A 142,285-nucleotide genomic window follows, 5' to 3' on the forward strand; every position below is an offset into this window, starting at 1 on the left:
CCGGGCTACAACTTCTGCCGTGCTGATCGTCAGATGCAAAGCAGAGGTGGTGGTGTAGGGATATATTTATCGAAAGAAACAAATTTAAAGTTATTTTTAAAACGTCAGTTTACCATTGTGAATCATTGTTTGTAGAGTTACAGTTTCAGAGTATGAAAGTTATTTTTGGTGTTGCTTATTTGCCTTCAGGTGATATTGATTTGTTCGAAAGCCTCCATTGTGATTTTTTGGCAGAGTACAGAGACATTGTTATTCTTGGCGACTTTAACTGCGACTTGTTCAACCCTAATAAGGCTAATTTGTTTCGCGCCCTATGCACTCGATTAAATTTGAGCATTGTTCATAACTCTAGACCCTCACATTTTGACCTCGGTAGCCGTTCTACATCCTTAATTGACTATATGCTAAATCCTTCTATGGTAGCTTACTCAGATCAGATTCAGTCTCCTGCTATATCAGACCATGCTTTTATTTTTGCATCGCTTGCAATAAAATCTTATTTTTCACCTGATTTCATTGAATACAGGGACTATAATAGCATTGATTGGAATGGTCTGTGTGCGTTTCTTGGAACCGTTGAACCTGACATGTTTTTTGGAAATATTGATGTGGATTCTAAATGTGATTCTATATGTTCTCTTTTGGATTCCCTTTTTTCATTTGTTCCTATTGTTAAAAAACAAATTAAATATTCGTTTGATCCATGGATGTATTCTAGAGATGTAAGATTTGCCAGGTCATTAAGGGATTTAGCTTTTTGGTCTTTTCAAAACAATCGATCAGAAGATAATTGGCGGATATATTGTAAATACCGCAATAGAGCCAAAGCTATCATTCGTCGGGAAAGAAGATACCACTTCTCAAGGCTATATAGAGGAATGGATTCTCGTGGGTTATGGAGAATATTAAAGGGTTCTGTATGCGTTGGCAATGATCACGAGCATATTGATATGGATGTGAATATGATAAATGAATTTTTCTCTAGTACACCTTCAAGTTCTGATGTTTCTACCATTGATATAGAAAGCTTTACTGAATTTGATACATCTTTCTCGTTTCGTTGCGTGGATGAATCCGAACTTTTAGATGCTTTATGTAGGGTGAAGTCTAAATCAATAGGAGTTGATGGAATCCCCATTACATTTATTAAAATCGTTTTCCCCTATATATCTGAGATCATCTTGGACTTGGTAAACGCTATATTAACTTCGTCTACTTTTCCCCTATGTTGGAAAACTGCTCGTGTGATACCACTACCTAAATGCCGTTCGGTTAATGAACCAGGTGATCTCAGACCTATATCAATTTTACCAGCACTGTCGAAGGTTATGGAGTATATTATTAAGAAACAAATGCTTGAGGTTTGTTCATCTAGAATTTGTGATTCTCAATATGCTTTCCGTCAGGGTTACAACACCACTCATTTGCTTCTTAAAATGACTGATTCTATCCGTGAATTCATTAATGAGGACAAATTAAGTGTTTTGGTATCATTAGATTTGTCTAAAGCATTCAATTCTATTGATCATGATAAGCTCGTATGGAAACTTAAGAATAACTTTGACTTTTCTAAATCAGCCTGCAAGCTAATATTGTCTTATTTGAGAGATCGGAGTCAGTTTGTTGTTCTAAATAGTGCCAAATCTAATTCTTGTTCATTATTTTCTGTTGTACCCCAAGGATCTGTACTTGGACCACTGCTTTTTATTTTATATGTGAATGACCTTGCTCTTCACATAAACACTTCAAGCTGTACGACATATTTATTCGCTGATGATATTTTCCTGCTTTTTAATGGTAGTCCTAAATCTCCTAACACTTTTGAAAGGGACATAAACTTGAATCTAGATCGCTTTGTTGATTGGGCAAACAGAAATGTTCTGAATGTAAACCCGTTAAAAACTAAAGCTTTGTATTTTAGGAAAAATGGCCGAGCATATCCTCTAAATATTTATATAGGTCAAGAAAGAATTGATTTTGTACACCACCATAGATGTCTAGGTGTTATAGTTGATTGTGAACTATCCTTTAAATCCCATATTGATGCATTGACCGGTAAAGTATGGGGCACATTACGTAGGATTTATTCTAATTTGTACTTAAATCATCGGATAAAGCAAATTCTAGCTAATTCCCTTTTAATGTCTCAGGTTTTATATGGACTTGAAGTATATTCTGGGACAATTGCTTTTAATATGGAAAGAGTAAAACGGATTGTAAATTCTATAACGCGGTTTGTCTATAATCTCAGGCGAGATAGTCATGTGTCACGATATGTTAAGCAGTTTCTAGGGTGTTCCTTTGACATGTTTGTTAAATATCGTTGCTCATTCCTTTTTTATAAAATAATTAAAAATGATTCCCCCGTATCCTTGAGAATTTTATTTTCTTTTTCAATTTCTTCTAGAAACCCACAGGTCTGTATTCCTAGAATCTATAAAAATATCTTCGCAAGATCTTTTTTGGTTAGAGTTGCGAGATGTTGGAATACCCTTCCACTTGAATTACGTGTTTTTTCACATAGTAACAATGTTTTCCGTTTAAAAGTTCTATGTCATTTTGACAATTCCCTACAATAATGTGTGGATATTCTTATACATGTGCTGCTTATTGGAAATATGTTAAAATCTATATTTGTTTTTATGGCTGGGGAGCCTTCATTCTATTTTTATCAAAGTAAAATTAGTTATATTTATTTAGGTTTAATATATAATGTATCTCAGGCTATGTATATTTGTCAGCTGATACGTATTAATGGCCTTAAGGCTTTGTATCATAAATGAATTTGAAAATAAATAAATAAAATAAAATAAATATAGACCACATGTTTCTTTGGACCAAATCGGTTTCAGGCAATTTGGAGTCGATTTGCAAATGTCCGTCCGTCTGCCAGTGAGTTTGTCTGACTGGTGCGCACGAAGGAAGCACCCGATTTTAATCAAACTTTGAACATCGTAATATTTCATTCAAACTTAGATCAAGATCAAAGTGTGGAAATATCGGTTCATTCCTTCTGGTACCTCCCACACAAAATCGAAAAAAAATTTTGAAAAATTGTTAATCCGATAACAACAGTATGGAATGTCGTTCCAGCTAACAATTTGTTTCGAGTATTTTCCGAATTCGAAGCGATACTCTGCAAAAGTTTCTGATTCTGATACCGATTTCATACCGAAATCGGGAGTTGACCATCAATTCGGAAAGTTTTGTCGCAAAATAATCGGAAGAGACATTCGTTTAGAATTCGCAAAGAAACTCGGATGAAGTAAAGGGGAAATGTTAAGGGAACTTTCGATTTTCTGCAGAAATTCGGACAAAACTCTGAAGGAACATTCAATAAATGGAAAGTTTTCTGAAATTAAAAAAAATCGGTTGTTTTTATTCGTGAATTTATTGGACGTTTTATTCGAAAAAGGAAACGATTTAATTTTTTGAATAAATAAAGAGACAGTTATTCATTCTTCCCCTTGTGTAATAGAGGGCCGCATTTGGACATTACGACTGGGGGACTTCCATTTCTTCTTCGACGGGGGGGCTTCCATTTCTTCTTCGCATATAAGAAAGATTATCAAAAACATCGAGCTTATACTTTAATATCCTTAATTCCATATAAGAAAAAACACATTTGTTTCTCCGGTTTTTTGAGTTTCTTATATCCGATATCCACAGTATAAAAATTCCACCTGATTGTCGTTATTTTGAAGGTGTTTGCGGCATTTCAAATCGAAATGGTTATAAATAGGTATTTCGAGATTTCATGTTGTAAAAGGCTGTGTTCCATTTCATTATAGTTTGACTTGATCTTCTTAAATTTCCTTACCCTTCACCACTCGGTGGTACAGGGTATTATGTCTTTGTGAATATGTTTGTAATAGGAAAAAGGAAACGAGATAGATCGATTTAAGGTAAATGGTGCATCAACCATTAGTTCCTTGAAAATATGCATAGAATCACTTTCTGAGTCGATTTATGCATGTCCGTCCGTCTGTCCATGTTTAACTGTAAACAAAGTACAGGCCGCATTTATGATCCGAATTGTATGAAACATGGTACAGCTCATTTATTTGGCCCAAGGGCGATACCTATTGCAATTGGAAAAAATCGGTCAGATATATCTTTCGATTTGCATGAAATTTGGCACAGCGTACTGAATTATGCCTAGAATGATGTCTGTTAAGTTTCATGGAAATCGGTACAGATTTCGATATAGCTCCCATATATATTTTTTTGTCCGATTTAAGGTAAATGGTGCAACATCGTTCCTATTTATCTTTCGATTTGCATGAAACTTGGCATAGCGTTCTGAATGAAGCCTAGAATGATGTGTGCTAAGTTTCGTGAAAATCGGTTCAGATTTAGATATAGCTCCCATATATATCGATTTAAGGTAAATGGTGCATCAAAGGCCCTATATATCTTCTGATTTGCACGAAATTTGGCACAGCGAACTGAATCAAGCCTAGAATGATACATGTTAAGTATCGTGGAAATCGGTACGGTAAGCCTAGAACGATGTGTGCTAGGTTTCGTGAAAATCGGTTAAGATTTAGATATAGCTCCCATATATATTTTCGTCCGATTTAATGTCAATGGTGCACCAAAGTCCCTTTTGTTTTCTTGATTCTATGACGATTTAAGCATGCCCGTCTGTCTGTTGTAATCACTCTAGCGTCTAAACGAATTGAGATAGAACGCCAAAATTTAGCATAGAGTCGTCTTTTGTCTGAAGGCAGGTCAAGTTCGAAGGTCAAGTTCGAAGATGGGCTTTATCGGTCCACGTTTAGGCATAGCTCCCATATAAGGGTACCCCCATTCTTCGGTATTTTGAGGTTCTTGAGCGCGTTTTTCAACTGAATTCGATGAAATTTGGTAAATTGAGTTCTTATTGGGTAGCAAATCTCTCCACTAAAAATTATAAATATAGGTACATTTTTTCGGGTAGCCCCAATATAAGGGTACTCCTCAATTTTCGGTATTTTAGGGTTCTTGAGCACGAAATTTGGTACATTGGGTTCTTTTTGAGTACCAAATTTCCCCTCTAAAAATTATAAATATAGGTCCACTTTTTCTGGTAGGCCCTAAATAAAGGTACCTCCCAATTTCCAGTTTTCGGGGGGTTTTGACTGGATTTTTTCACCGAACTGGCTGTAATTTTCTAATTTCAATTTTTACCCTACAAAGACTATTGAGCCATCTGTTGTAAGCATTCCGCCTTCCAAAGATACTGTGATAAAAGAAAAATCAAACATGATGATAATGAAATGCATCGGCAGACATTTACGATTCTCCTCAATATAGTGATACCTCCTGAAGGAAAGAATTGGGATAAACAATTAAAATATTGGGTATAATATTGGCATATACCGGTCATTAATTAGGCATAGCCCTCATATAATAATATCCCCAAATATTCACTATTTCCTACACTATGTAATCAATATTGGCCCCCCATTAGGCATAGCCTCATATAGCTTCGTAATCTAAATTAATCTTTTGGATCTTACAGATTTTTGGGAAAAATCCTCATTAAAAATTGCTGAAATTTGTATTTGGTGTACATAATGGTTTACATAAATCGGTTTGTAGAATTATCGGTATATGCCCACTTTTTGGTATGTTTCCTATATATTCATTGCATGTATCTCTCAGTATAACTATGGTGGAGGGTATCCAAAGATCGGCCCGGCCGAACTTAACGCTTTTTCACTTGTTATCTTTCGATTTGCACGAAATTTGGCACAGCGTACTGAATTAAACCTAGACTGATGTGGGCTAAGTTTGGAATGGATGTCTGATTGAAATGAAATTTATAACAGTGCGGCGTACCGAATAGCATTTATCAAGTTTGCTATGAATCGATTTCCATAAATTTGCCCTCATTTTACGCAAACGACTCTAAATCTGCCCGAATGAAATGAAATTTAGCATAGGTTGCAGGAGAGCATGTGCATGGATTGATGTTAGTCGGTTCACTTATACATAAAGACCACATATTTATGTTCGTTCAATTTCATGTCAATGTTGCTTCGAAAATGCGACGTCTTTTAGGATACATATCGACGCCTCCGAACCATAGTATGCTAAGTCGAATTAGCATGCCTTAAAGTTCTTCACGTTTTTAGATACTACGGTCCTTAATTTACATTCACTGAAATTTTGGTAATCATCGGCCAATCCAAACCAAAGTTATATGTAGAATATACCCAAAGTGGTGAAGGGTATCATATAGTCGGACCAGTCCGACATTACTACTTTCCTTACTGGTTCAATTTTCTGTTAGCATGACATGACGGCAAACACTCTTGAAGCGATTACAAAGAAGATATATGCGTTTTATTTGTAACTCTGTCGGTTCGCTATCGGAAGTTATATTATCAATGGACAAAAAATGTCTATATGTTGTCTGATGGAGATGGAGACCCTCTTCAGTTCTTCTGTAGATTGGAGAAAATCTTCCGGTTTAATATATATATATATATATGTATATATATACATAGTAGACCTACCATAGATAGAATACCTCCCATTGGCAGAATACCTCTTTTTATTGGTCCCCTAGACAGAAGATTTTCTACATGTATTGTATAGATGAAAGACCCGCTGTAAATTTGAGAATAGCTTGTACAGGACATCAATATGCAGAAGTTATTCAACAGTATACCTGTTTTATACAATTTCTTTAGACATATGACCCTCAACAGGTCTTCTAAACGTAATTTCTTTTCGGTCTCTAATATGTATCTCTAAAAGCTATATTCCGATTGCGCATTTAATCCATCCTGAAATTCCAACATTTACTTACAAAATAATAAATATGCCCTTTGGGTAAATATCCAAAGTGTATCCATCCTTGCTGAAGTTTCCTTTTCGAAAATTGCTTAAATTGCATTGCCACACAAAAACAAAAGCAATGTTAATTTAATTAAAACTTCAATGCACTAATCTATTAATCATTTATATGTAGCATCGCCGGACTCTATTGTTGGTACTTCCATTCATTCTTCCTTTGGACGTTTTTTTTTTTGGAAATGTGTCTGCAGGACCTATATCTTGTAAGTCAAATTTAATTTGGAAGAAAATTCAAGGAATCTGTCCAAAAAGTCGATTCAAGAATAGACACTCGGACATACAGACACACACACTCTCACACACACACACAAACATTCATACGCTTTGTAGATAACAAAACGTTGTAGTGCCAAACGTAAACAAAATTCTTCCACATGGACAAATCGACTTCGAAACATGCCAATGGCCAAGCAACAACAACAACAAAAAACAAGTGAGAAGTCCAACAACGAAAAGAAGAAGAAGAAGAAAAAATAACAAATTCTAAAACAAACGAAAGCCAAGTAGTAGTGGCATAGAAGAAGAAAAATATACGAAGTGATGTGATGTTTTTGTTAGTTTTGTTTTTCAGCTTTGCCTTTTGTAGTTCCTGGATGGACACAGCATCCAAGCATCCAACACCATCACCAACAGCTCAGCTTAGCTCCAATCTCTAGTTTTATGCATTTATATGGACGGTTGAATAGTCCATTTGCAGTTCAAAATGTAATGACAGGATAAGAAAAACAACTGAACTTTAAAATGTACTCTCCATGTCCAACGTGGCTGGTGGTGGTGGTAATGGAATGGCAATCCATGTTCCAACCATGTTCTTAAATTCTGTTACTGTACCACACTGCCTGACTGACCCTTTGGATGGAGAGCCGGACGGCCGGTCGGTTGGTTGGCAGGCATCATGTAGCAATACCGTTACCACTCGTGCAGCGTCTTTTCAAGTGGAGTTGTGTTAACATTTTACACAGGGCCAAAAGCGAGCGTAAAAAAACCCAACTTGGCTGTGCAAATGAAAACCGTAAAAATAATAATAATACTCGTAGTAATAATGGTATCCAAAGCACGTAATGTAAACACGGAACATTATATGGTATAAACAGACTTCATTACGGCATTTAAATAGAAATGTCTGCCAATACTGACATTTGTAACTATAACTGCCAAAAGATGCTGGGAAACGAAAATGCAATGGGGGGGATAAAGTTTCCTTCTCTTAGTTTAGTTACGGTGAATAAAGAATGAAATGTATTTGGGAGAGAGCATATTGACTGTAATCAACTGTTTCGGACATATGTATATTCACAGGTATTGCACTCAGGTTTTATTTAAATATTGACTCGCTATTCATCGATTTCACAACACTGTGTTGCTTTTTGTTTACCTTTTTGGTAGTTTTCTTCTTTCTTCTAACCCATACATGTCTTATTATATGAATTACCAAAATATTTTTCACACATCAGTCAGTATAGCCCTGTTATAAGCTGAAATGTTTATAAAACATAGATATTTTGGAACAGAATTATTATACCCTACACAACTATGTTGTCAGGGTATTATAGCTTTGTGCAGCCCCAAAAGTTTCTAACGCCACGAAATATTGGTCCTAGACCCACCTTCAAATATCTCGAGTCGATCTAGACATGTGTGTCCGTCCGTCTGTCAATTATAATTGTAAACACGACACAGGCCACAGTTATGGACCAATCTTCACGAAATTTTGCATGAAGGATGGATTTGGGCCAATGAAGACCCCTTTGGTTTTTTGTAAAGATTGGATAATATTTAGGGGATGAAATGGTCCAAATACTTAATTTTTGTCCGTTATTTTGGTCGCTCCACAGGCCGCAATTATGGCCCGAACATCCCGAAATTTTACACGGAGACCGGGATCAGGCTAAATAATAGGCATGCATGTTTTGATAAAGATTGGTCAATATTTAGCGGGTCAAATGGACCCTGACTTTTGTGTGAAAAATTACAAAATTTGTATTCTATGGCGTATATATTTGCCCCAGAAGGACATATAGCCGATAAGTTGATGGTATATCCAAGAGGAGTGGTTGACCTTTAAATTGATACCAATTATATTGCCGTATGTACTCAGATGTGCAAGTTACACTTAAATATTTACTGGTACTTACGTATTCAGATATTATTTAGTAACCCAATACCATGCTAGCGGGCGGAAATATAGCGCTGATCGCTTTGAAATTTTCCATGAGATTCCAATTGTGGTCAAAAATAACTCCTATAATTTTCGGTGATGATCAGATAATTATTTTGAAATGAAATGCACCTAAAACTTATTTTTTTTTCAAGTCGATCTATGGGCTACAATAATAAGCCGAACATCAACACAACTCACGGTGAAGGGAATCTGGACAAGTAATTAGAAGGGCTGTACATAATATTAGTAATATTCAGAATATATGTCAGTGTAAGGAAGGGGTGCTGTTGACCCCTAATCGGGCAAGCGGGTGCAAATATTACGACATATTGCCCAGGCTCGAAATAAACATCCGCAGAAAGTTAAAGTTCAGTGGTAGTTGTGTAGGGTATCATATGGTCGGCCCCATCCGACTGTACTGCTCCGCTCACTGGTTTTTAATGTATTAGTTTGGGGGAAAAGAAATCCATTATTTTTTCGGCAGATGGCCGTACTGATAGATTTCTCGTAAAGCAGCGATCAAACAATTTCAGATTTATGCTCGCAGTAAAAATTGTTTTGCTGCTTTTATACCCTTCACCACACTGTGGTACAGGGTATTATGTCTTTGTGCATATGTTTGTAACAGGCAAAAGCAATCGAGATAAACCCATGGTTCCTTTTGAGAATATCATTTTCTGAGTCGATATACGCGTGTCCGTCTGTCCGTCCGTCCATGTATTTTTGTGAACAAAGTACATGGCGCATTTATAATCCAATTTTTATGAAATTTGGTACATGTCACTTATTTGGCCCAAGGACGAACCCTATTGAAATTGGAGAAAATCTGTTCAGATTTAGATATAGCTCCCATATATAGTTTCGTCGATTTTAGATAAATGGTGCACCAATCTCCCAATATTTGCTCGATTGGGACAAAATTTTGCACAGCGCACTGAATCAGGTCCATGCTTATGTGTGCGGAGTTTTGTTTGAATCAGTTAAGATTGAGATATAGATCCCATATATAGTTACGTTCGTTTTTTGTGAATGATTCACCAAACTCTCCCAATATTTGTCCGATTGGGACAAAATTTTGTACAGCGCACTGAATCAGGTCCATGATTATGTGTGCGGAGTTTTGTTGGAATCGGTTGAGATTTAGATATAGCTCCCATATATAGTTTCGTCCGATTTTTTGTGAATGATGCACCAAACTCACAATATTTGTCCAACTGAGACAAAATTTTTCACAGAGTACTGAATCATGTTCAAATTGATGACTGGGAAGTTTTTTTTAAATCGGTTCAGATTTAGATATAGGTCCCATATATAGTTTCGTCCGATTTTAGGTGAATGATGCACCAAACTCCCAATATTTGTCCGATTGGGACAAAATTCTGCACAGAGTACTGAATTAGGTGCAGACTAATGTTTGCGAAGTTTTGTCAAAATCGGTTCAGATTTAGATATAGCTCCCCTATATAGTTTCGTCCGATTTTTTTGCGAATGATACACCAAACTCCCAATATTTGTCCGATTGGGACAAAATTTTTCACAGAGTATTGCATCAGATCCAATATTTGTCTGATTGAGTAAAATTTTGTATAGCGAATGCTATTGAGAAAAAAATGATGCGTAATAAGGTTTGTTGAAATCGGTTCAGACTTTGAAATAGGTCTTATATATATTTTCGTTCGATTTTATGTAAATGGTGGTTACACGAAATGAGGCAGCGGGTATTAAATTGAATATAGTGATTACAAAAATCAAATGGTGTATGCAACGGTTATTTAATTAGGTCGATGTGTTTATATATAGCTCCCATACATACATGTCCGTTTGACATGAAATTTTTCATTGATTTCAGGATGGTATGTATTTGGGTTTTTCAATTGGATAAAATATCTATCTAGATAGCATCTCAATGGTCCTCCAAAGATTCTATGACTGTTTTATCTACAGGATATTGTAGATATTAACATGTATAGCATGTACCCAAAGTGGTGAAGGGTATCATATAGTCGGTCCCGACTTTTGAACTTTCCTCACTGGTTTTAAATGTGTTTTGCACATACAAACCCTATATATCACTCGCTTCACCTTGTCCTTAATTATCAGTCAGTTATCATCTTTAGGGAACTCTTTTACAGCCAATCTAAGCGAAATTCGCACACTTTTCGTAAATATACCACACATAGAAGGGTACAAAAACTTATAAATAGAACACACTGTTTATCTTCTTATATAAATGATGTGTAGACCTTATTATATAGATACAATACCTATAAATAAAACCCCATAAAACTGTCCTTTTTTCTCACACCCCCATTTCTTTCCTTTCTTCCTATTTTCAATTTCACTCCTTAGATAACAGAAATTTTATTATTATTATTTTTATGAAAACACTCTAAAATAATTTAGAATATTAAAGAAAAACAACACTCATCATCAATTCCCATCGATTCCATTTTAGTCCTTGATTACACAAATAAAATGTATTTAAAAAAATCGTTTTGAGGCTCAGTGCCTATTTTCTTGCCATAATTTGGCCTGGGGAATTGCTCTCCATTTTTATGTCATTTACTTAAAATTTTGTTCACTTTTCTTACGGCTACGATTTTACTCGCACTGCACACCCCCATCTACCTTAGGGTATTGCGTATTTGCACAGCCTTCATGATGTTCACACCAATATTAATAACGACTAAGCGTTCTCATTCTTAGGCAAAGCACATCCTTTCATTATCTTTATTGCACTTTAGATTGATTGTGTTAGGTCATGAATTTTTGGCTCAAGTTATGTGAGAGCACAGTACTGTGTGTGTGTGTTTGGTATATACATATGTATGGATGTATGTGTCTGAAATAAAGAAGGCCTAAAAATCAAAGCTCTCACGCTTTTATTCTTACACTTAAATTGCTATCATTCAAACCAAACGAAATGGTCATATTGATTCAGAAAGCATCACCATTCATTCTATTTAGACAAATACATACACCCGTACGCACACATGCACACACACATTCAAACCCATATATTATCGACGCCACAAAATGTAAATGCAAAATAAAATAAAAAAGAAACAGAAAAAAATCAAATCTCTCTTACCATCGTCCTTTACCTTAAACAAAATATAAAAAACACGCTCTATGTCGAACATTCAAGGAGAAGTGAGTGAGTGAGGTAAGGTAAGGAGCATCCATACACACAACCGAAAACAGGACCACACGAAGTTACACACGTTGCTGCTGTTGTTGTCTACGACGAAATGGTAACACGAGACGAGTTCAGTGTGTCAATTATTGTTGTTGGTTTGTTTTGGTATATCATTCTGTATTTATGATGTCGGTGCAAGAATATTTGGGAATCTTGGAAAATCTCTGTTTTGCCAACGAGAGGTTTATAGATGCGCGCGCTCTCTCTCTCTCTCTCTATCTCTATTTATCACACGTTCTCTCAAATATTGTCGTCTCCCGTTCTCACATATTTCAACTATGTCTCTTTTGTCAGCAATTTTACGCGCAATGAGAGAAATGAGAAAAATTGCCAGAGAACAATAACAACGCTCTCATTGATTCGTATATATTTAAGAGAATGAAATTTGGTTTTCGGAAACTTCATTTTTCGAAAAATGTGTACGCTGAGGGTGACATTTCAAAATGTGGTGGTGAGAATTAGTACTACACTACTTTACTCATTTACAGAAAGTTTATTTTTAAAAATGGTGCAAGAAAATGTTACTGTTTTCCGTTTGTAGATTAGACGAGTTGGAAAAGCTCTTATCATGTAATCTTAAAAAAAACTTTTTATTTTCCACAATAACATTTTTCAGTCATTATTATTTATTTGAGAGAAATCTTGTTAGAGTATAGCTTGGAATTTTCCATTAAGAGCGTGGGAACTTATAACAACGGACAACGTATGTCGTTTCAAATTGTCCATTCTTAGGAACACAGTAGAATTGGTAGTCCATTGGGGCAATAAATTACGTCCAAAAATTAGTGTTAACGTTCATGGGTAAAAAAAACTTTGGTATTTAATTTTTATATATGCATATATTTCGATTAAATTTGCAGTTCGGCGATTAAATTCAGTAATTAATTTCAAGGTTCTCAAGCCCGTTTTGAAAAACTATTTATTTTGACGTTGGACGACCCAAGATCAATTAAATCCCAATATTACATAGTTTCGTGCCAACTTTTCATAACATCCAGTGGAGTGCATATTACATTTCTCATTTGGTACATGTGCTTATTATTGGCCTAAAGAGCAACTGACAAAAAATTGGATAGATCGGACCAAGATTTGGTATACCTCCCATATGATAAGTCTTGAGAATGTCACCCTTTTTGGCCTATAAAATAATATTCAATTAATATTCAACCAAATTCAATGAAAATTGGAAATTTACATTTACTTAGACCTATAAAGCAACTGACCAAAAACTAGATAAATCGGACCAAGATTTGATATACCTCCCATACAAAGGATCTTGAAAATGTTACTATTTTGGGCTATATAATCTTTAATATTCAACCAAATTCAATGAAAATTGGCAATTTACATTTACTTAGGCCTACCAAGCAACGGACCAAAAACTGGGTAGATCGGACCAAGATAAATGGAAACAGTTTGTTATATAAAATACATTCATATAAGAAAATCCCGCTTATAAGAACAAATTTCTCGATTTTTTTGATGTTCTTATATCCGTGACTCACTTGTAGTTTTATTTTTATTATAATAAAATATTTGATATACTTTAGTTATTCATAAATTACTTTTTTATCATTCACAACATTTTCAAAACACACATCAGAGATATATATATATATATATATATATAAAATATTGTCCTCCCAAATGTACGATTTAGTATCATCCATGTTATAATTTCGGGCCTTAACTTTATGGCTGTTGAAGGATATTACAAGGTCGGATTGTAATATAAAATACTAAATAAAATCCTTATTTAACTTGGCTTAACAAAAGTTCGGGCTGCTACTAATTATTTGTTGGCATGAATTGTTAGCATCTTGTCACTCAAAAGGTATTGTACTGTACTTTGCATATCCCAAGCCATGAACTAATATTTTTCTGTATAAACTTTCCACAAAGGTAATTCATGTGCGACCTCTAAATTTAGATTAGATTATAAGATTATGTTTCAAATGGTCTGATAAATAAGTAAAATCTTCAAATTGACTGAAAATTTGTTTAAAAGCTATATTTTAAAACCAATTCTCCCATATCTCCGCATCGAATAACGTGTTTACCACGTAATTGCAAATTTTATGCAAAATATAGTATGATTACTATGTTCTGAATCCATCGTGTCCTTCATATTTGACCATCAATAACTTATTTAATTGTATACATAATATATTGGACCATTCGCTTCTAACCATTTCATGGATATACCGTATCCATATACCTTAAATATGGCTCCAGAGGTGAGCTGAATTGGCAGTAGATGCTACCCAACAACATCTTCCCTCCCGCCCCTTCAACGGACGCACACACCCCCTCAGGTTGGCTACTTCAAACAGTACATTCGACGTCACTGTCCACAACTATTATGGCAGAGCCACATCCCTCGTCCTTAAAGGCTCGCATCCCCCGGCAGTCCACGCACACAACCATCCCTACAGTAAGGTTCTTGCACTAACGCAAACATAGCGCCCATCCTCAGGATAGCTTGGCCGAACTCATGCATCACGCTCGCAGACCGCTGGCAATTGTATTGCAAAATCTTCATTTAATGGCGTGCGTTAGCCCTCGCAGCCAGCTTAGCATAACCAGGACATGCCATTGACAGCATCAAATGATCAGCTGGTAGTCCCTTAAACGCGCAATTCCTACAATGAGCTGGGTTGACACACTCAGCAGATAAGTGGCCCGTTCCACCACAGTGTCTGCACACATCAGCGCTCATCCGGCAATCCCTAACGCGGTGATCCACACCGAGGCACCTGAAGCAGACGGGGACTGGATCCTGCCTACGGACAACAAAACGGAACCAACGGATGTAAACGCAGCTCGCACAAAACTGTTCAGCAACACGCTCCGTACACTCCCACACCACATTGATCCGAGTGTCCCCGCTCACTGGAGGCTTCCACGGACCACTCGCCAACCTCACGCTCTCCACCGACATACTATCATTGAAGTTCATGTCGTACATCTCTTCCATAAACTCGTCGGGAGACATCTCCGCATGCACACGCTGGACTACCAGCCTCGGGCCAAGCTTATCCCTCACCGTCACCTACAAACCAACATCCGAAAACTTCTTATTTGCACGATCTCTCCCTCTCCGCCACAGATGGAGTGCGAATGACCGCACCGCCACACTTCGTGGGCTTGACATCATGGACACTCACCTTAAGCGCCGGGCCCACCTCCTCCGCCACCTACTTCACAACCTCAGAGGCTGAGTCACCACCCTTGTCCCTCACCACCACCGACCAGGTCTCATGCACTGCAACCATCGGCCTGGCAGCAACAGGGCCCAGAGGGCGCCGACTGCAACACAGGGGGCCTAACCCCCGGACGAAAACCACCGGCCATCATTGCCTCGAACGCCTCAAGCTTGCCCCTCAACCTCTCGTTCTCCACGACCGCTCTCATCAATATTTGCTCATACTGGCTGGAGAGGGAGATAATTTCACGTGTCGTCGCCGGAGAACAACTCGCCTCGCTCACCACATCTAAGAGAGAGTCCGTAACTCTCTTAATTCTCTCCCTCTCAGTGGTAAATTGTGAATTGTGTTGGAAAACATTAACACAGGTAGGAACCGCCACGGAGACAATATTTATTTTTACCTGTTATATGCCAGCAGATCCGCTCCTAAGAACCTTTTGTACCGCTCAAAATTAAAAATCACACGAGAGCGACTCTCCCTCTCAGACACCTCAGGCCTCTCACAGCCAGAAGGTTGCTCTACACTCTCCTCAACTGGAGCCGCCGACTCACTCGACCTCAGCAGCACATTGCCCGAAACCACCACCTTCTTTCTCACAACCACTGGCGCCTTCTTCGCCGACGACTTCTTCACAGGCGACTTCTTCGTCGGAGAGCCCAACTTCACCTTCTCACTGTCGGACTCTACACCATCCGAGCTCGCCTCACTCTCAGTATGCCTCAACCGCCCAGCAGCCGGAGGAGGCATCAGTGACGCAGAGGAACCGCTGCATGCGGTCATGTCACCGTCAGACGTCTCGGAATCCCCCACATCACTTGGGGGATGATCCCCACCCTTCCTTCTTCTTACCACTTTAGGTGGCATCACACCCAAATGCACAAAATAAAATAAACCACTTACCTTGGAAAGCGCCTCAACAAATACCTTGTATGGAAAGGGAGTCCCCTGGACAAGGAATCCCACGACTAATCAAAACAAGAACCGAAACCGAAAGCCAAATGAAATGCACAACCGTCAACAAGATCACTGTCCACTACCCAGAAAGGAGCACTAGTGTACTAATTGCTGAGATACCGGAGCACCCCAACAACAATTGTTTAAGACTGACAGAGTCAGAAAATTGAAAATTTGTACTAGAACGAGACAACAAATGTTGTATTTGTTCACATTTAAAATTCACTATATTTTCGCTGGGCTACTTAAAAAACCCGTCTTGTTCGCTCAAATGCTAAACTCCGGACGGACATTAGTAAAATGACTCCAAACAGTCTGAAAGGAATTGGTCCAATGAGGCAGATTTTTGCCATAGCGAAGTGTATATACCCTCATTAGCCATACATTGTAATAATGGTTTGTACAGTCCATGATTTCAGAACGGGGTGAAGTTCTTCAGCACAAATCAATAGACAATGTTTGCGCTATTCATATACAAAATAAATAATATTCATCTTAAAAACAAATTCACCATATTTTGCTTTAATCTACAGTTATTGTGAATGGATTTTTTATCTCAATCACAATATCTCGAGATAGGTTTAAGAACATGATGAGTTTTCATCACTTTAACAAAATGGGAAAAATGAATAAGGATTTTTTTGTTTTATTTTTTACAAAAGGACTTCAATCGGAAATTTTAGCTATTGTGAATTAGCGCTGTTACGGATAAAGAATTTCGACAAAAGGAATTTTCGTTAAAACAATAATGGGGATTTTTTAATCTATTAAGATTTGTGACTGTAATAACTTCGAATGGGATAAATGTTAATCGAAAATGTAAGAAAATTGTTCCTGCTGTATATCAATATCCTTGATGTATTAAATTTCACACTCGAAAATAATTTCGTCTTATCTAATTTCCTCTTATGTAGGTGGCATTCGTATTCGATATTAAAATATTCTGCAATTGAAAATGTAATTGAAAAGAAAAAAAGCTACACTTGAATCGGTGGCATAACTGACTGTTCGTAATCGGAAAAACCAAACAAATTAGCTGGATCCAGTTCTAATGAACACGACATCTCGGGATATGGGCATTCAGATGGGATTCGATTGAAATCTGTTGTATATCAATGATGCAAAAAGTTCAATTCGTGTCTCTCGGCCCCAATTTCACTATAGACTAAAGACTCTCTGTTGCATTGCTTTAGACCGAACACCAGTCTCTTCTTTTCCTGTTTACAGCTCTTCTACGTAAGTTCTGAGAATGCTTTTATATAGAAGTTAGAAGGCTACTAAAGGTCTTCCATAGACCTGAAACTTGCTGAATCTGCTATAGACACAAGACCTATGTTTACATCTTCAAAGAACAATTGGAAATCTATTGAAGACCTGCTACATATCACCTATAGGCATCTGACATGTGATCTGATGATGTTCTTTTATAGGCAGACAACATGCTACAACTCTTCTATTCGTAAACTACCTGATATCGTTGATCTATAGACAGAAGACCTTCTGCTGTTCTATAGACAGATGACCTATTACAGTTATTTATTATGCAGCAGTTTTGATGCTGTTTTTATAGACAGAGTATATGCCGCAGAATAAGGACAGGAGACCTGCCTCAGCTTTTCTGCAACCACATCATCTCACGTTCCTTTTGTATAGTTGGAAGACTTGTGGCATGGAGTTGTTAAGTAGTGAAGATAAACAACTTAACGGATAAAATATATACATTATTTTATTATTATTAGTTTAAAAGTAAAAATTATTATTACACGTTAAAGCTTACAAACATACACTATAAAAAACAATAACCTTAATTTACCATAAAGGACATGTATTATATATAAAAACATATCGTATATTCTCTATACAAATTATATATCGTCCACTCCCGTTTTACTTGGATTATTTTCCATACTCTTTTCCCTTTGTAATCGTCTTTCTTGAACACGAACACATTTTGGGCAAATCATATTTTTACGAGTCATACACACACGATGATAAATAGAATTGCAAATGTCACATATAATACAGCCATCGTCAAAGGGAAAAATGACCTCATCATTGCTACAGATTTCACAGATATATGCCTTGGCCATACACATGGAACAGCTTCTGATATGCTTATCGAAACAGTTGAAGACTTTGTGTAGATAATCGACTAATATGCCATTTTCAGTTTGTTCCAAATCATTAACGGAATACAATTCATTCGATTGTATTAGATAGCGGCGATGTCCTACGGAAATAAAAGGAATACAATATTAATTTGGTAACATGTGCGAAATAAATGCTTTGAAATTACCAATTTGAGTATCCAATATCTTATCATCCATTGCCTGTCGGCATTCAGACAAATATTTACGCATGTACACAAGATTTTGACGTAGTTTCTTTAGCGAGGCCAATTTCTCAAGGAAGACAAATAATTTTGGATTGGCTTCTTCTAGGCGAATTAATGGCTTATCCAGAAATAGCTGGATTTCTTGCAGGGCCGAACGCGAAACTTTACGTGGCAAAAAATCCCAATTGTGTACAACACGAGCTGGAATAATACTCTGATCATTCCAATGGCACGATGGACAAAAATACAGGCCAGTATAATCACATAATCTCGGTTCAATCCAGGAGTTTTCTGTAATATGAAATAGAGTAGTTATTTACTTGGAGAAATATTCGATTCTAAATACCAGCAGATTTGGATTTTCTTCCAAAACATTGTATGCTTGTATGCAAAGCTTATATCATTGACGACACGTAAAGGAACATAAAAGAAACAAAAAACAAATTACCACAACCACTAGTAGTACACATGCAACTGTCTATCCATACTGAATACTTACTACAATTAAGCAACGTTTGACACTCCATACATTTGTATTGCTGGGCAGCAAGACCAATTTCGGGACAAATTTCCAATATGGGATATTGACGTTCGGAAGCTATTACGTGGGCACACACTCTTGTTACTTTGTCCACACACTTTTGGTGGGCCATATAACGACAATCCGTACAAACATAGGACGCCTGGACAACACTCCAAATAATGCCAGTACAATAATCACAATAATTTCGCTGGGTGGGTAATGGCAAACTTTTACCAATGCCTCGTTGACGTGCGATAAAATGATGACCCACTACTGTTTTTACAGATGGTCCCACCTCCAGTTTATCACTTTGAGCCTCCTGTAGTTCTTCCAAGGAGTACCTCAAATCCACTAAATGTCTAACCAGCCATCTACGTTCTTCGCTATTCTCCTCAGAAAGCAATACCAAATCTTTACAATGGTTAATGGCTTCCTGCAAATCTTGGACACTGGCCTCTGAGTTAAATATCAAACGCCATTGCTCCTTGACCAAAGATGCTGGTATGGGTAAGGATTTTTCACTTACTAATATGGCACCAGATCCCGAATCAATTTCATTAAAGCTATGCAAGGACTCCGTTGTTGGAGTAGAGGACGCACTGACACGATCTTCAACGCCAGACAAAGAATCGTTTTGACCTTGACTATTTCTAGCTGCTATGCCAAGTGTGTAGTAGCTTGATGCGGCCGTTGCCAAATTTTGCATTGCACCCGGAATGCTGGCCAGGCTATCACGTAAAGAATTCATGTCTTTCGCATTCCAACGTCTTGTCTTTGTCCTAAAGTATTTTGTCCTGAACTTGGTAATTTGATTATGTTTTGGTGGGATATGAAGGTGTTTGCGTTATTGTCTATTATACTGGAAGTGCTGTCAACTAACTATAAATTGAAAATCTCAATTAAAATGTGGTCATTCGAAAACAAGATTTCAACAAAAATGTAAAAAAAAAACTTTATGAACAAATGCAAAAAAGGAGACAAACATTTTTTTCTAACGAAGAAATAAATTAAAAATTAATAATACATTTAAAAAACCTTCATTACATGCCTTTTTCTATAAAAAAAAACGTGAAATAAAATTATAGCTTGTAAAGTTGGCTTCACTGCCACATAAAAAACAAAAACAAGCATAGCAAACAAAAACCATATGATTTATGTGCCATGTAGTAAAACAGAGTAGCAGTAAATAATATTTTGACGGCGGCAGCACACAGAGAACTTTTAAATGACATTTACACAGAACAATTTATTTTCTTCTCGCAATTTTTTGTAAAGTACGAAGTGAAATGTTTGACAGAAACAACGCTATTGGCATAAAAAATAACTTTTCCATGTATGAAATCAATTTCTAAGTTTAATAAAATTTTGACGGCGACAGAAAACAGAGGACCTTTAAATTACGGTACGAAAATTATTTATTTAGGGTTTTTTAAGATTCTATGTTAAGATAAATTGTTATGTTTAAGATTTTCGTGTACCGATCTTGACCCTGTGGCTAGGTTCCTATTTATGAAAATAAATTGAAATTTAAATATTTTACAACAACTAATTGCTTTAATCATTTTATTCGTAATTTTGAAGTACCATCGTTGTCAAAAATGGTAATGGTACTTTCTCATTCATGTCTACATTTATACACTGTAAAAAAAACTCCCCTCAGCTCTAAAAAGACTACCTTTAACTCGTCTAAAAAGAATCCCTTCAGGTCGTTTATAAAGAATCCATTCAGTTCGGCTATAAATCCCGTACATCGTCCATAGAAATGCCTTTCAATTCGACTATAAAGACTCGTCTACATCAAACATCCTTCAGCTCGTCTACAACGACATCCATCTATAACGACTCCCTTCTTCAGCTTGACGATAAAGACTTCATTTAGCTCGTTTATAACTTCTTCAGCTTACCATTCAGTTCGGCTTTAAAAACTATATACTTATATTGTTCTTTATAACAATAACATAGAAAACAAACTAAATTTATTGGTGACCTTTTCTCGGCATATTGAAATGCCCTCGTTTTTTATTACTTGTATACTTGATGGAAAATCCATGAAAAAGTCATCGTTTACACACTATAATGCTAATAAAAATAATGGGTTGCGTTCTTTATGTGTATCAATATATAAAGTATAAATTTAAATATTAATCATTTTCAATTTGCGATTCAATTCATTGAATTTGAGGATTTTTCGCACAAAGAAATCACCATAACGATGGGAAACTTTAGTGTCGGCAATGTGAATCATGTCGTCATCAATGTAGAAATCCAACTGAAACAACAAAGACACACATTAATCATATATTACAATAATAAAAATATATTATTTGTATTACCTCTGAACCAGATTTAAATGTGCCTTCCAAACCACTGGAACCCTTCGACCATACCAAGTTGCGCATTTTATGCTTGAAACACAAAAGACGAATCAACAATTTCGATACATCATCTTCACTGGCTTGGGGATCAATGAACGAAGCCAATTTAGCCAATGGCAAGGTGGTGTACAATTTCAAATATGAGCGTGTGGTTGGCAGATCAGCTTGTTGCCTCACTTCATCCATGAATACCATTAATTGATGTTCCATGGGATCCTTGACATAATCTTCAACGGGAGCATCAGCAGCAGGTGGGCATGGGCTAACGAAACGTGGACAGGCGAAAAGGAAGAACGATTTAAACACATCCAAGTCACCGCATTGCATTTTGAACATGGCATCGTGGTAGTTCTTTTCACGCAACACCTGCTGAATGGATTCATCGATGCATTGTGGATGCAAAACCAAACAGATAGCCAACAAATGATACATCTGTTCGGCTTGCTTGTTAATTTGATCGTTCTGGTATGAACGTGTACTGTACAATTGCTTGGTACGTTGGATGTACAATAGAATGTCGGAGAATGTGCGAATAGCATCGGCATAACGACGCATCATCATGTAGGCGAAACCAACGTAGTAGGATGTGGATATCTGGCATGCAGGGATGTGGGAATATTGGGATTTCTTGTGAATTTCAATTGGCTCCAAGACCTTGATGGCTTGATAGTAGTCACCCAAAAGCGAATGGACACGCAACAAACCAACCAATGAGAAATAGCCCAACATTTTGTAGAAGGACAATTCGCCAAATTCACCGGCGACAGCCTGGGGATCATTGCCCTGAGAGATGGCTTCCAATTGCTTCTTAATATTGGAGATATCTACCAAGGAGTGTAGGACATTGAGGATGCACAAAATACTCCAAACGTTGCTGTGGTTAACGCACAATTCATGGATTTCCTCCTGGGTTTTGTCGGTAAGACGAGCTCTGGAAATGAATAGATGTTTATAATATGATAAAGTTTTATAGTATGCTAGAATATTTTAACTATATTGAAAAAGTAATTTTTCAAATTTGCGCATTTTAAAAATCCTCGTATTTGATAGTTATTTAAAAACTATTTACTTAAAAGATTCCTCTCTGATAGTCATTGAAATAATGCTAGGAATCGACACATATATCATAATAGTCCTAAAAATAGGTACAAGTCTAGAATGCATGCCTTCTCTGGTTTTGTTTGCGATTTAAATTTTTGTTGTGTGGAAATTTCGGTTTCTAACGCAATATTCATTTAGGTCTACTTATCATAGCACATAACACAACAACACTCACCTGTATTGAGCGAAATTTTGGAATTGATAAACGAACTCATCAACCAATTCCCACAACCAAATGTCGGGCAATTCCAATAAAACCGGACTTTGCGAAGAAATAATCAAATTGAAGAAATCACAATAGTTGAAGAACGAATTGATGCGTTGCTCCAATGTTGGTCCGCCTGGAATGCGAGCATGGATGTGACGATAGTACAACTCCTTGTACAAAATCAAGAACATGTTGTCATTGTCTACCAAAGTGGCAACTTGTTCCTCATCGGGCCAAGCTGATTTATCGAAATGATGATCGCTGATTTGTGGGAAGGTGTTCTCGTACATATTCTGAATGTCGAACATGTTACCATCTTTAATGGCCTGACAAAAGTTCAGCAGGAAATATTTCACATTGTCCGGCATGCGATAGTAGCTATTGCGTTCATAGGCCATATCCAATTGTGGATCACCAGTATGGGCGTACTCATCGTAGTATTCCTAAAATATACACACACAGAAAGCAGAAAAGAAAATGCACACAACATTAGTGTCAAATGTTAGGTTATGTTTACGGCAAAAATACATTTTTGCAACTGTAAATATTTCGTTGTTCTTCGTCTCCAAATCACAAATCTTCACCAAATTGGAACTTACCACATTGCCATAATCCTCTCCCGTATACATTTTGATGTTATCAAATATTTTCTAATGCAAAATTACAGAAATTCCACGCAAAATGACAGTAACACGCCAACAATGATTTCTGGCAGAAATCACAAAAGAAGGGAGCAAAGCAAAATTTGATGACATCTTAGGGCTGGCAAACAATCGATGGAAAGTTTTGTATTTAATATCGATTATTATGGAGGGCTATCGATAAATATTGTGTTTTTAGATATGTTTACATCGAACAGTTTTTATGCCTTCCACAATGGTTTGGGGCATTGTAAAAAATTCCTAGATTCTTGTAGTACAGGAACAGACCTTATATAATGTATGGTATCTTTGTCAAGAAATAAATAATACGCCTTTTTCTAACAAGTCGTTTTTTTTTCATTTGACATATTTTTAACTTTTTACTAAAAACATAAAAAATGTGTGAGAATTGTGTATATTGGAGAAGGGGAACAGACCAATATTTTTTTATATATTTCAAAACATCACAAACACAGTTCTGCGATTTTTTATAAAATATTCTTGCAGGTTCTGAACAAAGTCACATCCATGAATACGAAATACACTCAATTTAAGTTACGCATTTATGTTTGAAAAACAATTTCGATACATCGTCTTCACTTTCTTGGGGATCAATTTCAAATATGGTTAGCAGATCAGCTAGTTGTCTCACTTCATCCATGAATACCATTAATTGATATTCCATGGGATGCTTGAAGTAATCTTCAACGGGAGCAAATGCAGCAGCCCATACTAACAAAACGTGGGCAGGCGAAAAGAAAAAACGATTTAAACACATCCAAGTCACCGCATTGCATTTTTTGGCATCGTGGTAGATCTTTTCACGCAACACCTGCTGAATGGATTCATCAATGCATTGTGGATGCAAAACCAAACAGATGGCCAACAAATGATACATCTGTTCGGCTTGCTTTTTAATTTGATTGTTTTGATATGAACGAGTACTGTACAATTTGCGATTTAAAATGTCAATTCCATAGCGAGTACGTCACCTACATTCAGTGGACTTTATTTGACATACATATTTTCAATTGTTTGGACGCCTATTCAAATGTCCCGTCTCTTATAAACACTGTTTAACATATACAACTAAAATAACTGCCTAATCTTAGATATGGCTACTCCTTATATGCCAACGGCATTATCGGCACTTGTGTAAACAAAATACAGCTGTTTCAAATGTTATTTCTTTGGGGTTTGCTTCAGTCGACGTAAACGTCAGCGCCTATATACGGACTTTGCTATATACTTCTTGATAAATAGAGTCAATAAATAAAAAAAAATTACCTAAAAAAAGGAATAATGGCAGACAATGAAACGGAAACAGCAGCACCTCCTTCCACGGATAAGGATAATAAAAGTAAATATAAATTAATTAATAAAAATTAGCAATTAAGCAGTTCCCACGAACTAGTGGAAATATACGCAAATTCTAAGGACTCATCGATACAAAAACTACCCTAAATTTTTAACAATCAAACTTTTTGAAATCAAAAACAAATTGGTGTTTCTAATCTTGCAAAGGATTTTAGTCACTCTCCCGTTTTTAGTTCCATCTAATAGTAAAACTCCAATTTATCGTAAAGATCCATGAAGTAAACCCCTTACAAAATTTAACACAAAACACCTTAAAAATGATAACAAAACTGGAGCCTTGAAGTGGATGCACCACCATAAAGAATGAAAAGGGATGGGAGGTCCCCGAACTGTCATGAGTAATTCATTTTGTGAGACGATCTGAAATATTTTGGAATAACAAAATACATTGATATCGTAGTAGAAATATATGACTTAACATAAGTGTGTCTATAGCCAAAGTTGTGCTATATTCAACATTTTTTTTATATGTTTTTCTAAAAAATATCAAATTGCACTCGATTAGGTTAAACAACGTATCCAGAATCTTCCAAATACTGAAAATAAAAGCTGAAACGAAAAGCTGTACTTGACCTTTGCCGACAAAAATATTTCTCAACTGCTAAAGCTAAATTACATCCCATGCTGTTGTAAAATGTGCATAAATAGTCCTATCGATTCACTCCTTCTAGCACAAATGATCAACAATTTGAAAAACATACTGTTGGTCTAAACTTTTCGCACCTTAATGCATTTCCCCAATTTTCACACAATGGGCCTAGGTGACAGTCGTTAGCCGACTGAGACTCGTTCCGCAGACCTCACTGTCGTGTATATATATGACGGCCGCACCGACTAACTCCTTCATGTTGTCAATAAAATCGGGTCCCCCTATTATATATCATGCAATGTCCAATAGATATTTTCCCCCTATAGTTGTTTTCCAACACTGACGTTTCATTTTTTTCTTTTCAATTTTAAACAATATTTATTTACAATATTTAATTGCAGTTTGCATTTTACTAAACGCCACTGGTAATGTACCAATCATTAAGAAACGTTCATGGACAGTGGATCCATACAAAACTGTTAGTTGGATTCAGAAGTTTATACATAAATATCTAAAACTAGATCCTTCGGAACAAATCGTAAGTTAACTTAAAAATATAAATAAAAAATCAATAATAAATATCTTATTTTGTCGTTTATTTCCTTGCAGTTTCTTTATGTTAATCAAACATTTGCTCCCGCGCCAGATCAAATAATAAAAAATCTATATGACTGTCACGGCACAAATGGCAAACTAGTTTTATACTACTGCAAAAATCAGGCTTGGGGTTAATTACTGGATTTATATTTGCAATTCGGCATTCGTTTGAGTATCATTGACTCAGACAGTAGTCATGTTGACTAGAAAGTCATATTTTTTATATATACATACCTATATAATTTTTATTTATTTAAGATAATTTTATGTGATTGAAGGCATACAAACATAATAAAGATTTGAAAATGAATATCGATTTCTTTCCCTTGTTATATTCATATTCTGATTAATTGAAAATACTTTGTTTTACAAATCACTTTTCCAGTAGATCTTTTTTATTTTTCAAATAAAATATTTATCGCATTTTGTTATTTAACTAATTAAGATATCAACATTTATTCTGAATTGTGTTTGTTGTTGTTGTTCTTAACACAACATCAATCTAATGGCATTGGTAGCTTTAATTTTCACCACGAATTTCAGCCAATGCATCAGCAGATTCCTTGGAAATTCTGTGGTACTTAGCGATAGCTGGTCTGTAGTAATATGCTTGATAATCGTTACGTTCCGACATTTTAGCACGAATCTTCTCTTCCAATTCTCTGCAATAGGGAAAAAACAAATTTAATTTATATTCTATAGTCAGAAATGTAAGTATTTACCTGATTTTAGCCTTTTCATCTTCCTCATAGAGGTAATGTAAGGATTTTTCATATTCTTGTTGTGGATTGGTCAAGAAGTAACGAGAGATGAAACGGGAAATTGGATGCTGAAAGGAGATACGTGTAAAATTATAAAAAAATAATTTAAATTAATAATAAAAAAACATTATTCCAAAAATATATTTAGGAAGCGTTATTTTGGCTTTGATCCATAATCAATATAATCAATTTTCTGCAATGACTAAACCCATTTATAGGTCCCGGTCCAATTAAGCTTGATATAATCTTTATAATATACATTGATTGGCATTTCAGCAAAATCTGTGCCTAAACCGTCAATAAAATCTGACATATATTTAAAAAAAAAATCTTAAAATTCTTAGAAAACACTCAACTTACTTTTCTAAGTGAATTAAAATGGGTTATGTATAGGCAGTTCTATGTAAAAGTGGGTCAATTATGTATCCTATATACTCCAGAAAAAACTTTAAACGCTTTGGATCAAATTTGATACTCCAATCACTTCATTAATAAGTTTTCAGAATGTTAACACAGAAAGGTTGAACCGTGAAGCCTAACTAGGAGTCTATTCATATTCTCAATCAATTTCATCGGAGATTTTTAAATTTTCGTTCTTGTTGAGGTGTGTGCCAGAAACAGAAAGAGTTGACAGATAAGCTACAACTTTGGATACTTATTAGACTTGTTATAAACGATAGTAACAAATATTTTTCAATACTAGCAGAATACAAATCTGCCAATATCTATGATACGAGATCACAAGTACAAATATTATTTATACCTATCTAATATTTAATATTTCTGTAGATGGTAGGCCAGCAGACAGGCCTACATGGACCGAATCCTACATTCGGATTATAAAATCGGATTCCATCAGATTATAAAATATTTTTCCATAGTCTTTCCAACTACAAAGACAGGAGAGTTTTTAGAATTATTTACTTCAAGCCATCTCAAGCATGTTAATATGTTAATAAACACCTGTTTCCAAAAAACAATAACAAAACTATAACTGTTATACCTCAAATGTTAATGTCCTACTATTCTTGTAGTTACTTTGTGATATTCCCAATGTTTTGGTTCATAGCCTTCGGGGATTTCTTGCAATTGAGCGCCTATATACGGACTTTGCTATATACTTCTTGATAAATAGAGTCAATAAATAAAAAAAATTACCTAAAAAGGAATAATGGCAGACAATGAAACGGAAACAGCAGCACCTCCTTCCACGGATAAGGATAATAAAAGTAAATATAAATTAATTAATAAAAATTAACAATTAAGCAATCCCCACGAAATAATGGAAATATACGCAAATACTGGGGACTCATCGATACAAAAACTACCCTAACTTTTTAACAATCAAACTTTTTGAAATCAAAAACAAATTGGTGTTTCTAATCTTGCAAAGGATTTTAGTCACTCTCCCGTTTTTAGTTCCATCTAATAGTAAAACTCCAATTTATCGTAAAGATCCATGAAGTAAACCCCTTACAAAATTTAACACAAAACACCTTAAAAATGATAACAAAACTAGAGCCTTGAAGTGGATGCACCACCATAAAGAATGAAAGGGATGGGAGGTCGCCGAACTGTCATGAGTAATTCATTTTGTGAGACGATCTGCAATATTTTGGAATAACAAAATACATTGATATCGTAGTAGAAATATATGACTTAACATAAGTGTGTCAATAGCCAAAGTTGTGCTATATTCAACATTTTTTTATATGCTTTTCTAAAAAATATCAAATTGCACTCGATTAGGTTAAATAACGTATCCAGAATCTTCCAAATACTGAAAATAAAAGCTGAAACGAAAAGCTGTACTTGACCTTTGCCGACAAAAATATTTCTCAATTGCTAAAGCTAAATTACATCCCATGCTGTTGTAAAATGTGGATAAATAGTCCTATCGATTCACTCTTCTAGCACAAATGATCAACAATTTGAAAAACATACTGTTGGTGTAAACTTTTCGCACCTTAATGCATTTCCCCAATTTTCACACAATGGGCTTAGGTGACAGTCGTTAGCCGACTGAGACTCGTTCCGTAGACCTCACTGTCGTGTATATATATGACGGCCGCACCGACTAACTCCTTCATGTTGTCAATAAAATCGGGTCCCCCTATTATATATCATGCAATGTCCAATAGATATTTTCCCCCTATAGTTGTTTTCCAACACTGACGTTTCATTTTTTTCTTTTCAATTTTAAACAATATTTATTTACAATATTTAATTGCAGTTTGCATTTTACTAAACGCCACTGGTAATGTACCAATCATTAAGAAACGTTCATGGACAGTGGATCCATACAAAACTGTTAGTTGGATTCAGAAGTTTATACATAAATATCTAAAACTAGATCCTTCGGAACAAATCGTAAGTTAACTTAAAAATATAAATAAAAAATCAATAATAAATATCTTATTTTGTCGTTTATTTCCTTGCAGTTTCTTTATGTTAATCAAACATTTGCTCCCGCGCCAGATCAAATAATAAAAAATCTATATGACTGTCACGGCACAAATGGCAAACTAGTTTTATACTACTGTAAAAATCAGGCTTGGGGTTAATTACTGGATTTATATTTGCAATTCGGCGTTCGTTTGAGTATCATTGACTCAGACAGTAGTCATGTTGACTAGAAAGTCATATTTTTATATATACATACCTATATAATTTTTATTTATTTAAGATAAGTTTATGTGATGAAGGCATACAAACATAATAAAGATTTAAAAATGAATATCGATTTCTTTCCCTTGTTATATTCATATTCTGATTAATTGAAAATAGTTTGTTTTACAAATCACTTTTCCAGTAGATATATTTTTTTTATTTTTCAAATAAAATATTTATCGCATTTTGTTATTTAACTAATTAAGATATCAACATTTATTCTGAATTGTTTTTGTTGTTGTTGTTCTTAACACAACATCAATCTAATGGCATTGGTAGCTTTAATTTTCACCACGAATTTCAGCCAATGCATCAGCAGATTCCTTGGAAATTCTGTGGTACTTAGCGATAGCTGGTCTGTAGTAATATGCTTGATAATCGTTACGTTCCGACATTTTAGCACGAATCTTCTCTTCCAATTCTCTGCAATAGGGAAAAAACAAATTTAATTTATATTCTATAGTCAGAAATGTAAGTATTTACCTGATTTTAGCCTTTTCATCTTCCTCATAGAGGTAATGTAAGGATTTTTCATATTCTTGTTGTGGATTGGTCAAGAAGTAACGAGAGATGAAACGGGAAATTGGATGCTGAAAGGAGATACGTGTAAAATTATAAAAAAATAATTTAAATTAATAATAAAAAAAACATTATTCCAAAAATATATTTAGGAAGCGTTATTTTGGCTTTGATCCATAATCAATATAATCAATTTTCTGCAATGACTAAACCCATTTATAGGTCCCGGTCCAATTAAGCTTGATATAATCTTTATAATATACATTGATTGGCATTTCAGCAAAATCTGTGCCTAAACCGTCAATAAAATCTGACATATATTTAAAAATAAAATCTTAAAATTCTTAGAAAACACTCAACTTACTTTTCTAAGTGAATTAAAATGGGTTATGTATAGGCAGTTCTATGTAAAAGTGGGTCAATTATGTATCCTATATACCCCAGAAAAAACTTTAAACGCTTTGGATCAAATTTGATACTCCAACCACTTCATTAATAAGTTTTCAGAATGTTAACACAGAAAGGTTGAACCGTGAAGCCTAACTAGGAGTCTATTCATATTCTCAATCAATTTCATCGGAGATTTTTAAATTTTCGTTCTTGTTGAGGTGTGTGCCAGAAACAGAAAGAGTTGACAGATAAGCTACAACTTTGGATACTTATTAGACTTGTTATAAACGATAGTAACAAATATTTTTCAATACTAGCAGAATACAAATCTGCCAATATCTATGATACGAGATCACAAGTACAAATATTATTTATACCTATCTAATATTTAATATTTCTGTAGATGGTAGGCCAGCCGACAGGCCTACACGGACCGAATCCTACATTCGGATTATAAAATCGGATTCCATCAGATTATAAAATATTTTTCCATAGTCTTTCCAACTACAAAGACAGGAGAGTTTTTAGAATTATTTACTTCAAGCCATCTCAAGCATGTTAATATGTTAATAAACACCTGTTTCCAAAAAACAATAACAAAACTATAACTGTTATACCTCAAATGTTAATGTCAGGGACCGTAACGGTTATAACTTATATCAAATCAGGTAAAAAATAACTGTTATTATGTGACCTAAATAAAAAAAATCCACTTTAATTAATTATTTTTTAACGGAAAAAATAAACGTTGATTTTTAACTGTTAAAAATGATTTTTATTTTTTCCGTCAAAAATAAAAGTCTTTTTGGGATTTTTATTTTTACCGTCAAAAATAATAGTCTTTTTGGGACTTTTATTTTTTCCGTCAAAAATAACAGTCTTTTTGGGACTTTTATTTTTTCCGTCGAAAATAAAAGTCTTTTTGGGACTTTTATTTTTTCCGTCAAAAATAAAAGTCTTTTTGTGATTTTTATTTTTTTCGTCAGAAAATAAAAGTCTTTTTACGTAAATAAACATATAGAGTTTGGTACCAGTTATATAACCTTTGACCTAATAGTCAGGGGAATGATTCTTTAATTTATATTCATGATTTGGTACACTAGACTATTTTTTAAAAATTTATAACAAATATTTTTTACCTTTGATCTTGATTACTTATGTGTACACTTATTGTAATAAGGACAGAGATTTATAAATTGTAATTTTATAACTGATTACAAGTTGTATAAACTTCTTTACATAAAAAGAGTTTTATTTCCTGACGGAAAAAATAAAAATCCCAAAAGGACTTTTATTTTCTGACGGAAAAAATAAAAATCCCAAAAAGACTTTTATTTTTGACGGAAAAAATAAAAGTCCCAAAAAGACTGTTATTTTTGACGGAAAAAATAAAAGTCCCAAAAAGACTTTTATTTTTGACGAAAAAATAAAAATCGCAAAAAGACTTTTATTTTTGACGGAAAAAATAAAAATCATTTTTAACAGTTAAAAATCAACGTTTATTTTTTCCGTTAAAAAATAATCCTTAACATGGGAACTGAGAGTGTTTTCTCAAGATCACTCAATATCCTCAATGGGCTCCTCAGTACGAATCTATTGGTATATCACACTATTAATGTCCCATGTCTCTAACATGAAGATTTTTTTGTTCGCATTTTAAAAAATAACTGTTATTTTCGGTCCCTGGTTAATGTCCTACTATTCTTGTACTTACTTTGTGATATTCCCAATGTTTTGGTTCATAGCCTTCGGGGATTTCTTGCAATTGAGCGGGACCAACGAAAATGTTGGTGTACAAGACAATACCCGTGATGGGCAAAACACCCAACATAACATAAAAGTGCAATAGATCCTTGAATTTGTTCCACTGGAAACGGGAAGGTTGGACAATCAGATGATGATGACCACCGCTCATTTGACGCAATTGCATTTGGACAGCTGAAACAATCACAATATTATTAGAAATGTTTTGATTTTCGTTTTCTCTTCCAATCAAAGTTGCGTAATGGTGCCGCTTGTCCATTTCCATTACAAACATTGATTACTGGAAATAACTGCCCCAACTTACCATTTTGTACCACTGGTGATTGCAAAACGCTGCGATATTTAGCGAATTGAGCCGCTGGACGCACAAAACTACTCCAACCGACCATTTTCTTTTTGGAATTTAATGCCCCGATTGAACGAAACGTGAATATGGAATAGTTTTTATTTGGCTAGGCGAACTACAACTGACAGCCAAATGACGTTTATGATGTCAAATGACTACATGGTCGATAATGCAGTTCAAATTGAATTAAATTCACAGAGGGGGGATTTTGTGTATATGTTTGCAATACTAATAAACGCAATAATAATACTTTTTCACCAAATGTTTACATAAATTTAATTACAATTTATTTTACGTTCATTATTATGAGAATAGTTCAAATTTTAACATACATATGTATATATTTCCTATGTTTATATTTGATCAGCTGTTTCATTTAGAGGTAATGCAGTGTCACTAATAATTAATAAGCAACAAAGTCAAATCATACGATATTTTTTATACTTGTTTAGTGTAAAATCAATCCAACATCTGCAAACATATATTTGGTAAATAATTATAATAATTATTAATTTTTAATACAAGTGCCAAGATTCCAGAAACATACGTACATATATATAAACAGTATTTCATATCTATATTCGCATTTATGCAATATTATTATTCAATTGATCATAAATTTATTTTTGTTTCCGAACAGCAGTAGCGTTATTTGGCTGTAATTGAAATACGCAATGGCATCACGGCTACGTCATATGAATCCGAAGAAAACTCTTTTCTTGTTGTGCGATATACAAGAAAAGTTTCGTCCTGGTATGCCATTATTTTCCAATGCCGTCATAAATGCTGCAAAATTGGTAAATTTCTGTATGACCTTGAATTGGCATAGTATATACACAAATTAACTAATTATTCTATTTATTTTTTTATTAGACAAAAGCCGGCAAAGAATTGAATATACCCTTAATATGTACCGAACACTACCCAGAACGTCTGGGCAAAATTGTTTCCGATATTGATGTAAATCATGCAAAAGCAATTATTCCCAAAACTCGTTTTAGTATGATTGTGCCGGAATTGGAGGCCAAAGTAAAGGAAATTTTTGGCGACAAGCCCGAGGATGTTGTACTCTATGGATTGGAGGTGAGTTTTTTTTAATATCCATATTTGTGAATACTTTTAAATTAATCTATCTTATTTCCCAATTCTACTTAGTCACACATTTGTGTTGAACAAACCGCCATTGATTTATTGGAAAAGAAAATCAATGTCTTCCTTGTTGCCGATTGCTTAATTTCTCGCCTTAATCAGGATCGCGATTTGGCCATAGATCGTTTACGCAATGCTGGTTGCATTGTAACAACAAGTGAAAGTGTCATTTTCGATTTGATGCGTGATAAAAATCATCCTAAATTTGATGTGGTTCGTAAATTTGTTAATACACCCTCAACTGATATGCAATTGGCCAAGGGTTCATAACTATAAAAATATGAAGAAAATAAGTCAAATGAAGGTCATATCAGTTTTTGTTTAGCTTCCGTATTATTATGGATTTTATAGTAAAAATGTTAATGTTAAAATGCCAAGCCTTATTACTATAATGACAACATGTTTTTATCAATATACAAATTATTCCATAAATTCTATTTGTAATGTATATACATATAAAAAGTAAAGCCAACGTTTATTATATTGCATTTGTGAATTTGCATTAAAATAAATACACAATAGTACAACAGAATTTTATTTGTTTCGTTATAATATAGATCTATATGATATAACATTAAACAGCTTTTGTCTTTTTGTAAAATATCTATTATCAATAGCCATTCATCTTTGGAATGCCATTATACTTTAATCAATGCAATTTATTTAAATGGACTTCTCTCTTGTCAAGACAATTCAACATACCATTTTTATACAATAGATCTCTTTAGAAGTTCAATAGGTAACCTTTATCTTTTGACAAAAAAAAAAAAAAAAAAATTAGGCTAGGAAAAGTTATATGTATTATTCCGTGGTTGTTTCACTCGGAGATCTATGGTCAATTGTGAATGCCGAAGATAGAGGTATAAAATTTAATATATGGTTTTATAAGGACAGATTTTTTTGCAAACCTATGGATTTTTGTCGGATCTTCCTCAAAAAGTTCATATATGTATTTGTAGTTGAAATGTCAATCATAATAAAGTTCAAGGTCTATGGCGTTGTAAATTGTTTTCCCGAAAAAAATTTATCCTCTAAGTAAATAAAATACCAAAAAACAGACACTTACACAAAAATAGTTGCGTGATACTTATATATATATGTATATATATATCAATCATATATCTGTAGTTGAAATGTCAATCATAATACCGATCAAGCTGTATGGCGTTGTAAATTGTTTTCCCGAAAGAATTTTATCCTCTAAGTAAATAAAATACCAAAAAACAGACACTTATACAAAAATAGGTGCGTATATATGTCGGCTTTATAACATCAATGCCCTATGTCGACATTTTCCTCCAAGATGTATTTTTCCTCTGAAAAGTTGAAATACCTTGACTTATATTCCCTGGAAAATGTGCTTAGATTTTTATTCTGATCATGAATATAATATATATTTCGACGAATATTTCGAGGTTTTTCAAAGGAAAAACTGTGGTTCCATTTATAAGTTTTGGCTCAAAGTAAACCTTGACCCCATTAATTTTTAATTTTTGACTTTTACCCACTAAAATCAAATCAACAGATAATAGAGTTGATCTTGTTTATTCAAGAAACAAATGTGGGATGACAATTGGCGTTGTTCAATTGTCCGTCAGACATGACATAAAGAGAAACCCGAAAACACCTATTTTGAGAAATGAAAAAAATATAAATATCAAATTCCAATAAAAATTTGAGTTGAAATCTATTTTTTTATTTTAAAATTCGTGGTAACATGTTTTTCTTTTGTTAGTCCCAATTTAGATTAGTCGAGTTTACTTGCGGCAAGTCTTTGCTGGAAGATTAGGCGAGTTTACTTGCGGCAAGTCTTTGTTTGCGGGAGAGAGGGGCAAGGGGAATAGAAATTGAAAAAATTGCTCGTACCGGTAATTTGCTGGCAATTCGTTTTGTGAATTTTGTTTGTAATGTCAGTAATTTGAAATACCAATCCAGAACATTGTAAAAAATATATTTTTGAAATCGAATTGCCTTGTATAGACGAATGAAGCAAGTTCAAAAGAGAACGATAAAAATTGCAGCAAGTAAACTCGCCTAATATATATCAGGACTAAGCAAGTTCAAAAGAGAACGATAACAATTGCCGCAAGTGAACTCTCCTAATCTAAATCAGGACTTAGTTAAAGCGATTATATTAATAATTTTTGTAACATTGTAGACTTTTTCCTGCTTTTGAACATTTTGTTGTGTCGCAAATCTCTTTGAAAATAAATCACATAATCCATCTTAATACTTACGTGGGATGGTATATGAATGTAAATATCAGTTGCCCATGCTTCAAAGACCACCACAGTCAGTGGTTTTAATATTGTTGGAATTTGCGTTTCTGAAAAATGTACCTGCTTCTAAGCAAATTTATATTGTTCGGTTTTGGATAATACTTCTAATAACGTTACCTAAAATTCAACGAGGCGTACAAAAATATTCAACATCCCCACTATGGCAAAACTTTTTGTACGGCCGTATTACCCAAATACGTCCAATCCATTTCTCGAACCAAACAAAATCGCGAAAAAAATTGGAAATTATAAAATTTGTTTAAATATTTCATATTCTCTTTGAAAAAAATTATATTGTCTATATTTTATTTCTATTTTCAACATAAAAAAAACACGTTCTGTCATAGTTGAATTTGTTCAACTTTTAAAATTCGTACGTTGACGTATTTCGGTACCATTCATATAAATACATTGGTATGTTCCCGTACGGCAAGAATTTACTACTTTTTACTCCGATAATGAATTTTCCTTTATGATATCGAAGAAAATAGTAAAATGGAGTAGGTTCTTGCAGTACGGGACAGACCACATGTGTTCTAGCCCTTAAGGGTCAATGCGTATTTACTGTCGACAGTATTATAACTACATATTTATTAAATTTATTTATTTATTTTTTTTTGTCAAAAATACGTATTTTACAATACTCTTTTGTAAAAATCTATCAATCGATTATTTGTAATTTTGTCCGATAATATCGATAGCCAAAACTATCAATCGATATTCAATTTTAAAAAAAGAATCGATACTATCAACCCTTTTTAGTTCCATCCCACCTCATTCGTAACTTTCCGTCTTCTTTTTTGACTTCTTCTTTACCGGGCATTTTGTCTTATCCCATCCCATTCGTAGCAGGTGGAACGTTTTTCAATATTTCTGCTGTTGTTGTATTGGAACACGGGAACACGTGCAGATACCAAAACAAAATTGAAATATTTTTTTATTTTAATTTGGAGCACTTAAAATACATCTATTAAAAAAATAAAATGAGTAAAAAATTATTTGATGATAGCGATGACAATGCGGAGGATCATTTTCAATTGAATACAAATGAAGGATATGCCAAAACCTACAATCAGTTAAGGAAAAAGGAACTGATGCAAAAATGTAAGCAACAACAATATTCCAAAATTGGAGCACTAGTTTTTTATTTATTATTTTATAGTTAAAGACAAAGGACTAAATGAATCCCTCACGGAATCATCAAGTGATTCAGATTCCTCGGAGGAGGATGAAGTTTTGGATCCCACATTCGATCAGGAATTTTTAAGTACATTAGCCTCGTTGAAGAGTAAAGATCCAAAAATTTACAATAAGGATGTAAAATTCTTCGAAAAGGTCAATAAACAAGTTGAGGTAGACAGTTCAGAGGATGACGATGATGATGGCGGCAAAAACAAAGGCAAAGGAAAGAAAGGCAAACCTGTCACTCTTAAGGATTATGAAAGAAAAATTATTTTGGAAAAGGGTGGAAAATTCGTTGATGGTATGTGGAATCTATAGACTAAATCTAACCCAAGATTTTAACATATTTTTAAATGTTCAGATTCTGATGAAGAAGAGGGTGAAAACAGAAATCAAGAACGTGCAGCTTCCCCAACTTTAGTGGAGGAAGAACGCCGTCTTAGGGAGGAATTCAAAAAAGTAATGAATTCCGATGATTCCGGTGATGAGGAATTTGGTGGCATCTTCAAAAAACGTGAGAAAACTAAAGCTGAAGAGGAAAAGGAAGAAGAGGACTACCTGAAATGGCTAGCCGGTAAAAAAGAAACCATAGAGACTGAGGCACAAGAAAAACTAAAACCTCTTAAAACATATTGGAACAGTGACAACTTGCCGTCAAGTGAAAAATTTCTTCGTGATTACATTTTGAATAAGGGCTATACAGAAGCCAGTAATTATTCAGAAATTCCAACATATGAGGAGATTGTCGGTGATAATGCTCCACTTTCGGAGGATGAAGAGGAACTGGAAAAACAAGCTGAATTTGAACACAAGTTTAATTTCCGCTATGAAGATCCTGATCAGGAGTTTATCAAAAGATATCCACGTACTGTAGAGTCCTCAGTTCGAAGAACAGATGATAAACGTAAGCAAAAACGACAGGAAATTAAAGAACGGAAACAGCAAGAGAAACAAGAAAAAATGAAGGAAATAGAAATGATAAAGGAAATGAAACGCAAAGAAATCCAAGAGAAAATTGAAAAACTGAAAAAAGTTACAGGAAATGATGAGCTTGGCTTTAAGGACGATGATTTAGATGATGAATTTGATCCAGAAGCCCATGATCGTCGTATGCGTGAACTATTCAATGATGATTACTATCAAGTCGATGAGGGTGAAGAAAAACCCGAATGTCCCTCAGATATAGAGGAACTGAAACTTGAAGACTGGGATAATTACGATCCCCAACAAGATTGGGATGGTGGTGATGAGGAGGGAGATTATGAGCCTCATTGCGAGGATGATGATTTCAATATGGACTGTGATTATGATCCCGCCAAGGCCAAAGAACAATTACAAAAGGAGTTAATTGAAAACACAAAGACACGCAAAGGAAGGAAAGGTCGTCGTGATCGTTTTATGGCCATGATAAAAGCAGAGAAGCCGGTATTCGATCCAGAAGATGAGAAAACCTATGAAGAATATATTGATGAGTATTATAAATTGGACTGTGAAGATATTATTGGAGATCTGCCATGTCGATTCAAATATGTTGAAACAACACCAAATGACTTTGGTTTAACCATAGAGGAGGTAAGTCAATATAATGCGTTCATTTTTAATGCAGCTGTTTAAAATATCATTCAATTGCAGATTCTTTTGGCCAAAAACAAGGAACTTAACCAGTGGGCTAGTTTGAAGAAGGCTATACAAATACGACCCGAACAAGTGGAGAAAAAAGAGCAAAGATTATATAAACTTAAAGCTAAAAATGAAGAGCTTAAGAGAAAAATTTTCAAAAGCTTGTATGGAGAAGGGTAAGCATCCATAAAAATAAAATATGAATGAAAATAAATGACAAATGTGGTAAATGTATTTCCAGATCTGATAATGAGGAAGAGGAGGAAGTGAAAAATGATTCAGGATCTAATTTGACAAAGACAAATCCTGGAGATAACAATGCAACTGATACTAAAACGAGTAATGAGACTGCTGAATCAAAAAAGAATAAAAAGAAGAGGAAACGTAAAGCTCAAAATGCTGCAATTGCATCAAATATTGCTCCGTCAACAGGGGAAGATGTTGATAATAGTACAATAGCTAAAAGTAATCCGGCCAATGAAGAGGAGCCTCTTGAGAAAAAGCCTAAAACGGAAGAGGTAACCATAACAGAAGAATCTGTAATAAAATCCGCAGGTGACAATCAGGCCGCTAAAAAGAAAAGGAATAAAAAGAAGAAAAAATCACATAATGGTCCAGTGACTGAAACGAAAGGCAATGCTGAAGAGAACACACAAACAGATAATCAACAGAATAACACACCAAAAGAACAACAAAATATGTCTGAGGACAAGAAACAAAACAGTACACCGAAACAATTCGTAACACCGGCTAAGAATAATAAACAAAATAATACAACTGCCAATAAAAATCTACAACATAAGAAGGCCAATAATCCATTTTCCAATCAAAATAATACGCAAAATTTCCCTAAAAATAAAATCGTACCATCAAAGGGAGGCAATTCATTTAATGGCAATCAATACAATGCAATAAATGAAACGTTGCCACCATTGGGTCACAAGGGCCAAAAGAAATCGAAACCGTTCAATGGATCATTTAAACCAAAGTTTGGTAACAACAACAGCAACAACAATAAGAAACCATTTAAGGCCAAGTCAAATGGTGCTAACAGTTCAAATGACAAATCTCAAAATATTAGCGATGAACGGCTGAAGGCTTATGGAATTAATCCTAAAAAATTCCACAAGAAACAGAAATATGGAGGCGCCAATAAACAACAAAAACAAAACTAAATTGTTAATTAGTTTTGTATTATATGTTTTGTAAATGTATGTAGTATAGTTGTTATTTTTAGTATTTTTATTTTTTTTAATTTACAGGAAATGTAAATAAAATATATTTTTTAATTGAACAAACAATTTTTATATTTTTTATTATGTCCGATTTTATAATACAAAAAAAAAAAAAAAAAAAACACTATCTCGCCTTGTTCTCATTAAAGAGGAAGAAGCAAAAATGCGAGATGTAGTTTCGAATGCTGAGAAATTGTTGGTCAATGATTTAAAAAAATGATTTTCTTGAAAGAGATCTTCAAATGTCGGAGAAGGACGTTGCCGAAATTTGAAACTATATAGAATAGAAAGATATACACATATCTCCGCGACAGAGACAATTGACTCTTATTGAAGCTATAAATGCAATAATAAATATTCTGCAGTATCTTCGGCATTAAGTGTCGCAAGGCTCAACACCCCCGGAAGTGGGAATGATAAAGCTTTAAGACATGCTCGTATACCTCAGAATCTTCCAAGTAATAAAATAATCATAACTGAACCATGGCATGGCTACACTCATAACAATCTATATAAAACTCACTGGTAATTTTATTTCTTTTTATTTTTTATATAAACAAATACATATACATAGGCCTTATAAAACAAAAGAGAAAAAATTATTACATGTATTTTAAAATTGATATCGAAATTTTTCATAATTTGTGTTAGCTATTTGGCGTATTTGAATAATAAAACTTAAATACGAATTTTTTGTTTGGAAAGTGCACGAACAAAATTATTGCATAAACGTAGCAGAACAGAAAATAACGTGTGTAAAATGTATTATATAATTGTTTTTAAGTACGTTTTCAAATAGAAAGCTTTACTTTCGTATTACTAATTAGCAAATAAAAAATAAACAACATTATTAACATTATGTAATATTTGGACTATAATAATTCATCAAAAATCTTGCCTTTGTGTTTTTTGTTTATTTTTTCAAATTTATATAAATCGACTAATGTCCCCAAAAAAAGAGGATTTCTTTTTTGGTATTTACAGACTTAAATTTAGTTATACATATATATATATATATGTTTTTAATAGACTAATAACTAAAAAAACAGTGTTCAATAAGCAAATGGAATCTTTTTTGTATAAACAATAGCTAGTAAGTCATAAGCAAATGTCCTATAAAGGATACAATGAAAACATTAATAATTTGCAAATTTATCTGATGTCTATAAGTGTTTAGTGGATAACTTCATTGGCACTAAAGACTTCATTCCAAAATTAAAAAAAAAACAAATTTAGAAACAGTAAACACTGAAAGTGGAAAGTTTTTTTATCGAGGACGAAAGAGAAAGCTTTCTGTTTTCACATTTTTTTCTAGTCAAAGATTCAGATTCTCTCTAGAGATAGAAGGGTATTTTACAAATGGAACATCTTCTGAAGACCATCTGAATACCAAATCTGTACAGAATTTTTGTCTTTTCATTTTCCTTCTATCATGAATAAAAAGTCTAAAAGGAAAATCAAGAACACTCAAACTTGTGTTTTCCTTTAGAAAAAAATCACTGATAAAACTGATGGGCGTTGACAAAAAAAAATTTTTCCGAAGAAATTGTAATGAAAACTTGTAAAATCAATCCAATTCGCAAGAATGGAAAATATTTCTTGAGGATCCAATTCCTTTCCGATATTCATGATTGGGCTGATAATTAATCGTTACATTGTAATTTGAACGAAGCTTCTGATTACAGAATGCATTTTATATAAGTAAACCCATTAAATGGCAGATTAACTGCGAAGACCTTTTATCTTATCAAGGTGGGCAAAATGGTAATGTTCTTTGATTGACCGACGTCTTTGTACACATCTTCAACATATATGATAAAATATCATGAATGCATAGACTTGCAGTCCTTTTTAGAACTTCTATGGACCTACAGGACAATATTCACAGGCTAATGTCCGCTTAAATGGTCCTTTTGGAGGATTTTTTAAAAATCCCTGTTATTGCAAGAATACTTCCAACGCTATTAAAATTTATGAAAAACCTTCTATAGATATTTCCTAGAATATTACTGGACATCCATTAAAAGGACGGCTACAAAATTCATTTCATTCTGTAGGTATTCTGTAGACAGTATAACTTTTCTATAGACGGATAACATTCTACAAAAAAAGTTATAACCACAGGTAATTGTAGTTATTACCACTGATCTTCCAGAGGATCATCTATAGATAACAGACTTCAATTTAATTCTTTTTAACTATAGATATATACCATCTTCCCATTAAAGAAAAATATATATATGTTGTGCAATTTATTTCAAATATTTTATACAGATATAGTGAACAAACTTATCGCTGTTTGTCAAAAAAAAAAAAATAATTGTTATGATAATTTATCTGTTCGCTCAACGAACATTACAGCTAAAATAATTTGCCATTAGCAATCCGAAGAGAGAAAATATTGCCAATGGTGCCAATTGATGACTTTTCACATTGCTCGCTTATTGAACAATATACAAAACAAAAACGAAATAAAGAGAAATCAATTCATTCTTCATCTTTTTGTATATCCTAATTATCCCTTCTTTTTTAATAATTTTTTTTATTTATATATTTAAAAAATATGCTTAACTATTCTAATCATAATTAATAGTTTTGTATTTTTGTTTTGTGTGTTTTTCATAACTTCTCCGAATTATTTTGGGTTATATTTTCGTTTCAACTTTCTTATTTTGTCTAGTAAAAGAACAATAGACGTTCCTGGGCCGAGGTCGACAACAGACGCCAAGTACGTTTAATACTAACATATTGTAGCATAGCCCGGACACAAATCAAAAACCCAAAAGCCATTATCAACCACCACAGCCAGGAGTTTTCATGCGATGCCAAATCCGTCGAGTGCTTAACAATTAGTGTCCATTTAGCCAATGATAGACCGAACCCAGATAGAGCACCATAACGCGCCGCAATTGTATGACAGAAACAGGTCAACATCAAAAAACCAATCCAGTTGAATAGAAATGCCACCATAAAAGCAGTGATGAACATTATATCGGTACCCAATAGGTTGTTGTCTGTGTTATTTGTTAAATTTTCCGCCTCCGATGCATCGATGGCAATAAATGTTAGACCACTGCCAGAACCACCTCCGCTGGTGGTATTTGTGTCGCGTAAATTTGCCAATAGTGGATTGGGTGGTGGTGCCAATGGTGGCGGTGGTTGCAAGGTATGTGTTGTCAAAAATCCAGGAGGTAATTCACCATTCAACGACTTTTCCATTTGTACCTCTTCATAGGTTGGTAATTTGCCATGATGTATGGGTATTTCGGCTGGTATGCTTGTTTGCTGTTGTTGTTGTAGATTCTGTTGGTTAAGAGTCAATTGTTGTTGCTGTTGTTGTAGATTGACATGACTATTTGTCAGTTCATATGGTGGTGGAGCACTAAAATCTGCTTTTGGCGGACCCAAGTCAGATTCATTGGGTGGTGGTGGTCCTTGATTGTTATCGGACATGGCTGTTGAAATTATTGCCTCTCTTGTATATTTATTTTATATCTGAAATGAAAGAAATGATTAAAATTATTTTTTATAATCTATTTACAAAGTATTAACTGTTCTTTTTGGAAAATCTTTTAAGGGCGGAACAACAATTCCAAAATGTTGTCAAAAATCTGGATAAGATTTTTTAACATTATGTCGTGTGTCATTTTGTTAGATTTTAAGATGGTCCAAAACTCCAAAAAAACACTCATGGTTGACCGCCCTATCGAAGTGTCTGAAATTGTTATAAATTCCGCCGAGAAATGAGTATTCATTACAAACTCACATCCTGTGTACGGGAATATGCAAAATTTATACACTTCGAAGCCTGACCAAAAATATCTGTTAAAGTCTGATCAAAAAAGGACACCTTACTTATTTATTGTCTTCATTAAAGTAATCCCACTCATATGTTATATACAATCATATACAAAATAATTAATTTTGTTTCGTTCAAAAGAAAATGCATCCCATAAGTTTTTTTCAAATATAAATAAAAAATTAAACTTAAATGAAATCGAACAGAATACAAATTAATTCTCTTTTTATTATTATTTGCATTAATTCGTTGCATAGTTTTCTTTGAGACAGGCACATACACAATTAAAATTGTTAGTGTTATTTAAGCTATATATATATTTATATATTGTAATGTTAATAACTTATTTTATAGGCAATATTTTCGAAATGTATGTTATACATATAAAGATAAATAAATTAAAATAAACATTTCGTTATTCGGGAAAACAAAATAAAATCGGCAAGTCTAATTCATTTACAAATTAGAAATTGTTTTAATACTATGGGTTGATAAGGTTTTTTTTATCTTTATAACAAGAAGAATAATAGCTGCTCCGGTAGTTAAAAAGACGGTGTAAATAGAATACTTTTTTTGTAGTGGAAATGGTTTGAAGGGCATTGATACAAATGTTGAGAATATGTAGAACGTTATATACCATATTAATTTCTTAAATATTTATTTTTTGATTTTGCTTTAATGTAAATTTATTAAAAATAGTAATAGTGACACAAACAAAAATCGCCAAAAAAGATCCAAAACAGAAAATAAAAACTAAATCATAAACTAAATATATATAATAAATATATTGTCGGTAGAATATAGCTGCGCAATAACGTGTTTTTATTTTATTTTTAATTTAAAAGAAAATATAGTGAAAAGTCTAAGATTTTATGTACGTTGGCATTGAATTAAAACGGGTTACATATTTGATTGCAAAAATTATAAAATTATATTTGTAGATTTCTAATAAATAATATATAGACTTCTAATATATATATATATATATATATATACGTTGTCAATGGATAGAAAACAGTTTACGGATCTTCTTTCGATAGAATATAATTTGCAATAGAAGTCCATAGGTCCTCAATATATAAATTATGTCATTTCAAAGAAAACAATTTTTATTTCTACAAAAAATAATATTATAAGTATAAGTATTTTCCCTTTAAAATACTTATCAGCAATCGAAACACTTCTTAGGAATTGTGGAATTTCACTTTTTAGGATTGAGGAATATTTTCTATAGAAAAAACTCCTCATGAGTTTGGCAACCCGTTTTAAAACTATACCTTAAACGTATAGTAATAATAGTCAACAATTTTTTTTATTTAAATAAATTGCAAAAAGGAATTATTTTGAATATTTCCTTTAGTCGTTCGTGTGTTAGGAAAAGTTGAAAGTTTTATATGAAAGGATAAAGTATGTCAAAAAAAAGTCTGTCTTGCTTACGATAACTACACAATTTCACACAATTTTAATACTAGATAGGACAATTTTTTTCTATTTAAAATATTTATAGAAAAAAATAGTTTTGTATCTGAAAATTGGTGTAGCATCTTCTAAAAAAATATTGAAATCTAAAATTAATAACTAAAATAAGAAAAAAGAAACGTTAACGTTTAAATGCCGACGACATTGGTAAAACTGCATAATGATGTGGTCCGAATGGTCGCATTTCCGGAATTTTTGTTATACCATCAACTTCATCCATTGCCGCATTGTCGTGAGCCATATTTAGACTTTCGTTCAGTTTCATTTTTTGTTCCTTCTCACGGCGTATGTAGAGTGAAAAACACAATACTAGCATAAATATCAATGCCAGGGTGGCTCCACTTGCTATGCTAGCTGTCTCCAACATGGCACGTTGTCTAGTCGGTAAATAGCTGCCATCGATTTCCTTGTACTCACAACGTGGTCCCACAAACCCATTTGCACATTCACAATTGTACAAGACCTCATTGTGGATTTCAACCTTAAAGCAGGTGGCTTCATTCAGACAATACCAGGCAGCATATGGTGGTGGACAATTCAAGATGGGAAATGTTACATTCGGCCGTTGTGTCGTTGTTGAGATTGTTATGGGTGCTGGTGTTGTAGGTCTGGGCTTTGGTGTACTACTGCGACTTGTACATGCCAAACTCAAGGAAGTCATAACCGACACGATCATCAAGCAAACAGAACATCGAAATTTTAAATCCATTTTGGCAAATAAAATTGTATTTTTTATTTTCTTTTCTTCGTCCAATATCAAAAATAATCCAACATTTTATTCCAGATGTTTTCGTTTGGTTTGTGTGCGCGTGTTTTTTACGTTTTATGGAATAAACACCCGATGCTGAAAATTAACATAAAAATTACAAAAATTAATCAAATGAAAAAGGAAATGAAAAACAAAATATAATTTGGTTATAATAAAATTAAACTTTATTAGAACTAAATCAATAGCAGAATAATAAGGAAACAAAATATTTAATTAATTTATGCAGGCATTTTTGTGTTATAAAGCAGCTGTTATTTTCTTTTATTCCCCCATAATAATCCCTGGCAGTTGAGCAGCAGTTTTTTTAGTTTGCTTTTTTTAATAAAAGTTGCATTTGCGTTTCTATGCCATATGCGAGCGACGCGACCTATTAAAAGAGAGAGTAACGTAGGCATTCATTAATAATCAATTGAAACAGAACAAGAAAAAAGAAAACTATAGACAAACAAGTAACAATTTTCGTATTTACCTTTTAGTGTGTCATGGATTCACTCCTCAAAAAAGTGTGTATTTAAACACACAATTTTCCTCAATTACTCGTTTTTGTTTTTGATTAACACTTTGAAACAACATCGATGTTATACGCGCCCGAAATGAATGCTTATAAATATAATTTTGTACTGCTATTCAATATTAAACAAGAGATAGCATTCAGTAGCTTGAATCTGAACGAATATTAATTTTGAATTTTCAATTTCTTTATTTTTCATGAATGGAAACCTAGCCACAAGGCCATGATCGGTTCCAAAACCACTATACATCTACTACTCCAATTTTAATTTTAATGCCAGTTTTTATAGTATCAACTCAGGGACGTACGAAGCATAAACAGGGATAACAAAATAATTACAGTTCAATAGAAAAGTTCACTGATATTCTATCAAGTTTTTTTAAGAACAATTTTATACTCTCCAACATAGGATGGAGTGTATATTAAATTTGTTATTCCGTATGTATACACCTCGAAATATTCACTGGAGACCCTATAAAGTACATATATATACTTGTTCACAATAAAAGTCTATGTCCATCTATGAATCTCCGTCTGTGGTCGCAATATTTGAGATAGACCTTTGAAATTTTACACATACTCTGGTGGCCAAAACTAAAGCAACTAAAATTGCAGGGATAATAAATGCCGCATTACTTTTTCAAAAATAAAGATTTCATGTTGGTTTTTTCAGTTTTAATTCAGATACTTTATTCACGTTTTTAAAAAACAAAAGCATTTATGCAAATCCCAATTTAGATTAGGTTTATATTTTTGAAACCGAATTGCCTTGTATAGACGCATGAAGCAAGTTCAAAAGAGAATGATAAGAATTGCCGCAAATAAACTCGCCTAATCTAAATCAAGACTAAATTGTCTCATTTTTTGCTTGGACAAAACTAAAGCAACTCTTCAGTACAAACATATGTGCTCCGAAATTTTAGTTATTTTTACTGTTATAATTACTATGTGTTGGTTTTTTCCGCCTATTTATCATAGAAAATTATTTTGGAGAAAGTAAGTTGGCTTTATTCAACCATTATCAGTGGTGACAGTTCAACCCGGAGAGATGCCGCGAAAAACACTAAAAAATCTGGGTTTTATAATGGCCAACACAAATATCTAAATCAAGACTAAATTGTCTCATTTTTTGCTTGGACAAAACTAAAGCAACTCTTCAGTACAAACAGATGTGCTCCGAAATTTTAGTTATGTTTACTGTTATAATTACTATGTGTTGGTTTTTTCCGCCTATTTATCATAGAAAATTATTTTGGAGAAAGTAAGTTGGCTTTATTCAACCATTATCAGTGGTGACAGTTCAACCCGGAGAGATGCCGCGAAAAACACTAAAAAATCTGGGTTTTATAATGGCCAACACAAATATCAGATCTTCACTTATGAAAAAATCTTTGGAGTATCAGAGATAGCAAAATCAAAACAAATTCAGAAACAGACAAACATAACCTCTTTCCAAAGGTTTAGGATGCGAGGAATAGTCTATCCAAGGATCACATTAAGCGTTTTATGGATTAAATTCCTCGTAGGTATGCTGCCATAAACAAAAACGATGTCGATTACTAGGTAAATTTACTTATTTAAAAGAAAAAAGAAAAAGTTGCGTTAGTTTTGATCAAGCAAACATTGTGTCAATTTAGTTTTCCATAGAATATTTATTATTTCAAAATAAATGTTGTGTTTATGTTTTTTTGAATAAATAAATTACCTATTTATTTCTGAAAAAAAAAACTCACTATAATTTATTTTTAAAAGTTTCGGTTTCAGTTTTGGCCATCAATTATTATTCCTAGTATGTTTGGTATTGAAAATGTGATCGGTCCCCGTTTTGTTATAGTCCCTCCCAAATATTCGATATTATTGTCAGGTTTGGCTGCAATTTGGTACTTTGGGATCTAATCGTCCAACTAAAAAAATTAGGGCCTATAAATAATAATAAATTCATAATAAAGCAAAAAATTGTGATCAAAGTCATAAACCGTTTAGCAAACTGGGAGCACCTACAAATCGATAACTTAAAATTTGATATTTAAAAACTTTTTCTAGTAGTACACAAATATAACTATTGTAACTGTCATTAAGATGTCTTCAAACCAAAACAATGTTGAATTTTGGTTATGACTCTAAGTCATAACCGATAATGTACCAAACAAAGGGAATTTAGCCTTTGCAAACGAAAATGTATTCATAAAAAATTGAGTCGCACATTATTTCTAATAAAGACAAAAACAAAGTTTGTAATCTCTTTGGATGTAGATAACAAAAAGTGATACGGCCACAGATATTTTATTCAAATTATTTTACCTAGGTATGTGTTTAAACAGGGGCAACAAGGGCGGTATGAAATATGATGAACAGTGCTTCCATGCTAAGATTACCCAAAGTGGTGTAAAGTGTTACATAGGCATTGATCCTTTCTTTACTGATTTCAAAATACAAAAGGTGACTATAAATTGTTATCAATAACGTAAACACACATTTAATAGCAACAGCAAAATATTTCTTGTTGAAATGCAAAAATTCAATATCGCAACACAACAAATCATATTACAAATAAAAACAAATCTATAAGTAGGTAAAAAAAACATTCTAACCATTTGGCATTGCAAATTCCAACACAAACATACACACACCACCTGACTCTTGTATGAATAATCGATACTAGACAAGTTGGAAAGTTAAATTTTATATATTTTGTACCGCACATTGTTTACCTTTATTTATTTATTTTTTTTTTTTGTATTTTCAACACATTACTCATCTACAAATAAATATGTATAACAACTTGAGTTTATATTCAATATGGCCTACGATCAAATAATAATTTTGCTGTTTGAACACTGTTTAGGGTTGTTGCATTATTGCCACCATAAAGCGCAACACCTGTATCCGGTGTCACCGATGACCGAACTAAATCTCGAAGACTTTTCGATAGCTTTGCTGTTCTCTTTAGCGATTCATTGTGTTTTTGTTTTGTCTCAACGAAATGTTGTGATCGGCATCGTTTACGAGATATTTCTTCTTTTAGCTGTTCTCGTTTGAGTTTTTCACTTAGCTGTATTTCACGCCAATGTTCTTCGTGTTGTAACTGTTCTATGTAGTTGTCGTAACGCAATCGTTTCAGATAGTTCTCCAATATTTCATTGCGTATGTGATCGGCACGTTTAAGACGTTCTGTCAGCCGATGACATATTTCACTTTTCTTCAACATTTCATCGAGATTCAATTCCTCCTGATTGATGCTTACATGTTCGGCTTTGCGCAGCTCCTCACAACGTTTCTGATTGACAGAGAGTTCCTTTTCGATGCGTAGCGTTTGTAAGCGTTTCTTGGCACGATCATCTTTCTGCTGGAGGCTTTCTCGGAGTCGTTGCAGTTCGCATAAATCCCGTTGGGCGATTTCATTAAGACGAGCCTTTGTTTGCAGATAGTCTTGGAATTGTTTGTCGCGCACAGCTTTTTTGTATTCCTCCATTTGTTCGCATTTGAGCAGTTCACGTTCGTAACGTTCATTCTCCCAGTATTTCCTGGCTAACCATGCATTTTCTTTGGAAACCGCCTGTTCATTGCGTTTGGTGGCCATTCGATTTAAAATTCGTTTATCGTGTGCTGGTACTTGTTGGTAGGCCTCTCTAACACTGGGTACCAAGCACAAATTGGCCATAGATTCGGAAAGCCTTATTGGAGCAAAAGTATTGTAGGTGGAGGTGTTGGTGCTATCAAAATGATGTGAAGACATTAGTTGCTGCTGCTGTTGTTTTGTGGATGTGGCTAGTGTTTTGGAAGATTTTATATGTTTATTTTTGGCTGGCTGTGGTTTTGTAACTCCTTTAACATTTAATTTGGACAAGTTTCTATCGTCCAGCGATGTTAATAGATTTTGTAGAATCTCACAATCTCTTGTATAATAATGTTCAGAACACTGGCTTTGGCTACGTGCACAAACACTTTTAGAACGTTTCTTTGATTTGTGTTTTTTACGCAAATTTTTCTCTTTACAATGTCCTTGTTTGGTTGTTGGCTGCAGAGATTCGTTGTGGGTTCCTTTTGTTGGCGGCAGTGTTGTTAGACTATGAGGCTGCTCAATTTTATTGTATTTATCTGCTGGTGGTGGTGGCGATGGTGTTACGGAAGCATTGTCCTTTTTCTTCTTAATGCTATTTTTATCATCTTCCGAATTAGACAGGTGTTTGTCTTCTTTTTCTTCCGTGCGAAGGATTTGTGTATACTTGTCATTTACTTCCTCATCTCCTAACTCACTGCGATGACTACTGTAACAATCACAATGACATATATCACAGCAACTATCTATCAGTGGTAAATTATCCAATACTTCCAGCAATTGCAAGTGTTCCTCTATACGAGATTCGCTTAGCGAATAACGTCTTTTTGTAGTCATATTGTAGAGTTATTTTTCGTCCTGTTCCTTTTCTCTGTATAACAAACTCAATGGAATTCCTTTGATTTCGTCATTAATAAGTTCGTAATTTTTTAGAATCCCTTTATTGCAGTTCCTTTTCTGACTCCCCTTTGCTATTTAGGTTAATTGTTGAAATTTTAAAATGACTCGAATGTATGGCTTTCCTGCTGCCATTACTCTTTGTCCTTTTGAAAGGTTATAAAAATGAATCGTCTGAATTCTTTCACTGCCCTATTCTATACATATTCTACTTTTAGTTCTTTCATATTGATTTCATTACATTTGGTTGTTGCTATGGCAATGATTTGCCCCATGTGTCTTAAACCCATAACACATTCACAAATGTCACTTTTAGGCCGGCCATTGTTAAAAGGCAATTAGAACATTGTTGTGTTTAAGGCACCAGAAATTGGCATTTATTCTTATTATTATTATTCATTTTTAATACTAAACAACATGTGGCCAGTTTATGGCGTTAAATCAACGACTAACATTATATTCACAAATTAAATGGATAATTATTGTTTTTATTAGTTATATTAAGTAGGAAAATTCGCCAACATCCGCCTTTGACAATCTACGAAATGAACGTGACTAAATGCTCATTAGATTATCTTCATACAAATGCCATCTACTAGGGTACTTATATTGTGAGAAGTACACAAGACATACAAACACAACACATACATCAACTAAGGAGAGATGAGAGCAATTAAAATATTAGCATCGATTTTCACATGTAATATTGATTTTACATTCAGTTACAAATTATATTTGTTATACTTTTTTCGATTAAATATATATGTTGAGGGAAAAGAAATCCATTAGGCCGGTCGTCGAAAATGTCGATCAAATCGAGAAATGATCAAAGTTGACCGGCATGTTAGCATTCGTAACATCGCCCAGGATCTACAAATCGACCATTAAACTGTTTTAAACAATTTACACATAGCTGGATTCTGAAAGAAGGTCGATGCTTGGTTGTCACACCAATTAACAGAAACAAATAGGATGGATCGAATTTCCATATGCGAAGCCTTGACCAAACGGAATGAGATAGACCAATTTCTTATACGGATGGTGACAGAAGATGAGAAATGGATCACATACGATATCCCTGTGCTAAAACGATCGTGGTGAGAGAGCGGCGAAATGGCGGTCAAACTAGGACTACCGGCCACGATGGTTCTGCTATACATTGCTTCCATATGACCAAACGCTAAATTTTGATCTCTACCGTCAACAACAGGACCATTTGAAGATAGTAATTGACAGAAACGGCTAGAATTGGCCAACAGGAGAGCGTTGTCCTCGTGGGACACATCTATAGTGACTCGCCAGAAACTTCGGGAGTTTGGTTGGGAAGTTTTAATGCATCCGCCATACAGTCCGGACAAAATTTCTATAGTGATAAAAAATTTGTATCTAGGGAGGAATGTTAAAATCGACTACTAGAGTTTTTTTTTGCAAATATAGAAAAGAACATCTATGAGAAAGGCATTATGAAGTTACCTTTAAAATGGCAACAAATCATACAACAAAACGATGCATATTTGACATAAATCGGGCATTCCAAAGCATGTTGAATAAAGTCCTATAGTTCATATAAAAAAATGGATTTATTTTTCCCCAACCTAATATAAAATTTTTGGAACATGATGTGCCGACTATTGGCATGGAGCACTATTTTACCTAATTGTCAATTGACATAAATTAATTCAACAAATTTTTATTGTATCGGGGAATAAACAAAAAATGCACTCGCGATGATGAAACGTTTTAAATGCGAAAAACCTTAAAGTGCCGACTACTGCTACACTTACCCTATTATTGTTTTTTCAATAGGGTAAGTGCACCAATAGTCGGCACTTTAAGAATTTTCGCTTTTTAAACGTTTCACCATTCCAAGTGCATCTTTTCCACGGCATTGTATTTAGGTTCATCTGTTTCGAAATTTTGTTTACTCCCCGATGGAATACAAATTTGTTTAATTAACTTGTATTAAAGTAGATTAAATTAATAATTATGTAAAATAGTGCCTATGTGCCAATAGTCGGCACATTTTTCTAATTGTCGGCATGTTATGTTCCAATAGTCGGCATGTCACATTTTAGTTAAACAAAACTTATATATTTAATTGATTTTTCTGCTATTTTCAAAAATAAATTATTACTTTGGGACGTTTCCATCAGTGTTGTATTGAAAAAGTTATATAAAATAATATTATTTATTAAAATATTACAATTTTAAAACATGGTGCCGACATTGGGAACCTGTTATCCAATTCTCGGCATGGCTAAATAAGGCATTTCAGAGGTTAAAAGTATTTGAGAATAAAATCGTGTCTTCTATTATAGAAAACACTCAAAACTAGTTTTTTATAAGATAATCGTTATTTAGAGGACTTATTTAACATTTTTTCCCATTTTGAGCCGACTAAAGAAAACCTTAAAATTTTTTGTTCCTAAGGTCGGCATCGATAAAAATATTATTATTAAAAATATTTTTTAATGATTTTAAATTCTAAAGTATTCTCCTCTATGTTCTTTACAATTATGAAGAAGATCCTTGTGAAAAAATATAATTTTAATATAGTTACAAGTCTTTTGAAATCGTCATGCACACTGCTTTTTTCTTAAGAAACATGAATTATCGCTAGTGTTGACAAACCTCATTGACAAAATGCCAATTTTTGACTGAATAAATGAAATTAGCTCGATTAAATTTTATACAGAGGTAGATTGCAGTGTCATTGAAGATTATTCAAGGTATTTTTCATATATAGTTATAGGATTTTTTAAGTTATTTGAAGTTATATAAAACAGATGCCGACTATTGGTACATGCCGGAATTAGGTGCGTTTACCCTATGTTTCTTTCGCGTAGAACGATTTTCAACCTGTCCATAGTAGAATGTCTTAATTTTCACGACGAAAACTGACAATATAGGACAATACTTCCTGAGTGTTACCCTTAAGTAATTTGGTCAACATTTAGTAAAAAAATTACCAAATGTTTGACTAAACAAACACACCTATTTATATAATGGTAAAATTATCTAACAATACATAATATTTGGGAAACATAGATTTTATTTTACCTTAAGTTTAATTATGTTAAAAATTGTATTATCACGGATTGGATCAATAACCATAAATAGTGAATTGTTTTCCCAGTGCATGTCAGGTTAAGACATAATTTAAAATTATTTATAAAAAAAATAATTAATGAATTACTAAAAATCTAGTTATTTTTAACTTCTAATTAGAAAATGAATCAAATAGAATATTCTTGTTTATATACTTGTTGTATGATCATAAAGATTATCTTCTCCCCATGGGGTAAGTTTACGATATCGTTTGATTTTTTGGGAAACTTGGCAACTCCTTTAAATTGCTATTTCACATTATTGTGACATACTGAAATAGTTTACAAATAATATTAAACGAGGACATATAAATTAACTATCCTCCATAAGAAGACACTACGTATTGACTCAGGAGGAAAAAAGTTAATTGTTGCATCCTCAAGTGTAATAAAAAGAAAAACAAACAAAATAATTAGCACAACGATACCAAAATAAAAAAAAATACATACATACTGTATGTGCGGATGATGACCATCGCACACCACACACACACACACTCACAAGTCATTAATGTAAACACACATATGTACACATATTCAATTGGTCATATTTTTATCATTATTCCGATAATAATAATCATAGAATTCAAAGACAAATATATCATTGGGTTTTAATAAAAATAATTATCACAATATGTATAGAAAAATAACTATTTGACGTTCATAATTATTATTTTCTCTCTTTGTATTCACCTTTTTCTTTAACACGACGACTACGACGACGGTGACTTTCTGACGTTGTTCTGTGTGTATAGATTTTATTTTTTTATTTCACAATCAAAAACGAATAAAATATACTGCAACGTACGTAAACTTCACCGTAATTTCAACTTCTGTTGTGCTCTTTTGTTATTGTTTGTTTATGAATGTAATTATTTGTATATTTTCTCGATAAATATATATAAATTATATTTTTTTTCGGCCGAAAACAGAAACAACAGCAACGAACGAAAAGAAAATGTCGTACGCGTTAACGCGAAATGAACGACGTGAACAAACGCTTTACGCGATGATTGTGCATTGTGGAATGCTGCAAACATGCATGCATGCGCTAAATGGACTTTTGTATTTTGCTGTCAGCGACAATCAAAGTAATCAGCCGCATCACCACAGCTGCTGGTACTCTTTACTGTCATAATTGTATACCCTCCACCATAATTTTGTTGTTTAAGTATTCAATGTTCGGTCCAGCCAAATATAATGCTTTTGTCAATTGTTTTCTAATGACAATAAAAGTACTTTTTTAAAATATTTTCTTAATACAGTTGTGTAATTGTGGCAGGTCCTAAATATTGTCTCTAATAGTACGTTTACATTTAACCGGATTTCGTTTCAATTGTCAATTCCTTTGCATATATGTCAAATAAATCCTCATAAAGTAGGTTAACGCGGTAAAAAGTTGTAATGTATATGCCGTTTAAATGCGTTTTTAACCTCTTCTATGAGGATTGTATATGTGAAATATATGAAATGATATTGACAATTATGATCGAAAGATTTAGCTTTAGCTATGTAGTGTGTAATTTTATATATAAATAAATGTAGATTTATTTTTTGGTGTATAATAGTACGTTTACATTTAATCGGATTTCGTTAACCCAGTGGGTTTCAATTGTCATTTCCTTTAACCCGGTAAAAAGTTCTAATGTACAAAGAGTTTAATAGTACGTTTACATTTAACCGGATTTCGTTAACCCAGTGGGTTTCAATTGTCAATTCCTTTGCATATACGTCAAATAAATCCTCATAAAGTAGGTTAACCCGGTAAAAAGTTGTAATGTATATGCCGTTTAAATGCGTTTTTAACCTCTTCTATGTGAAATATATGAAATGATATTGACAATTACGATCGAAAGATTTAGCTTTAGCTATGTAGTGTGTAATTATATATATAAATAAATGTATATTTATTTTTTGGTGTATAAAATTAAATACTATATTAATATTATACAAAATATGATATTCTCTCATGGACAAGTAAAAATGTTTTTTACGCAGACAATATGATGTTTGAATAAAAATTGGCCGTAAACAAAATTGTGTGAAAACGTAATTGGGGTATTTTAATCCAAAATTGTCGATAACGATTGCTTCTGACACGACCTGTTTATTGGATCATGCAATATGCGTTCCTAAGGGGACCTCCCCCATTCTCTATATCAGATTTAGAAAGAGTACATGTGTGGCTCTCCTATGAACTAGGATTATTGACTTCGCTCAAAAATTAAATTCGCTTATTTTTTACCACAAACTGAGTTAAAAAATAAGAAAGTTCTTCAACGATTGGCTTTATCATATTTCAAACGATAGCGATACACTCCCAAAGAAACGTATCAAAATTTGGAACCGATTGGATTATTAGTTTTTGAGTTATCGTTATCAAGAAAAATGCGTTTACAGTTTGAAAATCACTCTTGCCGTCACTTGATGCTGACACAATAAATCGGCTATATCTTCAAGATTTCTTGAAATTTTGTAGGGACATTCTTGAATTAGTGTAGATTCGAATTAAATCAAAAAACTAAATGAAATTTTTGACAGCAAGAAAGGGGGGTCCTCTTAAAGGGAATAATTGGTGAAATCTGCGAACTGATTCGAGTCCGAGTAGTTTTTTGCAACATTAAAGATGAAGACATCAGGGCGATATCCCTTAATTTGTATGCCAGTAATTTGTGATGTAAAATAATTATGGCTTATTATTTCAGATATACTGAGGATGCTGTTTCATCAAGGCGAGCATTTCTATTAATAAGTATTTTTTTTTTTTTTTGCTACAAACATGTTTGAACACAATAGGTTTGTTTGATATCCCAATAATTTGTAGCTATTTGTACAAATTATTACTAATGTTGATGATAACTTAAAAGTATAGTAACTTAAAAGTATAGTAAATGGAGTAAGTTGAGAGAAAAATGTTGGCAGTTGTGTACTGAGTATTGAAAAATTCTTACTGGTAAAATTTACTCAACGGCATTTACATTATAACTTTTTACCAGGTTAACCTACTCTATGAGGATTTATTTGACATGTATACAATGGCATTGACAATTGAAACCCACTGGGTTAACGTAATCCGGTACAATGTAAACGTACTATATGTTTTGTTCTCAAATATATATTAGTTTCAATCAATGAAAAAATAGGAATATTTTAATTTCTATGGAGATATAAAGCAGTATGCAATGTATAATAGCATGAAATAAATAAAATTAATATATTAATATTTGTTATTTTGTATCCGATTCTTTAACAACTTCAAATTGTGACACATTCATTTGATTTCTTACTGGATTTTACTGGATGTCGTTCGATAACTTTTTTCAATATTTTCAAATGAGGGAACAAACTGAAATATATAAAATTAATTTATTAAAATAACAAATTTTAATAAATTAATTATATATATCATGTTATTATACATTGCATATTGCTTTATATCTCCATAAAACTTAAATATTCAGATTTTTGCATTAATTGAAAAAAAAAATAATAATATATATTTGACAACAAAACATATTCATGATAATTCTTATTGAGTAATTTTACCAGTAAGAATTTTTCAATACTCAGTACACAACTGCCAAAAATTCCTCTCTCAACTTACATTGATTTACCGACCTTTGAAGTTATCAAACAACATTCAGTAATAATTTGTAAAAATAGTTAGAAATTATCGGGTTATCAAACAAACCTAATATATAAGGCGCGTATTGTTATAAAATGTTAACATTTGTTTCGGATACCATTTCTTTGTTAATGGACATATTCGTTTTTTTTTATAAAAACGGAAGAAAAACACTTTAGGGGAATTTTGGTATTGATTACAACAAAAACAGTACTTCCGTCTTTGAGGTTCCAAAAAACCCCACTTTTTATTAAATATTAGATCTAAAAAATAATGTTCTCATATGTTATTCTTGTGTTGTATTGATTATTAAAGGCGCTAAGTGCACTAAGTCTTCACATATCGCTGGCTTAACATAATGTAAAGGCTCTAAGTCGACTTTTTATTTTGAGGATTTTGGACATGGTTTTCAGAAGAATCGACTGTGTTTGATATTGTAGGTACTTATGGGGTAGCACATCCTAAACAAAAATTATTAATATTGGTCCACTTTAGGTTTAAGCACGCTTTTCACACGAATTAGCTGTAAAAATAATCTGTATATCGTAATGTGGGAATTTTAGGTACGTTTTTCAATCGAATTGCTTCTAATTTGATACTTTGGGTTCTCATTGGGTGTCCAATCTTCCTATAAAAGAGTATCGATATCTGTCCGTGATTTGGTTCTACTCTCTTTTCACTCCACCAGAAGATTAAACCCCCTTGTTGATTTATTTTTTGTGGGAATATAAATTTTTTTTTACCATTCTGCTATCTTTTTTTTTGTATACCACTTATTTTGTATAGGTATTTTAAGATCACATTTAAAGAAACGTCCCCTTGATCACTTATTGATCCTTCAACAAACTTCATTAAAAAGAATTCATTGCTTAAGTTTTTGTTTTTTTTTCAAATTTTATTGATCCTTTTTTCAAATAAAAAAATTCACATTCATCTTCTGCCATGGTGTATACAGCATGGAAATGTACACCAACAAACAATCTCTAACGATGACGACAATTATATCAAATCTATTGATATTAATATTACTTAGCAATCTACTTATCCTTGGAGTCACCCTTGCCACCACGAATTCTACCAGTACGACGGGCAGCAATAAGACCGACCTTGCGACCAGCAGAGGTACCACGCTTAACTGTGGAAGCCTTACCAATATGTTGATGGTTACCACCACCGTGAGGATGTTCAACGGGGTTCATAGCAACACCACGAACCTTAGGCCAGCTGTTACGCTTAACCTTGTATTTGTGGTAGGCACGGCCAGCCTTCAAGATAGGTTTGTCGATACGACCACCACCGGCAACAATACCAACCATAGCACGATTGGCGGATGGGACGACCTTCTTGGCACCGGAAGGCAACTTAACACGGGTCTTCTTGGTATCAGGATTGTGGGCAATGACGGTGGCGTAATTGCCAGAAGTACGAGCCAAACGGCCACGATCACCGGTCTTCTCTTCCAAGTTGCAGATGATGGTACCTTCAGGCATGGTAGCGATGGGCATTACATTGCCAATTTGGAGGGTAGCTTTCTTGCCGCAGTAGACGAATTGTCCAGTGTGCATACCTTCGGGAGCAATGAAGAGCTCCTTGCGGATCTTGTAGCGGTAGGGGTCACGGAAGTGGACGACAGCCAAAGGAGCACCACGGCCAGGGTCGTGGATGATTTCCTATACAAAACAAAAATACAACAAATTAAAACACCACTCCAACACAGCTCAAAGTGTAAACAGTTAAGCCGGGATGCATTTTCCTCAAGTCCTCAATATATCAATCATCCCAACATAACTGCTATACACTTCTTCCTAGGCACAAACATTATTTATTACTTACCTTGACAACACCGCGAATGTAGCCATTGCGTTCAGCGAAATCCAAAGACCTCAATTTGGCGGCACCTTTACGGTGATGGACATGGGCCTTGAAGACGGACCCAGCACCTTTACGTTGTGCACGAATGACGCGACCCATTATTGGCTTCTATTTCCTATAATAACGGTAAAATTTCAACATCGATTAACAATCCGCACACAATCTACGTATTTGTTTACACATATTTGTTTATCGAATTTCCACAACCATTTCCACACAAAAACGGAAAATAGTTTCATTGCATATAAATGTAAAAGATTTTAATTTATTTCTCATAATTATTTTTTGTAGATGGCTTGTAAAATTCGATATTTTTAAAGATTTATTTCCAACATACACAACACCTACCGAGCCTGCTAAAAAAGAAAAGAAAGAAAAGGAGGAAGAAATCTTGCTGTCAAATGTCATACGAAAATTGTCAAAAAATAATATGGCAACATTGTATTCGACATAATTAGTACAAACGTCAAGAAGATAGCAGTCAATGTTCACGCATATAAAATATATTTATGTATCTACTTCAGCATTCAATTTCGTCGCCATTTTTCGTCGGTAACGCGTAATGTATGGCGTTCATTTTGACTGGTCCCTTACGTTTGCACTAATTACAATTGTTCTTATTGAGGATATGGACGCATACATGTGGTCTGTTCCCGTACTGCAAGAATCTACTACTTTTTACTACGATAACGAATTTTCCTTTATGATATCGAAGAAAATAGTAAAATCGAGTAGATTCTTGCAGTACGGGAGCAGTCCAATGGTCAGTAGTCACACGAGCAAAATTTCATAACAAATTTTCTTCTCAATTTCTTTAAAAAATTTCATTGTTGTTTAGACTCGCAAATAATCCTTGCATCAAATTTATATATATTCTTCCACACACTTATTCTCTCGTTTGACCATTGTTTATTCAAAAATGGAATTAAAAGAAAAAAAACTTTATTATAAAAGGAACTCTTGAATTAAGGGCTAAGCAGAATGCTCGCGTTCAGCGTTTTTTGTTATCGCGTTAACGCACGCAAAAAGTTAAATAATATTTAACTCCGAAGCGCAGCGCACATCAACTTCAAGCGTTTGTGTTATCGTTTCCTTGTGGTTGTTGTATTTTCATTAACACATAACGCAACGGATGGCTCAAGGCGAGCATTCTGCTTAGCCATTTAAAGGGCTAAGCAGAATGATGTTGAGCCATCCGTCATGTTATCGAAAATACAATAACCACAAGGAAACGATATGCGTTTGTTTTATCGTTTCCTTGTGATTGTTGTATTTTCGATAACATGTAACGCGAAAAAGATATAGCCATGGATTGCACTGAAGATATATTATCTGTTTTTTCCTCGCAACAGGTTTTAATTTTATTAACTGCCTTGGTGTTTGTTTGCCGACAGAAAACATAAAATGAAAGAAAATGCAAAACATTTCTGCAGCCCACTTCAGTTTTTATAACGAATAACCAAAAAAAAAAAAACAGAATTGCGGAGTATACCCCCTTTATTCCTATCAAAAATGCATAAACTCTATTTACTTTACAACAAAATTTGCCGTGTGACTACTAACATGGTACAATTATTCAAGGTAGGCCATGGCAACTTATAAATTAAAAATTTTTCATATTGTGGCTTGTTATGCTAAAGTTGTATACAAAATTTGTGACTGTGTATGTGATTTTAAAATATTGGCCTGTTCCCGTACTGCAAGAATCTACTATTTTTTACCATTTATTTCGATACCATAAAGGAAAAAATTGTTATCGTAGTAAAAAATAGTAGATTCTTGCAGTACGGGAACAGACCATATATATTCTAATAGCCTAGACAGACATTCAAATTAACTTGTTTTGCTAAGATCATTGTTGATATTCCTCCTTTATGTCATGTATCTTTTTCTTAAAGATGTAATCCCGAAAAATACCTAAACAAATGTAAAAAATTTTCATCCTACACACAGATAACCAATTGTTTTGAAGCAAAAATCTGTTTCGTAAATGCAGAAAATTTCATCTGTCAGGGGTAAATATTAATTCAAATTAAGAAATTTTTAATGCAAATTAAGATTAATTTTACAACATTGGTAAGAAGAAATGTATGTATTTGTAGTAAAATTTTAAAAATATTTCGAATGAACAGAACGACTTTGTTTCGACTTTGTTTACGTTTTCATAATGGAAGTCAATTCACAATAATGCATTTTGGCAGCAAACTTGAGAGATATCGATTATCAGCTGGTCTCCCTTGGTGACCTTATTTATAGGCCATGGCTCAACACGAGCATTCTGCTTAGCCCATGGCCTATAAATAAGGTCACACAAGGAACAGCTGTTTTCCGATTTCGATTGCTATCTTTTGACCTTATGAATAGATCTTGGCTTAGCCCATGGCCTATAAATAAGGTCACCAAGGGAGACCAGCTGATTATCGATACCTCTCAAGTTTGCTGTCAAAATGCATTATTGTGAATTGACTTCCATTATGAAAACGTAAACAAAGTCGAAATTTTTGACATTAGACTTGAGAAAAAACAGTTGTTTTCCGATTTCGATTGCTATCTTGGTGACCTTATTTATAGGCCATGGCTTAGCCCATGTCCTATAAATAAGGTCACCAAGGTAGACCAGCTGATTATCGATACCTCTCAAGTTTGCTGTCAAAATGCATTATTGTGAATTGACTTCCATTATGAAAACGTAAACAAAGTCGAAATTTTTGACATTAGACTTGAGAAAAAACAGCTGTTTTCCGATTTCGATTGCTATCTTGGTGACCTTATTCATCCATTCATCCAATAAGGTCACCAAGGGAGACCAGCTGATTATCGATACCTCTCAAGTTTGCTGTCAAAATGCATTATTGTGAATTGACTTCCATTATGAAAACGTAAACAAAGTCGAAATTTTTGACATTAGACTTGAGAAAAAACAGCTGTTTTCGATTGCTATCTTGGTGACCTTATTTATAGGCCATGGCTTAGCCCTTAAATTATCGATATTTCATTGTGGAAATCATTTATATACCATCTCTAAATACAATTGTTTATTTTGATTTTTTATTTCTTTATATATTTATTATGACAAGCAGAATGGATGAATTACGTTCGGACACTATTTTAAGTGAAATATTAGAAGAACGAAAGTCTTTGACAGGATTTTTGGATGCAATCTTTGGATTTCTAAGTCGAAGGTATTTATTTTTGCATTATACCAAAAGCTTCCACTCACTGAAGTTCGAAATTTTTGCAGAACCGATTTCTATCACATACAAAAAAACAAAGATGAACAAATTGGATTTCCGAGAGGCATAAAGGAAGAGATTCTATTAAGTTGTATGCAGAAATACGAAAAAGACAATAGGCCACAAGAACTGTCTCATAGAACAGAGGAAGAATATGTTCCACCAGCAATAGAAGAAGTTGAGATCGAAACTGAAGAAATACCACCTGATGTTGATACAGACGCGAACTCACAAATTCTCAAACAATCTGAAAAGATATCTAACAAAACACATTTCAGTGAAAATGATTTCAAAAATGGTGATAAAAATGACAAATATTGTTGGACCCAAACACAAAAAGATGTTGAACTGTCTGTTCTCCTACCACCTGAAGTGAAATCAGCAAAACATGTAAAAATCATTATGAAATCAAATCATATATCAATTAAATCGTTGCTACCGCAAGAACAGGAACTTGTTAGCGGAGAAACTTGGTGTAAGTTTAAGCATAACGACGCAGTATGGACAATTGTCGATGGGAAATTGGTTCTCAGTTTTGGTAAAGCTGATTTTTTATTAATTTTTCACTGGTACTGATTTATGATATTTTTTACTTTAGACAAAACTAAAGAACGTTGGTGGGATAAATTATTTGTTCACGACGCTTCGATTGATATTAAAAAGCTTGATACAGAAATGCCTATTGACGAATATCCCGAGGAAACTCAACAACAAATTGACAAGATTCAAACACAGTTGATAAACCAAAATTTAGATGATGTAAAAAATACCCCTCTGTCTAAAAGTGAACAATTATCCCGTTTAAAACAAGCATGGAATGCTGAAAACTCACCATTTAAGGGTCAGCCATTTGATCCTTCCCTGATTCAATTTGATTGAAAATACAAAATGATATATTTTCATAAGGAAATGTATAAAAATACCAATTAAAAAGTAATTATTTTATAAGAGTATTAGTGTACACATTTGGTTTAGTTAGTCTATTAAATGTTTTCTTTTTCAACTCAACACTTTCCAAAATAGTTCATCACATAGATTCTAATTTTTCTAACAAGCGATTAAGGACTGACATTTGCCGCTGTTCCATAAGATCCAAACGTTGATTTATACGCTCTTCCACTTCACTCAACCTTTTGTCAATGTAATCTTGTATTGAAATTGCACTTCTATCACTTTCAGCAATATTCATATTCTCAAATTGTTGTGTGTTTTCTTTAAGGGTTTTCGACTGGGCCAACAACTCAAGTAAACGTTTACTTTTTTCTACATTGGTCAACTCACTTGTGGCATTTTCGTCCGAATTTGGTATAAGAGTTGTTATTCCCCTGGGATTGGGAGCAGTCTGAATTTGTATTCCAAATAAGCAAACCTCCGTCAAACATTTCGTGAGAAACTATTGCGTCAAAGAAAATGATTATTTGTTGTTACTGTTTTGTAATGTCTCGCCATACCTTAATTGTCAGTCGTGTTATTCCAGATTTTTGTAATTCCACATCGAAGCGATATGTTTTTAATTGATCGTCCATATAATCTTCATCCATTAGTATTTCACCGTATATAGTTTCAAAATATTCTTTTGCCAGGCCTTGAAATATCTCTATTTTATCGACGCTACAGACGATTGAAAATGCCTGAATTTTGTATTCTGGATATACTTGTATATCCAACTCGCAATATTCTGAATCATCGCTGGTTTTATTTAGCAATACTGCTCGATCCTGATCGACGAGATCGTCGTTTGTAGGTCTGAACAAAGGATAAATCATTCGTTATTTCGAATCAGAGGGAAACGATGGGGGATAAATACCTTTGAAAGACATCTGGATCGGCGTTAGCAAAAATTAAAGCTTTGTCCAATGGGCAACCAGAAATAAGTGTCCAATTACAGGAAACCTTTACAAGTGATGGATCTATGGTATTCCCACCAGCCATTTCCAAACGCTATAGTCCTTTGTTTTAAATTCTATTGGTGCTGTGACCACCCAACTTTTACCGACGCCGGTGCCTTACATTTAGGCGTTTAAACACAACAATGGCGGCGGAAGTCTTGTCGCCTCTTCATAACATTAAGCGTATGTTACACGAGCCATTTTTTCGGTACATTCGTCGTTTTCTAGGATAAAGGTCTATCATTTGTTCGTTGTTTACTTAAAAATGTGTGCAAATTTTGAACTGTGAACATTGCACTGGATTTTTTAAATCTAGTAGATCTAAATTGTCAATTCCATTGCATATATGTCAAATAAATCCTCATAGAGTAGCATGGTATAATAATAAAAGGTTACAGCAAGTGTTGTTGTACAAAAAAACGATACAACAACCACATGGAAATTTGTTGTTGTAAGTTCTACTAGTGTCAACCCATTTGACAGAAAAATGTAAACAAACAAACAAATTATCATCAAATTTTTTTTATTTTGAAAATGAAATATTTTCGAATCCTCAAAATAAAAATTAAAAAACATGAATGAAAATCTATCAAATTTATATTTCTATCTATTCCACATCTTTCCTTTAATTGAGCCATTGCCATATATATGTGTAACACATATAAAAATGCTGGGAATAGCGAGTTATTCCTTCAAGAAAGATTTGCTTCCTCAAACTTTCCCAGCAGGCAGATTGAGTAAATTGAATACGGGAGCACATTAATAAAGAACAATTTTAAATTGTATGCGTTCTCAATTTTCCTGTTGGGTGATTTTTAAAAACATAATTTGTCAAATTCATATTGACACTAGTATTACGTTGGAATCAAATCAGCTGGGATTTGCTGTTACCTTTTATAATTGTACCATGATAGAGTAGATTAACTCGTCTAATGTGAATTACGTTTAAGTCCAGTAAAAGAGGCTGAATTGCGATAACAGATTTTACAATAGTGTTTGTGAATATTTGCCAATTCTTACAAGGACAGTTTTTCAAGTACATTTTACTTTATTTAGTAAAAATGGATTTGGAATATGATTTAGATATTGATTCATCCACAAATCATAAATTTCTTCTTACCAATGTTGTAAAATTCATCATTAAAGAAATTAATTTTACGATATATTTTTTTTATATTTTTCAAAATATTACACATACAGTCGGATATTTTGTATATGACTTTGACATAACGAGCTACAATATGGACAAATTGTAATTTATAATTTATAAGTTGCTATGGCCTACCTTGAACATATGTACCAAAATCTGTTGATAAGGTCACTCGGTACCAATCGAAATTGGAAAACAGCTGTCTAATGTCAAAAATTTCGACTTTGTTTACGTTTTCATAATGGAAGTCAATTCACAATAATACATTTTGACAGCAAACTTGAGTGGCGCAGATTTACAGCTGGTCTGACCGGGGACCTTATTTATAGGCCATGATATGTACCATGATTTGATCGATATTTATAGGTAACGACCATGGTATAATAATTACAAGGTAGGGCACAGCTACCAACTGATTACAATTTTTTCTCAAGGTGGCTTGTTCCATCAAATCAAAATACATATTTTGTGTTTGTGCGTGTATTGTTTTGAATACAATGTCAAATAAATTGAAATATATTCAAGTTTAATTGAAATGAAAACAAAGTTTTTAACACGTTTGTCTGGAAGTAGTTTCTTTGTTATGGTATCGAACAAAATAGTAAAATAGTATGGTATAAACAAAATAGTACGGGAACATACTGTTACGAATATAACTTTAGATTTAAGTTAATTTAGATTAATTCCGTTAATTTAAGAATTTGAATTGTAACGTAGATTTCTACTACGCATTTTATTTGAATAACTTCACAACAACAACTACTGTATAGATTTTTCTACATCCTTCCATTTCCTCTTTCATTTTCTATTTTGTTATTGTCGTATAATTCTTATTAAACGTCATCATTGATGATCGCTTAATTCATCTTTCTTTGTTACTCTCTCGCCTGTATATGTGTTGTTGTTATTGTAAGTTTGTTTACTCAAGTTTGTTGTTGTTATTGTTCACTCAGTAAGTTTGTTGTTGTTATTGTTACTCAATGTGTTTGTTGTATTGGTAGATTGTTCGTGATCTAGGTGTTACCAGATCGTCTAGAAACTTCTGTAGCGACAGGCAGGGCTCATATAAATAGAGGGAATGGAAAGGCAGTGAGTCAGTTGTGAATCAGATCGCGAATTGAAACCGTCGTGTAAAGTAAAGTGCAAAGTAAAGTTGTGTGAATAAAATCATTGTAATAATCGTAATCCGAAAGAACCTGCGTTTTATTTGGTACGAATTGTATCGGGAAATAAAACAACGTCTACACGGGATTTTAGTAAAACCCAAGAACGTAACAATTGGTGTCGGAAGTGAGATTACGATAATACTACGATGAAGTTCAAGGATCTACGAGTGGAAGACTTGAAGAAGGAGCTCAATAAATTGGAATTGTCCTCTACTGGCAACAAGGCTGAGCTACAAAAACGTCTGTTGGATGAGTTCGGGCGCCGTGGTATGAACATCGATACATATGAGTTTGACAGTAAGGATGAAGTGGATTTATCGGAAATTAGCGAATCCAACGGTGGGGAAGCCTCGTCAGTAGCTGCCAGGGGTGACGATTTAAGAGAAATGCTGGCTAAAATGTTTGAGGAAAATTACAGAAGGAGCGAGGAAAATTCGAGAAGAATGATGGATAAACTCGAGAACATTACAGAAGTTATTGGAAGGAGAGTGGAAACCGTGGAGGTCCAAATAAAAGAGTTGGATAAGAAAGTGCAGTCGGTTGACGAGAAGATTCTGTCTGTGGATGAGAAATTTCTGGTCCACGACCACAGGGTTACGAATCTGGAGAAGAAAATATCAGAACTGGAAATTAAGGGTGGTCCGGTGCGAGTTCCTGATAACACACTAAAAATCAAACCTCCTGTATTCGACGGCTCTACGTCATTCAATGTTTTCAAGTTACAGTTCGAGACAGTGGCTTCTAGAAATTCGTGGAACGACAGCGACAAAGCGGTTGCACTACTTCTGGCATTGAAGGGCAGTGCTGCTGATGTTATACAGAGTATTCCTGTCGCTTCTAGAAACAACTATGAAGATGTTATTGCTGCACTGGAACGTAAGTACGGTGGCGAACATAAACAAAACATCTACCTTATGGAATTAAGGGGAAGAGTGCAGAGGGCAAACGAGACGTTGCAAGACTTTGCAGCTGAGGTGGAACGTTTGGTGCTAATGGCGTATCCAGGAGAGAATCACCCATTGGTGGACCGTATGAAAATCGAAACCTTTGTGAATGGCATACGCGACCCTGAGATTAAATGTGCAACATATGCGTCACCAAAAGCGTCGTTTGCCGAAACTGTGTCGTTTGCCCTTGCCCAAGAGACGGCAAGAATGATTGTTAAGCCCCAGACCCACAAGATTAGCCAACTGGAGACCGAATGTTGCGAACACAAATCTCTCGTTAACTTGATCAAGGACGCCACGAGGCGGGTAATAGAAGAAACAAAGTTTGTAGGGATGACTAAGCACAGGGTTAGATGCTACAACTGCGATAAAGCAGGTCATATTGCGCGCGAATGCAGAGCTAAGCGCAAACGATCCAGGTCATCGTCACCACCTCCAACGAAAGATGGTAGAAGAATGGCTCAACAGTCCACCAATGAGTCCCCGTTAAACAGACTCGAGCACAGAGAAGGCGGAAAACACGGTAATGCTGATGCCCTGTCTCGTCGGCCATGCAAGGTAGAATGCAGGCATTGCTCAAAGGCTGAGAATAAGGAGAATATCGTTGATGTCCGACTATTGCAGTTTGAATCGGGTGAAGATTGGTCGACGGAACAACGAAGAGATCCCATTCTGGGCAAAGTAATTTCGGCCATTGAAACGGGCAAGCGACCTAGTCGGAAAGAAATTACCTCCGAAAGCCCTCTTTTAAAATCCTATTGGGCCCAGTGGGACAGTCTACTTATAAAAGATGGCTGCCTATATCGCAAATGGGAAAGTGAGGACGGTAAATCTCACCGGAACTTGATCGTCGTCCCAGACTCCAAAATAAGAGATGTCTTGTCGGAGTTTCACAATGGGCCAAGTGGAGGACATCTTGGCATAGCAAAGACCGCTGAAAAGGTAAAGCAGAGATTCTACTGGGTCGGCTGCCAAAAATCCATTGCCGACTGGATCGCCAATTGTGAAAGGTGCATAAAAGCTAAAGGTCCAACACGGAAGAGTCGAGGCTACATGCAGCAGTATAATTCAGGAGCCCCTTTTGAAAGAATCGCAATGGATGTAGCTGGACCGTTCCCCACAAGCGACTCTGGGAACCGGTATGTCTTAGTGGTCATGGATTACTTCAGTAAATGGCCGGAGGTTTATGCTATCCCAAATCAAGAAGCCAGGACAATTGTGGATGTGTTCAGCAAAAATTGGATTTGTCGCTATGGTGTTCCATCTGAGGTTCATTCCGATCAAGGTAGGAATTTTGAATCAGCGATCTTCAAGGAAATGTGTGACTCCTACGGAATTAAGAAAACCAGAACGACGCCCCTACATCCACAATCAGATGGCATGGTGGAAAGATTCAATCGCACCCTTGAAGAACATCTACGGAAAGTGGTGGACAGTGGCCAACGAGACTGGGATGAGCATATTCCAAAGTTTTTATTGGCTTATAGATATATAGATGATTCCACATCCCGGACCCCAGCCAAAGTTCTGTTCGGAAATGAATTAAAGCTACCTGGCGATTTGATATTCGGCGCTACCCCAAACGACGATGTGAACCAAGATGAAGACAGCCAAAACTCTTTTAGTAAAGTCCACGATGCAGTCCGACATCGAATAAAAATGGTTAGCAACCGCATGAAGGCAAGGTACGATCGAGCGGCAAATACCGATGGGTTTCAAGAAGGGCAACTGGTACTATTGTTCAACCCACAACGAAAGAAAGGACTATGCCCCAAATTGCAAACGCACTGGGAAGGACCCTACAAGATTGTCACGAAAATAAATGACGTCGTTTATCGCATCCAGAGGAGCGACAGTCCCAGGTCGAAGATGAAAGTTGTACATTTGGAGCAGCTGACCCCCTACGGAACGGGAACTGTGCCTATTCGGGACGAACAGGCTTAAGCGGGGGGCAATGTTACGAATATAACTTTAGATTTAAGTTAATTTAGATTAATTCCGTTAATTTAAGAATTTGAATTGTAACGTAGATTTCTACTACGCATTTTATTTGAATAACTTCACAACAACAACTACTGTATAGATTTTTCTACATCCTTCCATTTCCTCTTTCATTTTCTATTTTGTTATTGTCGTATAATTCTTATTAAACGTCATCATTGATGATCGCTTAATTCATCTTTCTTTGTTACTCTCTCGCCTGTATATGTGTTGTTGTTATTGTAAGTTTGTTTACTCAAGTTTGTTGTTGTTATTGTTCACTCAGTAAGTTTGTTGTTGTTATTGTTACTCAATGTGTTTGTTGTATTGGTAGATTGTTCGTGATCTAGGTGTTACCAGATCGTCTAGAAACTTCTGTAGCGACAGGCAGGGCTCATATAAATAGAGGGAATGGAAAGGCAGTGAGTCAGTTGTGAATCAGATCGCGAATTGAAACCGTCGTGTAAAGTAAAGTGCAAAGTAAAGTTGTGTGAATAAAATCATTGTAATAATCGTAATCCGAAAGAACCTGCGTTTTATTTGGTACGAATTGTATCGGGAAATAAAACAACGTCTACACGGGATTTTAGTAAAACCCAAGAACGTAACAATACCAACATTTCAAAATCAGATAACTAGTAATCATATCTTTAAACTGCATTTTGTTTCAGATTATTTACGTAATTCTTTGTTTTTTAGAAAAATTTTAAAAATATGTCAAATGAAGGGAACTACTTGTTGCATTTGTGTTTATTTATTCCGATAGCCACAATCTTGCAGTACGGGAACAGACCAATTGTATTATTGTACCATGATGTACCAATTTAGATTGGGCGAGTTTACTTGTGGCAAGTCTTTGTTTGCTGGAGAGAGGGGCAAGGGGAATAGAAATGGAAAAAATTGCTCGTGCCGGCAATTATTTAGCAATTCGTTTTGTGTATTTTGTTTGTCCTGATTTCTGATTTATATTTGGCGAGTTTACTTGCGTTGCATTTAAATAAAATAAAATGTCAACAAATACGAAATACACAAAACGAATTGCCAGAAAATTGTCGGTACGAGAATTTTTTTTTTCCATTTCTATTCCCCTTGCCCCTCTCTTCTACAGACAAAGACTTGCGCAAGGAAACTCGCCTAATATAAATTGGGACTTTTCGAACATAAAAAAACATGCACACCAAGGTAGATATACAAGGTAGCCGCATCGGTGAATTTCTACAACAAACATCGGTTGTTGTATTTTGATATGTCAAAAATATTTTGCCAAAACAAACAGATTTTTCAAGATTTTTTTACACAAATTCTTGTAGAAAATGTTAATAAAAGTATTTCCAAAAAAGCTCTTCGAAATTCGGAGATTTTCATTCATAATTTTGTTTTTTAATTTTTTGGTTCAACATTACAACAACATTTTTGACATTTATTTGTCCAACAGCTGGGCCGATGCGGCTACCTTATGCACACAAAATAAAATAATAATAAAGCAATAATGCATTTTGACAGCTGGTCTCCCCGTACGACCTTATATATAGGCCATGCCACTGACAATCCACTATTCTGACAATTCCTCATTCGTAAACAATCCAACTCTCCATCCCACCTGATTCGTAACTTTCTGTCTTCTTTTTTGACTTCTTCTTTACCGGGCATTTTGTATTATCCCATCATTCGTCAGTGTCATACGTCAGTTTGCTGTGCAAAGACCTACAAAGTTATATTACATTTTTCAAAACAAATATATTATTCGTTTAAAGTTATTGTTTTATTTATTGGTATTGATTTGAGTTTCTTTATATAATAAATATTTGAAATACACACACAAATACGAAGGTAATTTGAAGTATGATCGACATATCTTGGTATCAAAGAAGAAAAGGAAATGTCTTGTAAAATGAGTAACCAAAAATCAAACCACCAACACAAAGTTAAAACAAACAACCTACGCAAAAATCACCAAAAGTTTTATCAATATTTTTCAGGGAATCGTGTCTGTGTCTGCTGAACTGAGCGGAACTGTTGTTTTGATAAGGAAGAACAATGGATTTTGCGTTGTAAACGATTTAATTGTGTGAAAGATATAGTACATATTTGTTTTTGTGACTGGCATAGGTGTGTTATATTCCATTTGTTAGTTAAGTGTCAAAAACAACAACAACAAAAACGGAACAACATTCGTGGTAAATAGCAATATTTTCTTCTATTTTGCTACGACATAAGGATGCATTAGAGTCTTATCCTTTGTTCTTACGCTTTGTTAGGTTGCACTTTATTAGCATACCGCTAATTGTTTAATAATTCCGGTGTTAATTCAAGATAGTTTGCGTTGTGAAGGTATAAAGTGATGAATATATATAGCAGTGACGTCACTGATAAATTCGAACTGGATTTCTTAGTTGGACACATAGCGGTTCACCAACGAATGCAAATGTGTGTTTTTTTTTTCATTTGTTTTTTTTTTTTAATACTGATAATACCAAATGCGTTGTTGCAATTCGATTGACTAAAATATTTCTTCAATTAATCTGGAACCACAACACATATTACCTTTACAATTGATGGGGACGTTAGAAATAGTATATATTTATATATACCTACGCGACTATTAAAAAACCATGGTAGTTATTGTTAAGAATTCAGAATTCACGCCTATAGGAGGTAATCCCTTTGGAAATAATTTTTAAAACAATCATTTTGACAGTTCCCTTTAATTTAAAAAAAGTATATCTATATTTCTAAAACTTCGAAGGCTTTTGAAAGTGATAAAAAATCTACTTCTATTTATTTACTTAGCTGGCTTGTGACAGAACATTTGAAGATTTCCAGGCGCGTCGGTCTTGTGCGCAGCCCTTTCAATTTAAAATACCTTGTTCCGATATGTTGTCTTCCACTTGATCTTTCCATCGAATTCGTGGCCTTACCCTTCTGCGTGAGCCATCAGTTGGCTCGCTTTTATATGCCTTTTGAGCTGGGACATCCTCATCCATTCTCACAACATGACCTAGCCAAGGTAGTTGCTGGCAGTTCACGAAGCTGTAGTTTTCAAGTTCCACAGTTGGCCCGAGTCTACTGAACGTTTTGCGCGTTGATACCATCAGTTTGGTCTTCTCGCCATTTACTGACACTTCTATTTATAATTGTTTAAAAAAGTCCACGTCTTCTGAAATAATTTAAATCAGTTCAGTGCACATCATATTTGTGAAGATATATGAAAAAATACAGGAGATCCCAGGGATCGTTAAAGGTCCATATCTCGGAAAGATTGAATTTCCACAATAAAAAATTATGCCATTGTAACCAAGACCTCTAGGGCTACGTGTGCTCAAATTAAAGGGAATCATATTGGTCACAAAGTTCAAAAATATCAAATTATAAGAAACAAAATAAATCAACAAAATATCTTTGCTCTGCATAATTTGCCACTATTCACATTTGAAGAAAAATGTGATTTATTTTAGTAACAAATGTTATGAGATAATATATATATATATATATATATATATATTTAATATTATATTTTTGTTCTAAAAAACTCGTCATAGCATTTGAATGTAAAAAAATATGATATTTTAGTAGACGATCATGTTTTGCTGGTCAAGTTCATACGGCTAAAATCATAAATAGAATAATATACGTAAATATAACTTTGTGGTTAAATATGCCCCTAGAAATATATTTAAGTATGTAGCATATTTCAACAGGCTATCAATTAAATTTATATGGCTCACAAAATTTATATGCCACATATTCTTTAGTGTGTTTATAATCAACAAAATTGTTTTCGAATAAAATAAATATATAACTATTTCATATTTATTTTATTATCCTTTACTTTTATTTTTTTTTTAGTTCAGTCTGATTCAATACAATGGATAATCAAAGTGTTCCTCGATTACCAGGTAATAAATTATTTTCCATGTTATAAATATTACTTGAAAATCGTGCATGTAAATACTGCTTAATGTCGCTAATTTCAGTAGTGTAAGTAAAAAAAGTATTTTTATTAAAAAAAATGGTAATGCCTTAAATGTTACAAATTCCTAGATTCCGATCGAAGTTTCTTGACAACTGTCCCATATTTACGTCCTCTCTATGCCTTGTTTTTTGATGTTATTCGAAAAATTTTCGAGAATTCCAATTCATTAATCATGAATTGAATATGGCGTCATAAATTTTAGCCGATTTCATCGAAATTGACCGAATTATGTATTTTAAGTTAATGAAAGAGGTACAGATTTAGATATAACTTCAAATATCCATGACATGAAATTTTGCACAGCGATTTGTGCTGCAGAATACCACATATGGTGTGTGTGTGTGTTTTTTTAATTGGTCGACACTTATATAAAGCTTTCATATATAATTTTGTCAGTCTGTAAGTCTGCTCGATTGTCATGAAATTTTCATAGATTGCCAAAGAAGTTATTTACTAAGCTTTGTTTGAATCGGTATTTACAGTATGTCAAGAATGAGTTTTGAATAAAAAAAATTTTATTTTGTTAGAAATAAACATAATACCGTCCTTGTGGAAATTTGAATGTTTTGCATAGTTTTTCTAATAACTATGCGTTCAGTGCACTTATTAATTTTGGGCTTCGGACCACCATCTCCCTTTAAGCCAAATCTTCCCTCGTTTTCATCTCAACTGCGATTTAATAGAAAATTATATTTTTTTAATAAACATACTACTTTTGTTTCCTGTAAATTTCGGCAATTTAAACCATTAATTTTATTTTCCCCTCTAAATTTCGGTAATCTGGAATATCCATTAATATTATAATTAGCCCTCTTTTAATCTGCCAACCATTGATTCAATTATTTCCTAATACTCATCATTTCTCCCATATGTGTTTTATATGTAATGTATGTGTTTGTATGTATGTAATATATACATACCTTAATTTTTGTTTGTAAACTAATACTTTTGGTCCAAAGTAATAAATAATGCATTTTTGTTTTTTGAACATTTTTTCCTTTTAACCAAATTAATTTACTGTGTACAAACAAACAAACAAAAAATGAAATTCTTCTAAATCAAATTACAACAAAAAAATCGATACTAAAAACCAACTTCAAATATTATTATAAGGATTTAATAAATTAATGATAATGAAAGCGTAGTATGTAAAGAGTATATAGACTTGCATTAACAACTACAACAACAGTATCAGTTCATGTGGATATAATGAGTTTCGTGTTAATCACCATCTAGGACCAGCCATAAATCCCATAGTAGAAAATTCAGATGAGCCACAGCCAAGTCTATCGGATTTACATGACTTTGAACCGAAATTAGAATTTGATGATTCTGAATTGTTGGCAGTACCATTTACACATACAACACGTAAGTTTGGGCACCAATTATGTGCGAAATAAAAAATAAAAATAATTTTGAATATTTGCTACATTTTCCAGATGATGTGATGGACGAAGATTTCGTTATTGCTGAAGGTAATATCTATTAATTTTAATATTTAAATCATATAACACATCTAATTTTTAACTTGTTTCTTTTAAACAGATCCCAATGATGAACCAACAGAAATTGTTAATCCATTGGAAGATGACTTTGAAGATCAACTGAGGGAAGAAAATGAAAATTTCAGCATTTCACCAAAACGCAAAAACTGTGATTTCTTGGGTACCGATAAACAAGGACGTCACATATTCGGTATATATGCCTCTAGATTCCCGGAAAAATCACAAATGGAAAGTTTTATACGGTTAGTTAATAAATTAAAATGTATTTTTTTAATAAATAATGAAATAACATTATTATTCCATTTGTTTAGGGACATTATTAAAGAAATTGAACCCTATGTTGAGAATGACTATATACTGGTATATTTCCATCAAGGTCTAAAAGAAGATAACAAACCATCCGCCCAATTTCTTTGGAATTCATATAAAGAACTGGATCGCAACTTTCGCAAGAATTTGAAAAATCTCTACGTTGTCCATCCCACCTGGTTTATACGTGTTATCTGGAATTTCTTTAGCCCGTTTATTAGTGAGAAATTTCGCAAAAAGCTTGTCTATATTTCCAATTTGGATGAACTGCGTCAGGCCTTGGGATTGTCGAAATTAAAATTACCCGATAATATATATAATTTTGATGATAGTCTAAATCATTCACGTCGTCATCATGCTCCAACCATCGACGATCGTGTAACGCACAAACAAATGGCTAAAACGGCACAATTCGGGGTAACGTTGAAATTCATCGTTACCAATAGTCCATGCTTGAATTCAATACCGCCCATTGTACGTAAATGTGTCGATTCGTTGTCGATAACCGGTATGATTGACACCGAGGGTATATTCCGTCGTTCGGGAAACCATTCGGAGATTATTGCTTTAAAGGAGCGTGTCAATCGCGGTGAAGATGTCGACTTAAAGGATGTAAATGTTCATGTTATAGCTGGCCTATTGAAAAGCTTCCTCAGAGATTTGGCTGAACCATTATTGACATTTGAATTATACGATGAAATAACTAGCTTTCTTGGTGAATATAAATTTTGACAATATTTGAAATATATTTACTTACAAAATCGTTTTTTTTTGTTACAGAATGGCCCAAAGAGGACAGATCGCGCAATGTAACAATGTTGATACGCGAAAGACTGCCTGAAGAAAACTATGAATTATTTAAATACTTAGTGGAGTTTTTAGTGAGAGTAAGTTATATGGTATTTTGGTTTTGTTTTTTAGAAAATATAATTTGCTTGATTTCTACATAATCTCCAACGATTACTCCTTCTATGCAGATTTATTTATAACCATTAAATTTTCCAAATTTAATAATCACACCTTTCTATCAATTCTTTAGGTTATGGAATGTGAAGATCTTAATAAGATGACCTCTTCGAATTTAGCCATTGTCTTTGGTCCCAACTTCCTGTGGTCGGATAAAAAGACAACATCCCTAGACGAAATTGCGCCCATTAATGCATTCGTTGATTTTGTATTGCAAAATCAAAAGGACATCTATTTAGTTGACATCAACCAAGGTCCGACGCCAATTGGCTGAGAAACACAACTAAACACTAATTTATTGTGGATGTAATTATTGCGGCAATATTTTATGTTATGTGTATCGAAAACAAAAGGAAATTCAAAAATATAAAACCAATCTAAAAAACATATTAAAAAATACAAAACAACATTAGCACGATTAAGAATGGTAATTATCATGAAAATGGATGGATGGATTAGTGTTAAAACATCACATATATACAACTAGTTTTTAATGTTAAGTGTATATTATAAACATTATTACTTAATGCAAGCATGGAATAACAATTTTATTATTTTGTATTTTAATATTTATAACCTCTTATTTTAATAATTTGTGAACATCATCTGTATAATGTTATTCTACTTGAACAGGCACAACAACTTCGACTAACCTAAGAAAACAAGAACATTCCTGCAGAATTATATCAATGACCAAATAAAGAGAAGGGAAGAAACATTTAATTATAAGGCAGGTCAATCAATAACAAAGTGGTGCATGTTAATGTTACAAAATATACAATTGTTTCAATCACATTATACCTTAACACATTGAACTTAAAATTTTTTGTTTTATGTATATTTCATTATGATTCTATCTAATATCTATATCTTACCAAAGAATGTTGTATTGGAAATCTTAAAAAATAATGCCTATTGTTGATTTTTGAACTTTGATGTTGTGTTTAATCATTTTCTTTTCTCTTATATTCTATTTATAATTATTGTCACAATTCCATTATGGTGTAGTATTGAATACCACCTATAAAAAATAAGATAAAAAATCCCAATTTATACACTATTTATAATATTTTATTATTTTCCGAAGAAAAACAAAACTCAGCTTTTTAATAAATTTGCCTAAACCAAAATTACTGGAAGTATATATATATTTTTTTTTGTCCCCCCTAGAAATTAACGACGCACACCAAAAACAAAAGTGAAACATGAATCAAAACAAAAATGGAAAAGAAATTATAACAAGTTTTAAACTATGTAAAATAAATGTTATTTTAAGTATGAAATAATAAACTAAATATTTTTAATGAAAGATAAATGTGTTGGTAATTGTGTTTTATTTATTTTATATGTCCCAAATAAAGAAAGTTTCCATACGTATTAATATTTGGGAACTTGGAAACACATTTGGTTTATTTTTCTAAACACCGAATAAGCTTTTGCTGCTTTCCACGTCGAAATATTAATTAAATTCGAAGATAGGGGATATCGGCCAATCACACATACATAGTGGTAAAAATGTTGATTAAAAACCATGGTTATAGTACGTTTACATTATGCCAGATTTCGCTAACCCAGTGGATTATAATTGTCAATTCCATTGTATATATGTCAAATAAATCCTCATAATGTAGGTTAACCCGGTAAAAAGTTCTAATGTAAATGCCGTTTTAAATCTTGAGAGCAAGGTTCAGCTTTAGAAAATATATTTTGTTACATTTATTTAAAATATACCAATCGACATACATACAATTTTATGGAATTTATTTTTCATATTAATTAAAATTGATAGGTGAGTTCCAAATTAAAAAGGATTGCCATCATCAATATCCCAAATGAGACTACCTTCTGTAATTATGTCATGAGTGTTAATAGATATTATCTCGATTTAATTGCTAAATCGAGCTGAAGTTTCCTCTATTACCATACAAAACTCACTCATTATCTCGATTTGCCCGAAATCCTATACTAAATCGAGATAACTTCAAATACAACTCTTATTTTGCAGCAAAAATAAACGTATCTCCTTAAATTATGCTTTAACATTAGTCAATATTTAAAATAACTACTTACCAAAACATAAAATAAATATTAAAACAATTTAAAGAATGGTACAATGGTACAATAATACAAGGTAGGTCAGCTTGAGTTGAATAACAAAAAATCAATGTGGGTGGTGGCTTATTCTGTCAAATATAAATATACGCAACAAGTGGTTGTGTTTACTTGACATTTTTTCAAAACATAACTAAAAGCGGGGAAAATGAATGAAAAGTTATAATTTCTTGCCTAAATCCAGTAGGGACTACCATGAAATATTTGTTTCATCTATAACAAAGTATTGACTTCCAGACGGACGCGTTGAAACATCGTTTCCATTTCAATTAAATTAGAATATATTTACATATATCTATTCAAAACAATACACACAAAATATGTATTTTGATTTGATGGAACAAGCCCCCTTGAGAAAAAATTGTAATCAGTTGGTAGCTTTGCCCTACCTTGTAATAATTATACCATAAGAGCAATTCTTAACAAAATTTTGAAAATATTGATTGAAAAATTGCCACAGAAATTATGAAAGCAGTGAAATGTGTAAGTATACGTAAACAAATAACAGATGACAAATCTACTTCATTTCAATTGTGTACTAGTCTTAACAGCTAGGATTACGTATCTCGATTTACAAATCGAGTCGATTTAGAAGGTACAGTCTAAACGTGTTTTATCGTTTTAATTGAGTTATTATACAAACACAGCTTTGTGCTTGTGTAAACATACTTTTGTGCAAGCTTGGTTAATTTGTGTTATCTATAGCATACTTTTAGGATTTTCGGCGAAAACATTAAGAACTGAAATCTAATGTGGTTATTTGTTCATTGGTAGTTTTATCTTTATTTACAGCTCGATGAAGTCATACAACTGAATAAAAACTACATTAATTGTGTTTCTCCTTTGGTTCGTATCTGATAAAACAATTAATTTCCAATTTATTCTATGGTTTTTATTTCATATACAATAAAATGAGTACTCGTTGCTACCGATTTCTACATCTCTGTCCAACATAACAATGACTTTCAAACCGTTTCCAGTTATTTTGACATTTGTACGGCAAAACAGTTTGACAGTCCTTTACATTTGACGTGACAATTTGGCGTGGCTCGTTTTTCCCTTTTCTTTGCCAATTTTTTACATTTTAACGCAAATTTAGTGAAAACAATTCAACAATAATGTCAAAAAAGAAGAGCGAAGACACCACGAATGACCAGGATTATGAAGAGGAGCCAAATTTTGAGGATCCAGAGGGTTTCGTCGACGATATTAGTGATGAAGGTATGTAGTGCAAAACATAACCTACAACTTGTGTTGATTAATTTTTCTGTTCACACAACTTTTTTTTTTGCAGAATTGTTGGCCGACAAATTGGCTCAACGTCCCTCCGAAGCTGATGGCGTCGAAAATGTTGTAGTTGTGGATAATATTCCCAAAGTTGAACCCCATAGATTGGAAAAGTTGCAAAACGTCATAAACAAGACTTTTTCCAATTATGGCGAGATTGTAAATTCGGTATACCCCGTTGATGAGAATGGCAATACGAAAGGCTATGCCTTTATGGAGTTTAAAAACCAAAAACAAGCTGAAGATGCTGTTCTGAATTTGAATAATTATCGTTTGGATAAGTCGCACACGTTCTTGGTTAATCTTTTTACCGACTTCCAGAAGTATGAAAACATCCCTGAGAAGTGGGAACCCCCAACCCCTCAACCCTTTAAAATGCAAAATGATTTGTATAGTTTCTTGCTGGATCCTGATGCATATGATCAATATTGCGTTGCTGCTGAGACATCACCAAACAGCGTACAGGTTGGATTCTGGCAAAATACATTACCTGAACCCACCGATTTGGAAACCCGCGAAAGCTTTACCGACACCTTCGTTAAATGGTCGCCATTGGGTACGTATTGTGTGACATTCCACAAGCCCGGTGTCGCCATTTGGGGTGGAAGTAAGTTCCAGCGTATTCAGCGTTTCCCACATCCCGGTACACAATTCGTTGAATTCTCTCCCTGCGAAAACTATTTGGTAACATATGGCCCAACACCAACCGGACAAAAGGTTGTTATCTGGGACATTCGTTCCGGTGCCGAGAAGCGTTCATTCATTGCTGAAGATGTGTCGATGTTCTCCATGTTCCGTTGGTCACATGACGATAAGTATGTGGCACGTTTGGGCGACAGCTCCATTCACATCTACGAGACTCCTTCCTTCTACCTGCTTGACTTGAAATCCATTAAGGTTCCCGGCATCCGTGGTTTCTCATGGTCACCCACAGATAACATTATCGCCTACTGGGTTGAGGAACAAAATCAAATCCCCGCCCGCGTCACCCTCTTGGAAATCCCCAAGAAACGTGAGATACGTAACAAGAATCTTTTCCACGTAGCCGATTGTAAATTGCATTGGCAAAAATCTGGCGACTACTTGTGTGTTAAGGTAGATCGTTACTCCAAACTGAAGAAGGACAAAAAGGATTCAGACGTTAAATTCTTGGGTATGTTCTACAACTTTGAAATATTCCATATGCGCGAAAAGGAGATCCCCGTCGATTCAGTTGAGATTCGTGAATTAATTTCGGCATTTGCATGGGAACCGGTTGGCAATAAGTTTGCCATTATTCATGGCGAAAGTGCTAATTCCAACGTAAGCTTCTACGAGGTGAATAATGGTGTCAAGCCAACATTAGTCAAGAAATTGGAAAAGAAAACATGCACTCATCTTTTCTGGTCTCCACGTGGTCAATTTATTGTTATGGCTAATTTGACAAATGGCACATTTGAATTTGTCGATACGAACAACAATTTCGTTATTACTGCATCGCCTGATCATTTCCGTGCCTCGGAAGTGGAATGGGATCCCACGGGTCGTTATGTTGTCACTGGTGTTTCATCATGGAAGGTTAAGGAAGATACTGGCTTCAATATGTACACCTTCCAGGGTCGTATTATTCGCCGCAGTCTACTCAAGAACTTTGTACAATTCTTATGGCGTCCACGTCCAGCCACACTCCTTAGCGAAGAAGAAATTAAGGACATCAGAAAGAATTTGAAGAAGTACTACTACATATTCGAACAGAAGGATCGTATGCGTATGACACGTGCTTCCAAGGAGTTGTTGGAAAAACGTGCCCAATTGTGCGATCAATTTACCGAATATCGCAACAAACGTATTGCCGAATGGAAGGAGCAAAAACCAAGACGCTTACAGCTCAGAAATCGTAAGTATACACACATATATTTTTTGATGTTAATTTTGTCATAACACGGTATGATGTGGCAAACGGGAGGGAGAGAGTGTTGTGTGGGATTGTAGGTAAAATTAAATAACTTTTTTCTAACGGAACCACGAAAAGGTATTTGTCGAGTATTTTATGTTCTCATGTTTCGAAGTCTTGCTGGATATTAGAATAAACTCACAAAATTTATTTCTTTAGATTTCAATAGATTTTATTTAGTCTATTTATTACATTTCGGAATGAAATGTAATGAGCTAAAGAAGAATACTTTAAACTTAGAGCAAAACGTATTTTAAAAAATTTACATTTTTTAATTAAAAAAAAAAAAATGAAAATGTAAAATTTGTTTTTAAATTCAGATAAAATACCCATGATAAAGGATGGAAGAACATTTATATATTTAAAAATAAAACTTTATTTTTGTCTTTGAAAATAAATATTTTTATAATTTTTGAATTAATAAAAATTATTTTTAATAAAAAGTTGTCTAAGGTGACGAAAAAAAATTATTAATTTTTTACCATCAGCTCTTTGTTAAATTAATGTTATTTATTTATTTCAATCTTAACGTGTATAACGAAGCCTTTAGGCCAATAAATGTATTTTTTAAAATTAATTAATTTTTTAAATCTTAAAAAATGTATTTTCAAAATCCTATCAAATACAAGTTTTTACAGATAATATTTCCTACAAAAATCAAAATATAGTTTTATATACATTTATTTTATATTGTTTACATTTATTTTCGATCATTTTATTAAAAAATGTCCTTCTTTCTTTATTTACAGATTTCGATACAGACAGTTTGGATACTGAAGAAGTTGATGAAGAAATTATTGAATTTTTGGTCAAAGAAGAAATCACTGTACTCGAGTAGTTCATCTAATTATATAAGTACATTATTTTTATTCAACTTTTTTTTACAACCATACAAAAATAACCGCAATCATTCAGTTGATCAACTACTAAAAAGAGACATTCTTGCTTGCCAGAGGTAATATTTAAAAAGTATATTTTGCCATCGAAAAGTTTTAGCCAGCATTAGGAAAGCAAGAATTTCTCTACCAGACGACCGAGAGTAAACAACAACAGAACTCTTGTCCAAAAAAACAGTGTATTTTTTATTTATCATAATAGATATTGCGTATATGAAATAGACTCGCTACTACTACAAGAAAACTTCAAAAAAATATATTTTTATCATCAAGAAGTATATAAAGAAAAATCTATTATTAATATACAATTAAATAAATACATTTAAATATAATAACATTCTAATATATGTCCTTTCAAAGAACAATTAAAATAAAAATACACTGGAAAAACAAAAGTATGGTTTTTTGGATTATATTTTTGCTGTTAACCGATAAAAAATTTTCAGGTGTATCAAGTTAGTATATCAAGTATTTTAAATATATTGCCAATGTAATATGTCAACATCGGTTTATTATTTCTGGCATCTATCATAAAACTTGTAAATTATTTCGAATCAAAACAAGGTTACCTTCGAAGGTTGGGGCGTTCTATATACTCCTCGGTCTACCTCCTCAAAACAATGTTTTAAAATTTGGAAAACTTTTAAATTCCATTAAGTTCAATGTTCAAGAAAATAGTCCTGTAATGAGTTCGCGATTAGATTTAAACACTGCACATAGTATTTTTAGCAAACTTAAACAAGGTTCAGAGGTCGGCAACAACTTTTCAAGGCTCCGATATATGGACTTCTACTACATTAATCCTGTAAAATTTCAAATTTCATATCTATCGGTGACACCGACTGATCATTTTTGAATGGACTACATTTCCCAACTACTCTGTTACAATGACAACTAAACTTTGTGTTTTCTAGAAAGATGGTCTACGAAGAAAGAACAATATGCTACGGATTAGATCAAACTAATTCATATTTTATTCTCCATAACTGCAACCAAAGACAATATACGCCGGCTAGAGAAAGTAAAAATGTGGTAAATAATTGGAAAATCTATTTTTATCTAAGACCCATGAGTGTTGTTATGGACAATGTTCCAATGTTCCGCACACGCACAATGTAAGACCATTTTTATTGTTTATCTTTTTGTAGCATTGATAAGAAAACTGTCTCTTTGCTAATTCATCAATTTATTTAATCTAACAACAACAACAACAACATTAAATAATTAGATAGGAGGAGAAAAAAAGAAAATTAATAGCATTCATACAGTAAACATGAGTAAGCAGCCAACTAATGTGAAGACACATTGCATACATATCTAACTACACCTGGGCATATATGTTCGGCGTTACTACATTTCGTGTTTATTATTATCAACATAATCCAGTAATTGATAAGAACAATATCATATAAATATGATGGCTAGCTGACTGACTGAATGACTATATGTTGTTTGTATATAAAGTTAGCATTTCCTAACCAACTTCGTTTGTTTTTTTTTTATTATTTTACATACAAACATACTTAACCCCATGGTAAATGCCGACTATAGTAGTAGTTCAATCAGCCGAAAAGAAAAACAAATATAGATTATATTTTATTTTTTGGTTTGATTTGAAGCAACAACGACCACAAAAAAAATAAGAAGTTAGTATAGTTTCAACCAGTGTATAGTGCGGACAACGGCGACACAATGTTCCATAAGCTCAAGGATTCATTTCATCGATTTATACGATACATCAAATGGCTGCATATGCTCTACGAATTGAACACATACTTGTCGATGTGTGAGCCATGGGAAAAAGTATTTTTAAGTAAGTTATTGGCAATGGCAACTCAACAGATGAACTACCTATATTGCATATGCACATGAGATAATTGCAACAAGAAGAACAACATAAAATTTTGCGGTGAGAAGAAATGTGCGAAATTAAACACAGTATTGTTATTCTCAACGAATTGTGTCACATAGTGTTGTTAAAAACTCAGAAAGTGAAACAAGGTTATTGGTCGCCATCAAGAAGAATTAACGAGTGTTACGAAACACGGAATTTTGTGAAATGGTTGAAATTTGTGCGGTGAAGAAATACAATAAAAGTATATCCGGCATTAAAAATTATAATATTTTTGGGAAGCAAAACTGCATACTTGGGCCTTTGTTATGGTTAGTGTTGCCAAATCTTTATTGAGAAAAAGTGTTGGATTTTGTTGAAAATTTCTAGAAAGTGCTAAAAAATTTAAAAATGTATCAATAAAAAGTGCTAAAAAAATCAATAAAAATTAATTTGTTTATAGTTAATAATATGATATGTATTCTTCCCTTACAAGGTGGAGTGTATATTCAATTTGGTATTCTGTTTACAACAGCTCAAAATATTTACCTAAGACCCCATAAATTATACATATTCGTAAACAGAATAGTCCTTCTGTCTGTTGAAATCACAATAGAGCACAAAAAATTAAGATAGAAATTTAAAATTGTGTACATACATTGTTACTACTTCTAGGTTTTTTGGTATTCAAATACACTAGAGCCCCGACTTGCCTCGTAAATGGGGGCCAGAGAATCGGGACGCAAATCGAATCACCTTTTTCTATACATATACAAAATACCAATAAATTTAATTTACTGGGGAAAATATTGAAAACTAAGCAAATTTTGAAATTGTGTTAACGTACCGGGGACGTCCAGTGTTGCCAGAAGTTGTAAAAATGCTAAACGACGGAAAAGATGCTAATCAGGCACCGACGCAAATTGAAATTGCAACCACGCAAATCGAATTTTCTGGTTTCAATTCAAAATTATCAATATAATATAACGTGACCTCCCTAGTATAGTTTTCAAACGAATTAGTTTTTCTTCGATATTTTGGGTGCTCATTTGGTAGGAAATATTCCTAAAAAAATTATTAAAATTCCACCTTTATCTGTATCCTTCATATAAGGTATAACCATTTTTCTATGTTTCGATTATTATCAACCGAATTGGCTGTAATTTCAGTATTCTTACTAGATAGAAAATCTACGAAAATAATCTATTGTGAGCTACATTTGGGATAGCTCCAATATATCGAAATCTTCAGATTTTTAGAATTTTAAAAATTTTGGCTGAAATTTTATATTTTTTATTCTAATTGAGCAGGAAATCTAACTATCAAATTTAGCGGTATGGCCCAAATTTCGGAATTGAAGTATTTTGGACACGGGTTTCAACAGAATCGCTGTAATCTGATATTTTGGATTCTAATTGTGTTTAATTTGTGAGAATATTGGCAAGTTATTTTTAGCCAAATTGACTGTAATTTTATATTTTGTAATTCTGATTTAGTGGAAAATGTATCAAATATGTACTCGAATTTTTAAAGTGTTAATAATTCATTTTTATATCAACGATAGAAAAATGTGGGAACATGATTAAAAAACTAAAAAATAGAATGAATTTATAAGTGGTGACAATGTCGAGTTTACAAAAACTCAGTGTCTATGTCGGTTCTTCTTTATGTATGGCGCCCATATAACGGTAGCCACCCAATTTACGGTATTTTTAAGATTTTCTACACATTTTCTAAATGATTTGAAATTTCGATAGGGTAGCAAATATCCTTTATCAGACCACTATGCACCTCACTTACATCAGTCTTTCATTTTTTTTATTTTAAGATTTTCGGAATTTTGTCCATAGAATAATTAAAATATTTTCTTTTTGGAAAATGTCTACTTTCTTGGTACATCCAGACCTTTCTAAAATTATCATTGTGACAGTATAGTATTGCTCCCAATGGGTTTGGAAACTTAATTTATATATTTGAATGTTTATTTTTGTTACACAAATTGGATCATTATAAACTATATAACATAAACCCATTGCAATACAATTTCATCTATTTGGTTAAAAGAGTTTATACGAACAAACCACTCTTTATGACAGTGTAAAATAGAATAGAACAAATGTTTACCGGTTTCTTCTTCGGCAATATCAGTTATAAAATTTATTTATTGACAATGGCATGTTGATAAAAAAAAACAAAATGAATTTACTAGGTAATGTTAAACCACTTCCCACCATTTTCTTTTTAATATCGCACATTTTTTATTGATACCGATGACAATACATATTTTTGGTTTGCTTATCAGTTACCACCAAATGATTCATTTTAACTCTTTTTTTCTTTTTCCTTCCAGATTGTCTATTTGCAACTACACTGGGTGTGATATTGTATTCGACATATGTCTATATACCTGGTTATATATTTACCATTGTTAAATATATAACACCTGCAGTGTATGATTCCAGTGGTTCGTCGACGTCGCCTCTGGCATTATCGGAACCGTTAATTGCAAAAGAGCTTGAATTATGATAGCTGTATAGTAAATACCTGCGCTCACATGTTAGCTGTTAGTTTTCTTTTTCATTCTTTCATTTTTTCTGTTATTATTTTTAAAGCGAATATTAGTAAAAAAATTATATTTATACAATAATAAAAAACAAAAACAATTAAGCTTAAATACCAAAATAATAATATGCGTCTAAGTATTAATTTCAAATGGGAGTGCTAAAAGGTGTAATGTGTTAAATGAAAAATGAAATTGAATGATATGCTGTATTTACGAACATTAGGGTGGTTGGTTTTCGTGGCCTTAATTTTAATTTTATTTATGGTTAATGTGAATAGAGGCCTTTGTAGAATGCGTTAGTTTTTTATAAGCCCAGTAGTAATAATTGTAACATATTACATCTACCAAGTGGGCTATCTCGTTTGTTGGTTAAAAGAGTGCTTATGACATAGTTTAACTTGGTTGGACTAATTACTTTGCTTTTTTTTAATGCTGTTTTGTTACGAGTTGTTGAATAGAAGGAATATATTTTTATTCAATCATTTAAATCATTAACATTTTCATGATTTTTTAATTGTGCTACTATCAATTGTTTATACAAACCCATTAAATATTTGCATATTATAAATTATTATCATTAAATATATTATGACAACAAAACAAATTACAAATTTGAATACGATTCACTATTTTGTTCTATTTCAAGTTCATTTACTATTTCCTGAAATTGTCTCACCAATCGTTCACATTTTTCGTTAATTCCAATATTTAGTATATCAGTATTTTCCTGCAAGGTATATAATAATTGTTCGGCATTCGTTTGAAATCTATTGAAAGAAAAATTAAATTAATTAAAAACGTCCTAAAGTGGGTTATCGGCCTATATTGAACTCAGTGGTCATTGGTTAGCCAATCTTTCTACTAAAAATTAACAGTATTGGTCCACTTTTTTAGGGTATCAGACAGTACCTCCAAAATGTTTGTGTTTTTGTGTATATTTTATGGTGCAATTTGGTATTTTGGATTCTCATTGGAAGAGATTTTTTTTTGCAATTAAATTATTTTCGTAGTTTTAAAACTGCTTAATTTTTGAAACATTATTTTACACCTACCGTTGAATTTTTTTACTTCGTTGTATATATAATTGATATTGGATTCTTATATGTTCCTTCCAGCATTCAATATCGGCTATGTAGTTTTTAATTTGTTTTTGTTGTTCTCTTGAAACAACAACAATATTTTTAGTTATTTGACAAATATTTTCTATATCAATATTGTCGCCGGTATTGTTGAGGCTCAATCTTAAACGATTTAATTGCCTTTCAATTGTTTTGGTATATTTTGAAACATCTAAATTAAAATATGAAAAAATACTGAGATTTTAATTAAGTTAAATTAAGTTAAATCTACTTAAAAAAACGATTCTAAAACAAAAATTTACAAAGGTTAAAAATAGATGAATAAAAATAATTTTGAAACATTGTGTGAATAGGAAATTAAGAGGCCGACATTATTATGTGCTTAGATCTATGAAAATAATAAAAATAATTTTAAAAATTTTCTTAAATTGAGAGTAATGAATTAGTATACCAATTATTGGATTCTAAAAACTACAACATCAAAGACTTAATGTAATAAAAGGTGTAATTTATTTAGTTTTTGTATTTTTTTTTCATTTGGAGAAACTTTACAAATAAACACATATTTCTGTAACCAACTACATATCTATCCTAAACATTATTTGTAGTATTAATTCATTTTTCATTTTCATTTAAAAAAATATTACATATCTACATTGCGTGTACAAAATATAAAACAAAAAAAAATTAATTTCAATCTGATCATTTTTTAATTCCTCTTACTCACTTATTTCATATAATTCAATACTGTTTCTTTTTAATTTTTTTGAATCTTTTCTGGTTTTTTCATTTACATCAGGAGAAATCATTGAGTCATTACTTAGGATTATTATACAATCAGAATCCTCGTTGTTAGATAGTATATCAGGATGTAAAGGGTTTCTTGTGTTTAAATCGTTTGAAGATGTTGGTGCTTTTGTATTTCCTTTTATGCCCGGTCGCTTCTTCTTATCTGTAAGATTATTAAAAAAATATATTTAAAATTTTGTTTCATTGTAAGATTCTGATCTCGTATATAGCGAATAGACCATCCACTTTCATCCTTAATATTGAAACTAAATATAAATTTAGTGCATTCGGGCACTGATCATTCCAAGAGGGATCAAAGTTTTAAAACGGTCATAAATCTAATCATAAAATACGAAATAAGTTCCCGATTTTAATGTTAATCGTTGTACTTAATATTTGAAGATAAATAATGCTTTCTACTCACTTGTTTCACATAACTCAATTTTAGTTATATTTTTTCTCTTTAAATTCCTCTTTGTTTTATTTCCTTTTGGAGAGTTCTCTGAACCATCGCTTAGCGTAGATGAAGAATCAAAATCATCGTATTTAATTGGTTTAGTAGGGCGCAAACCTTTTCTAGTATTTAAATACTTAGCATCTTCCATTGGTTCTTTCGGATTTTGTTTTATCTTCGATTTGTTATTTTCTTCTGTAAAAGAATTTAGAAAGAGAAATAATAAACGAATAAACATTGTTTAACACCTTTTGCTACAAATTAATTTCAATAATTTTATTATAATCTAATCTGTCTTAAAATTGACATACCACGTCGCACATTTCTTTTATGATTTTTATTTTCCTTATTTAAATTGATTTCTATATTTCCCAAATTACTATTATGTGAAACTCCTTGGCTCTCTTTTTGTGTAGCTTTTGTTTTGGATAGTCTTCCATTATCTAAATTTATATTTCCAATACTTGTCAAACTTCTTAAATTGTTGTTAAATTGTTTTGAAATATCGTCGACATTTGATGAAACATCTGTTTCATTGATAGTAACATTTGTTGAAGGCGTATTTCCTAAAGCTAGTTCTGGTAATTCATTTAATGTATTTTCGCAACTTCTTAATAAATCAAAAATTACACTTTCTCCAGCGTCTAACAAGTGTGTTGATTTATTGGGATTATTGTGTGAGCTTTGTAATAATGTTCTTCCTTCAATGCCTTCTCGGAATTTCTGAAACTAGGGAGAAAAAAATCATTCATTAAACATAGGCATATTTCTGAAATTTCTGAAAAAAAAAATGATTTCCGATGTTCATGCTGGCAAATAAAAATTGCAAAATTTCTGAATTTAATTTTAATTGATATTAAAACTTACATCAGGGCATTCCAAAGGATCATCTATGACATTCTTGTAATTTCCTTGTATTTCTTTTCTACCATTTATAGAAGTTGATTGTTTGTGACCATCATCAGTATCTTGAAAGTTAGGAGTACTTCTTTGAATTAAACTCTCGCTAATATCAACTTCGTTTAATTTCTCGCATAATTTCTCGTTACATTGTACTTTATTTATCTGAATGTTTTTATTATATTTCTCCTTCACAGTGTTTTCAGATTTTCTACAAATAAATTACATTAAAATATATAGAGGATAGATATAAAATAGATTTAGTTTTTACCTATTTTTGTTGTTATTTGAACGTTTCTTGGGCTTTTTGTACGGGCGATACTCTTCGTCGCTTTCATTTGTACGATTTCTTTTTGTAGAGATTTTCCGTAAAGGGTGTGTATATTTTACGAAACTTTTACGTTTTTTGGTGGTTACAGGAGTAGTCATAATAGATGAAATATTATAATTGTTTATTTTCCGTTGGTTTGCCGCATCATTTATTGTTTCAGAACAATTCAAAGATTCATCAAAGATATCATTTGAATTTCCATGAAGTTCTTTGGAACGATTTGTATTAAGACTATCAGAAGCTTGAATATGACAGGTATGTCCTTGCGTCAGACTCTCGCTAATATCAATAACACTACTTGCAATTACTGGAGAAGTCATAATAGGTGAAATATTAGTATGGTGTAGTTCCTGCTGGTTTGCCTCATCATTCATTATATCTTCAGATAGTCTATGTATAATATTCTCAATTACACCTGTAATAGTATTATTAATAGTGTAATTATTTCAATAATGCAAATTGATTACCTGGAGATATTAATATTTCATCGTCTGACTGAAAGTCGGATTCATCCCATGTTATTGGTTGCTTGGATATTGAATTATTTATGGATAAATTATTTGAATTATCTGAAAAATCAAAATATTAAATTATAAAATGTTTGAATTCATTGTTGACTTTGAAAAATGCAGTCTTCAGTTGGTGTGGATCAATAGAGCGAAGCGGATGCCACTTGCTCCAAAACTGTCACATCAGACGATTGTGTAAATAATACTCTTTTGAAATTAATATATTACCTTGCATAGAATTCAAAGCATTGCTATTGTCATCTAACAGCGGTGTTTCTGTAAATAAATAAAATTATTATTTATATAATGTTATTCAAATATATAATATTGAAAATTACCTTTAGTCAATACAATATTTAGAAAATATTGAATAATTTCATGGCTACAAAGACGATCGAGTTCTTGCGTTGTCATAAATATTTGTATTATTTGCTCATTTGGTATAATATGAGGACAATCAAAATGTGATTCATTGAAGTAGACCGCCAAAATGGCATCATTGCTAACAAATTGAAAAAAAAATTAAAAAAATAACAACAACAGTTCAAAAATTAATAAAAAAAATCTACTCTATTCGTTGATATAGACAAATATAAATTATAGTTAAAAAATCCAAAAAATATTGTTGGAAGATCAATGTATGGTATATTCAGTTTAAAATTCATGCTATCATTAACCGTGGTAATCATTTTTTTGAATTTGAATTAATATTATTTTAAAATTCAACTTACATCTCCATTTTAATAACATTGACATTTCCCTCGATGTTTTCGTAAGGCCTATTTGGGCCAGGTTTAATGCGTCCTTCAAATGATAGCGTTTGCTTATCTAACTCTAACCAAAATTTTTCCGAATTCTAGAAAAGGTTTTATTTACAATTGTTATAAAATTAAAATAAATATTTCCATGCAACTTACCAGGCGTTTAAATATATCGTATTTATTTCCAATTGTAATGTAATCACAATAAAATAAAACAAATTTGCTATTATTTTGTATATTATTGTAATTGTATAAAAATTCTCGTCTTGCCTATAATGAAATAAAAAAAATAATTCAAATAAAACTTCAACAAAACTTAAATAAGCACCTTACCTTTAAGGATAATGAAGAATGTTCCGTTTGCATAATAACATATTCTAATTCAATTTCGTTTATATTCAAATTTAGATATTTAATTTCTTCAAACTCTAAATTCCATTTGTCCCTGTTGATATATTTCATCAATATGGAAAATATTTTTAAAATTAATTCATGTGTCTTGTAATCAATTCCATATGCGTTTGGTTGCCATAGGTATGCTCTGTAAAATAAATTAAAAGAGTAATATATATTTTTTTATTGAAAATTTGTTTTCTCTTACATGGTTCCACTTTCATATTTATTACATCTCTCTAGAATATTTGGCGGAAGTTTGTGCAAAAGTTTATCTAACATTTTTAGTAATTTATAATGATATTCTGAAACGTCGTCTGTTGTATGTTGCAGATATTCTATTATATATGTAATGACAATGATGGCGACTCTCTCATATTGTTGCAGCAATTTCTTTTCATGTGGATTAATGAAATCTTGAAAATTCTGCAAATGACAATAAAGATAAACATAATTAGAATTTGGTTAAAGTTTTGTTAATGTCAAAGTTATTTAGAGATATGTAATTTTGGGACAAGAATGGTAATTAAATACACGCGGCAACCTAACTTACCAAAAACGTACTGAACCACTTCAAAACCATATCAAAAATGCCTGGCTCTTGGTCGTGTATGTAACGTTCAAGTTTAGGGAAGCCCTTCGCCATTTTGCGCAACGCCTCAGTATTCTAAATATGCACAAATATTAGATAAAATATTATGTTTTTCAATAATTTACATACCAAGTTTTCAACATTTTCTTCAATATCAGAGATAATTGACAAAAAATATTCGCAGCGAACACTCATTTTGACAAAAATTAAATGAATTTGTCTGGGAAATGTTGAAGAAAAGGAAAAAGTGTAAAACCGTTTGTTTTCAAGTGACAGTTAGGAAGACAATATATTATAATTACTGAAGAACGTAACGCATAACTAAATAATCGATATATTGATTTATCGATAATTTGCCACGTAATTGTATGAATAAATGTTGGGGGAAAATAAGGGGATATTAATCTTTTATATATTTTTGAATTCGTATATATTTTAACAAATACAATATAATTTTATTAAACAGTTCTAAAATAGTACTAAACATACGAATTAGTTGGACGATAAATTGCTTAGTTTTGAATAGTGTTGCCAACCGCATTACTAATAAAATGCATTTGCCAGCAAAGTCTGCTTGTCATCTGTATTTTGACATTTCTAATCAAAGATTTTTTATCATTCCTGTTAACCATCGACACGACTGACCCAGTTTCTTTTTTCAGTTAATTATTAATTAACAAATAGGTGCAGTGCCAAATAATAAATAAATTAAAATACAAAAATGAATGCCACAGTTGATCCCAGACGCAAGGAAAAAGTAAATCGTTACAAGGCACCACAGGCCCAGGGACAAAATGGCAGTGGCACTGGAAATGAAGATTTGACACCAGACTATATGAACATCTTGGGTATGTGTAAAATAAAAAATGGATACTTGAATTAAATTCGGCTGTTAATTATTAATTTGTGATATTCATTATTTTTTCAGGAATGATCTTTTCCATGTGTGGTCTTATGATGAAGTTGAAATGGTGTGCTTGGTTTGCTTTGTATTGTTCGTGTATTAGCTTTGCCAGTTCTCGTGTTAGTGACGATGCTAAACAGGTAGATATCTTGAGAACTTTATTGGATATATTGTAGATATATTAAATTATGTTTTTTTCTTTTAGGTTCTATCATCATTCATGTTGAGTGTTAGTGCTGTTGTCATGTCATATTTACAAAATCCTGCACCAATGACTCCACCATGGGTATCATCATCATAGAATTAATTAAAATTCTTTTTTTTCATAAATGTCATTGTATGGGTAATAGTGAAATAAATATATGTATAATAATTAAAGAATAATTGCGAAGTTTTAAATGATGGTGGTCGGTTGACATTAGTGATCGTCTACCTTCCATGCAGACAGGAATAAAATTTAGACTATAAATAAGGATATCGGATGAACTGGCAAGATACCGGTAAGGGAAAACGATAGTTATTAAAAATCCGTATAAAACTATTTTATCACGGTCCAACCGAGGCATAAGTTTCAGTTTTTAAAGAACATTTTAACGGCCTTTTGGATTTTTTTTAAACATTTTAAGGTCCAATGAACCAAAAAGATTTGATTTAAAAAATCAAATGAATAAGGGACATTACTGTGTTTTACACGAAAGAGGCAACAACAACAGAGGGATCGTTTCCACGACAGAGGGGTCTACGATCTAAAATGACGTGAGTCTTACTCGGCCAAAGTCTGTCATATCAGCCCATCATGTAAAAGCAAAAGAGCTGCTACAACAACAACAACTGTATTTTTAAAAATAAATTTCAGGGTGCATTTTTTTTAATACATTTTTTCAAGGGTCATTTAGCCAATAGAAGTGGACTCTTCAGACATTTGTTCATTCAGCCAATAATCGTTGATGTTTTTGAATATTATTTTACATAGACCATTCCGCCAGATAGCGTGGATTTTTAAAGACTATTTTCCAAGGATAATTCAGACAATACACGTGGATTTTTTTAATAATGCTTTTCTAGGATTATTCCACAAAACCACTCGGATTTTAAAGGACTTTTTTGTGAAGAACTACTCTGTGGATTTTTAAAGCCAATTTTTAATGATCATTTAAATAATTATCGTGGATTTATTCAAGGCTATTTTTTCGGGGTCCATCATATCAATAAGCGTGGATTTTTAAAGAAATTTTTCAGGACCCATCCAAATAATAAGCGTGGATTTTCTAAAGAAACTTTTCAGGACCAATCCTAACTATAAGCGTGGATTTTTTAAAGAAACTTTTCAGGACCAATCCCACCTATACGTATTTTTTTAAGAATTCATCGTGGATGTATTGAAGTTTATTTTTTGGGAACCATCCTACCAATAAGCTTGGATTTTTAAAAACACTTTTCAGGAGCAATCCTACCTAAAAACGTGGATTTTTTAAAGAAACTTTTCAGGACCTATCCCAGGACAATACTTACAATAAATGTGGATTAAAAACTTTTTAAGGTCGATCCTACGAATCAATGTGTATTTTTAATAAAATTTTTCAAGAGCCATGATAACAATAGGCGTGGATTTTTCAATGGAACTTTTCAGAGCGAACTTCAAGAGCGATTCTACTAATAATCATGAATTTGTTTAACGAACATTTTCAAAAAACAAGCCTACCAAAAATCCCGATTTTCTTTTTATTTTATTTTCTTGAGTAACGATTATACCGAAAATCACGATTTTTTTTTATCTTAGTAATAATACACATCTCCAGTTTCTTTTTTTGTAATCTATTTTTAAAATTCATATTGAAATAAAAAATTAAATACAAAAATAATAATTTAACAAATAATTTTTTTAGAGAAAATATTTTACTTCATAAATAATATCTTGTTAGCTGACAAAATTGTTGTTGCTTCTAAATCAAATATGTATATATTTTATTCTGTTACAAAGCCCAAAAGCCCGTGATGTTCATTTTTGTTTAGCTACGCATTGTTGTGTGTGTGTGTGTTATGAAAGAGGAAATCTTTGTCGGGAGAGATGCATAAATAGTTAATAGCGGTTGTTTGTTGTTGTCCATAAAGAGATGAGGTTCATAATGGTATATGTACGATAGGAGTTAGGTAGCACATAAGGCACCTACAAAACTATGATGATAGGTAGAGTATATATAGTATAAAACTATTTTGTTTAGATGTGCGAAACACAAAACATTAATAACACATTTTTAAAGAAGAGAAATTTGTCTTCGCTTTTTTTGTTTTGTTTCGTCTGTTTTTGTTGTTGTTGTTAATATCCTTTAGTTCAGGTTGAAAGATAAATTGCTTGTATATGTGTTATAACATAGATGTGGGCATAAACCATTGTGTTATTAGATAATAGATAAAAACGCAAAAGGCAAACATGTAGAGGGCACCCAATATTAGAGGATATTATATTTCTCCGAAATTTGTATGGCCGGTACTTTTGGCATGTTGTGTGGCCTGTACTTGACCCACCATGGCAATGCCACACTGTAAACAGCGCAAGGAAAATTTGTCGACATTTGTAAATTGACGCGATGATTTGGCTTCCTTGGCCAATTGTTCGGCTTGTTGGTAGACGCCAATTTCTTCAATGGGGAAGATGGTAGCGGGAACTCCACTCTGAAAAATAAAGAAAAAGGAAAATTTTAATTATTTATTTTTTATTAGATACAATTGAAACAGAATTTTTTAATGCCTAACAAAATTGTAATACCTAGCAACTATTAAGGACACTCAGAGCGCGGGTTTTAAATGATTTTTTAATGACTCCCAGAGAATGTTTTTTTAAACCATTTTTTTCGAACAACATCAAAAATTGTTTAATGACATTTTAGAGAGTGGAATACAAGGAGTCTGGATTTCCAAGTCATAAATGTTAAAAGCGAGGATTTTTTAAAAAATAAATCGTTTTCTAAGTTATTATATTCACAAAACAAACATCGTGGTCTTCTAATATTTTTCATAAATTCTCTGAGCGTGGATTTTCAAAAAATGTTTTTTTTTAAATATTTTTCAACCGTTCTAGGGTGTTACCTTTTTAAAAAATATTTTTTTCCAGAATTCTCAAATGGTGTTTTTGTAAATATATTCTACCACATACAGTATTGTTTGTCCTTGACACAATACATGGGATACCAGTTCGTTGTTTTGTAAACACACATATTACTTTTCTTTAAGGTTATTACCCCCATTATGAGCTCTGAAGTCCACACCTTATCTATTATATGCCTACATATATTTAATTATAACATTTATGTATGTAAGTGTGTGTGAGTGTGTGCAATAAAACAAAAAATGCATGTTTATATATTTCTTTTCGTAACACACTAACTTTCAATACGAATTCGAAACACACACTTTCATCCCCCTGTTCCTAAGCAAGACAAACAAACTAAAATTATATAACAACACAATATTATTCTAGCAAAGAAAGAAACCTACCTCCGTTTCCAAATACAATGGATCATAGTGTATACCATCGAATAACAAAAATACTCGTATTCCATAGTTTTTATCCTCTCCAAAACGATTTATAATGGCGTTTTGTATATCAACGACATCAATTTCGACGCCATAGTAATTGGAAAGTATGGCCACTTCAATGGCACCACCCCACGAATCCGGCTTCTGTATCCAAGCACAATACTCCGAATTTGATTTACCCAAGACCGCATCATTGTACTCCTGAGGATTTGCGGCAACTTCTTGGGCAATGATGTGACGCATCATTTCACTGCCTTCATTGTCGATTTTACCATTCAATACGAAACGTATACTGGTGAACAGACATGAGTTGTCTGCAGGTACAACTTTCTTTAGGAGTATTCCGTTCAAATTACCGCCAGAACTGCCACCACCCACGGTGGTGTCGTTAGGCAGTGCAGTTAAACGTTCTGCACCACCACTGTCCGTGGGGTTTGTAGCGGCAGCCACCAATTGCCTTAGCTCATTTTCTTCCTCCTCCTGCAAACGCCGAGCCAATGCTTCATCATCCTCAATGCTAGGCGCTGCAACGGATGCAGCGGCTTCCTTCTCCTCGACAATCAATGTCTCACCATTACAGATACCAGCTGCCTGCAGGGTTTGCTGTACATTTTGTGTCACATCCAATGGCCTTGGCGGAAAACCCATAAGCATGTGCAAATGTTGTTCCTTGATTTGGGTTAGCTCGGCAATACGTTGCTTGAGATCTGCTATTGTTGTTTGATTAGTCAGGTCCTTGACAATGAATTGACCTTTTTTCGATTTCAATTTAACACTGAAAGTACCAGTCATTGTGAATTTTGTAAATAGTACTCCTTGTTGTACACCGGAATTACGTAGAATTTATAAATTATTTAATTTTTGTATATGTAATATTTCTTTTAATTGTTTAAATTTCTTCCAACTTTCGAGTTTTAATTTTTTTCTATTTTTGGTTTTATTGTGTCGACTTTAGGGATATATAAGCGTAATAAGTGTAATATTACCAGCAAGGGTAGCTCACATTCAGAGTTTGCTAATTACAACCCTGTAAACCTGAGGTGAAAGCAAACGAGCCGAGGACCAACCTGGCGAATGAAGTTGAAAGCAAACGAGACGAGGACCAACCGTGGCGAATGAGAATCAAAACAAACGAGAGGAGGACCAACCAACAGCTGATCACAATTTGAACACAGTTGATCAGCTGTTTGTAGTTCCGGAACGAACTAGTTCATTGAAAGACACTTCGTTTTGTTATTCACTATAACATGATAACACATTGTTCTATGGTCTATAAAATAAGAGAATTTACGTTCTCGTTTACATCTTACTGGATTTAACTAATATGATTTAATTAAATAGTATAATATTTTTTTTTCATACTGTTTGATTAGTCAGGTCCGTGATAATGAATGGACCTCTTTTCGATTTGAATTTTCACTGAAAGTACCAGTCATTGTGAATTTTGTAAATAGTACTCCTTGTTGTACCCCGGAATTACGTATAATTTATAAATTATTTAATTTTTGTATACGTAATATTTCTTAATTTTTTTAATTTTTTTCAACTTCGAGTTTTAATTTTTTTTATTTTTGGGTTTTATTGTGAAGTCTTCTTCTTCAGACATACGTTGCCATATGTCAATTCCACCACAATTAGGGGAGGAATTTTAAAGTGACATGAGACACTAGGTCTATATTGCCACTTTCACGGGTATTAATATATATTTTTTGGGAATATTGTAAATTTTGTCTTTTTCACGGGTAAAATTGTAGTTATGCTTATGAATTGTTTTTTAATTTTTAGAATTTGATGTCTGCATCTTTGTAATATTTCCATAAAGCGAAGTAAGCTTTGACGTTGTTCGATTTTAATATTATGTTTATTGTGAAGTCGTTTAAGGGGACTCCCCATTCTCGGGGTTAAATAATTCGAATCTACACTAATTTAGGAATGTCCCTACAAAATTTCAAGTGAAAATATCAAGAACTCTAGAAGATATAGCCGATTTATTCTGTCAGCATCAAGTGACGGCTAAAGGGCTTCTCAAACTTTAAACACGTTTTTCTCTTATGCGAATGGCGGGCACGATAACTCAAAAACTAATATCCCAATCGATTCCAAATTTTACACATTTCTCTGTGAGTGTTTAGCTATCGTATGAACTAGGATAAAGCCAATCGGTGAAGATCTTCCTTATTTTTTATTTTGGTTCTTGGTCAAAAATCGGCGATTTTCCAAAAATATTTTTTCAAAGGCCCGTCATTTTGTTAATTTTAGAGCGAAGTCAATAATCTTAGTTCATACGAGAGCCAGACATGTACTCTTTCTAACACCGTTGGAATTTTCGGATTCCGATCTTCCAGTGAGGAGTTATCATGCCCGCCATCAAAAATAAAGACTTTTCTTTAATTACAAAAAAAAAAAAAACAACAACAAAGCAATAACAAAAATTTTTTGTAAATTATTTTTCTTCTCTTTTAAATCTTCAAATATATATATATATATATATATATATGCAAAGTTACAAACCTTAACGAGCACTGGTATTGATTTACCAGCCCTTTGAAAGTCTAGAAAATTAAAATCGCGAATGGGGGAAGGGGTTCCCTTAAATGAAAAATTCAATACAACTGTCGCCGACTGCAGAAATATTGAAAAACGTTCCACCTGCTACGAATGGGATGGGATAAGACAAAATGCCCGGTAAAGAAGAAGTCAAAAAAGGAGACGGAAAGTTACGAATGAGGTGGATGGAGACTAAAAAGGAGTTGGATTGTTTACGAATGAGGTTTAGAAAAATAATAAAAATAAGGGAGCTAGAAGTCGATCGTTGGAGCTTCTTATAACTGAGCAATGCAAATGGAATTGATAACATGAACTGTTGTATCCTGTTCAGTGTTGCCGAAAGTTGGCATTTATGCCCAAAAGTGGGCATAACATTTGTAAAATTTATGGCTTGGGCGGATTTTTGGGCATTTTTTGCTTCGGTCATATCAATATTGTTTATACTTGTTTTAATAAAGATTGATATTTGTTTACCTTGAAAAATATGTTGTGATGTGTATTATAGGCCCACGTGTTTATAAAACCGCGAAATATTGCCACTAGACTCACCTTGTAGTAAACCTATTCGTACAGCCTGTTTTTGTAAATGTAAAATGTCCATTCGTTCGTCCAAAAAACGAACGATTGCTCATTTTGGTTTTCGCAAACAAATTACCGGTTGTAGTGAGTGAGAAATAGGAAAGAGCTTTTGATATTCGTATTTTTTTGGTTTTTGTTATACAAAACGGTGCGTTATTTACGAACAAAAATGTCAAAAACAAACGAAGAGAAAATACCATTCGTTTAAAAAAAAATAATAAAGAAAACTATTTGTTCATTACAATTTGTGTGTTGTTAGTGAAAAGAACGTAACAAATATGGAAAATTCTGATGAAATATATAAGAAGAAATGGTTTGTAAAAAATTATATATCCCTATGAAATGTAAAAAATTATATTGAATTGTTTGAACCCCTAGCAACAAAAGGACAACGATTGCCCAATTCCAAAAATTGGTTGATCTCATGGAACTTTACCCACAATTAGCAACTGGCCGTCCTGTTTTCGGATCCAATAAATTTGAAGTGAATAACAAGTGGAATAATGTAGCTGTATCATTAAATGCCATAGGTATTCTCCTATGGGGAATATTTTGCTTTTCTTTATAATTAAAATTAATTGCAATCGTACCAAACATTTTGAATTTTCTATTTTGACACTTTTTATGTAAAAAAAAAAAACTGTTTGTAAACAATAAACAGAGTTACCCTCATTTTGCAATAATTCTATTGGAAAATTTGCAACAAGACACCAAAAGAAACACTTTGGCACTAATGGTTAATAACGAATGAAAAAGCTCAATCGTTTCTAGACGAAAGCTTTTACAATTATTACAAAAACCAAATTTTCGACGTATACGTTTTAATACGAACGATACGTGTGACTGCCGGAACAAATTACAAAAACAGGCTGGTAATCTCAACTAGCTGAGTCAATCTAGACATGTTTGAACACCCGTCTGTCCATTATAAGTTGTAGTTATTGACCAATCATGTAGTTTTGCATATATAGGTTAGGATAATTATCACTTAATATTTAGAGGATAAAATGGATCAAAAACATTATTCTTGTCTATTTTTCTGGATGGTGTAGAGATCAATTTTATGACCCAAACAAGACTAAATTTTACACGGGGAAGGGGATCTGCAAAGGAAAATAAAATATGGACCATATAGGGCAAGAAAAATGGCAAAATTTTTTTTCGAAAAAGGAACCGGGGAAGGACAGTTTATCCAAGAGGAGTGGTTGACCTTTAAATGTATACCAATATTATTGATGTATATACTCATATGTGGGAATTATTGTCCAAAAATGTCGCACAATCAAATTTTAACGGAAAGTAGATCTATTCTTCTCAACCCTCTAAATGTATTTTAGGTTATACAAATTAAATGGTGTTTGCCGTAGAACTATGGTTTGAGTAGCTCTAAATTTTTTGGATTAAATTTATTATTTAGCAAACTTGTGACTTTTTGTGGGGGAGGTACAACAGATGATGGTGCTATATAGCCGATAATTGTCCTATATCTATATTTAAAGAAATATTAAAGTCTGCCAAGTTTAGACAATACAGTATTTGCTATTTGCAATATCAAAGAATAGGGAGGTACCTGAAGAAGTTGTATGTACTCTATATTCGGATTGAATGATGACTCTTTGTGGGTGAGGTACCAGAAGAAATGTACCGTTAGGTCCCATCGAACTTCATCTGGGCTTTGTAAAAATATTAAGATGTGCAAAGTTTCGATGAAATTGGATATTCCGTTCGCTTCATATGAGATCGCGGATAATTAGTTTTTGAGTTATCGTGACCGCCATGCGTAAAACACTGATTCGAGAAAAATGCGTTTAAAGTTTGAGAATCACTCCTGCCGTCACTTGGTGCTGACACAATAAATCTATTATATCTTGAAGAGTTCTTGAGATTTTCCTTTGACATTTTGTATACTAGTTTAAATTTAAATTTTAATACTAGTTTAAACAATTTCCAATTCAAGATTTATAATTAATATAATTAATGAACAAAAAATAAAACTCCAATTCATTTTTGTGATTTTTTATATTTGTCTATTTTTGTTTAACTATTATTTATAAAAAAACTAATATTTTGTACTTAAAAATAAATGAACAGAATACTTGAAACATTTCACAGAGTTATTTACAATATCATCGCATTAATTAAAAAAACAATTAAAAAAATTTCGATATATGTAAAGTAGATTAGGTGGGTTGATAAGGTGTTATATGTAGGTGAAAATCGATGGCATCTTGTTTGTGCAGCTGTTATTTTAATGGTTTAGCCGAGGAACAAAAGTTTCTTCAACAACTTCAATTTCAAGAAGAATGATTGATCATCGGCAGGATTGACGGGTTCAGAGCCGGCAGCAGCACCACCATCAATACCTTGAGGAATGGCCTCTTCAATGGGTACAGCACTGACAAAAGCCAAGCAGGCAAAGCAAACGATGACAGCCTGTAAGGAGAAGGATATATAAATTATTTATTTATATTTTATTGATTTCAATGGCAATAAATATTTAGCAAATCAGAGTTGTATTCGTAGAAAATGTTCTATTTAAACCCCATATAATTCTCTTTGTTTCAGAAGCGCTATTCATAATATTGACTGTATGACGTTGTCTTTATAGCTATTTCTTACTGAAAATTTAATGGACAAAGTCTAAAATATTTTGGAAAATTTACATATTGAAAATAAGCAAATTTAAACGATCACAAGGAATGATGAATGACCTACAGTAAAAATGGTTACGTTATTTGTTGACGATAACAAAAGCGAATCTTACATTGACCCTAAAGATCTTATCTAAGAACATACTGTGTTTTCAGTACGATCGGTAAAATTAGTTTTGTCTGTCTCTTTTAAATAGTAGAATAGTAATAAAAATATATAAAGTTGACAGTCAGCTGTTTGTTTACATACTTATTTCATTGGTATCATAATTTATGTGGATTTTTTTCTAAATGTACTAAAATGTTGATTAGTAATTATGATATGAATATCTCTCTATTAGGCCAATAATGAATGAAACATATATTGTTTTAAATAACAGAAATATTAATTAAAAATTTAATTCTAATATGTTCAACTTCTGTCATATATTTTTATTAGGCAATTATTTTGATTTGTGAAGTATTTTGTAGCATACATTTAGTAAAAGAGATTATTTTTGTACAATAACAGGGTTGTATTAGAATTTCTGTCGATATAGTATAGGATGTCGAGCAAATTAAGACATTAAGTAGATTTAATTTTGTATGGTAAACTGAGGTAATTCAGATCGATTTAACAATTAAATCTTGTAATGTACATTGTCACGATAAAATCTACTGTCTAAACGCGCTTTAGAATAATGTGTAAAACAGAATTTCCATGAATTTTCAAACTCGTTCTACAATCATGGTGTTTAAAAACTTAATCTTAATCAATGCCACGTGTAAACCATGGTATAATTATTCAAGGTACGCTATAGCAACTTTGAAATTACATTTTGTTCATATTGTGGCTTGTTATGTCAAAGTCGTATACAAAAATGGGTGACTGTGTATGTCATGTTTTGAAAAATATAAAAAAATATAATCCATTTGTGTAAAGATGAATTTTACAACATGTTGAGAAGAGGTTTATGATTTGTGCATTAGTACGTTTACATTTAACCGGATTTCCTTAACCCAGTGGGTTTCAATTGTCAACTCCAACTCAATGCCAAATAAATCCTCATAAAGTAGGTTAGCCTGGTAAAAAGTTCTAATGTTTATGCCGTTTATGAATCAATATTTAAATCATATTCCCAATAAAAATATTTAAAATGAACAGAACGACTTGTTTGTTTTTATTTAATCTGACATAATGGGCCACAATATAGAGGTGTATTTTTTCTTTGTTGACAAAAGAAGCCCCACCTTGTATAAACGTTCAAAGTTTTGGCACTTTGTGGGTTTTTTAGACATCATTATTATGTTCCCGTACTGCAAGAATCTATTAGATTTTACTTTTTTCTTCGATATCATAAAATAAAAAAATCTTTATCGTAGTAAGAAGTAGTAGATTCTAGCAGCACGGGAACAGACCACATGATGTGAAAGGTTACCATCGATTCGGATTAAACAAAATATATTTTCTAAAGCTGAACATTGCTTTCAATAGTTGTTACATCTTATATTTATAAGTTTTAGAGGCAGGGAACTTTAAAATATTTATAAATTTAAATTATTTAATCTGCTTTTCCACAGGCAAATTTTTATTTGGCAAATACTGAGTTTGTAGGCGAGAGGGGTGCGAGGAAGAAAAACAAAAATTTGCCTGTTCAGAATTTGCCGTACACGCAAATTCTGCGTTGCTCTGTTCGTTGAAAACAATTTTGTTGACATTTCCTTTTGAACCTATTCGCTTTACTGACACACAGCCGGCTTTTTTTTACAAACCTGTTGTTTTAATTTGTGCAAGTGAAATTTAATTTTTAATTTTTGCAATTTATATAATAATATATATAAAAAATAAATAAAATATTAAAAAATCTTTAAATGCAAACAATTTTGACTTTTATTTCCTTTCTTTTGTATTTTGATTCGCAAGCAAGCGAAAATTTCAAAAGAGAAAACAAAAAATTTGCCAAATAAAAATCTGCCTGTGGAAAAGCAGACTTAGCAATTTTTGCCGCTGAACACATGACATACGTACATATCGAAGGAGGATATTTTCATTTAAAAAAAGCTGAATACTGTCAAAGGCAAATTTTTGAAAAAATTGGAAACATATGACTGCATGAGATTACCTTGTATAATTATGCCATGGTTGCGAAGGTAGCAGAAGGCTTAAACCGATATTCCCTCTAGAGAAACTTAAAGAAATATTACAACTACAAATTGTGTGAAAGATATTTGCTTTAAAGGCACATGACAGCTAATATATGGTATGTTCCCGTACTACAAGAATCTACTATTTTTTACTACGATAACACTTTTTCCCTTTATGATATCGAAGAAAATAGTAAAATCTAGTAGATGCTTGCAATACTCAATAATGAGACACTATTGAAATCATCTGGCCATATCGGACGACCTTATTATTGCATCATGTGCAAAATTTAGTTACGATTATTGTTTTTATCGATATAAGAAGTTACCGATAACAAATATGATATAACCCATGATGCAATAATAAGGTGATGTATCAAAACAAAAACATTTTTTTGTCTCGATTATCTGTCAAATTGTTCTTTATATTTCAAAAATTTTGCAGCATTGACATCGAATTCAAGTAAAATTTACCACTTTGACAGTTAATCAAGACATCAGCTGCTCTAAATGGACTACCTATTCATTGTACCATGATATAACCTCTCAATAAGTCAGAGGATATTCTTCGTTGCGATCAAAACTTGTTTTATATTATATTGGGTTTTAGAACAGCATAACAAATATTTTTCATAGCTCGAATTTCGTTTATAGTAATATTTTCAAAAAAAAAAAAAAAAAAAAATATATATATATGGGCAATATTGCCAATTTTTTAATATTCCATTTTCAAAAAATCAGCTTTTTTGTTTTTGTGGCACATCAATGATTTTTGGTACACATATAGAGAAAAATGTTCTGACTCCGAAACCGTTCGCGATCAAATTTTTGGTTGATGCGCGCAAAAGTTATCGAGGTTTTAATTTTGGGCATAAGAAAAAATCTTAAAATTACGCCGTTTATTATATTGACCAAAAACGTTGATATATATCTTCCTCCGTAAAATAAGAATATGAATATATTATAATAATCACGATAAAGTTGCACATATTCGCGAAATATGAGAAAAATAAAAAATATAGCAGATTACATCAATATTTTCATTATATTAATGACAAACACACACCAAAAATTAATTTAAAAATATCTACACAATCTAAACACGATGGTGAATCAAATGATATCAAAATCACACAAGTCCGTGTAGCGGTTTCTAAATCAAAGCGACAATATAACAAGATATTGAGGAAAAATATTTGTTTTTGGTTCGAAAAAATAATGTCATCATATTTATTTTTTTAATTGTATACAAGAAATTTCAGGAAAAAATGTTGGGGTTATTCTGCTATTTTACCCGAATTTCGCCGAAAAATTGACATATATAATAATAATCACTTTTTTGTGTATAAGTATACGCCTTGCGGATTATATCAAGACCCTTCCTATAAATCTTAGAATTCTATAAATAGGAATAAATCTTAAAATAAAATAATATTATGAAATATACATTTTAAATTGCGTGTAAATCGCGTAATTCTCAAAATCATTTGGTGCGCATGCGGTTTCTAGGAAGTACTGAAGTTTATCTTCCAATCCATATATATTTTGCGAAATTTCATTTGACGGCTAAGATGTGCCGCACGTTACATTGAAGTACCCAAAAAATCGTAAAACGCGAATAATTTCCGAAAACTCCATATGCCATTAACGCGCATCCGATTTCGGTGTGCACACTAAAAAAATACATCGATCTATACCATTTCAATGTGGTCCATTAAGAACCATGGATGTGCCAGCTCACACTATTTTTGAGATAAATTGCGTCTAAATCGCGTAATTCTCAAAATCATTTTATGCGCATGCGGTTTCCAGGAAGTACTGAAGTTTATCTTCCAATCCATATATATTTTGCGAAATTTCATTTGACGTCTAAGATGTGCCGCACGTTTCATTGAAGTACCCAAAAAATCGTAAAACGCGAATAATTTCCGAAAACTCCATATGCCATTAACGCGCATCCGATTTCGGTGTGCACACTAAAAAAATACATCGATCTATACCATTTCAATGTGGTCCATTAAGAACCATGGATGTGCCAGCACAATCTAGTTTTGAGATAAATTGCGTACATCTCTCTTTCGGCTGAAGTTTTTAAAGTTCTCTTTTCGAAAAAGATCAAAATCCGTATGAGGTCATTTATTGAAGCGGAAATGATACACAGAAAACGCAAATAAATCCGTGATATTTTCAAAAACATTTTTTGCAAAATTTCGTGTTTTTGGAAGGCCAGTACCCGCCGTTCTAGTAGATGGATTTTCACGAAGAAGATTTTATATCATCCGAAACGTAAAACACCTTATTGATCGCGGGTACCCATATGATTCAGTTGACAGATCTAAAAATTTGACCGGAAAAATAGGTTTTTTAGAAATTTGATCGCACAAAATTCGCACCTTCGGATGAGTATTACTCTGAAGCTGTGCATACTACATACACAAAGTACATATCAAATTACGCAGATTCGCGACTACAATAATCTTATAATCGACTTTTATAAAGCCCTATTTGCATATTAAAGCTAGAAGTAAAATTAAAAAAACACTCAAAATCGAGCTTCAAAATGTCAGCATCATTTAAAGGTAGATGCAGTTAAAATTTTGAAAAATAATACATAAGGGGAGTAGTCCCCATTTTGTTGGCTTCTAGTTTTCTTTTGACACGAAGACTGTGGAATGAGTGGCTTAGTCACAAATCGATAGAGAACATAAAAAACTGGTTCGCCTCAACCTGTTTTTACACATTTTTTTACATTAAAGTAGACACAGCTTCCACCAAAATAAAGTTTGGAGGTCAATATCATGAACAGTTTGTAACGACAGATCAATTAACCCAAAACTATTCACTTTTTTTCATATACTTAAGTAGTTCCCGAGTTATAAAGGGGTGAACCTCCGCTTCAGCTATGTTAAAAAATTGGCAATATTGCCCATATATATATAAATAAAAAAAATCACATTCGTGGACTTTATTACTAGCCATTAGGATGATGATATCTTTAGTAGATTTATGTCTGATTTTTTTTCACAATATTACGATTAGTGATAGGATAACATTTGGTTTGTCAAATTCCTTGATTGGGCGCCATAATTATTGTATTATTTTTTCATCACATTTCTTAACAAATATTTTCTATGTAATTTTGATTATAAGAAGAATTTTTCAGATTCTGAAACTTGTGACACCCATTATTCTCGGTTTTTGTTTAATATTTCAATCCATGATCTTTTTCACACAATATATTTTAATCAACACTTTATGAACTTGAAAAATTTATTATAAATTTGTTATTTCTTTTCAACACTTTTTGATTTTGTTTCTAAAAATATTTTTTCTTCATCTCAAATAACTTACCAAAACTAAGAATTTCATTTTGAAATTTGAAAAAATAAATTGTTTGTTTTTAAGTACGTTTAGTTGAGATGTTTAAGGTAAACTGACATTGATTGGAAGATATCAGCAGCATTTATAGCACCGTTAAACATTTTTTGGTTTGGTTTTCAAATCAAATATTCAAACAAATAGTTAAGGCTGGCTGGCTAACTGCTGCCGTTGTCGCTTGTGTAGTAGTAGTTGTTGTTTTCTTCTTCTTGCCGTACAAATCAAGCGTTTACCGCCAAACACTGACATGGTGTTGACAAAAAAAAATTCCGAATCTCACTCAGCAGACGACCCCACACACAAGAGATTACTTGATTTTAGCAGTGGTAGTGCTAAAAGTGTCAGTAACATGCGTAGAAGCTAGTAACTATTATTAGGCTATACAATGGAGCAGCAACAACAACAACAATTGCAAAAACAAAATCATATAACTGACAAAGTGATCCGGCTAATTTGAGTGTACAATGCAAGTTCATACAATGTTAAAATGTGTGTGTGTATGCAAGTATGAAATTCATTCAAAATAATGATTATGTGCGAAATTATTATTATGTCGATACATAATAAGTATGTAAATGTGTATGTATGTGTGTACTTTATATGTGGTAACATAATTGCATGAGGTAACCAACTGGATACTGGATAAAATCGATAAAGGTCGTTCTATGCTAAAAATATCCTTGGTCATAAACTTATGTGTACGTGATGTTCACAATTTTGTGGCGCCCAAATGAAAAAACATAAGAGCACAATGAAATAATGGATGCGTTATCTTTGTAAAGCAACTTTAATGATATAATTTTGTACTAGAAGAAATCAGCTTATAATATATAAATGTGGAATTTATACTGGGAATATAAAACAGGTTGCCTATATATAGTGAAAATTGAAAGTTACTAAAATCGAGTGATCGATCGTGGGATATAAGAAATATTAGCATTCAGATTGGAATATTGGACTAGGATCATGAACATGTAGCAAATATGGCGTAGTGTTCGAAAAAATTGCCTGAATTGAACGCTTGATTGAAAAACATGCCTGAAATCATCAAAGTGGACAGACATTGATCATTTTTTGCCAGGAAGATAGCCATTGTGTTAATCACTGTAGTGCTATTCACAGTTGTATCCATAGCGTCTCCCTCGTCTGTCAAGGCCGTGTCATCCCACAGATGAGTCTAGATACTCTCCTGACAATAAGGTCCAGGAGAAGGTCCGCATGATTCTCCAGGCTTGCTTCGGCATCGTCGACAGTTATGGGGATTAAAGCAATCAAAGAGTTGTGCGGTACATTGGCATTAGTCGTCATCGTTTGTGGAAGTTGATTGGAATCTGTCGTTGAATAGTTCGAGACTGAGGGTGCCAAGGCAGTCACACCAACATCAGTCGACAAATCGCATCCGATAACATTTTTTTGAAGAAAATGTCGGCTTCATAAAAGATTTTTGAAGGGAGCACTAGGATTCAGCCATGGCATAGTCTCTTACCATGGTAAGGACTCGGTAATTAAGTCTGAAACACTTGTTGAGACGTCAAGGCTCTGTTTGAATACAGTCTAACACCCCAGTGTTAGGGTGGCCACTTAGGAATTGAATGGCATAAGATCTAAGAAGCCTTTCTCGCCTCGTTAGTCCTGGAATCATATGCACTCGCTCATTTCATCCCAAGACTTTCCCTCATGACACGCCGATTGTCCGCGAATGTTTATTTATATTCACGACTACCCAATGAATAATACTGGGCTTTCCACTATTCGAACCTGTGCAGACGTCCTTGAACTGTCTAGTAGTCGGAACTGTAAGTATCAAAGGAACTAGTTCATTTCTACAATTGAAACGAGAACGATCGATCCACTCTGTGAACAGCTACATGTGACTACCCTGAAATGTTTACCCGGAACTTGGGCCAATTATTATCAATTTATGTGCCAATTTTCAAAGCTCTATCGAAAATATTGCGTTTTCTATCGGAATTTTAACGTACATGGTTCTAGATTTAAAATATTTTGCAAATATGTTTTTCACACCACGAGAACCCGAAATGCCAAACTACAATCACTTTGTTAGAAAATGGTATTCTCTACTGGATTTTGGAAAGAAATCATAACCTTTTCTTAATTTTTAGCATTTTTTCTTGTAATTTATTTTATATTTGACAGAAGAAGGCACTACATATAGAGTTGTTTTTTGGTTTTCACCTCAAACTGTCCTACCTTGTATTAAAGCGCGTTTAGACTACTAAATCCACCCGATCTTAAACGTCAATTCCATTGCGTATATGTCACGTCAATCCTGTTCGCAAATCGAGTGGATATATATATATGTTTCCTTATAATATTTCACATGGTTGGCAACATTGCACATCGAATTCAAGTAGAAATTACGAACTTTGACAGTTAATCGAGACATCAGATGTTCTAAATCGAACTACGTTGTTCGAATGCTCGTCAGAACATGGATAACTCTGTCCATGATCTAAAATCGATTAATTCCGTTATCGAATAATTGTTGTCAAAATCGTGTATATCATGGCCTATAAACAAAGTCACCCAGGGATAACAGCTGGATATCTGCGCCACTCAAGTTTGCTGTCATTGTGCTGCATTATTGTGAATTGACTTAACATGGCACAATGAATAGGTAGTCCATTTAGCGCAGCTGATGTCTTGATTAACTGTCAAAGTGGGTAATTTCTACTTGAATTCGATGTGCAGTGTTGCCAACCATTTCAAATATTATATGGAAAAATTTGACAGATAATCGAGACAAAAACAAAGGTTTTTGTTTTGGTACATCACCTTATTATTGTGACTTACATTATGAAAACGTAACATTTTTGACATTAGACTTGTCGACATTTTTGACATTAGTCTTAAGAAAAAAACAGCTGTTTTTCGATGCCGATTGCTACTTGGGTGATCTTGGTGTATATTGTATCGGTCAGCTGATGTTGTTTACATATTGCATATTACATATGCATACAATACATAAGTAAAATTATTATATCAAAATAGTTACGTTCAATTCCAATATTATTAAATATGCGTTTATTATTGTGAAATCCATAACACGGTCCAGTAAGATGTAACATGATTAAATTGACTATGAACCTGTCATAATAATATTTATTTTAATTCTATTAAAACATTATTTCTATATTTTTTCTGTCACTCCCTTTTATTGTGATCTGTAAAAAATTAATTAAAAATCTCAAATTGTATATTCGTCAAATAGAGAGAAAGAAAACAAAATGTAAACAATCAATTAATTCAGCTGGTAAAACGATAGGTCATGTTGAATGAATGTATATATGTTGATGTATGTATGTGTGCAGCATACATACCCGAAAATTTGCATCTCTGGATTTTTCTACAAGTCATCTTCGTCGGTTGTGGATGAGTAAAAATTGGTATTGGTAATTAGTTGATTGTCTTTAAAATGTCATAAACAGGTGTTTTTTATGTTTATTTTATATATCTCCATATACATATAATGGTAATAGGAATAGTTTAGCTAATACACTTGTGGTATATTTACATAATATATGAAATATGCCAGTATCGAAATAAAAGTTTAAAAACGAAGCCCTGACAGATATCACTTTATTTGATCCAATATAGTGTGGGATTTAACTATCAAGGACAACGAAAAATGTTATTTCAATACTAAAGTAGCAGCAAAAAATTATTTGAAAAATTAAAATTGTTATTTCAATACTAAAATAGCAGCAAAAATTAATTTGAAAAAAGTTATATTTATAATTAACGGTTCTATGCTATTTTAGTATTGAAATAACATTTTTCGGCCGACTATATGATATCCTTCACTACTTAGACTACTACATAGTCTCCTAACAGACGTCGATTTTCGAAAAAATATAGACATGAAATTGAACGAAAGATATAATATGAACTTTGTTGCACCATTCCTATTAAATCGGACGATGGGGAGCTATATCTAAATCTGAACCGATTTTCACGAAAAATAGCATACATCATTATAGACACAATTTAGTACGCTATGCCAAATTTAGTGCAAATCGAAAGATTTGTAGGAACTTTGGTGCAACATTTACCTTAAATCGGACGAAAATATATATGGGAGCTATATCTAAATCTGGACCGATTTTCAGGAAACTTAGCACACATTATTCTAGACTTAATTTAGCACGCTATTCCAAATTTCGTGCATATTGAAAGATATTTAGCGACTTTGGCTTACCATTTACATTAAATCGGACGAAAATATATATGGGAGCTATATCTAAATCTGGACCGATTTTCAGAAAACTTAACATACATCATTTTAGACCTAATTTAGTACGCTATGCGAAATTTCATGGAAATCGAAAGATATTTAGGGACTTTGGCGCACCATTTATCTAAAATCGGACGAAAATATATATGGGAGCTATATATAAATCTGAAACTATTTCCACGAAACTTAGCACAATTTAGTACGCTATGCCACATTTCGTGCATATCGAAATATATATATAGGAACTTTGGTGCACCATTTACATTAAATCGGACGAAAATATATATGAGAGCTACATCTAAATCTGAACCGATTTTCACGAAACCTAACACACATCATTCTAGACCTAATTCAGTGCGCTATACCAAATTTCGTGCAAATCGAAAGATATTTAGGGACTTTGGCTTACCATTTACCATAAATCGGACGAAAATATATATGTGGGAGCTATATCTAAATCTGAACCGATTTTCACGAAACTTAACACACATTATTCCAGACTTAATTCAATACACTGTGCCAAATTTCGTGCAAATCGAAAAATATTTAGGAATTTTGGCTTACCATTTACATTAAATCGGACGAAAATATATATGGGAGCTATTTCTAAATCTGAACCGATTTTCGCGAAACTTAACGCACATCATTCCAGACTTAATTCAATACACTGTGCCAAATTTCGTGCAAATCGAAAAAATATTTAGGGATTTTGGCTTACCATTTACATTAAATCGGACGAAAATATATATTGGAGCTATATCTAAATCTAAACCGATTTTCACAAAACTTAACACACATCATTCCAGACTTAATTCAATACGCTGTGCCAAATTTCGTGCAAATCGAAAGATATTTAGGGACTTTGGTGCACCATTTACCTTAAATCGGACGAAAATATATATGGGAGCTATATCTAAATCTGGACCGATTTTCAGGAAACTTAACACACATCATTCTAAACTTAATTTATCACGCTATGCCAAATTTCGAGCAAATCGAAAGATATTTAGAGACTTTGGTGCACCATTTACATTAAATCGGACGAAAATATATATGGGATTTTCAAGAAACTTAACACACATCATTCAAGACTGAATTCAATACGCTGTGCCAAATTTCGTGCAAATCGAAAGATATATAGGGACTTTGATGCACAACTTACCTTAAAAAGGACGAAATTATATATGGGAGCTATGTATATCTAAATCTGAACCGATTTTTCCCAATTTCAATAGAGTTCGTCCTTGGGCCAAATAAATGAGCTGTACGAAATTTCATACAAATCGGATTATAAATGCGACCTTTACCTTGTTTACAATTTAACATCAACAGACGGACAGACGGGCATGCATAAATCGTCTCAGAAAGTGTTTATATGCATATTCTCAAAAAACCGCTTCGTTTTGCCTGTTACAAACATATGCACAAAGACATAATACCCTGTACCACAGAGTGGTGAAGGGTATAAAAAATCGTTTTGTCCTCTTTCCATTTTCCATATTTTCCAAACCAAGGGACTGCATTACAGCTTCTTCCCGTTACATTTTCGAAAATTTTATGGACAAAGGCAAAATTTAGTATTTGCCATTCCAGCTTCTTGGTGGGTATGAAACCTATTTGCAACAAATATCTTCCACATATTATCAGATGGGAATACGTTACCTTTCCTCAACCTTGTGCTCTTATTTTATACATCACTATTCGAATGGAATATTTTCATCACAATGAAACAAATGAACCGAATGTAACAAAACGTGTTCATTGATGTGATAGGGGGTAACTTTTATGACGTTTAGCTTGATGTTTGACGGTCGGATTTTTTTTACTTGGGTTTTGAAGGGGACACCTATTGGAATTCATCTTATTCAGTTGTCAACAAATCATCTATAAAAAATCACTGTCACTGTAGGCCAACATAAATTCATTCAAAAAAATTCCAAGACACACATTCACACGTTTCTATTATGTGCCGCAGTTATTTGTTTATTTATGACAATGTGAAAAAAGAAGAAGATGAAGACGACGCGAAAAAAGCCCAGGTCTTAGGTGTGTCATTTGTTTGAAGTCATCGTTTATCAATTATGAACGTCAAAGTCACACGAATGAAAAAAATAAAAAAAAACAAAAGCGAAATGAAACATTTAACGAAATATTACAATTTAATCAGTGGTGGCCCTTAAAGACAACAAATGTTTCAATTTTAAATGTGATTTGAAAAAACTACAAACTTGAATAAATTAAAAATGTAAATTGTTTTTTTTTTTAACTCAGTTCATTGATAGAGATGGTATTTACCGGGTATTTACCCGGTAAATACCCGAGGGGTGGGTAAATACCGGGTAAATACCCATTTGCGGGTATTTATTTGGGTATTTACTACATTGAATCGGTAATACCACATCTTACACCCTATTTCCGGGTTTCTGTATCAAATCGATTTAGAATGGATAGTTTTACGATACTTTAAAGACGTGGGTAAAAACTTGGGTAAATTCCCGAGTTTTTACCCAAAAATTGGGTATAAACTCATTAACTGCAGAACCACTTGACATAGGCGGCCAAAATTTTGCACACATGTTTCTAATGTCAAAGCAAATATAAAAATCCAACATGGGGTCCCTGGGTCCAAGTTTTGATATAGCCCCCATATAAAATCTCCCGATTTAACACACATTAGACACATTTTACAACCAAATTGGCTGTAATTTGGCACAGAGTGTTTTTTTTTTTTTTTTTGTACCAAATGTCCATGCAAAATTTTATTTGTAGGTCCACGTTTATTAGCCCCCATATATTTACCCAAAAATTGGGTATAAACTCATTAACTGCAGAACCACTTGACATAGGCGGCCAAAATTTTGCACACATGTTTCTAATGTCAAAGCAAATATAAAAATCCAACATGGGGTCCCTGGGTCCAAAATAGCCCCCATATAACCATATCTCCCGATTAAGTGTATTTTTTGTCTATTAGACACATTTTACAACCAAATTGGCTGTAATTTGGCACAGAGTGAAAAAATGTCCATAAACAAAATTTTATGTATGTAGGTCCACGTTTACTGGTAGCCCCCATACAAAGGTACCCCTATTTTGAGTATTTACCCAAAAATAGGGTATAAACTCATTAACTGCCGAACCACTTGACAAAGGCGGCCAAAATTTTGCACACATGTTTCTAATGTCAAAGCAAATATAAAAATCCAACATGGGGTCCCTGGGTGATATAGCCCCCATATAACCATATCTCCCGATTTAAGGTATTTTTTGTCTATTAGACACATTTTACAACCAAATTGGCCGTAATTTGGCACAGAGTATTCTCTTTGGGTACCAAATGTCCATGCAAAAATTTATGTATGTAGGTCCATATTTACTGGTAGCCCCCATACAAAGGTACCCCTATTTTGAGTATTTACCCAAAAAAATAGGGTGTAAGATGTTGTATTACCGATTCAATATAGTAAATATCCAAATAAATACCCACAAATGGGTATTTACCCAATTTACCGGGTATTTACCCAATTTACCGGGTATTTACCCTTTGGGTATTTACCCACTGCCCATCTCTATTCATTGATCTATAAATCTGCTCTACAAACCTGCAATGGAACAATGGTGGTTTGTGATATTATCAAAATAAAATTATGAAGACCATGAAAAAATTATTTTAATATTAATAATAAAAGTATTAGAAATAATAAAAAAATATTTAATATTAAAAAAATTATATATTCAATTCATAAAAATGCATTGCACATCTCTCCTGAATCAGTATTTTTTATCATTTTCATCCATCTCTTATTGGCCCTGTAAGTACGTTGATGTGTGTTTAATGTTTGTGTCTTAAGTCTTTTGTTTTAGTTGTGCGGTTCATACATTTGATGCTTGACATTGGGTTTCTTTTGGTTTTATTCCATTCCATGAATGCTTGTCTTCTGTAAAAAAAAATTTGTTTATGCAGAAATTAATTAGCACAAATTAAAGAGTAATTGGTAATGACATTCAAATCTCGAAATGTGCAAATTTTGAATAATTATACGGACATAGAAATATGAATTTAAAAAAAAACCTTCATAGTCGAAAGAGAGCTTTTTTGGGTGGAGTGGACTTAAAAGAAATATTTTTTGTTAAAGGACAATACGCGTGGACTTTTAAAAGGTTTTTTTTTTTGTCAGAGACCATTAGGCGTGGATCTTTTAAAGAAAAACCAGTAAGGAAAGTAGTAAAGTCGGACGGGGCCGACAATATGATACCCTTCACCACTATGGGTATATTAATCAGGACTATTAACATGAAATTGGATGAACTAAAATATGTGATATTTATCTAAATGTGAATCGATCGATCCATAAACATGTCATTCGATTGTTACAGTGGGACAAAAGTATGTAAATCGACTTGGAACAAATATCAATAGGTCATCCTAGAAAATGCAACTAAGTAATTCTATGCTCAATTTTGTACGTTGTGGACAATTTGATGTCAATCTGACTAACATTAAATCGGACGAAAATATATATATATATATCTAGAACAGAACCGATTTTCACGAAACTCAGCACACATCATTCCAGCATCATTTCAGTACGCCATGTCAAATTTCGTGCAAATCGAAAGATATATAGGGACTTTGGTGCACCATTTATCTTAAATCGGACGAAAATATATATGAGAGCTATATCTAAATCTGAACCGATTTTCTCGAAACTTGGCAGACATCATTCCAGGCTCAATTCAGTACGCCATGTCAAATTTCGTGCAAATCGAAAGATATATGTGGACTTTGGTGCACAATTTACATTAAATCGGACGAAAATATATATGGGAGTTATATATAAATCTGAACCGATTTTCTCGAAACATGGCAGACATCACTCTAGGATCAATTCAGTACGTTATGTCAAGTTTCATGCAAATCGAAAGATATATAGGGACTTTGGTGCACCATATACATGAAATCGGACGAAACTATATATGGGAGCTATATCTTAATCTGAACCGATTTTCTCGAAACTTGACTGAAATCATTCCAGGCTCAATTCAGTATGCCATGCCAAATTTCGTGCAAATCGACAGATATATAGGGTCTTTGGTGCACCATTTACCTTAAATCGGACGAAAATATATATGAGAGCTATACCTAAATCTGAACCGATTTAGCAGAAATCATTCCAGGCTCAATTCAGTATGCCATGCCAAATTTCGTGCAAATCGAAAGATATATAGGGACTTTAGTGCACCATTTACATAAAATCGGACGAAAATATATATGAGAGTTATATCTAAATCTGAACCGATTTTCTCGAAACATGGCAGAAATCATTCCAGGGTCAATTCAGTATGCCATGTAAAATTTCGTGCAAATCGACAGATATATAGGATATTTGGTGCACCATTTATCTTATATCGGACGGAAATATATATGAGAGCTATATCTAAATCTGAACCGATTTTTCCCAATTGCAGTAGGGTTTGTCCTTGGGCCAAACAAATGAGCTGTGCCAAATTTCATCCAAATCGGATTATAAATGCGACCTGTACTTCGTTTACAATTTAACACAACAGATGGACAGACGGACGGACAGACGTGCATACATCGACTCAGAAATTTATTCTATGCATATTCTCAAAAGGAACTATTGGTCTATCTCGTTTCCTTTTGCCTGTTACAAACATATGCACAATGACATAATACCCTGTACCACAGTGTGGTGAAGGGTATACAAATTTCAAGGGTCAACATAGGCCTGTATTTCCAAATATATTTTGCAGAGGACCAACAAGGCGTGGATATTTAAAGAATAATATTTTTTCAGAGGATTAACAAGGCGTGAATTTTTTAGACTGTTTTTTCAGAGGACCAACAAGGCGTGGATTATTTAAAGAATATTTTTTCGGAGGATTAACAAGGCGTGGATTTTTAAAAGAATATTTTTTCGCAGGATTAACAAGGCGTGGGTTTTTTAAAGAATATTTTTTCGGAGGATTAACAGGGCGTGGATTTTTTAAAGAATATTTTTTCGGAGGATTAACAGGGCGTGGATTTGTTAAAGAATATTTTTTCGGAGGATTAACAAGGCGTGGATTTTTTAAAGAATATTTTTTCGGAGGATTAACAAGGCGTGAATTTTTCAGACTGTTTTTTCAGAGGACCAACAAGGCGTGGATTATTTAAAGAATATTTTTTCGGAGGATTAACAAGGCGTGGATATTTTAAAGAACATTTTTTCGGAGGACTAACAAGGCGTGGGTTTTTTACAGAATATTTTTTCGGAGGACTAACAAGGCGTGGGTTTTTTAAAGAATATTTTTTCGGAGGATTAACAAGGCGTGGATTTTTTAAAGAATATTTTTTCGGAGGACTAACAAGGCGTGGATTTTTTAAAGAATATTTTTTCGGAGGACTAACAACGCGTGGATTTTTTGAAGAATATTTTTTCGGAGGACTAACAACGCGTGGATTTTTTAAAGAATATTTTTTCGGAGGACTAACAAGGCGTGGATTTTTTGAAGAATATTTTTTCGGAGGACTAACAACGCGTGGATTTTTTAAAGAATATATTTTCGGAGGACTAACAACGCGTGGATTTTTTAAAGAATATATTTTCGGAGGACTAACAAGGTGTGGATTTTTTAAAGAATATTTTTTCGGAGGACTAACAAGGCGTGGATTTTTAAAAGAATAATTTTTGCAGAGGTTATTAATATTTTTTCCAGGAGCCATTAGGCTTGGATTTTTAAAAGAATAATTTTTGCAGAGGTCATTAATATTTTTTCCAGGATCCATTAGGCTTGGATTTTTAAAATAATAATTTTTGCAGAGGTCATTAATATTTTTTCCAGGAGCCATTAGGCTTGGATTTTTAAAAGAATTATTTTTGCAGAGGTCATTAATATTTTTTCGAGGATTTTGGATTTTTAAAAGAATAATTTTTCCCGGAGCCATTAGGCTTGGGTTTTTTAAAACATATTTTTCACGGAGCCATTAGGCTTGGATTTTTTAAAGGATATTTTTTCGGAGGATTGGTTGGTTGCAGTGGCCTGTATAAAAAAATAGAAGACCAACAAACCTTGGATTTTTTAAAGAATTATTTTTCCAACAAGGCGTGAATTTTGTAAAGAATATTTTTTCCAGATGCCAATAGGCGTGGATATTTAAAAACAAAATATTTTTTCCTAGAATCCAATAGTCGTCGATTTTTATAGATAATTTTGTTCCAGAGGTCAGTTTTTTTATTTTCCCCACAACTCCCACTCACCACCTCATCACTTTCGATACGACCTATGTTACTTGAGACATCACCATGTTTACATACTTTAAATATTTTGTAGTTTTTTTTTGTTTGTTTGTTGTTGTATCTTTTCTCTTATCCATCCATCTATCCGCGTATTTGTATTCAATATTCATGCAAAGTTGTTGACCGTATTGTTGTTGTTGTTTTCATAAAATTCAGTAAATAAAACAAATCATGGTTTTATTTGTCTGTTAACTTAGAATAGTCGTTAGAGTTTTTTCTTTTTACTTCACTGAAAAGAACATTAAAAAAATAATAAATTTATTGTTTGCCCTGAAACGTGTTGATTATTTTTAGTTGGACGATGTGCTAAAAATTTCACAACACTTTAGTGTTTTTTTTTTCCTATGCGGTTTTTATTGAACATGATTAGCACTTGACTAGATAATTCTTAGCATGTACACCCATACTTCGAGGTATGAATGTTTGTTTGTTTGTGCGCATGTATATGCTAGAGATTAGGGGCTTGGGTCTCATTTGCGTTTTATGGCATAAACATCGTTTGCAAATTGCTCGAAGTATTTGACGAATAACTAGGTGAGGAAGGTACTTGTTCTGCATGATTGCCAAACTCTGATATTCTTCTTGATCTTGAAATATGTTTACCAAAGGTGTCAACAACGACAGACAGACATCCAGGAAATGTGTTCCGTATGGAAACAGAATTTTGAATGGGATTACACATGCCAATTAATACAAATCTCAAGTATTTCGGAATAAAGTGTTTTAATTCGATTTAATGTGTCAAGAAGCGGAATAAAATATTTTTGGCAATAAATCTGCAAAGGTCGTTTGGAAGTGGATCATGTGATGAACTAACTACTCCAGCACAGTACGAGTATTTTATTCAATTAAAAACAATTTGTCGAACAAAATGCTAACAAATATTAGCTTTCTGTCAATGGCGGAGATCTACATAAATTCATATGCATGCACATATATAATTCGAAACGCCAATAATAAAAAATAGTCAAAGACGAGAGCCATATGCGTGGAACATGTTCAAAGAATATAATTTCAAAAACCAACATGTATTTTTTAGATAAAATTTGTTCAAGGGCCAATGGAGACAGAACAATATAGTTTAAAAACATGTCTAGATCGACTCAGCTAGTCGAGATATGACGATCGGTATACTTAAAGGTGGGTCTAGGACCAATATTTCGCGGCGTTACAAACATTTGGAGCTATAATACCCTGACAACATAGTTGTGTAGGGTATAAAAATATTTTTTTAAGGACCATCAGAAACGTAATCGTGGATTTTAAAGAATATTTTTGAAGAATTAATTTTAAGTATGAAAAGAGCCAAAAGCGCGAAATCTTTAAAGAATATTTTTTCAAGAACCAACTAACCCTCTCGCGTGGATTTTTGAAAAAAAAAATCGAAGACAATTAGTTCCTTAAGCGTGGATTTTGGACCATCGGAACATGTACCTGGTCCAAAGGAGTCATAAGCATTCACTTTTTAAAAAAGGGCCTGCATTGAATCTGAACCATCAGAACAATAATTTTGAATTTTTAAAATAATATTTTTTTCAAGGATCTTCAGATGGTCTAACTACGCGTGGTTTTTAATGGGAGGGTTTCTAAGCGTGATTTTACAGGGAGGGCTTTAAGAGCTCTAAGCGTGGTTTTATAGGGGGGGGGCTTCAAGAGCTCTAAGCGTGGTTTTATAGGGGGGGCTTCAAGAGCTCTAAGCGTGGTTTTACAGGAAGGACTTCTAAAGCTTGAAGCGTGGTTTTAGAGGGATGCCTTCAAGAGATTAAAGTGTGGTTTTACAGGAATGCCTTCTAGAGCTTAAAGCGTTGTTTTATAGGGAGGGCTTCAAGAGCTCTAAGCGTGGTTTTACAGGGAGGGATTCAAGAGCTCTAAGCGTGGTTTTACAGGGAGGGCTTCAAGAACTCTAAGGGTGGTTTTATAGGGGGCCTCTAGAGCTTAAAGCGTGGATTTACAGGGAGGGTTTCAAGAGCTCTAAGAGTGGTTTTATAGAGAGGGCTTTTATAGGGAGGGCTTCAAGGACTATAAGCGTGGTTTTATAGGGAGGGCTTCAAGGACTATAAGCGTGGTTTTATAGGGAGGGCTTCAAGGACTCTAAGCGTGTTTTTATAGAAAGTGCGGTTTTATAGGGAGGCGTGGATTTGTAGGCAGGGCTTCAAGAGCTCTAAGCGTGGTTTTATAGGAAGGCATGGATTTGTTGGGAGGGCTTCAAGAGCTCTAAGCGTGGTTTTATAGGGAGGCCTTCAAGTGCTCTAAGCGTGGTTTTATAGGGAGAAAGGCTTAGAAGAGCTCTAAGATTGGTTTTATAGGGAGGGCTTCAAGGACTCTAAGCGTGGTTTTATAGGGAGGGCTGCAAGGACTCTAAGCGTGGTTTTATAGGGAGGCATGGATTTGTAGGGAGGGCTTCAAGAGCTCTAAGTGTGGTTTTATAGGGAGGCCTCTAGAGCTTAAAGCGTGGTTTTACAGGGAGGCTTTCAAGAGCTCTAAGCGTGGTTTTATAGGGAGAGCTTCAAGAGCTCTAAGCGTGGTTTTACAGGAAGGGCTTCTAGAGCTTAAAGCGTGGTTTTATATGGAGGCCTTCAAGAGCTCTAAGTGTGGTTTTATATGGAGGCCTTCAAGAGCTCTAAGCGTGGTTTTACAAGAATGTCGTCTAGAGCTTAAAACGTGGTTTTACAAGAAGGTCGTCTAGAGCTTAAAGCGTGGTTTTACAGGGAGGTTTTCAAGAGCTCTAAGCGTGGTTTTAAAGAGATGCCTTCAAGAGTTCTTAGCGTGGTTTTACAGGGAGGGCTTCAAGAGCTCTAAGCGTGGTTTTACATAGGGGCCTTCAAGAGCTCTAAGCGTGGTTTTACAAGTAGGGCTTCAAGGCGGGGTTATACAAGGAGGACATCTATATACCTAAGCGTACATTTACAAGGAGAACTTCTAGAGATCTAAGCGTAGTTTTAGCTTTTAAAGTACACTGGGTGATTTCTTTCGGAGGGCTATTAGATATCTTAGCGTGGTTTTATATATTCGATCTCTAAGCGTGGTTTTACTAGAAGGTCTTTTAGAGCTCTAATCATTTTATATGAAGGGCTTTGAGGGCTCTAATCTTGGTTTTCTTAGAAAGTATATTAAAGCCCTACGCATGAATTTATATGAAGGGCTATTCGAATTCTATATGTGGTTCTAAATGAAGTTCTGTTCGGACTCTAAGAACGAATTTAAATGAAGTGCTGTTCGAGTTTTAAATGTGGTTTTGTATGAAGGGTTTTAATTTCATATAGGGTTATTCGAGTTCTATGCGTAGATTTAAATGAAAAGCTTTTAAATGAAATGCTGGTTCAATGGGTTATTTAAGAGAAGGTAGGGTGCCTGACTATAAGCCGATAATCACGGGCCCTAAGTGTGGTGAGCTCTAAGTGTAGTTTTAAAAATGCTGGTTCAATTGGTTATATAGGAGGAGGTAGGATGTATGCCTATATACCGATAATCATGTGACCTCAAAGTCATGGAAAAAAATTCTTTAGAAATGAATGACTTCGGAATACATTATGAATGGTTGTTTTACTCCTATAGCGGCATCACAGGAAAACTGAAGATGGACATCACAATCAGCTGATGCTAACAGTAGTATTAATTTTTAGAATTAAATATCTAAACTCGGAATGAATCGATTGCTATTGAGGACGAAGAAAGTGAGCAGTGGTTAATGCGACGGTTGCCAAACGCTGATGGGATGTGTCTTTAGATCTAATTTTTTTTCTGAACGACTATCAGCGCTTTCAGACCTGTTGCTCAGTTTTAGTCAAAAAATCACGTTAACTTTTTTTTTTTTTTTTAAAAATTATATTTAATATTTTTTAAAAATAATAACAGTTAAAAAAATAATATTGCATTGCTAAGTGCAGTGCATTCTGGTTTTCATTACAGACTAAATTTTGGTGATGACTGCAAGGTCACATTGTACATTTGCGTGTATATGTGTGTGCGTGTCTGCAGGTCTCTAACCCAACAGGATTTTCTTGATTTTCTTCCACTTGAAAATGGAAGCTGTGCCATGTTCGGATTCATATTGATTCTGTTGGTCGTAAAGGTCACCGGGAAGGGATTCATCAGCTGGTACGGCAGCAACGAATACAGCCAACATAAGGCACACAAAGATGGTCTGAAGCAGAAAAACGAAAGAGAATTACAAATGCGTTAAAAATTGTTTTTAATGCCATGTATCCCTTTTAGTTATTTAGGACTCAACTTACCAAGGCTACAAATTTCATCTTGTTTTGTTTTTTTTCTTCTTTGGGAAGACTTGTTGATTTTTTAACTACTGACAGGGTCCGACTGTTGTAAAATAATATCCGATTGTGGCCTTTTATACCACCACCAACTGCATGTCTGTCGTCTCTTCGTCATTGACGACAATGATGATGATAGTGATTGCGGTGGCGTTGGTGGTCTTACGTCTGGGTAATTTCCTTTACTTCTTGACAATCAAGTATGGGACATGTTAAGAGTCGGCCCATGTACATCCATCCACACACATACCCGTATGCGCGGATGATTTGTTATTGCCGGGCGGTATCAAAAAACAAATTTAAACAGACATTTAATATGCCAAGGTAGCCATTGAGGCGTCCATTTTTCGGTATGTACGATACATCAGATAGTTAAATAAACCAAAGAGACAGACGCACGACCATCCCGCCAGCTAGGTAGCCGGCCATTACATGTTGTAGTATAGCAAAAATGCCATAAACACTTTGCAGTGGACTTCATTGAAAATCATGACGACTACTTTGGTGACGGTGAAGACGATGATGATGTTGCTGCCCTAATTTCCAAAAAGAAAGAAAAAGAAAACATTAAAATTGGGTTTGCGGTCGTTGGGATCGAATAAGTTATACCCTATGCTGTAGAGAGGAGCATTTTTATATTAAAACGTGAAGGCAATATTTACAGAAGAACTTCTGGACACTACTGTGAATAAAGCCCCGATTGAGGCTTACACGCTCTATGCGTGGTTTTATGACGTGATTTCTCCAGAAGAGCTTCTAGAGAACTAATAGAAGAGCTTCTAGAGCTCTAGGCGTGATTTTAAAAGAAAGGTGTTCTAGAGTTCTCAGCGTGGCTAAAAAAGGCTTCTAGAGCTCTAAGCGTGGTTTCTCCAAAAGGGCTTCTAGAATTCTAAGCATGGTTTAAGAATTATAGCTTCTAGAGCTCTAAGCGTGGTTTCTCCAAAAGGACTTCTAGAGCTCTAAGCGTGGTTTCTCCAAAAGGGCTTCTAGAGCTCCAATCGTGGTTTCTCCAAAAGGGCTTCTAGATCTCTAAGCGTGGTTTCTCCAAAAGGGCTTCTAGAGCTCTAAGCGTGGTTTCTCCAAAAGGGTTTTAGAATAAGGACCTCTAGAGCTTTAAACGTTGTTTCTCCAAAAGGGTTTTAGAATAAGGACCTCTGGAGCTCTAAACGTTGTTTCTCCAAAGCGTGGTTTCTCCAAAAGGGCTTCTAGAGCTCTAAGCGTGGTTTCTCCAAAAGGGCTTCTAGAGCTCTAAGCGTGGTTTCTCCAAAAGGGCTTCTAGAGCTCTAAGCGTGGTTTCTCCAAAAGGGCTTCTAGAGCTCTAAGCGTGGTTTCTCCAAAAGGGCTTCTAGAGCTCTAAGCGTGGTTTCTCCAAAAGGGCTTCTAGAGCTCTAAGCGTGGTTTCTTCAAAAGGGCTCTAAGCGTGGTTTCTCCAAAAGGGCTTCTAGAGCTCTAAGCGTGGTTTCTCCAAAAGGGCTTCTAGAGCTCTAAGTGTGGTTTCTCCAAAAGGGCTTCTAGAGCTCTAAGCGTGGTTTCTCCAAAAGGGCTTCTAGAGCTCTAAGCGTGGTTTCTCCAAAAGGGCTTCTAGAGCTCTAAGCGTGGTTTCTCCAAAAGGGCTTCTAGAGCTCTAAATGTGGTTTCTCCAAAAGGGCTTCTAGAGCTTCTAGAGCTCTAAGTTTTGTTTCTCCAAAAGGGCTTCTAGAGCTCTAAGCGTGGTTTTAGAATAATGTTTTGAAGGGCTCTAAGCGTGGTTTTAGAATAAGGTTTTGGGGGGCTCTAAGCGTGGTTTTAGAATAAGGTTTTGAAGGGCTCTAAGCGTGGTTTTAGAATAAGGTTTTGAAGTGCTCTAAGAGTGGTTTTAGAATAAGGTTTTGAAGGGCTCTAAGCGTGGTTTTAGAATAAGGTTTGGAAGGGCTCTAAGCGTGGTTTTAGAATAAGGGTGTGAAGTGCTCTGGTTTTAGAATGGGGGTTAGACGAGCTTTAAGGCTGTATCTCTAAGCCTAGTTTTTGAATTAGGGTTTTCTCCAAAAGGGCTTCTAGAGCACTAAGGGCGTTTACAACTGTAAGCGTGGCTTCATTAGAAGAGCTCAAAGTGTGGGTTTTTTTATAATGGGACATTTGAGATCTGTATATGGTTTTAGGGCTCTAAGCGTGAGTTTTCTCCTAAAAGGCTTATAGGAGAGCTATTAAGCTGTATTATGAAATTTTCTAAAATTTTAAAGTTTTGAGTTTGGGGTTTCTCCAAAAGGGCTTCTAGAGCTCTAAGCGTGGTTTCTCCAAAAGGATTTTCAGAGTCCTCAGCTTGGGTTTCGAAGAGCGTCTGTTAGAGGTTTAAGAGTGTTTTAAGTCATTGATTATTATTTTTGTCAGGTAACTGGACGATGGACGAACTAAGAATATTCTCCACTACGAAGTAGAGTGTATATTGAAAATTACCGGCAAAGACACAAGTACTTGTTTTATCTGAACCTGTTTCGTAAACCTTAAATTACAAAAAAATTAATATATAAACTTGAATGTTTGCTATCGTAACCCTTCCTCTCAAGGCTAATAACTATCCTCCCAGATTTTCTTCCTCCACCCTTCACCTCTCTCTCATGTAATGAAATTTAATTGAAACTGACCAGAAATTAAATGGCAGAAAAACGCATTTTGAATTTTTAAAAGCTATTTTCATTTCGTGTGATTTTTGTTTTTACCGGCAACTACTTGTTAAAATCTGCTGGTATGGAATGCACTTCTCTTGATTGTTTTTTGCTGTTGCCTTTTTTTTTAAATAATGTTGTTAACCTGATTGTTTTTGTTTGTTTTTAAACAACCAACCATTCCAAACCAAACATCATGCGGAAGTTACTTCATCGAATTGGCCATTAAAAATTTATTTATGTCACATTGTGTGAAGTGGGGGCCACATGTTTGAGTTGCACACGCCTGAATTGTCATTATTGCAGAAACGAAGTGCTGATGATGTGTTTGATCAGTACTTTCGGTTAGGGGGGCAAAAACATAAAAAATCCAAATAGCTTCTTATTGACATTTGTCAAGGGGGCCTGACCATCTGCACGTTTATTTGTTGTTGGTGTTGTTGTTTTTGTTACAGTATTTTGCAAAATGTAAATATGCAAACAAATGAAATTTACTAATATGTCAACGAGTGTAAACAAATTATAAAACATAACCGATTGACCACACTTGAAGTGATGTCAGTTGGTCTGGAAGTGCCCAACATATCGGGAGTTAAAGGCACATTTGTGAAGACGTTTGGTAAAAGGAAAATCATATTTGAATTAAATAAATGGTAAATGTGGTATAGGTTTGAGGTCTTCCCTTCCTGGTCTATACATATTTGTAATAAAAAAAGTCGGACGGATCGAACTTCTTATATCCTCCACAGTGAGAGATGGACATTCAACATAAGTAGAGGCATATGTAGAAAAATTCCATTTCATGATAGCTATATCCTCCTGAAATTTCTTATATCCTCTGTCATCCTTTAAAATACTTCTGTATGATATTATAGAAACCCTCGGAAATATCTTCGAAGGCTTCAGTCTATTAAAAACCCATGTAAGACCTCTGTATATGTCTAATACATCTTCAAGAGCTTCATGTAGACAAATTCGAAAAACTCCAATATTTATGAAAAAATCTCTGAAAGGTGTTCTATGTATAGTGACTTCTGGAGGATGTACTCTATATGGAAAACCCCCTCGAAGGTTGTCCATCAACGGCATACATCTAGAATGTTCCACATATGACCTCTGAAAGGCCTCTTAAGAAGATATTCCTGGAAGAAATATTTAAGATTGTATAAGACCTGATCAATTTATATAAAATTCTCAAATCCGTAAAATCGAAGGAGGCCTAAATAAGGGGCGCTCGGACTTTTTATTCTCTCAGAAAACCAATTATCAAATGGCAGACACTCAAGATGGAAAAATCGAATAAGATCTTCAATATGCCATAATATGGGAAAGATTTTTTCCCACCCGGAATGCTAAATTTCAGCAACTTCGGATGGAGTATGCGCATAAAATTTTCTAAAATGCCTATATTGGCATTTTTACCGTTATGTTCATCCTTCAAGATCCCGGAATTTTTAATTATAAACATTTCAGTTGCTAAAAAATCGACTGGAAGATGGCCCATATGAATGTCCGGTCCATTTTAGATATTTTGATGGTCTTAGGAGAATTTCCAAAATGAAATGACTTTTTATACCCTCAGCCATATGGCTAATGAGGGTGTATAAACGAAATATTAGTTTTAGACCCTAGGTCTAAACGCACCTAATCCGTTTCAGACAATTTGTAGTCGATTTAGAAATGTCCGTACGTCTGTCTGGCCGGCTGATGCGCAACTACAACCTATTATCCTAACCAAGCTAGAGCAGATCTAAAGATGGGACCAAATGAATGAAATGTCCAATTTGAATCGAAGCCTAGATCAGGTTCGTCGATGGGACCAATTGGTCTACTCCTTCTGGTACCTCCCCCACAAATGGTCAAAAGTTTTAATATTTATAAATCCAATATCAGGCGAATGGAATGTCCGATTTGAATAAAAATTTGTACAACCTATTTCACTTCTTCTGGTATGTTTAAATCCCATATCAGGCGAATGAAAAGTCCGTTTTGAGTCAAAATTAGCACAACATATTATCTTTACCAATCCTAGATCAAGTACGAAGATGGGAACAATTGGTCCACTCCTTCTGGTACCTCCCCCACAAGTGTTGAAAATGTTTAATATTTATAAATCAAATATCAGATGAACGGACTATACGATTTTAACATACCTTATTATCCTATTATCTTATCCTATTATCAGGTCTGAAGATGGAACCCATTGGTCCTCCCCTTCTGTCATCTTCCCCAAAAAGGGTCAACATTTTCAATATTTATAAATTCAAAATCAGGGGAAGGGAGTGTCCGATTTGAACCCAAATTTGCACAACGTATAATCTTTACCAAGCCTAGATGAAATCCGAAGGGGGTACCACAAATGGTTAAAATTTTAATATTTATAAATCCAATATCAGGCGAATGGAATGTCCGATTTGAACCAAAATTAGCACAACATATTATCTTTACCAAGCCTAGGTCAAGTACGAAGATGGGACCAATTGGCCCACTCCTACTGGTACCTCCCCCCAAAATGTTGGAAATGTTTAATATTTATATGTCTAATATCAGACGAACGGACTATACGATTTTAACAAACCTTATTATCCTATTATCTTAATCAAGCCTATATCAGGTCTGAAGATGGAACCCATTGGTCCTCCCCTTCTGTCATCTTCCCCAAAAAAAAGACCCATTAGTCCACTCTTTCTGTACCTTCCCTACAAAGGGTCAAAATATTCAATATTTCTAAATCCAATAATAAGCAAATAGAATTTCCAATTTGAAGCAAACAACCTATTATATTTACCAAGCAAAGATCAAGTACGAGATGGGATCAATTGGTCCACTCCTTCTGGTTAAAATTTTCAACACGTATAAATCAAATATCTGGTACCTTCCCTAAAACATTAAATTCGGAACCTTTTTGATAAAACCATATACCATATATAAAACGAATATTAAAACCTGAGTGTAACACCAAGGATCTCTGCAAACCCATGGCAAACCATAGGCTGAGGGTATATATCTGTCGGCAATACCGACTGACATTTTTTTAGTTTTTTTTTTGAAGAAAATTGTAATATAGGGGCATGTTTTGACATGTCCATCGAATTAACAAAAAAAGATATGTATATTCTACCTTGCTGTGAAATATTAGGTAAGTATTCAATTACATAGATGCGAATTTGCATATAATTATTAAAAAAAACATTGAGCGGAGCAGTATAGTCGGACGGGCCATATGATATCCTATAAAACTTTCACGAAAATTTAACTTTCTGTGGTACAACATACTGAGCTTGGGCAATATTTCGCGATATTTGCACCCTCTTGCTAATATTATTAATATTCGGTACACCCCTTCTAATTACTTGTCCAGATTCCCTTCACCATGGGTTGTGATGTTCTGCTTTTAATTGTGGCCTATAGATCGACTCGAAAACACAAACCAAAAAGTTTTCGGTCCACTTCATCCCAATGTTATTACCTGATCATCACCGAAAATTTCAAAGCGATCAGCGCTATATTTCCGCCATCTAGTGTGGTAATGGGTTACTAAATAATATATGCATACGTAAGCACCTGTAAATATTTAAGGGTAACTCCCACTTCTGAGTACATATGACAATGTAATTGGTATAAATTTTAAGGTCAACCACTCCTCTTGGATATACTATCAACTTCGGTGGTCTATGTCCTTTCGGAAGTAAATATATACCCCATAGAATATAAATTTTGTACGTAAAAGTCAAAGTCCCTTTGACCTGCTAAATATTGACCGATCTTTATCAAAACTGCCATGCTTTTTCTTTGACCCGATCTCCTTGGGCCATAATTACGGCCTCTGGAGCGACCGAAAAATCAGACAAAAATAAAATTTTTCATTCATCATTTCATCAACTAATTATTAACCGATCTTCACCAAACAAAAGGGGTCTTCATTGGCGAGAACCCATCCTTCATGCAATATTTCATGAAGATTGGTCCATGGACTGACGGACGGACACACATGTCTAGATCGACTCAGCTAGTCGAGATATGACGATCGGTATACTTAAAGGTGGGTCTAGGACCAATATTTCGCGGCGTTACAAACTCTTGGGTCTGCACAATGCTATAATACCCAGACAGCATAGCTGTTTAGGGTATAACAACGCAATGATATTTTCTTTTAAAAAAAAATATTTTAACAATAACAATAACACATTCCGTAATTGATGTGACGATCGGTTGAAATGCTTGTGCGGATTTGCATACATGGTTGGATTCGAATTATTTTTTAAACGCTTATGCTCATTATCAGGTAAATATTCTCGATGGAAAAATACACCACAGCACACCTTAACTCAAATCATCCGCAACAAATAAAAATAAAAACAATCTAGAATGACCTTGCGTCAAAAGCTAAATCAATAAAAGCCCTTTTATTAAATCTCAACCCATCTGCTAAATAATTAGAATAATAACGGCAGATAAGTATTCCAACATTAAAATCGTCGACAAAAAACAAAAATAGAGTTATTTGTTCGGATTTTGTTTGGCTCATTTAGAATTAACATAAAATGCTGACAACAACAATGACAACTCAATCAATTCTGAAATCATTCCAAATACTCGCCGGATTGTTGGTGCTGCTAACCTCAAATATTTACGCTGTATGACAAATACAAACACACACACACATACACTACAAAATTTGAATAATTAAACATTATAAATATGTTTCAGTATCCTTTGACGGTGGCAAATTTCTATTCCCACTCCTTTGTGCCGGATGCCCTGAAAATCGATTATGAATTGGAAAATGACATTGGAATCTATTACAATTTCACGGCGTTTCGCCCGTTCAGTGGTCAGCTGTTGTTGAATTTATTTATACGTAAATATAACGAGGTCAAAGGTCAACCGACCGTCGACGCCTTCAAGCGACGTAATTTGGATTTTTGTAAAACCTTGGACAGCTATCGGAATTTAACGTATCGCAAGGAATCGCGAAGGCCATTTTTGTTGCAGGAAACTTTCATAACATCCTGTCCGTTGGTGAATGGTTTCTATTACATTCGTAATGGTACGGTGCCAAGTAGTATGATACCTGAATGGATGGAGGATGGCCGTTATGTGGTCCAATTCGAATTGATTCAGGTCATCAATGAGCTGATCAAATTGGTGAATTTACGTTTTGTTCTGAAAGTCGATAAGAACACGCGGATGGAGGTGAGCAAGGAAGAGGATGACGATGATGATGAAATCGATGGAGAAGAGGATGAGGAAGATTATGAGGGTGGTGATGGCAATGATGCTAATAGTGAAGAACATGAAGGAGAAGAAGAGGACGATGATGAGGATAGCAATGGGAATGTGAGTGGAGAGGAGAATCAAAACGAAGATGGAAATCATGAAAGTAACGGCGATGGTGAAGAAGACGAAAATGACGAAGGGGAAGAAAATAATGATCAAAATGGTGATGAAAATACTGATGATAATAACGAAAGTACTGAAGATGAAGAAGGAGAGGATGATAAGAAGAATGTGGTTGATGATAATCATGATGACGATGATGATAATCATGATAACGATGAAGAACCCCATAATGACAATAAAGATAGTGGAATGGAAGATCAAGATGATGAAGGAAATCAAGGAGTTAATAAAAGCAGTGGTGCAGAAGAACAGGAAGGAAAAGAAAAAGAAAACGAGAAGAATAAAGAGAGTCATGATGATGGAAATAATGATAATGGAGATGATGAAAAACAAGAAAACAATGACGATGATGTTGAAAACAACGATGAAGAAGAAACCCAACATAATAACATGAACGATCATGATTATGATGATGAAGGAATCGAAAATCTTAGTAAAGATAGTGGTGAGGAAGAATAATGACAGCCATTGTGCTGACGATGATATAGAGAGAGTTTTGACGATGGAGATCAAGATGGGAGAAAAACAACTAATGATAGTAGGAATAAAGGCAATGACAATGAAGAAACTGAGAATAGTGATATAGATGGCGAAAAATAAATACACGAAAAATTAGAATTTTTTGACAACAATAATCAAAAATATCCCCGCGTACAGCGCTGAGAAGTTTTCAAAAATTATTTTATAAAAGTGTTACATACCCTGATCTATGTTTAAAAATGCAAACATTTGCTCCATCAAAAATGTTTTAAAAAAATCCACGACTATACCTTTATAAATATATGAAGAAATATAATTTGAAAAAACATTTTGGAAATTTGTGGTGGTATATCTCTTAAAGTACTTATAAACATTTCGTTGAACTGAAAGTCGGCTTATTTAAAAAATCTACGCTTAAAGCTCTATTGATCCTTGAAAAACTATTCTTTAAAAAATCCACGCTTAAAGCTCTATAGATCCTTGAAAAACTATTCTTTAAAAAATCCACACTTAAAGCTCTATAGATCCTTGAAAAACTATTCTTTAAAAAATCCACGCTTAAAGCTCTATAGATCCTTGATAAACTATTATTTAAAAATCCACGCTTAAAGCTCTATTGATCCTTGAAAAACTATTCTTTAAAAAATCCACGCTTAAAGCTCTATAGATCCTTGAAAAACTATTCTTTAAAAAATCCACGCTTAAAGCTCTATAGATCCTTGAAAAACTATTCTTTAAAAAATCCACGCTTAAAGCTCTATTGATCCTTGAAAAAATATTCTTTAAAAAAATCCACGTTTAAAGCTCTAGTGATCCTTGAAAAAATATTCTTTAAAAATCCACGCTTAAAGCTCTAGTGATCCTTGAAAAAATATTCTTTAAAAATCCACGCTTAAAGCTCTTTGAACCTCCAAAACATATTCTTTAAAAAATCCACGCCTTTTGATGGTCCTTGAAAAAATATTCTTTAGGAAATACTTGCTCTATAGATCCTTGAAAAACTATTCTTTAAAAAATCCGCGCTTAAAGCTCTATAGATCCTTGAAAAATTATTATTTAAAAAATCCACGCTTAAAGCTCTATAGATCGTTGAAAAACTTTTCTTTAAAAATCCACGCTTAAAGCTCTATAGATCCTTGAAAAACAATTATTTAAAAAATCGACGCTTAAAGCTCTATAGATCCTTGAAACACTATTCTTTAAAAATCCACGCTTAAAGCTCAATTGATCCTTGAAAAACTATTCTTTAAAAAATCCACGCTTAAAACTCTATAGATCCTTGAAAAATTATTATTTAAAAAATCCACGCTTAAACCTCTATAGATCGTTGAAAAACTTTTCTTTACAAATCCACGCTTAAAGCTCTATAGATCCTTGAAAAACTATTCTTTAAAAAATCCACGCTTAAAGCTCTATAGATCCTTGTAAAACTATTCTTTAAAATTCCACGCTTAAAGCTCAATTGATCCTTGAAAACTATTCTTTAAAAAATCCGCTCTTAAAGCTCAATTGATCCTTGAAAACTATTTTTTTAAAAATCAAAGCTTTAAAGCTCTATTGATCCTTGAAAAACTATACTTGAAAAAACCAAGTTCAAAGCTCTATTGATCCTTGGAAAACTATTCATTAAAAAATCTTCGCTTAAAGCTCTATAGATCGTTGAAAAACTATTCTTTAAAAAATCCACGCTTAAAGCTCTATTGATCCTTGAAAAGTGTGGTTTAAAAAATCCACGCTTAAAGCTCTATTGATCCTTGAAAAACTATTCATTAAAAAATCTTCGCTTAAAGCTCTATTGATCCTTGAAAGCTATTCTTTAAAAAATCCACGCTTAAAGCTCAATTGATCCTTGAAAATTTTTCTTTAAAAAATCCACGCTTAAAGCTCAATTGATCCTTGAAAACTATTCTTTAAAAAATCCACGCTTAAAGCTCTATAGATCGTTGAAAAACTATTCTTTAAAAAAAATCCACGCTTAAAGCTCTATAGATCGTTGAAAAACTATTCTTTAAAAAATCCACGCTTAAAGCTCTATTGGTCCTTAAAAACCTATTATTTAAAAAAGCCACGCTTAAAGCTCAATTGATCCTTGCAAAGTGTTTTTTTTAAATCCACGCTTATAGCTCTTTGATCCTTGAAAAGTGTTGTTTAAAAAATGCACTCTTAAGGCTCTGTTGATCCTTGAAAGGTGTTGTTTAAAAAATGCACGCTTAAAGCTCTATTGATCCTTTCAAAAATAGTATTTAAAAATCCACGCTTAAAGCTCTGCTGAATCTTCAAAAATAATATTTAAAAATCCACGCTTAAATTTGTTCCTTAAAAAATCAAATTTTGTTCTTTAAAAAATCCACTTTTAAAGCTCTATTGATCCCTCAAAAGTTTTGCTTTAACAGATCCTCGCCTAGAGCTTAAAAAACGTTTAAAGTCACGCATAAAACCCCCTCTTATTGATTTTATAGCCATGTTTAAAGTCTGTTCTTATTGTTCAATTTTTTTTTCAAAAATGTGCTTTAAGATTCCAAATTGATTGCTTCGGATACACGTGCAGAACCAATTGCGATAAACAATATGAGAACGCCCAAACGTCCTTATATTTGACAGGCTTATTGACTGAAATCCAATAACAACCACAACAAAATGTCGTGTTACTACCTTGTGCTGAGAGCATTTACAAACTGGACACGGGTTTGAATTTCAGCTACATAAACTGTTAACCTGTTATAAAATCTTGTTTTATAGGCTTTGCAAAAAAAAAGTTCAAGGTTACAGTGATTGCTTTTGTAAGACGATGATGAAAATAATTTTGTTTCATTATTCTTGTTTTATTATTTTTTACTACGTTTTTAAACAACATTACAATACATGTACATGTACATACATACATCATCGGTATGCAGAGAAAAAAAGTCAATTGTTTGCAACATAAAATTGAAACAAAATACAAAACAGACATCGAAAACTTGTTACCGCCTCTTCCCTTGCCCTGAAGTCAGAAATGAACTTTTATGCAAGTCATGCCCTAGCCAAAGAAAGAAATCACATAATGCAAATGCGCGTCAACGAAAGACACTTGTGGCCCATCTTTGAGGGCCAACTCACTGACTGACTGACAACGATTCATTCATACACTTGTCACCACGTCTCTTTTTGGCCATCCTACATATGTTTATGAACCATGACAATGCTATCTTATCAGTCAGTCAGCCAGCCAACCATCAATCCAAAACGAAAATCAAAACGACCATTGAATTTGAAAAATATTTTTATCAACAAAGCAAAAAACGGAGTAATCAGATCACTGGTCAAATTAGCCATTGATTTGAGTTTTATTAGTAACAACGAACTTGGCTACCAATTAAATGGATATTTTTGTCGCTGATGTCTGTCAGTTTGGCGTATCAAGTGATGCATATTAGGTTGTGCGAAATATTTGTGTGTGTGTTTTTGATTTATTTTCAAAAAAAGAAATTGTGTTTAAAACAGGATTAACAAATCGATTACCGAATATTTTTGAGGAACCATCAGTTGAGGAACAATTATAAATAGTCTTTGACATAGTCATAAGCGAGGGTTAAGGAAATATTTTTGAAGGGCCAACAAAGCGATAATTGTGGAGTTTTTAAGAAAGGTATAGCTAGAAGCTGGCAGAATATTATTTGAAGGATCATCAGAGCTTTCAGTGTGAATCTTGTAAAGAAAATTTTTTGAGGGAAGGACAGACAATATTTTTGAAGGACCTACAGAGCCATAAGAATGAACAAAGAATTAAACGTGGATTTTCAACAGCAAGGCCATATATAAATAATGCTTTTTGAAGAACCATAAAAGCTTTTAGCGTGTATATTTACAGAATATTTTCTCAAGGACCAGTAGGATTTTACAAAGAGTCACTTTTCAAGCATCAATAGAGTTTTAAGGGTAGATTTTTTAAAGAATAATTTTGCAATAATCAATTGAGCTTTAAGTGTGAATTTTTTAAAGAACGTTTTTTAAGGATCAATAGAGCTTAAAACGGGATTTTTAAAGAATAGTTTTTCAAGGATCTATAGAGCTTTAAGTATGGATTTTTAAAGAAAAGTTTTTCAAGGATCTATAGAGCTTTAATCATGGATTTTTAAAGAATAAATATTGAAGGACCAATATAGCTTTAAGCGTGCATTTATTTTAAAAATAGTTGTTCAAGGTTCTATAGAGCTATGAGAGTGAATTGTTTTACAGAATAGTTTTTAAGTGTCAATAGAGCTTTGAGAGTGAATTGTTTTACAGAATAGTTTTTAGTGTAAATAGAGCTTTAATATAGATTTGTTAAGAATAATTATTGAAGGACCAATAGAGCTTTAAGTGTGCTTTTTTTAACAATAGGTTTAATAAGCTTTAAGCATAGATTTTTTAGGAATAATTATTGAAGCGTGGATTTTTGAAAGAATAGATTTTCAAGAATCTATAAAGCGTGGATTTTTTAAAGAATAGATTTTCAAGAATCTATAGAGCGTAGGTTTTTTAAAGACTAGCGTGGATTTTTTAAAGAATAGTTTTTTAAGGATCAATGGAGCTTTAAGCGTGGATTTTTTAAAGAATAGTTTTTTACGGATCAATGGAGCTTTAAGCGTGGATTTTTTAAAGAATAGTTTTTTACGGATCAATGGAGCTTTAAGCGTGGATTTTTTAAAAGAATAGTTTTTTACGGATCAATGGAGCTTTAAGCGTGGACTTTTTAAAGAATAGTGTTTCAAGGAACAATGGAGCTTAAGTGGTGATTTTTTAAAGAATAGATTTTCAAGGAACAATGGAGCTTAAACGTGGATTTTTTAAAGAATAGTTTTTCAAGGACAATGGAGCTTAAGCGTGGATTTTTTAAAGAATAGCTTTTCAAGGACAATGGAGCTTAAGCGTGGATTTTTTAAAGAATACTTTTTCAAGGACAATGGAGCTTAAGCGTGGATTTTTATACCCTCCACCATAGTATGGGGGGTATATTAAGTTGGTTTTTCCGTTTGTAACTCATAGAAATAGGCATTTCCGACCCTATAAAGTATATATATATATATATATATATATATATTCTTGATCAGACGATATAGCCATGTCCGTCTGTCTGTTGTAATAACTCTAGCGTCTAAACGAATTGAGATAGGTCGCCAAAATTTTGCATAGAGTCGTCTTTTGTCTGCAGGCAGGTCAAGTTCGATGATGGGCTTTATCGGTCCACGTTTAGGCATAGCTCCCATATAAGAGTACCCCCAAATTTTCGGTATTTTGGGGTTCTTGAGCGTGTTTTTCAATCGAATTCGCTGAAATGTGCTACATTGGGTTCTTATTGGTTACTAAATGTCTCCACAAAAAATTATAAATATAGGTCCACTTTTTCTGGTAGCCCCCATATAACGGCACCTCCTAATTTTCTGTATTTTGGGGGTTTTGATCGTATTTTTCCGCCGAATTAGCTGTAATTTAATATTTTGAGTTATTAATAGGTACCAAATCTCTCCACAAAAAATTATGAATATAAGTCCATTTTTTCGGATAGTCCCCATATAAGGGTAGACCTAATTTTCGGTATTTTGGGGTTCTTGAGCGTGTTTTTCCAATCGAATTTGCTGCAATTTGGTATTTTGTAGTCCCTGTGTGGATTTAGGAGTGAACAGATATTCCCCATTATCGAATTTGAACTAAGTTTGGAAGAAATACTAAGATGCGAAAAGTTTGGATGAAATTTTAATTTTCTGAAATGGATTTGATCCAAAGAAACATGAGGTCTAGAACCAATTTTTCGATGCGGCACATTTTCACCGTGTTAAAGGGTATACACCCTCATTAGTCATAAGGCTGATGGTATAATTATCCATTAAAAATTTCTGAAATTTTAGAAATGTCGGCATAGGTCCATTTTTTGGTATTTTCATTTCTAGTACCTGTCAGTATATCTACGGTGGAGGGTATCCAAAGTTCGGCGCGGCCGAACTTAATGCTTTTTCACTTGTTTAAATAATATTTTTTTACCAATCAATGGAGCTTTAAGCGTGGATTTTTAAAGCTATAATAGTTGAATAGTTTTTCAAGGAATAATAGAGCTTTCCGAAAATAAACAAAACAGAAATTTCATTACTTTCACTTCGTATATATTTTGATTCTATAAATTTACAACGTCTGCGATGTTTCTCGAAACCATTCAAAATAGATAGCTCGTGTTTTTATGTAAAATTACCATAACAACAATTTCAATTAATTAATTAATGGCAATTCGATTTCATTGGTATCCAAATGTAATTTTTATGCAAATTTTGTAAACAAAAATAAAAACCAAACTATCATGACTTAGCATATTTTTGGTGAATCGTTGGTGGTAATCGTTGTATATTCAGAATTTAAGCGTTTATCGGAAAATTTCTAATATTTACAAAAAACACATAAATATATTTTGAGTGTGAATATTAATGTCCTAATATTATCTACAAAAATATAGTAATTTTTGTGTTAATTCTATATACTTAATATGCAAAAATATACGACACATGTGTAAACACAATGAACGCATAATAAAAATTATCATTTATCATGGAGCATTTAAATTCTAGTTGGCTTGAAATTTCTCGAAAAAAAAATAACAAATCTTTAAAAAATAAGTACTTTTTTTTTGCTATAAGAAATTTTATAGTGAGAGTTTTTTTTAAATACTTAAAATATACTACAAGGTCATTTCAATTTGGCACAGATTTTTAATTCTCAACAAATTATCTTTGATAGAATTTTTAAATAGAATTCATTTATTCAATTTTTGTTTTCAAATCGATATAACTGACCCTGTTCAACAGCGATGACATCGCATATAAAATAAAATTTGAAATAAATTGTAAAATTTAAATCCGAAACCATAAAAAGAAACAGATAGTAAAATAGCGGTTTATTTCGATATAATGCAAATTTGTGACCAAATAAAAAAAAACTAAATACAAATCTTAATAATTTATTCTATTGCCTTTTTGGAAACAGCGGTCAAAGACATGTGCGATAAATGAAACATTTGTATATTTATGATGTATCGATCAGATACATCCGAACTAGCACTCTGCAGTGATGAATCAATTTAAATTCGCTCTATATTTTATTGTTGTGAATTAAAAAAAAAATGCAGTTCGCATAAAATTTTGTTATAAATTGATTTATTCAATATAGCAACATATGGTCTTCGCGCCAAATTGAAACCATACACGTTTTCATTCAAATTTGATATTATCAAGAGCAAAATGGCAATTTAAACAAAATTGATTTTAAATTCAAGACTGAAATAATTTAAAGGCGTATATAAGGCGTGGATTTTTTAAATAATTTTTTTTAAAGTCTATATAAGGCGTGGAATTTTTAAATAATTTTTTTCAAAGTCTATATAAGGCGTGGAATTTTTAAATAATTTTTTTCAAAGTCTATATAAGGCGTGGAATTTTTAAATAATTTTTTTCAAAGTCTATATAAGGCGTGGAATTTTTAAATAATTTTTTTCAAAGTCTATATAAGGCGTGGAATTTTTAAATAATTTTTTTTCAAAATCTATATAAGGCGTGGAGTTTTTAAATAATTTTTTTCAGTCTATATAAGGCGTGGAATTTTTAAATAATTTTTTTCAAAGTCTATATAAGGCGTGGAATTTTTAAATAATTTTTTTCAAAGTCTATATAAGGCGTGGAATTTTTAAATATTTTTTTTTTCAAATTCTATATAAGGCGTGGAATTTTTAAATATTTTTTTTCAAAGTCTATATAAGGCGTGGAATTTTTAAATAATTTTTTTCAAAGTCTATATAAGGCGTGGAATTTTTAAATAATTTTTTTCAAAGTCTATATAAGGCGTGGAATTTTTAAATAATTTTTTTCAAAGTCTATATAAGGCGTGGAATTTTTAAATAATTTTTTTCAAAGTCTATATAAGGCGTGGAATTTTTAAATAATTTTTTTCAAAGTCTATATAAGGCGTGGAATTTTTAAATAATTTTTTTCAAAGTCTATATAAGGCGTGGAATTTTTAAATAATTTTTTTCAAAGGGTATATAAGGCGTGGAATTTTTAAATAATTTTTTTCAAAGTCTATATAAGGCGTGGAATTTTTAAATAATTTTTTTCAAAGTCTATATAAGGCGTGGAATTTTTAAATAATTTTTTTTTTCAAAGGGTATATAAGGCGTGGAATTTTTAAATAATTTTTTTCAAAGTCTATATAAGGCGTGGAATTTTTAAATAATTTTTTTTCAAAGGGTATATAAGGCGTGGAATTTTTAAATAATTTTTTTCAAAGTCTATATAAGGCGTGGAATTTTTAAATAATTTTTTTTTCAAATTCTATATAAGGCGTGGAATTTTTAAATAATTTTTTTTCAAAGGGTATATAAGGCGTGGAATTTTTAAATATTTTTTTTTTCAAAGGATTTATACATAGAAAACCTTCTTTGTAGATAGAAAACCTCCTGTTTGTCTTGTGTATGAAGAAGCTCTTCTAGAATACATTTTATAGGCCTTTAATATATAGAATATTTTCTAAAGATCCTCCATAGATTGAAAACTTCTAAAATTTTTTCACAGAAAGAGGACGATTGATAGGTATTTTTAGAGTCATCCTTGGATATATGACCAGAAACATGGGGTCTAGAACCAATATTTCGATGAGGCACATTTTCACCGTGTTAAAGGGTATACACCCTCATTAGTCATAAGGCTTAGAAATGTCGGCATAGGTCCATTTTTTGGTATGTTCTATATAAGGCGTGGAATTTTTAAATAATTTTTTTCAAAGTCTATATAAGGCGTGGAATTTTTAAATAATTTTTTTCAAAGTCTATATAAGGCGTGGAATTTTTAAATATTTTTTTTTCAAAGGATTTATACATAGAAAACCTTCTTTGTAGATAGAAAACCTCCTGTTTGTCTTGTGTATGAAGAAGCTCTTCTAGAATACATTTTATAGGCCGTTAATATATAGAATATTTTCTAAAGATCCTCCATAGATTGAAAACTTCTAAAATTTTT

General features: G+C 33.2%; 20 protein-coding genes across 20 annotated transcripts; 8 read left to right on the top strand and 12 right to left on the bottom strand.

The window, feature by feature from the left end:
* Positions 1–18,237: 18,237 nt before the first annotated feature.
* On the bottom strand, positions 18,238–19,978 carry LOC133338105 (differentially expressed in FDCP 8 homolog). Its single transcript, XM_061546291.1, is given in 2 exon segments — positions 18,238–18,998; positions 19,207–19,978. Coding segments are annotated over 2 exon segments (1,533 nt in total).
* Positions 19,979–21,269: 1,291 nt separating this feature from the next.
* LOC133338104 (eukaryotic translation initiation factor 3 subunit L) lies at positions 21,270–23,640 on the bottom strand. The gene is made up of 4 exons (XM_061546289.1): positions 23,514–23,640; positions 22,882–23,357; positions 21,564–22,536; positions 21,270–21,499 (listed from the first exon to the last, which is right to left on the bottom strand). The coding sequence occupies exons 1-4, from the start codon at positions 23,541–23,543 to the stop codon at positions 21,365–21,367; spliced, it is 1,614 nt and encodes a 537-aa protein (XP_061402273.1). The 5' UTR covers positions 23,544–23,640; the 3' UTR covers positions 21,270–21,364.
* A 1,217-nt stretch (positions 23,641–24,857) lies between these two features.
* Positions 24,858–26,256, top strand: LOC133338106 (autophagy protein 12-like). The gene is made up of 3 exons (XM_061546292.1): positions 24,858–24,915; positions 25,911–26,059; positions 26,131–26,256. Exons 1-3 carry the CDS (start codon positions 24,858–24,860, stop codon positions 26,251–26,253), a joined length of 330 nt encoding a protein of 109 aa, XP_061402276.1. The 3' UTR covers positions 26,254–26,256.
* A 355-nt stretch (positions 26,257–26,611) lies between these two features.
* On the bottom strand, positions 26,612–28,969 carry LOC133338107 (NADH dehydrogenase [ubiquinone] 1 beta subcomplex subunit 5, mitochondrial-like). Its single transcript, XM_061546293.1, has 4 exons — positions 28,922–28,969; positions 27,918–27,992; positions 26,841–26,947; positions 26,612–26,780 (listed from the first exon to the last, which is right to left on the bottom strand). The coding sequence occupies exons 1-4, from the start codon at positions 28,967–28,969 to the stop codon at positions 26,639–26,641; spliced, it is 372 nt and encodes a 123-aa protein (XP_061402277.1). The 3' UTR covers positions 26,612–26,638.
* Positions 28,970–29,803: 834 nt separating this feature from the next.
* Positions 29,804–32,611, bottom strand: LOC133338095 (NADH dehydrogenase [ubiquinone] 1 beta subcomplex subunit 5, mitochondrial-like). The gene is made up of 4 exons (XM_061546281.1): positions 32,527–32,611; positions 32,173–32,396; positions 30,033–30,139; positions 29,804–29,972 (listed from the first exon to the last, which is right to left on the bottom strand). Exons 1-4 carry the CDS (start codon positions 32,609–32,611, stop codon positions 29,831–29,833), a joined length of 558 nt encoding a protein of 185 aa, XP_061402265.1. The 3' UTR covers positions 29,804–29,830.
* A 621-nt stretch (positions 32,612–33,232) lies between these two features.
* Positions 33,233–33,990, top strand: LOC133338100 (isochorismatase domain-containing protein 1-like). The gene is made up of 3 exons (XM_061546286.1): positions 33,233–33,365; positions 33,442–33,651; positions 33,724–33,990. The coding sequence occupies exons 1-3, from the start codon at positions 33,243–33,245 to the stop codon at positions 33,985–33,987; spliced, it is 597 nt and encodes a 198-aa protein (XP_061402270.1). The 5' UTR covers positions 33,233–33,242; the 3' UTR covers positions 33,988–33,990.
* Positions 33,991–36,979: 2,989 nt separating this feature from the next.
* LOC133338108 (protein KRI1 homolog) lies at positions 36,980–39,973 on the top strand. The gene is made up of 5 exons (XM_061546294.1): positions 36,980–37,100; positions 37,159–37,479; positions 37,540–38,750; positions 38,811–38,974; positions 39,040–39,973. Exons 1-5 carry the CDS (start codon positions 36,980–36,982, stop codon positions 39,971–39,973), a joined length of 2,751 nt encoding a protein of 916 aa, XP_061402278.1.
* A 2,734-nt stretch (positions 39,974–42,707) lies between these two features.
* LOC133338097 (NEDD4 family-interacting protein 2) lies at positions 42,708–43,486 on the bottom strand. The gene has a single exon (XM_061546283.1). It carries the CDS (start codon positions 43,484–43,486, stop codon positions 42,710–42,712), a length of 777 nt encoding a protein of 258 aa, XP_061402267.1. The 3' UTR covers positions 42,708–42,709.
* A 1,934-nt stretch (positions 43,487–45,420) lies between these two features.
* On the bottom strand, positions 45,421–45,972 carry LOC133338109 (protein spitz). Its single transcript, XM_061546295.1, has one exon. It carries the CDS (start codon positions 45,970–45,972, stop codon positions 45,433–45,435), a length of 540 nt encoding a protein of 179 aa, XP_061402279.1. The 3' UTR covers positions 45,421–45,432.
* A 3,413-nt stretch (positions 45,973–49,385) lies between these two features.
* Positions 49,386–50,988, bottom strand: LOC133338110 (kinectin). The gene has a single exon (XM_061546296.1). It carries the CDS (start codon positions 50,985–50,987, stop codon positions 49,386–49,388), a length of 1,602 nt encoding a protein of 533 aa, XP_061402280.1. The 5' UTR covers position 50,988.
* Positions 50,989–58,763: 7,775 nt separating this feature from the next.
* LOC133338117 (large ribosomal subunit protein uL2) lies at positions 58,764–59,777 on the bottom strand. Its single transcript, XM_061546303.1, has 2 exons — positions 59,613–59,777; positions 58,764–59,449 (listed from the first exon to the last, which is right to left on the bottom strand). Exons 1-2 carry the CDS (start codon positions 59,748–59,750, stop codon positions 58,817–58,819), a joined length of 771 nt encoding a protein of 256 aa, XP_061402287.1. The 5' UTR covers positions 59,751–59,777; the 3' UTR covers positions 58,764–58,816.
* A 2,955-nt stretch (positions 59,778–62,732) lies between these two features.
* Positions 62,733–63,763, top strand: LOC133338116 (nudC domain-containing protein 3). The gene is made up of 3 exons (XM_061546302.1): positions 62,733–62,833; positions 62,893–63,422; positions 63,483–63,763. The coding sequence occupies exons 1-3, from the start codon at positions 62,733–62,735 to the stop codon at positions 63,761–63,763; spliced, it is 912 nt and encodes a 303-aa protein (XP_061402286.1).
* Positions 63,764–63,911: 148 nt separating this feature from the next.
* Positions 63,912–64,816, bottom strand: LOC133338111 (uncharacterized). The gene is made up of 3 exons (XM_061546297.1): positions 64,692–64,816; positions 64,336–64,630; positions 63,912–64,226 (listed from the first exon to the last, which is right to left on the bottom strand). The coding sequence occupies exons 1-3, from the start codon at positions 64,814–64,816 to the stop codon at positions 63,912–63,914; spliced, it is 735 nt and encodes a 244-aa protein (XP_061402281.1).
* Positions 64,817–73,873: 9,057 nt separating this feature from the next.
* Positions 73,874–77,051, top strand: LOC133338096 (rho GTPase-activating protein 68F). Its single transcript, XM_061546282.1, has 7 exons — positions 73,874–73,912; positions 75,226–75,357; positions 75,429–75,464; positions 75,535–75,736; positions 75,806–76,518; positions 76,584–76,690; positions 76,843–77,051. The coding sequence occupies exons 1-7, from the start codon at positions 73,882–73,884 to the stop codon at positions 77,041–77,043; spliced, it is 1,422 nt and encodes a 473-aa protein (XP_061402266.1). The 5' UTR covers positions 73,874–73,881; the 3' UTR covers positions 77,044–77,051.
* Positions 77,052–79,885: 2,834 nt separating this feature from the next.
* LOC133338103 (eukaryotic translation initiation factor 3 subunit B) lies at positions 79,886–82,984 on the top strand. Its single transcript, XM_061546288.1, has 3 exons — positions 79,886–80,102; positions 80,176–82,044; positions 82,851–82,984. The coding sequence occupies exons 1-3, from the start codon at positions 80,000–80,002 to the stop codon at positions 82,937–82,939; spliced, it is 2,061 nt and encodes a 686-aa protein (XP_061402272.1). The 5' UTR covers positions 79,886–79,999; the 3' UTR covers positions 82,940–82,984.
* Positions 82,985–84,640: 1,656 nt separating this feature from the next.
* On the top strand, positions 84,641–87,354 carry LOC133338113 (serine palmitoyltransferase small subunit A). The gene is made up of 2 exons (XM_061546298.1): positions 84,641–84,810; positions 87,179–87,354. Exons 1-2 carry the CDS (start codon positions 84,690–84,692, stop codon positions 87,352–87,354), a joined length of 297 nt encoding a protein of 98 aa, XP_061402282.1. The 5' UTR covers positions 84,641–84,689.
* Positions 87,355–89,189: 1,835 nt separating this feature from the next.
* On the bottom strand, positions 89,190–93,253 carry LOC133338114 (uncharacterized protein MAL13P1.304-like). Its single transcript, XM_061546299.1, has 12 exons — positions 93,161–93,253; positions 92,816–93,033; positions 92,548–92,755; positions 92,185–92,309; positions 91,792–91,955; positions 91,682–91,729; positions 91,412–91,513; positions 90,885–91,359; positions 90,581–90,824; positions 90,025–90,442; positions 89,684–89,908; positions 89,190–89,422 (listed from the first exon to the last, which is right to left on the bottom strand). Exons 1-12 carry the CDS (start codon positions 93,251–93,253, stop codon positions 89,190–89,192), a joined length of 2,553 nt encoding a protein of 850 aa, XP_061402283.1.
* A 646-nt stretch (positions 93,254–93,899) lies between these two features.
* On the top strand, positions 93,900–94,420 carry LOC133338099 (protein Asterix). Its single transcript, XM_061546285.1, has 3 exons — positions 93,900–94,047; positions 94,128–94,243; positions 94,309–94,420. Exons 1-3 carry the CDS (start codon positions 93,921–93,923, stop codon positions 94,402–94,404), a joined length of 339 nt encoding a protein of 112 aa, XP_061402269.1. The 5' UTR covers positions 93,900–93,920; the 3' UTR covers positions 94,405–94,420.
* A 2,041-nt stretch (positions 94,421–96,461) lies between these two features.
* Positions 96,462–98,441, bottom strand: LOC133338098 (ubiquitin thioesterase Otu1). Its single transcript, XM_061546284.1, has 2 exons — positions 97,599–98,441; positions 96,462–96,776 (listed from the first exon to the last, which is right to left on the bottom strand). Exons 1-2 carry the CDS (start codon positions 98,430–98,432, stop codon positions 96,564–96,566), a joined length of 1,047 nt encoding a protein of 348 aa, XP_061402268.1. The 5' UTR covers positions 98,433–98,441; the 3' UTR covers positions 96,462–96,563.
* Positions 98,442–103,022: 4,581 nt separating this feature from the next.
* On the bottom strand, positions 103,023–110,227 carry LOC133338115 (uncharacterized). The gene is made up of 2 exons (XM_061546300.1): positions 110,105–110,227; positions 103,023–103,199 (listed from the first exon to the last, which is right to left on the bottom strand). The coding sequence occupies exons 1-2, from the start codon at positions 110,225–110,227 to the stop codon at positions 103,023–103,025; spliced, it is 300 nt and encodes a 99-aa protein (XP_061402284.1).
* Positions 110,228–142,285: the final 32,058 nt, after the last annotated feature.

This window comes from Musca vetustissima, unplaced genomic scaffold (assembly GCF_032173495.1).
Source record: "Musca vetustissima isolate MV318-11 ecotype Yass unplaced genomic scaffold, APGP_CSIRO_Mvet_v1 utg47068, whole genome shotgun sequence".
In the NCBI taxonomy this organism is placed as follows: Eukaryota; Metazoa; Arthropoda; class Insecta; order Diptera; family Muscidae; genus Musca; species Musca vetustissima.

What these genes read in the sequence shown, in the direction of transcription:
- LOC133338104 (XM_061546289.1), bottom strand. Translation starts at nt 23,543, where the DNA reads ATGTATACGGGAGAGGATTATGGCAATGTG. An exon ending in GAGAGGATTATGGCAATGTG is followed by an intron (nt 23,358 to 23,513) that starts GTAAGTTCCAAT and finishes TGTATATTTTAG; the next exon opens with GAATACTACGATGAGTACGC. An exon ending in CATTTAAATCTGGTTCAGAG is followed by an intron (nt 21,500 to 21,563) that starts GTAATACAAATA and finishes TTGTTGTTTCAG; the next exon opens with TTGGATTTCTACATTGATGA.
- LOC133338106 (XM_061546292.1), top strand. Translation starts at nt 24,858, where the DNA reads ATGGCAGACAATGAAACGGAAACAGCAGCACCTCCTTCCACGGATAAG. An exon ending in CACGGATAAGGATAATAAAA is followed by an intron (nt 24,916 to 25,910) that starts GTAAATATAAAT and finishes TTTATTTACAAT; the next exon opens with ATTTAATTGCAGTTTGCATT. An exon ending in TAGATCCTTCGGAACAAATC is followed by an intron (nt 26,060 to 26,130) that starts GTAAGTTAACTT and finishes ATTTCCTTGCAG; the next exon opens with TTTCTTTATGTTAATCAAAC.
- LOC133338107 (XM_061546293.1), bottom strand. Translation starts at nt 28,969, where the DNA reads ATGAAGGAGTTAGTCGGTGCGGCCGTCATATATATACACGACAGTGAG. An exon ending in AACATTGGGAATATCACAAA is followed by an intron (nt 26,948 to 27,917) that starts GTAACTACAAGA and finishes ATCTCCTTTCAG; the next exon opens with CATCCAATTTCCCGTTTCAT. An exon ending in GATGAAAAGGCTAAAATCAG is followed by an intron (nt 26,781 to 26,840) that starts GTAAATACTTAC and finishes TCCCTATTGCAG; the next exon opens with AGAATTGGAAGAGAAGATTC.
- LOC133338095 (XM_061546281.1), bottom strand. Translation starts at nt 32,611, where the DNA reads ATGGTCGGTTGGAGTAGTTTTGTGCGTCCAGCGGCTCAATTCGCTAAA. An exon ending in ATCACCAGTGGTACAAAATG is followed by an intron (nt 32,397 to 32,526) that starts GTAAGTTGGGGC and finishes TGATTGTTTCAG; the next exon opens with CTGTCCAAATGCAATTGCGT. An exon ending in AACATTGGGAATATCACAAA is followed by an intron (nt 30,140 to 32,172) that starts GTAAGTACAAGA and finishes ATCTCCTTTCAG; the next exon opens with CATCCAATTTCCCGTTTCAT.
- LOC133338100 (XM_061546286.1), top strand. Translation starts at nt 33,243, where the DNA reads ATGGCATCACGGCTACGTCATATGAATCCGAAGAAAACTCTTTTCTTG. An exon ending in TCATAAATGCTGCAAAATTG is followed by an intron (nt 33,366 to 33,441) that starts GTAAATTTCTGT and finishes TTTTTTTATTAG; the next exon opens with ACAAAAGCCGGCAAAGAATT. An exon ending in TTGTACTCTATGGATTGGAG is followed by an intron (nt 33,652 to 33,723) that starts GTGAGTTTTTTT and finishes AATTCTACTTAG; the next exon opens with TCACACATTTGTGTTGAACA.
- LOC133338108 (XM_061546294.1), top strand. Translation starts at nt 36,980, where the DNA reads ATGAGTAAAAAATTATTTGATGATAGCGATGACAATGCGGAGGATCAT. An exon ending in GGGTGGAAAATTCGTTGATG is followed by an intron (nt 37,480 to 37,539) that starts GTATGTGGAATC and finishes TTAAATGTTCAG; the next exon opens with ATTCTGATGAAGAAGAGGGT. An exon ending in TTGGTTTAACCATAGAGGAG is followed by an intron (nt 38,751 to 38,810) that starts GTAAGTCAATAT and finishes ATTCAATTGCAG; the next exon opens with ATTCTTTTGGCCAAAAACAA.
- LOC133338097 (XM_061546283.1), bottom strand. Translation starts at nt 43,486, where the DNA reads ATGTCCGATAACAATCAAGGACCACCACCACCCAATGAATCTGACTTG.
- LOC133338109 (XM_061546295.1), bottom strand. Translation starts at nt 45,972, where the DNA reads ATGACTTCCTTGAGTTTGGCATGTACAAGTCGCAGTAGTACACCAAAG.
- LOC133338110 (XM_061546296.1), bottom strand. Translation starts at nt 50,987, where the DNA reads ATGACTACAAAAAGACGTTATTCGCTAAGCGAATCTCGTATAGAGGAA.
- LOC133338117 (XM_061546303.1), bottom strand. Translation starts at nt 59,750, where the DNA reads ATGGGTCGCGTCATTCGTGCACAACGTAAAGGTGCTGGGTCCGTCTTC. An exon ending in ACATTCGCGGTGTTGTCAAG is followed by an intron (nt 59,450 to 59,612) that starts GTAAGTAATAAA and finishes TGTTTTGTATAG; the next exon opens with GAAATCATCCACGACCCTGG.
- LOC133338116 (XM_061546302.1), top strand. Translation starts at nt 62,733, where the DNA reads ATGGATGAATTACGTTCGGACACTATTTTAAGTGAAATATTAGAAGAA. An exon ending in TTTGGATTTCTAAGTCGAAG is followed by an intron (nt 62,834 to 62,892) that starts GTATTTATTTTT and finishes AAATTTTTGCAG; the next exon opens with AACCGATTTCTATCACATAC. An exon ending in GAAATTGGTTCTCAGTTTTG is followed by an intron (nt 63,423 to 63,482) that starts GTAAAGCTGATT and finishes TTTTTACTTTAG; the next exon opens with ACAAAACTAAAGAACGTTGG.
- LOC133338111 (XM_061546297.1), bottom strand. Translation starts at nt 64,816, where the DNA reads ATGGCTGGTGGGAATACCATAGATCCATCACTTGTAAAGGTTTCCTGT. An exon ending in GATCCAGATGTCTTTCAAAG is followed by an intron (nt 64,631 to 64,691) that starts GTATTTATCCCC and finishes TCCTTTGTTCAG; the next exon opens with ACCTACAAACGACGATCTCG. An exon ending in TAACACGACTGACAATTAAG is followed by an intron (nt 64,227 to 64,335) that starts GTATGGCGAGAC and finishes ATACAAATTCAG; the next exon opens with ACTGCTCCCAATCCCAGGGG.
- LOC133338096 (XM_061546282.1), top strand. Translation starts at nt 73,882, where the DNA reads ATGGATAATCAAAGTGTTCCTCGATTACCAG. An exon ending in AAGTGTTCCTCGATTACCAG is followed by an intron (nt 73,913 to 75,225) that starts GTAATAAATTAT and finishes ATCACCATCTAG; the next exon opens with GACCAGCCATAAATCCCATA. An exon ending in ACCATTTACACATACAACAC is followed by an intron (nt 75,358 to 75,428) that starts GTAAGTTTGGGC and finishes TACATTTTCCAG; the next exon opens with ATGATGTGATGGACGAAGAT.
- LOC133338103 (XM_061546288.1), top strand. Translation starts at nt 80,000, where the DNA reads ATGTCAAAAAAGAAGAGCGAAGACACCACGAATGACCAGGATTATGAA. An exon ending in CGACGATATTAGTGATGAAG is followed by an intron (nt 80,103 to 80,175) that starts GTATGTAGTGCA and finishes TTTTTTTTGCAG; the next exon opens with AATTGTTGGCCGACAAATTG. An exon ending in ACGCTTACAGCTCAGAAATC is followed by an intron (nt 82,045 to 82,850) that starts GTAAGTATACAC and finishes CTTTATTTACAG; the next exon opens with ATTTCGATACAGACAGTTTG.
- LOC133338113 (XM_061546298.1), top strand. Translation starts at nt 84,690, where the DNA reads ATGTTCCATAAGCTCAAGGATTCATTTCATCGATTTATACGATACATC. An exon ending in ATGGGAAAAAGTATTTTTAA is followed by an intron (nt 84,811 to 87,178) that starts GTAAGTTATTGG and finishes TTTTCCTTCCAG; the next exon opens with ATTGTCTATTTGCAACTACA.
- LOC133338114 (XM_061546299.1), bottom strand. Translation starts at nt 93,253, where the DNA reads ATGGCGAAGGGCTTCCCTAAACTTGAACGTTACATACACGACCAAGAG. An exon ending in AGTGGTTCAGTACGTTTTTG is followed by an intron (nt 93,034 to 93,160) that starts GTAAGTTAGGTT and finishes TGTCATTTGCAG; the next exon opens with AATTTTCAAGATTTCATTAA. An exon ending in AATGTTATTAAAATGGAGAT is followed by an intron (nt 91,956 to 92,184) that starts GTAAGTTGAATT and finishes TCAATTTGTTAG; the next exon opens with CAATGATGCCATTTTGGCGG.
- LOC133338099 (XM_061546285.1), top strand. Translation starts at nt 93,921, where the DNA reads ATGAATGCCACAGTTGATCCCAGACGCAAGGAAAAAGTAAATCGTTAC. An exon ending in AGACTATATGAACATCTTGG is followed by an intron (nt 94,048 to 94,127) that starts GTATGTGTAAAA and finishes TTATTTTTTCAG; the next exon opens with GAATGATCTTTTCCATGTGT. An exon ending in TTAGTGACGATGCTAAACAG is followed by an intron (nt 94,244 to 94,308) that starts GTAGATATCTTG and finishes TTTTTCTTTTAG; the next exon opens with GTTCTATCATCATTCATGTT.
- LOC133338098 (XM_061546284.1), bottom strand. Translation starts at nt 98,432, where the DNA reads ATGACTGGTACTTTCAGTGTTAAATTGAAATCGAAAAAAGGTCAATTC. An exon ending in CATTGTATTTGGAAACGGAG is followed by an intron (nt 96,777 to 97,598) that starts GTAGGTTTCTTT and finishes TTTATTTTTCAG; the next exon opens with AGTGGAGTTCCCGCTACCAT.
- LOC133338115 (XM_061546300.1), bottom strand. Translation starts at nt 110,227, where the DNA reads ATGACGACTAATGCCAATGTACCGCACAACTCTTTGATTGCTTTAATC. An exon ending in TGGACCTTATTGTCAGGAGA is followed by an intron (nt 103,200 to 110,104) that starts GTATCTAGACTC and finishes TTCTCCTTACAG; the next exon opens with GCTGTCATCGTTTGCTTTGC.